The 144,179-nt window shown below is 44.2% G+C and overlaps 1 protein-coding gene and 1 pseudogene across 1 annotated transcript; one reads left to right on the top strand and one right to left on the bottom strand.

Annotated features, from left to right (window-relative positions):
* Nucleotides 1–6,221: 6,221 nt before the first annotated feature.
* On the top strand, nt 6,222–54,095 carry LOC126419685 (transmembrane protease serine 9-like). Its single transcript, XM_050086871.1, has 4 exons — nt 6,222–6,500; nt 20,772–20,998; nt 39,435–39,603; nt 53,919–54,095. Exons 1-4 carry the CDS (start codon nt 6,222–6,224, stop codon nt 54,093–54,095), a joined length of 852 nt encoding a protein of 283 aa, XP_049942828.1.
* LOC126420107 (5S ribosomal RNA) lies at nt 21,511–21,628 on the bottom strand (annotated as a pseudogene).
* Nucleotides 54,096–144,179: the final 90,084 nt, after the last annotated feature.

The following is a 144,179-nucleotide window of genomic DNA, read 5'->3' on the forward strand; positions in this document are numbered from 1 at the left end:
AAGTTGGTTTAAAAAAAACTATCTGGCTGTGTTTTCATCTGACCAATCAGGGTCTCAATGTTAACCTTAAGCTCCGCCTACAAAAATTCTGTCGATCCAATGAGAAACGTTATACTTTTCGTGGTGGGACAATGTTTTTAAAGTTTGCAACGTAACAGAGAAGCGAAAAAGTCTCACGCTAAAACTTGCAGCTGGTGTGGTCCCTTTAGCGTTATCGTAAGATCTATACTGTTCTTCTGGAGGGCTCTATCTTTTAACATGGGCTGGGGGGTGGTCCTAACGTAACAGAGACGCGAAAAAGTCTCACGCTAAAACTTGCGGGTGATGTAGCCCTTTTTGTGTTATCGTAAGATCTCTACTGTTCTTCTGGAGGGCTCTAGCTTTTAACATTGGCTGGGGGGTGGTCTTGACGTAGCAGAGACGCGAGAAAGTCCCACGCTAAAACTTGTGGGTGGTGTGGTCCTAGCAGTTAGCTGGCGACGTGGGTGTCCGTCTGTCCCTTATCGTAGGCCCTTCCAGCTTAACGCGGTTCTGCTCTCGGCTTCTGTTCTCGTTTCTTCCCTCGGAACTGCGTCTGTCCCACGGTGGGAAGGTATGACATGCATTTAGGCATTCTTGTGTTCGTCTGTGGTATTCCATTTGCTCACTCGTTACTCGTATTACTTTGGTTAATTTAAGGTCACGATGTATTCGGAGCTATGTGACGTACTACTGGATTTGCTTATCATGTCAAGGTTTTCATGGAAGGTGTTGGATTTGCCTGACACCTTACACCATGCTGGACTCTGGCGAGGATACTTGGCACTTCTGATGCGGGAATATATATTCTTTGAGATGCTCTACAATGTGGTGCATTTTTCGTAGTCATATCTACTTATTTTTTTCTCTCCTGAGTCCTCGAAATCAGGGAGGTTTGAGTGGTAGACCCTGTACATTCAGGACGGTTTGGCGGAGACCAGGTTGCCTGCAACGAACGACATTCAGCGATGCTTCCTCTAACAACACCCTCGCAATGTGGTAGAACAAAAGTACCCAGCTATACAGTGGCAGGCCATATGAAAGGCGGTTCATCTCAGACCCCACATCCCCACACCAACGGAGGTACGTGTGTTGTGATAAGTTGGGTTTGAACGGCAGTCTTCCGAAACCTGAATGACTGCACTCTATTCACCAGTTCGACACTCCGATATGTCCCCATCGTGCGGTCGTCGACTCCGACGACCATCGTTTTGTTTGAGCCACGGCGATCGAGTTTTGGCTGCTCACGAAGAAAATTTTGGCCCTTTTGTTGCGTAAGGCGCACACAACAATCAAATCTGACGACTTAGTCTTCCTCGGCCAGACATACTTTCCCTCCAACGCGACAAACGCTGTGAACTGGATAAAGGGTCGCATTATCTGCATCGTGCCGATGACAATGATTTCTTGGACTTCTGGTGCATAATGCAAAAGCAACATATGACCTTTCGGCGACATGTAAAATATAGAACATGTTTTGGCAGTTACTCGGGTTCATCATCCACAGACTCTCCGGCTATATGGGGTGTTGCCGGTGGGAGAAGTGAAATCAGGAGATAGATCATGGGTCAAGACCTTACAGTCATGCCCGATGTACTCAGAGGACTATATATCACTTTTCAGCTTGCGAGAAACCAACCTGGACAGACGTAAAATTGACCGTTGCAGGGTTCTCTTTGGTTTGGTGAATTCGTTAAATCTAGGCGCCACTGGGAGCCGTTTTTAGTTTAGATGTGTTGAATGACACCTTTTATTTCTGTACCTTACGTTTTTCACCTGTAAGTCGCTAAAACATAAATAAATAAGAAAATAAGAAACAGATAAATAAGTAAATAAAGCTAAATGCAAACAAAAAAGGCATTTCATCCCTTGGATCACATCGCCAGGGTTGGGAGGAAGGAGACATAGTGACCAGCTCTCGCGTTGCGACCACTACCCACCCAGCCTCCGTCATCCCACGGTCTGATCGCTTGAGGTCCTAGTTAAAAAGGGGACTGACGTAAAAAAGAGGGAAGCGTCGGTATACATTTTTGCATAAAGTCCCGATGCAACTGATATCATCAATTCCTTCTCTTTCCGATCCTTTCTCGCACCTCCACCTTCAACTACAGAAGAATAGTACAACTTTTTGAGTAAGTTTCAATACTAATTCTTGCGAACACCTTAATCTCTCCCTTATCCATAGTCGAGTCCACATGAGTGAAGATCATCAAATACATAAAACCAACGCAACTTCGAAGTTAACGTATCCTCCTTAAAGAAAAAGGGGCCAATTTTAGTGTCCGATACCACCCGCATGCTTTGACCAATGACGTAATATGTGATGTTATTTTGTTTGTGCCGCATATTACTGTCGATGAACGTTAAATGATTTCTCTGGATTTCCTAGTTACGCACGTACATTACAAATTCGATGTAGGTTGTTTTGTTTTCATCTCGCAATTTATTTTAGGCATCTTTTGCTAATGAAAGTAGTCGTGATTTATAAGGTATTGATTTCTCGCGCGGTTCGATATGGATGAGTCAGTTGATTTTACTGCGAAAATTCTGCTTCAGAATATCAGTGAGTGTAAATCAACTATAAAATTTTTGCTATCATTGGGCGTCAATGATGAATTTTGCAAGTGCAGTGTCTGTGGAAATTATATATTTTTGATGAAGGTTGCGTTATCACGAAGTTCCGGCGAATACATTTGGAGGTGCAGAAAAAATAACATATGGAGATCCATGCGTAGGGGGAAGTGGTTCGAAAGATCGAGGCTGAATTTAGAAGTAATTGTCATGCTAACCTACTGTTTTTGCTATGAATATTCTTGCAAATCTGTCGTGCACGAAGCAGGGGTTTCGTGTGGCACTGTAGTCGACTGGTTCTCGTTTTGTAGAGAAGTCTGTGGGGAATTTATGAAGTGTAGGGGGTGATTGGGGGAGCCAGGGGTTATGGTTGAAGTAGATGAGTCACATTTTGGAAAGAGAAAGGGGGCACGAGGTTGTTGGTCTTTGGGTTTTTGGAATAGTAGTTTCTGGAGTAGATTGTGCTGATGTTGTATTTAGGGTTGTACCAAATCGGACGAAGAAAGTCTTGACATCTTTAATAGAATAATATATGGAAGAAGGTTATGTAGTCATGACGGATGGGTTTGCTTCGTAAAAGAGGTTATCATCATTTGGTCGTGAATCACAATATTCAGTTTAAAGATTTTAAGATGGTAGCACGTACTGATACTATCGAGGGGTATTGGGGGGCTGTAAAATCTGTTGTCGGGCGGGGGAAGAGAAGGATTTCAGTGTTGCAAGGCCATTTAGATGAATACCGTTGGAGGAAGAGTATTCCTAAAGGTTATTGTTTATTTCTCGCATTTATGAAAGTTGTCATCAAAATGTACAAGCTTCGTTTTGTTAGGTATTGGTGGGTCTGATATTTTTTTCTTGTTTTCGTTACGTTTTCCTGTGTTACTGTATCGTGCGAGTGCTACTTTTTTGGTTTCTCTGGAGGGAGGTTTTTCTGTCGTTTTAATATTTTCTGGTTCAATTGTGGGCCGAGGGGTATTGCTGTGCCTTTGCCGGAGGGTTTATGTGATTGACTCGTGGTTTCATTTTTTTTATTATTTTAAAATTTTGCGTCTGATTGAGGGCGGGTGGTAGGGAAGAACTGATTTGGGTGGTACCTCATTCGTGCCTGACATTTTGTGTTTCTTATTATTTTTTTCATTAGTTATTCTGGATTTTGCTTCTTCCGTTAAAGTTTGACCTTCTAACATTATTATTTCTTGTTATGTCCTTACTTCGTTCTTGTCAGCCTCGATCTTTGACTCATTTGGAAGTTCATATGCGGTAAGTTTCTTTTTATGTAGCCATTTTTATGTTTTGCTTTTCGATGTTTCTGCTACAGTTCTCATATTTTTGCTATCACTCCTGATGTATCGATTTTACTGAGTGTTACTTGGAGCTACTGTAGCTGGTGTGACTTTCGTGTAGTATAGTTATCCGTACAAGGTTTGATCATTTTTGCGTTTTATTTCTTTGCGTGTGCAGTAATGTGTGTAAAGATTTTCGTTTTTTGAAAGTCTAGTCCTATTCTGTAGTTCTCTAACAAGATCATTTTTAAGCACGTTTCTGATATGTTATAAGATTTTTGCGCAACAAACAGTAATATTGGAATCTGTAACTAGAAATGGCCTCCTACATAGGTTGCTTCTAGTTACCGATTCCAGCTATTCGGCGGTTCATTATTAATATCGTTTTTGCAGTGTTGTTGTTGTGGTCTTCAGTCCTGACACTGGTTTGATGCAGCTCTCCATGCTACTCTATCCTGGGCAAGCTCCTTCATCTCCCAGTACCTACTGCAACCTACATCCTTCTGAATCTGCTTACTGTATTCATCTCTTGGTCTTCCTCTACGATTTTTACCCTCCACACTGCCCTCCAATGCTAAATGTGTGATCCCTTGTTGCCTTAGAACATGTCCTACCAACCGGTCCCTTCCTCTAGTCAAGTTGTGCCACAAACTTCTCTTCTCCCCAATCCTATTCAGTACCTCCCCATTAGTTATGTGATCTACCCATCTAATCGTCAGCATTCTTCTGTAGCACCACACTTCGAAAGCTTCAATTCTCTTCTTGTCTAAACTATTTATCGTCCATGTTTCACTTCCATACATGGCCACACTCCATAGAAATACTTTCAGAAACGACTTCCTGACGCTTAAATCTATACTCGATGTGAACAAATTTCTCTTCTTCAGAAATGCTTTCCTTGCCATTGCCAGTCTACATTTTATACTTCGGCCATCATCAGTTATTTTGCTCCCCAAATAGCAAAACTGCTTTACTACTTTAAGTGTCTCATTTCCTAATCTATTTCCCTCAGCATCACTCGACTTAATTCGACTACATTCCATTATCCTTGTTTTGCTTTTGTTGATGTTCATCTTATATCCTCCTCCATTCCGTTCAACTGCTCTTCCAAGTCCTTTACCGTCTCTGACAGAATTACAATGTCATCGGCGAACCTTAAAGCTTTTATTTCTTCTCCATGGATTTTAATCCCTACTCCGAATTTTTCTTTTGTTTCCTTCACTGCTTGCTCAATAGGGATTGAATAACATCGGGGAGAGGCTACAATCCTGTCTCACTCCCTTCCAAACCGCTGCTTCCCTTTGATGTCCCTCGACTCTTATAACTGCCATGTGGTTTCTGTACAAATTGTAAATATCTTTTCGCTCCCTGTATTTAACCCCTGCCACCTTCAGAATTTGAAAAAGAGTATTCCAGTCAACATTGTCAAAAGCTTTCTCTAAGTATACGAATGCTAGAAACGTAGGTTTGCCTTTCTTTAATCTAGCTTCTAAGATAAGTCGTAGGGTCAGTATTGCCTCACGTGTTCCAACATTTCTACGGAATCCAAACTGATCTTCCCCAAGGTCGGCTCCTACTAGTTTTTCCATTCGTCTGTAAAGAATTCGCGTTAGTATTTTGCAGCCGTGACTTATTAAACTGATAGTTCGGTAATTTTCACATCTGTCAACACCTACTTTCTTTGGGATTAAAATTATTATATTCTTTTTGAAGTCTGAAGGTATTTCGCCTGTCTCACATATCTTGCTCACCAGATGGTAGAGTTTTGTCAGGACTGGCTCTCCCAAGGCTGTCAGTAGTTCTAATGGAATGTTGTCTACTCCCGGGGCCTTGTTTCGACTCAGGTACATGTGGAAAATATAATATAATATATGCACTGGTAATTGCTCTCGTGTTCTTATTTATTTCAGTCATCTTCAACTCATTTAAATGAAATTCGCGCCTAAATAATAGTCGCGTTAAATGTAATATTTTGTGGCATGCTACATTCGTTTGTTTACGAGTACGACCCGTTCCATTCATAGATCGTCCGTTGCAGCATCTTTGCCTCACGTATGACGTCATTGGTCAAAGCCGACGGGTAGTATCGGACACTAGAGTTTATCCAGAAAAATGTTATTGTGTTTTCGACGTCATGTTCACCTCGCGCGTTGTGATGACCACGAAAGTCAGTAGACGGCTCATTCAGTCTTCGGTGTTGCGTGTGGCGTTAAAACGACGTCATTTTTGCAGGGAGTCTTGTGAGAGGAGCGTTACTCCTGGAGTAGGCGCAGCGGTTACTACATTATTATTGGAGAAGAGGTGTTACCGGGGTAACAGCGCCGCGCCCAGGCATTGGTCGGACGGAGGATGGGTGCGCGAGTGGTGGTGGTGGTGGTTTTAGTGTGGGTGGCCGCGCGGACGCAGGGCAACCGCATCGTGGGCGGCGAGGTGGCCGACATCAGGGACTTCCCTTTCCTCGCGTCACTGCAGAGGCGCCAGACGGGGCACAGCTGCGTGGCCAACATCGTCACGTACAGCTGGCTGGTCACCGCAGCGCACTGCGTCTTCTCGGCAGTTCCCAGCTACCCGAGCGAATACACCGTCCTCGCCGGCGTCACCAACCTCACTTACGATGACAACATGAAGGTGTGTACCCCTACTCCACATCCTTGTACGAGGGACGTGTAATGAAACACGTTTTTTTTCTGAAAGCAAGTTGCTTCCATTCTGGTAATTTCCAAGAATGATTGCCTATCGAAGTCGCGGGGACCAAACGATGCATATCGAACGTGCGATCGTAAATCCATCATGCGACTCTGGTGGCGGGCATTGTGATCAGTTATTTGTGATGGTCATTTTTATCTGTTTCCCGTCGTTCCCTTAGTTGCTCTAAATTACATACCTCCGCGAATTATTTGTGAATTGCTAGGGAATCCCAGACGATTTATGTGGTTAGTGAGTGGGATGTCTGGTGTTGGAAATACAGAAGCGTCCGATCTTACCCGTCGGCTTTGACCCATGACGTCACAAATATGGCGGAAACGACCATAAACGACAATTCCAATATGCCGGATATAAAAACATCGCATACGTATCATAAACACTGAAATACACAGGTTTCACAAAAAGCCTAATGACTCTAACGGGACAAGCGTGGGAAATTGGGGGTTTTTGGGTGGGGAGAAACTAAATATACACAAATGTAGCCACCGACCGCCATACAAAACCACGCAAAACGACGAAGAAAATCAACATCACGAAACTGACCAAATACCAAAAAACACATTCTTATCCAGAATCAGACACTTCCCTTGACCTACATAGATTTACAGTAACTCCCGATCCCATAAATTAGGATCGAACACTTCCCTTGACCTATATAGCTCAACAGAACCTTCCGATCACATCCCCCGATACAAAACTCAAAAAACACTTCCCTTAAACCTACATACATCTACAACAGCTCCAGATCCCATAAATTAGGATCGAACACTTCCCTTGACCTATATAGCTCAACAGAATCTCCCGATCCCATCCACCAATACAAAAATCAAACCGAATACACTCAATAACAAACTCACCCGACGTACAGCAATTACCATTACATTAACCATCACACAAAACCGTTAACTCACTAATACAAATTCCGCTTCAAAACCGCGAACACAGCACTCACCACTGAGCAACAGCAAACTGACCCCAACAAACCAAACAAACGTAAACCATGAACACACCACCAGAGGGCACGACAAACACCCCACGACATCTACAAACACGCCACAATCACAAACCAAACTCCACGCCGTAATGACGTCACACACCACAACACGCTTACGTCACGGGTCAAAGCCCACGCGTAAGATCGGAGGTTTCTGTTGACCCGTTGCTCTAAATTACATACCTCCGCGAATTATTTGTGAATTGCTAGGGAATCCCAGACGATTTATGTGGTTAGTGAGTGGGATGTCTGGTGTTCTTGACGTTACTTCGATGGATTCTCTCACATGGAAAAATGTAATTCCATGTTTATCCAGCGTAGAAAATTGTTCGACTTTTTGTCGCAAATATGGAGTTCTGCTGGACGAGGAAAGAAGAGACTGTGTAGACTGTGGCGGTGCGAAGTTTGTAAAACTTCGTAAGAACAGTTTCGATGCTGAAATACCGGTTACAATTTCATTGTGGACAGTGCGGGAAACTAACGAGTATCAGGAAGAATAAAGCTTTCGACTCTTTCAAATCATCCATCCATACCACCTAATGGACTTTCACAACTTTCCAACACCGACGGCGAGTAAGGTAAGTCGTCACCTTTGCAATTGAAAGTATTTTTGTAACGCTCTTCTTTCGTCGTTGCTGTAGCGACCACCGTAAACATACTCATAACGCCCGCCACCAGAGTTGCATGATCGATTTACGACGACACGTTCGATATGTATCGTTTGGACACCGCAACTTCGATAGGCAGTCATGCTTGGTAATTACCGCCTATCGAAGTCGTGGGGTCCAAACGATGCATATTGAACGTGCGATTGTAAATCGATCATGCAACTCTGGTGGCGGGCGTTATGCGTATGTTTACATTGGTCACTACAGCTACGACGGGTCTAGTGAAGCAGGGGATACAAACCGTCGGCTTTGACCAATGACGTCAGAATTGGCCAGGGAGCATTTGTTACAAAGATGAAAGAGCTGAGAAGAATGTTTAGAAACAAAGAAATGCAAGAGACAAAAACTATAGTTCACATATATAAGGGCCAGTAGTATTTTTAACCTTAATTATATCGCGTGTTTGTTTCTTATTATTTTTCAGCAAAATACAATGGAAAAAATGAATGAAACATATTAGTAGCAAAGAATACATCACGTCACGTGTATATCAGTTGCATCTCGAAACTCATTCGTACTGTATTGCTTGACTGCAGTACGGGATACAAGTTTAGCGTACGTCGATTTCTTCGTTTTCACTAGCATTACTGTCTTGCTGTTCTCTTGAACGATGTATCCTCTGCTTCAGTAAACGCTAAATGAAACACGGGATACAGGTTGTAGATGTGTTGTTTATTTCGTCTCCGCTATTGCTGACAGTCTATTCTTACGTACATATAAGTACTACTGATGACAGAAGGAGCTACGTACGTAATATTTGTATACCATACTTCTGTTGACCTCTACATATGTATACTGCTAACTAAAAGGTGGAAATAGACGTACGCTACATTTGCAACCTGTACCTCAGTTGAACTACACGAAGAGGCAATAAGACGACACATGTACAATTTGTATCCCGTACTTCACTATGGGGTAAATTTTTTTTGTCGCCTTGGACGCTAATACCCCATTCTTTACTTGATATGTATAGCTATACGCAACATTTGTATCTTGCTCAATAATATTTTAACCAATACGGAGCGATCGCTTTTAGAAACACATTCGGTTATTTTAATGTACAATATTAGCGCTTATCTTTTATTATCTACGCCTCGAAGTGAAGACATTACTATCTATGACTAATGTATGACGTCATTGGTCAAAGCCAACGGGTTGTATCCCCTGCTTCACTAGACCCTTTCGAAAGAAGAGCGCTACAAAAATACTTGTAATTACAAAGGAGACGACTTACCTTACTGCCGGCCGCGGTGGTCTAGCGGTTCTAGGCGCTCAGTCCGGAACCGCGCAACTGCTACGGTCGCAGGTTCGAATCCTGCTTCGGGCATGGATGTGTGTGATGTCCTTACGTTAGTTAGGTTTAAGTAGTTCTAAGTCCTAGGGGACTGATGACCACAGATGTTAAATCCCATAGTGCTCAGAGCCATTTGAACTTACCTTACTCGTCGTCGGTGTCGTCGTCATGTGAAAGTCCATGTGATCTGCACGCTACGGGAACAATTCCCTTTTTGCGGTAGCCTGGGTAATCTCTGCCAGTATCACGCAAGAATATGGGTAGCGTGTCACTTGGATTAACTTTTCCCTGCAAACGCAACTTGTGGAAATAGAGGTACTGAAACAAGTACAGTTCGTCTCCTTGTCCTGGTCACCCTTCTCTTTTAATGGAAGACTTCACAGATTTCCATAGCAGCTCAATATTCTGAGTGTCTACACTGGGGTCATCCGAAGACATGAACTATACAGAGTGGTTGACGAACGTCACAGGATCCTTTAGTAATCGCGAAAGTGTTACGGAGATGATAGATAAACTCCAGTGGAACACTCAGCAAGAGAGACTCTCAGTAGCTCGGCACGGGCTTTTGTTGAGAACATACCTTCACCCAGGAGTCAAGCAATATATATTTCCCTCCTACGTATATCTCGCGAAGAGACCATGAGGCTAAAATCAGAGAGATTAGAGCCCACACAGAGGCATACCGACAATCTTTCTTTCCACGCACAATACGAGACTGGAATAGAAGGAAGAACCGATAGAGGTACTCAAAGTACCCTCCACCACACACCGTCAGGTGTCTTGCGGAGTATGACTGTATATGTAGATGTAGAACTCATGGTCGAATCCTTCTGCTTTGAGTGTCTTGTAGGACTGAAACCCGTAGTGACTTTACTACCAGGCAGTATGAAGTGCTTTATCAGAGCCGGCCGAAGTGGCCGTGTGGTTCTATGCGCTACAGTCTGGAGCCGAGCGACCGCTACGGTCGCAGGTTCGAATCCTGCCTCGGGCATGGATGTGTGTGATGTCCGTAGGTTAGTTAGGTTTAATTAGTTCTACGTTCTAGGCGACTGATAACCTCAGAAGTGAAGTCGCATAGTGCTCAGAGCCATTTGAACCATTTTTTTGCTTTATCAGATCCACTAAAGTGACCTTATCTCTGGACAGTACTGCGACAACGAAACACTTCCGGGACTCTGGTTCTATTCCACCGACTTCCCAAATATGATCGATTTCACTCTTTTAAGGTCGTCCTCTCTGCTTCTTCCTGCTTGCTGTGTGAGACTTGTCCACTTCAACAACGTTACTCGATCCACCAATAGGTACACTGTCGTTCGTCACTACCACACAACACATTTCTCTGCAATACCTGAAATAGTCGCACACAGTAGTAGCAAAGAAGTTAGTTTCCGATGCTGTTACTTACAAGGTGCAGTCTCTAATCCAGCAGGATAGAAGAATTACGCTCGTCTGCATGGATAATTTGGAAGAGTCGAAATATGTATTCTTCCTGATACTCGTTCATTTTTCGCACTGTCCGCAATGAAATTGTAACTGTATTTCAGCATCGAAACTCTTCTTACAAAGCTTTACACACTTCCCACCACCACAGTCCATGCGGTTCCTTCTTTCCTCGTCCGGTGGTATTCCATATTTACAATAAAAAGTCAAACAATTTTCTACTCTGGATAAGCGTGGAATTAGATTTTTCCATGTGAGAGAATCCGGCGAAGATACGTCAAGAACACCAGACATCTCACTCACTACCGACATACATCGTCTGGGTTTCCCTAGCGACTCACAAATAATTCGTGGAGGTATGTAACTTAGAGCATCTAAGGGAACGACGAAAAACAGCTAAAAATGACGATCACAAATAACTGATCATAACGTCCGCCACCAGTCGCATGATCGATTTACAATCGCACGTTCGATATGCATCGTTTGGATGGTTCAAATGGCTCTGAGCACTACGTGACTTAACATCTGGGGTCATCAGTCCCCTAGAACGTAGAACTACTTAAACCTAACTAACCTAAGGACATCTCACACATCCATGCCCGAGGCAGGATTCGAACCTACGGCCGTAGCAGTCTCGCGGTTCCGGACTGAGGCACCTAGAACCGCCCTGCCAACGCGGCCGGCCATCGTTTGGACCCCGCGACTTCGATAGGAAATCATTCTTGGAAATTCCCTCCATTCTGGATTCCAATACACCATATTATTCCCCACTCGTTTGGCTGCAAAATCCTATTTTTCAACATAATCTCCGTTCAAAGCGACTGCTTCACGCCATCTACTTGGGAGGGCCTGTATGCCCGCATCGATGTCGGAGCCAACGCCTTATTGCATTAATAACTTCCCCACTGTCAACCTACTGCTGCCCTCAGAGTGTATCCTTTATTGACCCAAACAGATGGAAGGTCCGACATCTGGGCTGAAGGATTGTCCAGGAAGAACAGTCCAGCGAACTTTTGTGAACTCCTCTCGGGAGTTGAGGGCTTGCACTGTTATGGAGAAGGAGAAGTTCGTCCCATTTTTGAGGAGACGAACAAATTGAAGTCGCTTCTTCAGTGTCCTGAGGGTAGCACGATTCACTTCAGAATTGATCGTTGTATGATGAGGAAAGACACAAATAGTGTTGTGGCGTAACAAGACAGCTACGCCACACTGAAGTAGCCGAAAGGCACGCGTAATCTCACTTAGGCTAGATAGAGGTCTGAAACAGGATACGTAATAAGTGGTAACAAGAAAAGTACGTAGCTGTTTTAATACTTAACTTTTAATCATCCTTGTTGTATACATCGTTCTTGATGAGACATTTCATACGATAACTATCAAACTATGTAAGGCTAATGGCGCCTTGTTAGGTCGTAGCATGGACTTAGCTGAAGGCTATTCTAACTGTCTCTCGGCAAATGAGAGAAAGGCTTCGTCAGTGTAGTCGCTAGCAAAGTCGTCGTACAACTGGGGCGAGTGCTATTCCGTATCTCGAGACCTGCCTTGTGGTGGCGCTCGGTCTGCGATCACACAGTGGCGACACGCGGGTCCGACATGTACTAAATGGACCTCGGCCGATTTAAAGCTACCACCTAGCAAGTGTGGTGTCTGGCGGTGACACCACAAATAGAATAACGGATGTGCTAGAAGACCGTCGCCTTGACTTTACCGGCTCAGAGGAGAGGAGAGGTAGAGTGGCGCAGCTCAATGGACTGCTGTTTTCTTTCCAGTTCGAAGTGATGAACTCATATTTCATCACCTCTGACGAGTTCCGACAATAAATTGTCATGATCAGTCTCGTAATGTGCAAGGAAATCCTCACAAATGGTCCTTTGTTGCACTTTATGGTCTTCTATTAGACGGCGAGGAACCCAGCGTGCGCAAAACTTTGAGTACCCCGACTGGAGGACGAGTGTGTCAGCACCACTTACAGAGACGTCCTGATGTACAGCGACGTGTTTGATTCTGATCCGTCGATCACCTCAAATGAAAGCGTCCGCACGTTCCAACATCAGGAGTCACATCTGTGTACGGAAGGCACACAGACACGTTTGCACGACCTTGTTACGATGTTTTCAGACGCCTCGCCCAACGACTCACCGCGCTTTTGTTCACTGCCAGGACTGCGTAGACAGACTTCAACATCTACGATACTCTTCTTTTCCGCCATAAGAAACTCAATGACAGGTCTCTGCTTGGAACGCACCTCCGCCAGACGCCATTTTGAAGGCTACGTATTGCACAGCCATCTCTCGGACCTTCATGAAACTATAGCGGCTGAAGCAATACATTACCTTTCTTATTTAACACCCCTCGTACGTGCTCTGCAGCCAACTTGTAGATTACACCCACCTACCGTGACGTCGTGAGTTTACAATGTGAAGGATCTAAGCAGCCTGCTATTAAATGTAATCCGTGGTTGTCTTGATAACTGATGTAAATTATGGTGTCTGTAAACTATGCTCTTTATTCCAAATACGATATTGTCGTTAACGAGAGTGTGGTTAGGATTGAATCAAAAGCGCAGCTTAAGTTGTTGTTAGAGAAACTAGTAGAGATTATATTGATATTCTAAAGTGAAAGAAAATTATGCACCACGAAGGAATTATCCGGATGTGACAGAAAACGGTAGATCTGATGTGTATGTACTGGCAGACAAGTTATTATGAGCCTGGGCGTGGCTCTGTTGCCGTGGTAACACCTCTACTCCAACAATAATGCAGTAACCGCTGCGCCTAGTCCAGGATTAACGCTCCTCTCACAAGACTCCCTGCAAACGTGACGTTTTAATGCCACACGCAACATAGAAGACTTGAATGAGCCGTCTACTGACTTAATCAAGAGAAAAAGTTTCACAAACTGCACAAGTCAATAACGCTTCGGTTCTCATCTGGCCCTTATGCAAGCAATTATTCGGCTTGCCGTTGATGACAGAACTGTTAGATGTCCCCTTGATGGATATCGTGCCAAATTCTGTCCAATTGGAGCTTCAGATCGTCAAAATACCGAGCTGCCTGTAGGGCCCTGCCCGTAGTGCTTAAAACCCACTCAGTTGGAGAGAGATCCGGCGACCTTACTGGCCAACACAGGGTTTGACAAGAGCGAAGACAAGCAGAACAAACTCTCGCTGTGTGCGGGCCGCCGTTATCTTGCTGAAATGTAAGTCGTGGAAGGGCTCCTATGTAGGACAACCGTACGGGGCAGAGAATATCGTCGATGTTCCCCTGTGCTGTAAGGGAGCAACGGATGACAACCAGAGTGGTCCTCATATGAAAAGAAATGGCACCCCAGAGTATCACTTCTGGTTGACGGACCTTATGGCGGCCGACTGTCAGTTTCGTAACCCATCGCTGCCGGGAGCGTCTCCAGACACGTCTTTGCTGGTCATCGGGGCTCACTTCAAAGCGGGACCCATCACTCCAGTTAATGAGATTCCAGGCCGAAGGTGCCCTGCAAACGGGCTTGTCGGTGTACAGAGGTCGCATCAAAAAGGACCACAATCGGAGCATCAGGCATCACAAAAGACAGGAAAAATATGACAACAAATAGGACATGTGTGTACCACGTGTAACTGTGGTTCAGCGGTATCGAGGGATAAATTGTGTTCTAGGAATGTAACATGGTGCAGAGGGCGGGAGTAGAGGATTAAAGCGCGATGTAAGGTAGAACGCTGGACTGATGTCCTGCAGTCCCCTCTTTGATAATTCTGGAAAGTGAAGAGCGACTATGTGATTCTCCACTCTATCTACCCCACTGCGTCACAGGAAGGGACTGCAGACTGTTTCACAAAGTTACACGATCCCTTCGCACCGCCCCTTACGAATCACGAAGGGGTGGGGGCGAGGGTGGGGGCAGGGGGGTTAGGAGAGCTCATCGACGAGGTTATGAGAGATTCCCACTGTCACGCAGCTTTTCACCGTCGCGCTGTGCAGTGGTCTGTGATTATTAAGTGGTTCTCAGAAAATGGACTCTCCCTTAATTTTGAAAAAACTCACTATATCCAGTTCTGTACACCGAATAGAGTCATACCGATAATTGATGTAGCATATGAACAGGGCGTACAGGAAAATTAAAGAGACCTTTGGGGAAAAGAGAGCCACTTGTATGAATATCAAGAGCTCAGATGGAAACCCAGTTCTAAGCAAAGAAGGGAAAGCAGAAAGGTGGAAGGAGTACATCGAGGGTCTATACAAGGGAGATGTACTTGAGGACAATATTATGGAAATGGAAGAGGATGTAGATGAAGATGAAATGGGAGATACGATACTGCGTGAAGAGTTTGACAGAGCACTGAAAGACCTGAGTCGAAACAAGGCCCCGGGAGTAGGCAACATTCCATTGGAACTACTGACAGCCTTGGGAGAGCCAGTCCTGACAAAACTCTACCATCTGGTGAGCAAGATGTATCAGACAGGCGAAATTCCCTCAGACTTCAAGAAGAATATAATAATTCCAATTCCAAAGAAAGCAGGTGTTGACAGATGTGAAAATTACCGAACTATCAGTTTAATAAGTCACAGCTGCAAAATACTAACGCGAATTCTTTACAGACGAATGGAAAAACTGGTAGAAGCCGACCTCGGCGAAGATCAGTTTGGATTCCGTAGAAATGTTGGAACACGTGAGGCAATACTGACCCAACGACTTATCTTAGAAGCTAGATTAAAGAAAGGCAAACCTACGTTTCTAGCATTTGTAGACTTAGAGAAAGCTATTGACAATGTTGACTGGAATACTCTCTTTCAAATTCTAAAGGTGGCAGGGGTAAAATACAGGGAGCGAAAGCCTATTTACAATTTGTACAGAAACCAGATGGCAGTTATAAGAGACGAGGGGCACGAAAGGGAAGCAGCGGTTGGGAAGGGAGAGAGACAGGGTTGTAGCCTGTCCCCGATGTTATTCAATCCCTATATTGAGCAAGCAGTAAAGGAAACAAAAGAAAAATTCAGAGTAGGTATTAAAGTCCATGGAGAAGAAATGAAAACGTTGAGGTTCACCGATGACATTGTAATTCTGTCAGAGACAGCAAAGGACTTGGAAGAGCAGTTTAACGGAATGGAGAGTGTCTTGAAACGAGGATATAAGATGAACATCAACAAAAGCAAAACGAGGATGATGGAATGTAGTGGAATTAAGTCGGGTGATGCTGAGGGAATTACATTAGGAAATGAGACTCTTAAAGTAGTAAAGGAGTTTTGCTATTTGGGGAGCAAAATAACTGATGATGGTCGAAGTAGAGAGGATATAAAATGTAGACTGGCAATGGCAAGGAAAGCGTTCCTGATGAAGAGAAATTTGTTAACATCGAGTATAGATTTAAGTGTCAGGAAGTCGTTTCTGAAAGTATTTGTATGGAGTGTAGCCATGTATGGAAGTGAAACATGGTCGAGAAATGGTTTAGACAAGATGAGAATAAAAGGTTTCGAAATGTGGTGCTACAGAAGAATGCTGAAGATTAGATGGGTAGATCACATAACTTATGAGGAGGTATTGAATAGAATTGGGGAGAAGAGAAGTTTGTGGCACAACTTGACAAGAAGAAGGGACCGGTTGGTAGGATATGTTCTGAGGCATCAGGGGATCACAAATTTAGCATTGGAGGGCAACGTGGAGGGTAAAAATCGTAGAGGGAGACCAAGATATGAATACACTAAGCAGATTCAGAAGGATGTAGGTTGCAGTAAGTACTGGGAGATGAAGAAGCTTGCACAGGATAGAGTAGCATGGAGAGCTGCATCAAACCAGTCGCAGGATTGAAGACAACAACAACAGCAACATGAACAGGGCTCAGTTAACAGGTGAGATTTCTCCAAATTTTTGGGTGTTCACATTGATGACGACTTGAACTGGAAGAAGCATGTTACTGAGCTTCTCAAACAACTAAGTTCAGCTTCTTTCGCTCTTCGTATAATCGCTAGTCTTGGTAACAAACAGATCAGCCTTCTAACGTACTTTGCATATTTCCACTCAGTATTGTCTTATGGAATAGTTTTCTGGGGTAACTCACCACTTACACATAAAGTATTGATTGCACAAAAGAGAGCAGTGAGAATAATTGGTGTTCACCCAAGGACGTCATGTAGGCACATTTTCAAGGAGTTAGGTATTTTAACTTCACCATCAGAGTACATATATTCCCTAATGGAATTCGTTACAAATAATCCATCTCATTTCGCGAAGAACAGTGATGTTCATACGCACAACACTAGAGGGAAAAATGACCTTTCCTACCCGTTACTGAAGCTGTCAGTTACTCAAAAAGGAGTACATTGTTCAGCAACAAAAATCTTTGATCATTTGCCCAACAACATAAAGTGTCTGGCAGGTAGCAGATCAAGTTTTAAATCTAGCTTAAAATTATTTCTTTTGAATAACTCCTTCTACTCCATGGACGAGCTTTTGTTTCAGGAATGGTAAAAAAAATGTACCTCTTTATGTAGTTGCATGTGTAGAGCTAAAAATTTCAGTAATATTAATATTAGCACTATTCATGTGTGTATATATATATCTTGTAATCTGACTGGTTCCACATCATATCGATAAAATAATCGGGAAAATGATCTACGGAACATGACATAACTAAAACTGAAACTAAAACTAAAAAAAACTTGTACACAGAGCTTACCATAATAGATGACTGACGGATGCATGAGGGTAAGCCAACGGCTCCGTTTTCTATAACATATACCGTAGCTCTGTCGCGGCTTGCAGTGGTCCCAAAAGAATAACCAGAGCTTAATGTGACAATGAAATAACGGACGAAGGAAATTACTCCAAGAAGTCCATTTCCATTGACGTGCAACGTTCCAGTTTGTTTGTTTTGTTTTTGCTTTAGGGCGTACAATACAACTAGGGTCATACACGCCCAAGTCAAAACTGTAGAACACGAAGACAGCAAGGAGTTAAAAAACGACTATACGTCAGTCTCAATGAACATAATAGAAGACAGCTAAAAAAGGGCTAAAGAAAGACACCACACAGAAACGGAGGTACAAAACTAAAAATTAAATGGCTTTCGCCATATTGCTTTGCGGGTAAAAAGTAGAACGCGGTCGACAGGCCGCGCGTCATTTGCTAAAACGGCCGATAACTCAGACGGTAAACCCAAGCGAGAACGTAAATGGTTAAAAATGGACAGTCCCTCAGGAAGTGACGGACAGTTAAGACTTGGGCGCAATGTGTACAAAGTGGTGGGGTAGCGCCACTTATCAAATGACGATGGCTAAAAAGGCAGTGACCAATACGCTGCTCACTTAAAATGACCTTCTCCCGGCGGGAGGGCCGAGAGGAGATAACCAAGCCACTGGCAGAGGCTTAATAAGCCGGAGCTTATTCCCATGAAGCGAGGACCACTGGCGATGCCAAAGGGACACCACATCCTGACAGACGGCAACGCAGAGATCGTAGGGGGGAATATAGGAACTCGCGGGCTGAGGTACGAGGACTGCAGCCTTGGCAGCAGCGTCAGCAGCCTCGTTTCCTGGCAGACCGACGTGACCAGGAATCCACAGAAACTTCACACTGGCTCCACCAAGAGAGAGCAAGTGACAGTTTTCCTGGACCCGCTGCACTAAGGGATGGGCGGTGTACAGCGCACATAGACTTTGAAGGGCGCTGAGAGAGTCAGAGCAGAGGACACAATCGAAAAGGCTGTGTCGCCGGATGTACTCCGTGGTCTGATACAGGACGAAGAGCTCGGCTGTAAATACTGAGTGTGCCGGAAGCCGATATCGAAAGAGACGGGTGGCAAGACCCCACGGTCTTTCCGAGAGCCAACACTGCATACGGAGGTACTACCACGAAGTTCCATGTGAAGGTCGTGAAACTGAAGGCGATAGACCGAGGCTGGAGTAGTGTCCGTAGGAAACGAATGAAGGCCAAGGTTAACATGGGCCGCTTCACGAAGCCAAGGTTGTGAAGAATTCGCACCCACCGTGAAAGATGCATGTAGTGTGAAGTTAAGCCGCTGTAACAAGTGCCGAAAGCGGACTTCAGGAGGTAACAGAGAAGAGGGACGCGCCCCATACTGACGATCAAAGGAATCATCTAAGAAGGAGGCATAGGATGGGTGGCCACGCATGACAGACAAACAGCATGCATACCTGCTGAGAAGAAAGTCGCGGCAGTAGGGCAGTGGTAGTTCAGCAGCTTCAGCATACAGAGTCACAACCAGGCTCGTGTAAAAGGCGCCTGTGGCCAGACGGATGCCACGATGGTGGATAGTGTTGAGACACTTAAGATGGATAGACGCTTAGACGCATAAACAAAGCACCCATAGTCGAGTTTCGAACGGAGCAGGGACCGGTACAAACGGAGGAATGTGGTTCGATCGGCACTCCAGGAAGTAACATTGAGGACACGTAGGACATTGAGGGACCGCGTACTGCGGGCTGCCAGGTAAGACACATGGGAGGACCAATGTAGTTTCCTATCGAGCATGAGCTCCAGGAATTTTGTGGTTTCAACAAACGGAAGGGCAACAGGCCCAAGATGTAAAGATGGTGGGAGGAATCAATTGCGCAGCCAGAAATTCATGCAGGGGGTTTTGTCCGTGGAAAAGTGAAAGCCATTGTCGGTGCTCCAGGAGTAAAGACGATCAAGAGATCGCTGAAGACGCCGCTCAGTGAGACACGCCCGTGGAGAACTGCAATAAATGGCAAAATCGTCAACAAAAAGGGAGCTGGAGATGCCGGCGGGAGACAGGGCATTACAGGGTTAGTGGCGATAGCAAGGAGGACAACGCTCAGGCAGAACCCTGAGGCACACCGTTTTCCTGAATAAACGTGTCCGACAAGGCAGAATCCACACGCACCTTGAAAACTCGGTCTTTTAAAAATACCCGAAGGGAGTGGCGCAGGCGGCCACGGAAGCACCACGTGTAAAGAGTGCGAAGGATACCAGTCCTCCAGCAGCTATCGTAAGCCTTCTCCAAATCGAAAAACACGGCCACATTTTGCATTCGGCAGTAAATTACGAGACTCGAGCCGTCATACCAGCCGGGCATGAATCATACGTTTCATCGCCTAGCGTTCCAGTGTCGCGCTGTTTAGTGGTTGTTGAAGAATACGTTGAGATTATAGTGAGACAGAACTGACGGTAATGACATGTCTCCAGCTGGGACGTCTCAAATCCGACAAACTTGTACCTTGTCACCGGAGGTGCTCATAGTCGGGCACGATCCCTGGCACACTTGCAGCTTAGCGAGTGCTGCGGACATAACAAGCATTACCTTCTCTCTTTCGTGCTGATGCACCATTATTATTGTATCTATAGTCATCACCCGTCTGTTTCAGGCTACACACTGACCACTGTTGACTGGGTTGTAATATACATGTCACTTGTATCTTTTGATTTATTTGTATAACAATAATCTGTTTTACTGAAGCAAGTTCATTAGTCTTTTGACAAAGCATGTTCGACGTTCACATTAATTTTTCTACATGAAGTTGCATAATGCCTACAACAGTTATACAAAATGCCGCCATTTATCCACATAAGACAACTTCTTTTCCAAGTAGGCACACAAAGCACGAATTTCATCGTTCTTTTTTCCTACGATAACAAGCAGCGAAAGACTTCCCATCGGTACTTTATAGCCAGGTATGATACCGAATGTAATAACGTCTGTTAAAAATGTAATAACGTCTGTTAAAAATTACAGGTACATTGAGGCGACAAACGTCATGGATTATCCCTTAATACGATATGATTAAAGAGGCAGAAGTAAAAGACGCAATTATGCATTACTTTATGTTCAGCAAGCGCAACGCGGTTGGCCGAACCTGTTCGTGCTGCACCCCCTGGTCCGCGTCGGCGGCACGTATGACTACGACCTGGCGATGGTCCGGCTGCAGTCTCCACTGAGGGAGGGCCCCCGCGTCCACACCGTGCCGCTGCCGCACGACGTCATGTCCTTGAAGATGCTGTACACTGAAAACTGCACCGTGGCTGGCTGGGGCAACACCGAGAAGGTTGAGGCGCGCCGGTCAGTCCACACTCCTGCGTTAAATCGCATCCGATACCTATTTTGTTGCTTGATGTAAATCTGTTGGTTATTTGAAATGCATTACTGACTTGTTTCATGTGGTACCAGTTGTCACCAATATCATAAACGGACGGGATATGGAACTCCAAAAGCAACAGAAATGATTGCAAAAGACAGTCAATACCTCCTGCATACAGTTCCTTGACTGTAATTTATATACACTTCCTGGCAGACATAATGCATGACAAATTTTTAACCGCTAGTAAAGTGAGATTTTGCTTGTACGCTGTGGTGAAAAAAGTCATGTAAAGCACTCCGTCTTCAGGAAACAAGTGGCCCATCGGGACCATCCAACCGCCGTGTCATCCTCAGCTGAGGATGCGTCTAGGAGGGGCGTGTGGTCAGCACACCGCTCTCCCGGTCGTTATGATGGTTTTCTTTGACCGGAGCCGCTACGATTTGGTCGAGTAGCTCCTCAATTGGCATCACGAGGCTGAGTGCAACCCGAAAAATAGCAACAGCGCATGGCCGCCCGGATGGTCAACCTTCCAAGTGCCAGCCATGGCCGACAGCGCTTAACTTCGGTAATCTGGCGGGAACCGGTGTATCCACTGCGGCAAGGCCGTTGCCGAGAAAGTCATGTGATCCTCTTAATATCGTGATGGACCTGCTTTTTCCCGGCGTAAATCAGCAACTCCACATGGCATGGGCTGAACATGTCGTTGGAAGTCAGCTGTAGAAATAACGAGCCATATTACCTCTATAGCCGTCCATAACTGCGAAAGTGTTGCCAGTGCAGGAGTTTGTCCACGAACTGATCTGTCTTATGTCCGCTTGCAGGTATGTCGGCTGGTCAAGGTGGCCAAGTCGTTCGCTCGAGTTGTCCAAAATGTTCTTCAAACCAGTCGCTAACACTTGTATCCCGGTGACATGGCACAGTGTCATCCGTAAAAATTCCAACGTTGTTTGGAAATACGAAGCCCAAGTAGCCGAACATAACCATTTCCAGTCAATAAACGGTTCAGTTGGACCAGCCGACCTAGCCCATTCCATGTAAACACAGCCCACACTATTACGGAGTCGCCACCAGCTTGCACAGTGACTTGTTGACAACTTGGGTCCATGGTTTCGCGAGGCCTGCGATACACTCGAATCCTATCACCAGCTCGTACCCATCTGACCAGGCCATGGTTTTCCAGTCTATGGTCCGATCGATATGGCCGTGGACAAAATTATCCATATTAATCATCACATGGGCTATGAATATTGGCTTAAATATTATACAGTTAACCAGACAGTTAATGGAGATCTACCTTGCTGAGAACACGAGGAGGCAGATAGGAAGATTGTTTACCATGTTTATCAAATTAGGTCGAGTATCAATTCAATATGCAACATTAACATTTTAATTACAATGCTTGGAAAAATGGGATTTGTGAAAAGTTGCGTAAAGATTTGGATGGATGCTGGCGTTGTTAACATCCGCCGTTACTTCGATGTTTCGCGTCTGTATGAAACAATCGGATTGCTCTAGCAAAATCTTTAGCTACTTTTCATGCTATGAAAAACTGCTACTACAGTCCCGCATTCTATCGCAAGGGGGAAAAAGACCACTTACAGCACTGAAACAGTCTGCACGCTGCCAAGATGCTTTCACAGATGTAGGCATATAGTGAGCAATACTTCTGACGCTGGGAATGTATTGAACGTCTTAGAAGAATTCACGTGTAGATTATAAAACGAAAAAAATTAACGATGTTAATTCGATGACATTGGATATTTTTACTCAAACATATATAACGAAAAGTTAACATCCTTCGACACTTCTAAATCTGGGTTTGTTTAATTTTACTGCTTGTAAATCAGAATTGGAACAGTATTTGTTGAAAACAAAATATATTTCGCAAATATCGAGCGATGATCATTCAAAAAATCTAATAGATCTAAACCCCCAAAGATTTCGGATGGCATGAGAACGTGGGACGCTACGATTTTTCGTGCTTCTCCGGCAGATAGTTACCAAAAAGGAATGACGTTATTTTTGACGAAGAATCAACATCCACCATCCGTATAGTTGACATGAAATTCAGTGTGAGATTTTTATATTTAGATGAGTGATTTTGTCTAATTTTCTTTGTTTTCCAGAAGACGACACTGAAGGAGATTTTGATGGTAAAGATAATGTTGAGTGGTTAAACACATTTACATTTTCTTTTCTTTGATTAAACTGTATTTTTCGAACTTTACGACACTTTATCTTTGTGGAATTTCTTTAAAAATCCTTCAGTGCCATGGTTTAGAGTGAGCTCTTTATTAATGATATCAGAATTTGAGGGTTGGAACTTATTCATTGGCTTGCAACATAGAATTGCATACTACTCAATGCAGTTTTGTGATGGGTTTTGAGTTTCGAAATGTTGTCTGATTAGTAAGGTAGAGCACTATTTGCCTGACACCAATTTTTTCTTCACCTGCGCAACTTCTTTCATCATAACCAAACGTTTTCCGAAGAGATCCTTTGTTACCGATTGATAAAATATTTTAACATTTTCTTAATGGTTGGAAAATGGTAGGTGCTCACATTTTCTTCTGAAAAACGGTTTTTACGCATTAATTTATCTAAATCTGTGGTGTCACCGCCAGACACCACACTTGCTAGGTGGTAGCTTAAATCGGCCGCGGTCCATTTAGTACATGTCGGACCCGCGTGTCGCCACTGTGTGATCGCAGACCTAGCGCCACCACAAGGCAGGTCTCGCGATACGGAATAGCACTCGCCCCAGTTGTACGACGACGTTGCTAGCGACAATACGGACAAAGCCTTCCTCTCATTTGCCGAGAGTCAGTTAGAATAGCCTTCTGCTAAGTCCATGGCTACGACCTAGCAAGGCGCCAATTGTAACAGTGCATGTATCTTACGAGTCTCATTTGTATAGTCCAGAGAGATGTATCACAAGGAGTAAATAAAGTTAAGTATATTCCAAAGCTACGTATTTTCTTGATAGCAGTCATAACGTATCTTGTTCCAGACTTGACGCCAGTCGGCGTGTGTGTACGCGTGCCTTTCTTTCGGCTACTTCAGTGTGGCGTAACAGTCTTGTTACGTCACAACAAAATCTACCAGTAAAACAGATTTCAGACGGTTTGTTTTATTTTGTTTAATTTTTTATTTTTTCATATGGTTCCCCAAGTATGTGCTACGCTACAGGCGTCTAGGAAACGTGTTTTTGGTACCTTAAATCTATCATTCAGCTAGATTCCAAAAATCACACCTATTGCTATGATAAAGTTCGGTAAAATTTGTTGACTTTTTGAAAATGGGGTCAGATCACCAGAGATGCGAAAAAAATTCTGAAACGTTTATCTTCTGGTTTAAGATAACTGAATCTGGCGCTCTTATACTGTTTTGACGTACATATGTAAGCCAGAATTTTTGGTCGTGGGCTGTCGTAACACAACTGTTGAATAGTGGTGCATTCTGTACGCGCATCTCCTTGAAGCATAAAATGCGTAAAGATGGAAAAAACAGGTAGCGCTGGCGACTGTTAATCGCTGATTCCAGTTTCGTGTTGGACACTTTATTTGCCTTTTATTTTTCGTTCGAAGGCCTACATCATTTCAGTAAAAGGTTCATCAAGTATACGTTAATTAACACACACATAATTGTCATTTTTATGAAAAACGCACGTGTTCTTATTTCTAATTAGATATCACCCTCAATAATACAGCCATTGCTGCAAACATAAATTCATCATTACTGATCTTTTATAAAAGATAGCGAACCCGGCAATGTTTCGCAGGTGTGAAATATACACTATGTGATCAAAAGAATCTGGACATCCCAAAAAGCATACGTTTTTCATATTAGGTGCATTGTGCTGACACCTGCTGCCAGGTACTCCATATCAGTGACCACAGTAGTCATTAGACTTCGAAAAAGAGCAGAATGGGGCGCTCCGCGGAATTCATGGACTTCGGACGAGGTCAGGTAATTACGTGTAACTTGCGTCATACGTCTTCAAACGAGATTTCCACACTCCTAAACGCCCGTAGGTCCACTGTTTCGGATGCGATAGTGAACTGGAAACATGAAGGGACACCTACAGCACAAAAGCTCATAAGCCGGCCTTGTCTGTTGACTGACGGAGACCGCCGACAGTTGAAGAGGGTCGTAATGTGTAATAGGCAGACATCTATCCAGACCATCACAGAGGATTTCCAAATTGCATCAGGATGCACTGCAAGTACTATGACAGCTCGGCGGGAGGTGAGGAACCATGGATTTCATGGTCGAGCGGCTGCTCATAAGCCACATATCACGCTGGTAACTGCCAAACGACGCCTCGCTCGGTGTAAGGAGCATAAACATTGTACGATTGAAAGAGGAAAAACGTTGTGTGGAGAGACGAATCACGGTACACAATGTGGCGATCCGAAGGCGGGGTGTGGGTATGGCGAATGCCCTGTGAACGTCATCTGCCAGCGCGTGTAGTCCCAACAGTAAAATTCGGAGGCGGTGGTGTTATGGTGTGGTCGTGCTTTTCATGGAGGGAGCTTGTACCCCTTGTTGTTTTGCGCGGCACTATCACCTCAAAGGCCCAGATTGATGTTTTAAGCACCTTCTTGCTTCCCACTGTTGAAGAGCAATTCGGGCGAGTGCATCTTTCAACACGACCGAGCACCTGTTCATAATGCACGACCTGTGGCGGAGTGGTTACACGACAATATCATCTCTGTAATGGAGTGGCCTGAACAGAGTCCTGACCTGAATCCTAAAGAACACCTTTTGGATGTTTTGGAACTCCGACTTCGTGCCAGGACTCGATACCTCTCCTCGGTGCAGCACTCCATGAAGAATGTGCTCCCATTGCCCCAGACACATCCCAGCACCTGATTCAACGTATGCCTGCGAGAGTAGAAGTTGTTATTAAGGCTAAGGGTGGGGCAACACAATATAGAATTCCAGCATTACCGATGGAGGGTGCCACGAACTTGTAAGTCATTTTCAACAAGGTGTCCGGATACCCCCCCGCTTTGCCCATCTTCTCATCCTCTCTCTCTTTCCATACATTTATTCTCCCCCCCCCCCCCCAGCCATATCTCTGTGCATAACTTTTCCCCCCTCTTTTGTCCATCTCCTCCTCCTCCCACTCTATGTCTAAATGCTCAGTAGCTCCGTGTATCTCCTCCTCCTCCCATGCCTTTGTGCATAACTTTCTCCGTCTTTATCTCTGTCAATGTCTTCCTTCCCCCTTCTTTATGCTCGTTTCCGTTTAAATGTTTAGAAGAGTAGCGCGTATTTAAGTAAATCGGTCAATAACTTTTCGAAATTTGTGATAAGTACGCATCCACTTCATATATTACATATATATATATATATATATATATATATATATATATATTATAAGCAACGTTCTCCTTTATATATTACATATGTATTTATGTATTATAGATATACATGTCAAACTGGTTTCTTTGCTATGCTCTGAAAACATTTGACAGCAGAACTGTGAAACTTAAAGCAAATTATTTTATTTCCGTTTTTGTACCAAAAATGCCATTACCATCCACAAAAATTAAAGTTCAGTCTAGCCGTTCTCGAGTGATAGTCTTTAACAATTGTTTTTAATTTCACATTTTCACACTTTTCCGATGAATTTTGCAAAAATTTTCTTTCGTACAGATCTTGTCCTGACAACAACTAACACAGGAAAAGTCAACCAAATCGGTCTAGCCATTCTCACGTGATTATCTTTCACATATGCTGCAACTGATTTTTATTTATATAGCTTGTTAATAAATATTGCTTGGATAAAAAAAATTACAGACTTAATTTTTTCATCTTCACGGACATGCAGGTACAAAATGCTTCTTTGTTCAGAAGTTCACAATGGCAGGTAATCGAACTCACGATATACACATGGCAGGCAACTACTCTCCCACAGTGACCCATTGCCTGTCGAAGATGGCAGCCTTATTAAGGGCGCTTGGAAAATTTCGAAGTCGATTTCCTCGAGAATTTTTCAAAATTGAATCACCCTGCTTTGTGTTATCGATATTTGAGGTGTAAACATACGTGCCATAGCTGTGAAAAGATACAAAAATTCGATTGAAGTTTGGTCTCCATGTTAGACGAGAAGGTGCCTTGAGAAGAAGTACGAGAAAATCGAGGTGACCCTTAACGCTTCAGACTGGAGTGTAAGTAGCCCACAGACGCGAACTCCTTACAAACTAGCGGCCGTGTACCGACTGATATGTTCAGGTGCCCTCGAAAGGCGTCAGCAGTATAACTAACTGTTGCGTAATGGTGACGTTCAGCCTAATATTATATTTTATCTGACGAAACATGGCTCATTGATCGACTTTGGTTGATTCGCAGAGCAGTTGTCGTTGGAGTTCTGAATATTTCTCATCAATTACAGCGAGATCCACTGAATGATGTCAAAACAGAAATATTAATGCAGTTACGGCAACGATACTTACTGAATAGATCATTCTTCACCAAACCGTAACTTGCGACAGGTATGTGAGAAACATACCACAATGTTTTTCATTTTCAGCGAACGAGAACCCCTATTTGCCGTTTGCTTTTCCTCGGCTTGATGACATCTACCAGCAGAACAAAGCACCGTGACGCAGCTCTCAGTGTATGTGCGTGGTTTGAAGAGCACCAGAATGAGTTTACCATATGCCCCTGGCCACCAAACTCCCCGGATTTAAACCTAATAGAGAATCGGTGGGACTAATTCGATCAGGCTGTTGTCAACTGAGAAACCTACCACACAGCTCCACATTCCTGTCAATACCTTTCAGATTCTCACTGACTTCGTTCCTGCACAGCCTGCCGCAATTCGCACTTTCAAAGATGGTTGTATTGTATTGTATGTTAACCGGGGACCTAGAAACGACGGAGATGATCCGCCCCGCCGCAGCCACAGTGGCCCACAACCCCACGACGACTACCGCAGTCTACTTCACCCCTCCGTCACCCCTCACCGAACCCAGTGTTATTGTGTGGTTCGGCCCCCGGTGGACCCCCCAGGGAACGTCTCACACCAGACGAGTGTAACCCCTATGTTTACGTGGTAGAGTAATGGTGGTGTACGCGTACATAGAGAACTTGTTTGCGCAGCAATCGCCGACATAGTGTAACTGAGGCGGAATAAGGGGAACCAGCCTGCATTCGCCGAGTCAGATGGAAAATCGCCTAAAAAACATCCGCAGACTGGCGGGTGCACCGGACCTCGACATAAATCCGCCGGGCGGATTCGTGCCGGGGACCGGGCGCTCCTTCCCGCCCAGAAAGCCGTGCGGTAGACCGCACGGCCAACCGGGCGGGCCTTCAAAGATGGTTACTCAGTAACTGGACAGTGTAATATTGAATAAAATTATAGATTTCATTGTAGATAAATTCATTGTTCAGCTCGCTATTTTCAGACAAAAGTATGAGACAGTCACCCACTCGTCTTACAAGTTATCCATCCTTAATATCGACAGAGGACAAATAAATTGGAATATTGATGGCCACGCGCCATTCTGCATACATGTGCGTACTGAGATCCAACAGACAGTGCAATCCAATAGTGCAATCCAACAGCTGCCAGAACGGTTGCCGCGAACGTTGGTATAATTTACAATTCCATTATTTTCCTTCAGTTATCTCTTATATTCACTTTTATAGAAAGTGTACTTTCTCGCCAACTGCGGTAGTTGGAACTCTTTCCCGAGGGTCTGCCCCGGGCAAGACCGGCATGCTAAACCCCTACTGTCACCACTACCACACACTTTTTACTTTTTCCTCCGTGATTTCAGTAAGTGAGCAACATCACTGACACATCGCTCTCAGCACTTCAGCCTTGGTATTCGATACTTATATACACTCATAATGTGCGCGAGTACACAACTAATACCGCTGAATGAAGCATCATACATCCCTTATAAATGCAAGGGCACACACCATCAGTATGTCTGCGACTGTATTACTAGCAGAGGTCAGAAAGGCAACGAGTAGGAGACGAGTGTTCGGGGTTGCATACATCAAAGATCAAGGCGACGCTTGTACATGAGTGCTATATTGGCATCTTTCCTTCCTGATACTGTCTCACAAATATGACGAGCGTGAGAACGGTGGCGCTACGTGAATACAACCATATAAAAATACGCATACACATATATATATACATGTATGTACATACACATTCATACTCACACACATACATTCCAATACATACAGACATACATACATATGCAGGTTGTTTCCGAAGTGGTCGTCAATAATTCACTCATGGAATGTACAGGTCAAAAGTAGCCAGAAAGATCCAATAAACATTGCGTTGTCGAGATACAACACATTTTCTGTTGCGATCCATCAGCGTCTGGTAACACATGGCATCTCTAATCATTAAAACAGGTGTTCGAAATATTATCCGTGCGTCTGAATGCAACACTGAACTCATTTCTGATATGAGTTGCGAATCCTCTCAGGCAGTCCTGGAGAATTCTGTAAATGCTGGAAGCCTGTTTCAATCCGCAAGCGTAATTCCTCAAGAGAGTTGACCTCGGTACCGTAGACCAGGCGTTTGACATAACACCACACACAGAAATCCATGGAATTTAAATCCGGAGCCCTTGGAGTTATCGCACACGCCCCCCTCTAACTATACAGTATTGGCCATACGCCCGAGTTAGAAGCTGGCGTATTCGTTAATGAAAATGTGCTGGAGCACCGTCATGCATGAACCACATGTTCAGGCGTTGGTTCAGCGGGACATCATCATGTACATCTGGAAGTACAGTCTGCAGAAACAGCATGTCTGCTGTCCAGTTAGTCTCTGTGGTAGGAAATGTGGTCCAATTATGTGGTCTCCGAGCAGTCCACCCCAGACGTTCAACGAATGACGCTGCTGATGTCGTGGCGCATGTGTTGCATTAGGATTGACATCGACCCAAATGTGACAGTCGTGGTAGTTAGAAATACCGTCACCGGTAAATCGAGCCTCATACGTGAACAGAAGACTGCTTACACACAGGGGATTCATGGTACACTGTTGTTGCACTTGTTGGCAGAAATTCTCTCTAGGAGAGAAGTCTGCATTGTTGAGGGCTTGCGCTAGCTGAAGATGATATGAACAGAGTATTTGCCGATGTAAAATCCACCACATACTGCTATGACTCGGGACACGCTATTGGGCAGCAATCCTCCTTGTTGAAGTACTCGGACGTTCGTGGACAACGCATAACACTGTTTCCTCAACATTGGGTGGATGGTCGACCTTCTCGTACATGGTGTGTGAAACTCCCGGTTTCTCTAAGGCGCTGATGTAACCAGTTAAATTTACACGTGTCGGGCTGCCTGCGGAGAGGAAAAGCTTTTTCACACAATCCTGTAGCTTCAAGGTCACTGCCATTCGCTTTGCCACGCATGAAGTGCATGTCAGCGCACTCTTCATTGGTGTAACCTCTGTCCATGGTACCTTCACTTTCGCAACTGATTGGAAGGCCCATATGGCACAGTGCGCGGAGGGGGAAAGGAAAGTAGTTGCTCACGGGTAAACAAACTTTGAGATTAGAACGGAAACACAGCGGTATCCAGAGGCGTTTAAAGTTGGTTTTCAGCTCAAATTAATGCGATATCTCGGAAACGGTTGATTTTCGCACCCATGTTTATTGGAGCTTTTTGTCTACTTTTGACCTGTGCTTTCCTTCTGTGAATTACTGAGTGCCACTTCTGAAACACCCTGTATATACACATACACTGCGCTACACAATTAAAGCATCACTTCTCTGAAACCCCCGTAATTATCTCCCAATGTGACCTGAAAGTTTGAAATTTGGCTCAAAAATCACAACTACTCTCCTCTCTAATGGTGAAAAAGCGTGGCACCCTGTGGCGCTATTGCTAGCATCTGAAAAAAGTACGAGAGGCGTTGAGAAAGTAATGCAACACATTTTTTTCTCGTCCGCTTTTGGTTTAAAAAAATGTAATTTTGTTTGTGACATCCTTAATCAGTCCTGCATCATGTCATACGTTTCCAGTAAATTCTAGTAAATAGCAGCGTTATAACTAGTCTGCAAAGTGGTGTCTGTACGGAGATGTGTTCCTAGCAAGCACCAGTTACAGAATTTCTTTTGACGGAAAACCAGAACACCACAACTGTTCACGGGCATCTACACAATGTCCACGGATACCGGGCACTGAAAAAAGAGCATAGTAAGCCTTTAGGCTAACCGTCTGTCGTCAAAGGATAGGGAGAAAGAAATTTGTTCTTCCAACAGCAGGTCGACCGCACACGGTTGTGACACGTGCATGCTGTGACGTGCGGATACTCGAATTTGGGGTGTCGACGAATGACAATTAAGGAGCTCAGTACTCAAATTGGCATGTCTGTTGGCAGTGCTGACATGTTTGCCAACCAGAACTTGGCTGAGATACACAAGTATAGTGGAACAAACACGGTATACGGGTCTCGCTTTAAGATGGCTTCAGACTTAAAACTGAACGGAGACTAGGGATACATTTAAAAATAGGAGCGCCGGCCGTTGTGGACGAGCGGTTCTAGGAGCTTCAATCCGGAACCGCGCTGCTACTACAGTCCCAGATTCGAATCCTGCCTCGGGCATGGATGTGTGTGCTGTCCTTGGGTTAGTTAGGTTTAAGTAGTTCTAAGTTCTAGGGGACTGATAACCTTAGATGTTGAGTCCCATAGTGCTCAGAGCCATTTGAACCGTTAACGAAAAAAAAAATGTTCGAATGTGTGTGAAATCTTATGAGACTTAACTGCTAAGGTCATCAGTCTATAAGCTTACACACTACTTAACCTAAATTATCCTAAGGACAAACACACACACCCACGCCCGAGGGAGGACTCGAACCTCCGCCGGGACCAGCCGCACGGTCCACGACTGCAGCGCCTTAGATATTATCAAGTTTTCTTTGAGACGAATGAGTCCCAATATTATTTACGACAATGACAGAAACTGAAGAAATGAATTAAAATTTGTGCCCCAGCCTGGACTTGAACCCAGGTTTCTTTTCTTACTAGGCAGGTGTGTTAGCCATTACATCACCATAGCAGTATAAGTAACACATCTGCATTTACTTATTTATTTTTTTGCGGGAATGACAGGCATAGCTTCAGGCCAGGTGCAGACAACGCGGGCAGGGTTCAGAATCCGAGACCTGGCCGCAATGCTTCCCCCCCCCCCCCTGTCACTATGCTGGTCGCTCACATGGACTTGGAACTAGGGTGGCTTTCTTATTTCAAGTATTTTTATTTTTTCACGTTTATTTTTATTTTTTTATTTTCTTAAATTTTTCCTTCATTTTTGTTATTTGCGTTACGAAAAGAAAAGCTTATTGAAAAAACTCCACAATTTTGGGACACAAAGGGAAACAAATTTTTTCCCTAGGAAGAACACAATGAGAGAAGGCTCCACCGAAAAAAAAGGCTAGATAGTTCCTTGGCGATTAAGGGCAAGGTGCAACGCATTTACATATAAAGCACGATAACATGGAAGCCTCTGCCACTTCCAATGAGCATTCACCATGTATTGGCGAAAAATAGGGGGGTCACACGCAGATACATAGTGGTTGTAGTTTCCGAGCAAGCATGCCTTCGAATTAGTCTTGTTCTGAAGAAAAAAGTCTGGACACAGAAGAAATCCAACCGGAAAAGCAGCTTCAGCTGATCGGGTAAGGAAAGCCAGTTGTCAGCGAGACAATTGAGGCTTCTTCCATCAGGAGAATACAAAGGCTAAACACTGTTTCCCACGATATCAATGGCGCGGCCATTTCAACTGGGGAGACTGATAATGGTGCTCCCCAACGAGAAAGCAATGATCTAGTGATAAGACGTGTCACTGATAAAATGTCAGCTCCCAGAAAACTCATTATAATATAAAAAAATGGTTCAAATGGCTCTGAGCACTATGGGACTTAACATCTGTAGTCACCAGTCCCCTAGAACTTAGAACTACCTAAACCTAACTAACCTAAGGACATCACACACATCCATGCCCGAGGCAGGATTCGAACCTGCGACCGTAGCGGTCACGCGGTTCCAGACTGAAGCGCCTAGAACCGCACGGCCACATCGGCCGGCTATAATATAAAATTCACGTGCCGTAATGTAGAGTTGATCCGGCCAACAAAGGCAAGGAGAATCAGATTGGTTGCTCTAAGACACGTAAATAAGCGATATGTAATAAAACGAGTTTCTCGACTACTTGTTAAAACGGTACGCCATTGATATTAGGAAGTCCCAACCCTGCAAGGGGACGGGGACTTGCAACAACTTCATGCCGAAGTGAAAAATATGACTTTTCCAAAGGAGAGGACCGAACATTTGCGTCAATTTGAGCGCCATCATCGAGGGTAGCGGGAATATTTGTGCAACATAATGCACTTTGCTGTAAATGTAAGAGTCTTAGATCCGCACTTCGTAAAGACGACGTCCATGTTCACAATGGCACCTAAAATTCGATTCGTCACCTCCCGCCAATTGAGTGGAGCCATTTTCATCGTACACAGATCCACGGTAATTCCCAAGGATTTCTCGCGAGCAACAACGGCCGCTCATGGAATGACAATGTGTTGAAAACCCAGCAATGGTAATAGGGTCCATTCCTGCTCATTAAGAGAGAAAACAAAAGGATTACAATAAGTCTTTGAGCAAGGATATGTTATCGACGTGGCGTAGCAATATCATAACATCATCCGCGTACCCTCGTACCGAGAAGGTTTCTCCTATAATCTTCCAGCCATTTAAATGAGCAGCAATACGGCGAAAAAGAAGTTCTAAGAACAAGACAAAAAGTGACACGGAGATGGGGCTCCCCTGCGGTAAGCACCATCGGATGGTGATCTGGGGAGTAAGTTGTCCATTCACTACGACAGATGTGTGAATACAAGTAAAAAGATTGGAAAATGTCTGACACGCAGTATGATTGAGACCGATCGCCTTGAGCACCTGCATCAAGAAACCGTGGCTGGCTAAGTCAAATGCCTTATTAAAATAAGTAAAAAGCAAGACTCTAGAGACAGAAGTCGCTGCAGCCACCGAGACAACGTCGCGACATTGGACTGCTGTAGTCAGAATCGTGCGCCCAGGCACACAGCTTTTGTGGACAGTAAGAATTTCCTCTAGCAGTATCGACAAACGGCTAGTAACCGCCCGGGTGACAGTTTTGCAATCGAAATTAAGTAGTGTGATCGGGGGGAATTTATCAGTGTCTTGACGTCCGATTGTCTTCAGAATTAGAACGATTTTACCGATCTTGAAGGCGTCAGGAATCAACTCCCTCCCTCCCCTCCCGTATCACCTCATTTACCAGCGACATATAAGAGGCCAAAAATGTACTTAAAATTCCTTAGGAATAACATCGAGTCCCGGAGATTTTGCAATGGTGAATGAACAATAAAGCGATATATATCATTGCAAGTAAAGCCACTTAGAAAGTCATCATTTAATGCGGGAGTAACCACGCAATCGAGGAGAGGAGTATACCCATCAGGGACGACCGCATCAGTAGCAGAGTCATCATAAAGGTCGGTAAAGTAACTTAGATCGCTGTGGAAATGTCACGTTGGGATGTGAGTATGTGAGCATTGGTGTAAGGGACATGATTCATGCTCGTTTACGACGCGTCCACAACCGGATAAGGTGATGTAAAGAGGTCGGTTCACCCTGTGGGAAGAAGCGGGATTTCGATCGCACCCTGAGTCATTTTAATTGTTCATGGCGGACATCCCTTATCCGTAAACGAGCTTGTCTGGCACCGCCATAAAGTTGATGCAAGACGGAGTAATGAAATTCCTGAGTCCGACGGAGATCTCTTGCAGTCTCAGCGCAGTAGCGTATTAACGCTTTCCGGAGCAGAGGTTTGGCATGCCCTGACCACGATTTCATAAGGGAAGGAGAACGGTCCTGCGAACGCAAGCTGCGGGCCGAAACCATCCTAACGATAATCTCGAGGGAAGGATCCTTTAAGAGGGATGTGTTCAGCATTCAGGGGAGGCGATACAGTTTTAATGGTTGCGGTTCGTGGTTTTAAAGTTACAGCTACGGCACAATGATCAGTGAAACAAGCGGGTATCACGTCTATCGGTAACAGCTGTCCACATGGAGTGTCGTGAAGACGAAAGGGATCGAGTCGGCTCCTGGAAGTAGCTGCAAAATGCGTATACCTGACGAGAGTAGGATTTTGACAGATCCACGCATCTCTAATTTTTGAAGAACGCAGCAAGTCGTCTAGTTCCTTGTGATTTAAAATTAGGGTTCTGATCCACAGGTCGCAAGGCACAATTAAAATCTCCGCCTAACAGAAGTTTCTGCGGAGTTTAGCGAAATAAATAAACTATATTCTGTTTATAAAGAAGCACGCCATCCGTGGATCGACCAGATCCTGAAGGGTTATAAACAATAATTAAAGTAAGGTCACAAAAAGTGCAGTCTATTCTTCGGCCGTTATCAAGAACTTCGAAATCAATCAGGAGTATTCCCTCTCTGTAAAATAACGCAGGAACCACATTAAAGAAGGTAGAAAAACCAGGAACAGAAAAATTTTCAAATAACACTTCTTAAAAAGTATCACGTCTGCACCTGAATCGTAAATTGTTGCAGCGCCGCAAGTCTAAGCTCGGAACTTCCGCTCACATTCGAGGTACGAAAGGTACAGGCCTGCATGCACTGATCATCAAAACTATGGTGTTGATTACTTGCAAATGACGGTTAACGGTTCATGTCTACGGATGAATTTGAAAGTAAAGAGGTGTTCCCTCTCTTCCCCCATCTTTTTGTTTTTTATGCCGCGCGCTCGAGTTGAAAATGTTGTTTGTTGTGACTGTGCATGAAGGCGATGATAATGTTCGGTGTGTGGGGCGCTCAACTGGGCGGTCATCAGCGCCCGTACAAGTCCCCTGACACAGTCAAATCTAGCCACTGTCACGATTGATAATGATGGAATGATGAGGACAACACAATCACCCAGTCCGCGGGCGGAGAAAATCCCCAATCCGGCTGGGAATCGAACCCGGGACCCCAGGCATCGTAAGAGGGGGAGGGGGGGCGGCGGCTCTGCTGAAATTCAGTATCAGGTACAGAGGATACGAGGGCAATTCAATAAGTAATGCAACACATTTTTTTTCTGAAACAGGGGTTGTTTTATTCAGCATTGAAATACACCAGGTTGTTCCCCAATCTTTTAGCTACACAACACTATTTTTCAACGTAATCTCCATTCAATGCTACGGCCTTACGCCACCTTGAAATGAGGGCCTGTATGCCTGCACGGTACCATTCCACTGGTCGATGTCGGAGCCAACGTCGTACTGCATCAATAACTTCTTCATCATCCGCGTAGTGCCTCCCACGGATTGCGTCCTTCATTGGGCCAAACATATGGAAATCCGACGGAGCGAGATCGGGGCTGTAGGGTGCATGAGGAAGAACAGTCCACTGAAGTTTTGTGAGCTCCTCTCGAGTGCGAAGACTTGTGTGAGGTCTTGCGTTGTTATGAAGAAGGAGAAGTTCGTTCAGATTTCTGTGCCTACAAACACGCTGAAGTCGTTTCTTCAATTTCTGAAGAGTAGCACAATACACTTCAGAGTTGATCGTTTGACCATGGGGAAGGACATCGAACAGAATAACCCCTTCAGCGTCCCAGAAGACTTAACCATGACTTTACCGGCTGAGGGTATGGCTTTAAACTTTTTCTTGGTAGGGGAGTGGGTGTGGCGCCACTCCATTGACTGCCGTTTTGTTTCAGGTTCGAAGTGATGAACCCGTGTTTCATCGCCTGTAACAATCTTTGACAAGAAATTGTCACCCTCAGCCACATGACGAGCAAGCAATTCCGCACAGATGGTTCTCCTTTGCTCTTTATGGTGTTCGGTTAGACAACGAGGGACCCAGCGGGAACAAACCTTTGAATATCCCAACTGGTGAACAATTGTGACAGCACTACCAACAGAGATGTCAAGTTGAGCACTGAGTTGTTTGATGGTGATCCGTCGATCATCTCGAAGGAGTGTGTTCGCACGCTCCGCCATTGCAGGAGTCACAGCTGTGCACGGCCGGCCCGCACGCGGGAGATCAGACAGTCTTGCTTGACCTTGCGGCGATGATGACACACGCTTTTCCCAACGACTCACCGTGCTTTTGTCCACTGCCAGATCACCGTAGACATTCTGCAAGCGCCTATGAATATCTGAGATGCCCTGTTTTTCCGCCAAAAGAAACTCGATCACTGCCCGTTGTTTGCAACGCACATCCATTACAGACGCCATTTTAACAGCTCCGTACAGCGCTGCCACCTGTCGGAAGTCAATGAAACTATACGAGACGAAGCGGGAATGTCTGAAAATATTCCACAAGAAATTTCCGGTTTTTTCAACCAAAATTGGCCGAGAAAAAAAATGTGTTGCATTACTTATTGAACTGCCCTCGTACATCCCACTCTTCCACTGGTGGGCAGTGTGGCTATTTGGAATCAGCGGAAAAGGAAACTGACGGTAAGTCTTTTACCGTCCGCAAAAGTGCTACTGGCGCACTTGGGCCGATCTGGTTCTGATCAGCAGCGGCTTGTAGCATGCTTTGTCCATCCGCGGACGCAGAAAGGGTGATAACGCCTTACATACTCAGGGATGTCTGCCAAGTCCGTATATACAGTACGGAGTGATACATGCTCGTTTGCGACGCGTCCGCAACCGGATGTGATATCCTACGCGAGCCTAAGAGCGGAAATGCGCTAGGACCATCACGGAACGGGAAGCCTTGCCACTCAAAAACGTGGTTAGGCACAATTGGCTGTCACTTGGGGAACCAGATACGCTAAAGCTAGCTTTTAACGTCGTTCATAAGTGGATTTTAAGACCGTGACAAGACGCGAGCCATTTGTACCGAAGTATCCACTCTCATTACATATAAAACAGGTCCCTTCTTGTTCTGCGTATATTATATGTATCCAGTAACCACCCACCTGGAAATAAGAGGGAATATTCCGTTTGATCACCATGTCCACAGATCGAACTCCGCTATCAACTTGTACAAGATGTTGAGCGGATCAGCATTCCCGCCGTATACTCCGTCAAACGGAAGCAGGACGGTCTTGAGGAGACTGTCATCAACTTAGAAGGTTAAACACCGTAACATTCGTATATTCTACCTCCTCGTTCGCCAGAATAGCTATGCTATTAGTGCATCGCGATGAGTGACAAGGACTTATTGTCCGTGCCACAAAAGGAATCTGTCAACCTGAACTTAACATAAAACACATACGATTCGGAACCGAAGTAAGCCGAGTGAAACAGTTCAGAAATGACCTTGATCGTGTCTACAAGCCAATAGAGAATTTCTAACGAACTCGGCTGCGCCTGAGGCGTGGACACGTCAAAACTAAAATGGACAGTACCTGTGCATGGAATGTTCCTGGGAGCCATGGTGGGCATGACGGCGCAAGACAATGCCGCGTCAGAATGGAATGACAAACTCTAGAAGCCGAGAGACAAACAACGATGTGACACTCACGACTCACGCGACACTGAGGATAAACAAAGATGCTCTCGCAATGCGACAATAGAGGCGGGGACGGGGGGAACCTTCCCGCCCGGCGTGAGAAGTGGTAATGATTAGCCTGTGTGGATCACGCTAGTCCATTGCTCTCCCTAACACAAACATCAGTTCACTCCTTCAGCTTATTTTCCCCTTTCTTAAATCGTCACAGTTCCGAGGATCTCCGGTACTGGAATAGAGTCTACTGTATCCTACACGACTGCTGTCGTTCTGAATGGAAATTTGCAATACTGTTGCCAATCTTGGTACGTCGTGGGGTGGTTCGATACATGACACCACAGGGTCAATAGACGAACTACTGGGAAACAAAACTGTGTATCTCAATCGTAAATAAAACCATCCATGGACTCGCATTCGGGAGGTCGACGGTTCAATCCCGCGTCCGGCCATTCTGATTTAGGTTTTCCGTGATTTCCCTAAATCGCTCCAGGCAAATTCCGGGATGGTTCCTTTGAAAGGGCACGGCTGACATCCTTCCCCATCCTTACCTAATCCGATGAGACCGATGACCTCTCTGTTTGGTCTCTTCCCACAAACAACCCAACCCAAAACCCTCCAGCATTAAGAAATACGTGTTGCATTTTTTAATGGGTAGTTTTCATAGTAATTAGTAACTTATGTAATCAGAGTTACAGTGTTATGAAATAGTGATAACAGTAATGGTCATTTAAAAATAATTTAGTTTCGTGATCGAAACACAATCAGAAACTATTATTTTTACCCCTCAGAAAATGTAAATTTACTGTTCAGAGCGTAATTACCCCAAAAAAGTGGGAACTACTTCCCTACTGATCCCCGTGGCGCAACCCAGCTTATCTGTTGGGCTCTAAAGGCTAGAGCTGGATCGGCGTGTGGGCTGGTGACAGGAAAGACCGGACGCTGATGAAGGTGGACCTGCAGCTGGTGGACACGGAAGAGTGTTCGGAGACGCTGCATCGCCACCTGCGCGAGAACACCCACATCTGCACGTACACCATCGACAAGGACGCCTGCCAGGGGGACTCGGGCGCCGCGCTCCTGTGCCACGGGGTCCAGGTGAGTCAGCGTCGCGGGCAAAGCCGCCGTGCGAGGCCCACGAGGAAGAAAGGCCGCGGCGCGTACGTCACGAAGGTAGTCCTAAACTATCTCGCTCACTAAGCTCAGCATACAAAATGCGTTTCTAAACCTACACTACTGGTCATTAAAATTGCTACAACAAGAAGAAATGCGTTGGAGAATATATTATAAGCAAATTTGGGTGCATAGAACCTGACAAATCAGTACCCCATAACAACCACCTCTGGCCGGAATAACGGCCTTGATACGCCGGGGCATTTAGTCAAACAGAGCTTGGATGCCGTGTACAGGTACAGCTACCCATGCAGCTTCAACACGATACCACAGTTCATCAAGAGTAGTGACTGACGTATTGTGACGAGCCAGTTGCTCGGCCACCATTAACCAGACGTTTTCAATTGGTGAGAGATCTGGAGAATGTGCTGGCCAGGGTAGCAGTCGAACATTTTCTGTATCCAGAAAGGCCCGTACAGGACCTCCACAATGCGGTCGTGCATTATCCTGCTGAAATGTAGGGTTTCGCAGAGATCGAATGAAGGGTAGATCCACGGGTCGTAACACATCTGAAATGTAACGTCCACTGTTCAAAGTGCCGTCATTGCGAACAAGAGGTGACTGAGACGCGTAACCAATGGCACCCCATACCATCACGCCGGGTAATATGCCAGTATGGCGATTACGAATACACACTTCCAATGTGCGTTCACCGCGATGTCGCCAAACACGGATGCGATCATCATGATGCTGTAAACAGAGCCTGGATTCATCCCAAAAAATGATGTTTTGCCAATCGTGCACCCAGGTTCGTCGTTGAGTACACCATGGGAGGCGCTCCGGTCTGTGATGCAGCGTCAAGGGTAAACGCAGCCACGGTCTCCGAGCTGATAGTCCATGCTGCTGCCAACGTCGTCGAACTGTTCGTGCAGATGGTTGTTGTCTTGCAAACGTCCCCATCTGTTGACTCAGGGATAGAGACGTGGCTGCACGATCCGTTACAGCCACGCGGATAAGATGCCTGTCATCTCGACTGCTAGTGATACGAGGCCGCTGGGATCCAGCACGGCGTTCCGTATTACACTCCTGAACCCACCGATTCCATATACTGCTAAAAGTCATTGGATCTAGACTAACGCGAGCAGCAATGTCACGATACTATAAACCGGAATCGCGATAGACTAGAATCCGACCTTTATCAAAGTCGGAAACGTGATGGTACGCATTTCTCTTCCTTACACGAGGCATCACAACAACGTTTCACCAGGCAAATCCGGTCAACTGCTGTTTGTGCATGAGAAATCGGTTGGAAACTTTCCTCATGCCAGCACGTTGTAGGTGTCGCCACCGGCGCCAACCTCGTGTGAATGCTCTGAAAAGCTAACCATTTTCATATCACAGCATTTTCTTACTGTCGGTTAAATTTCGCGTCTGTAGCACGTCATCTTCGTGGTGTAGCAATTTTAATGGCCAGTAGTGTATTAACTCGCAGCTGGGCATGTAAGTACTTACGAGAATTGCATCTTCCACAGGAATTTGCTATTATGAAATCTTACTGATTAACAGTACCACAGAAAAATTTAATTTAAGATCAATACTCGATATAAATGGTATAACGGCTTGTTTACGGCATTTAGTCTTTTCTGCTTAAAAGTACTCATTACATGCTGGAAGTGGTGCCTTATGCAACTGATAATCATTTTAGCATGATTTTATTTTATTGTACGCCAGTACAGCCGTAACAAATCATAAGTAGACCCACGGACTTCTCATCATTGTAGGACTAATAATAGTAAGATTCCATAATAGCAGATTCCTGTAGAAGATTCAGTTTTCGTTTGTACGGGCACGCCTAGTTACGAGTTAACAGGTGTAGAAACGTAGTTTGTCTGCTGCATTGAGCGAGCGAACGAGCGCAAGGCTACCTTCGTGACGTACGCGCCGCGGCCTGTCTTTCTCGTAGGCCCTCGCCGTGTTGGCTAGTGTCCCATGACGTGCACAGCTCCACATCACGCGGTACCCCCTCCCACCTTCACACATACAACACAGTACATACAAAGCACTGCCGTCCCTATAACGCATTATCTTCTTCAACTCTGAAAATGCCTATGCCGAATTGAATGTTGAATAGAATATCAATAATTCATAAGACCTTCTAGCAAATTCAACGCTTGTCTTACACTAACGGGCGAGGCTAATGTGCAAATTTAATCCTGAATGTGTTACATACTTACCTTCTGCCGATGATCTCTAAAGAAAAAGTCCTCATTGAGCAGGGGAAGAGCTAGAAAACGACCCACCACGAAGGAATTATCCGAATGGGGCGGAAATCGGTAGATGTGATGTACATGTTCAGACAAACAAGTGATTAAAATTTCAGAAAAAAAGGATGGTTTATTTTAGAGAAACAGCTTCACAAATTGAGAAAGTCAATAACACATTGGCTCATGTCTGGTTCTAATACACACATCAAAAAGTTTTGCATCACGCCAGTTCCCAGAACTCCTGAAGATATATGTTGACTATCGATATTGTATCACAGACATAGTCCCTTTGACTGTTCAGAGGTGTCACTAAACCCGCCCTAAGATGTAAACAACCACGCATGAGCAGCGCCTATTAGACGGATGGGGTCCGACAGCCGATCAGTTCCAGTCATTCCACCAGGAAGGAGGTACACGGCTCATGTTGTCTGTAGTTCAACCATGCCAAGACGGTGAATACCGCAGTTCGATCGCGTCCGCATTGCTACTTTGTGCCAGGAAGGACTCTCAACAACGGAATTATTCAGGCGTCTCGGAGTGAACCAAAGCGATGTCGTTCGGACATGGTGGAGATGCAGAATGACAGGAACTGTCGATGGCACGCCTCGATGAGGCCGCCCAAGGGCTACTACTGTAGTGGATGACCGCTACCTACGGATTATGTGCGGAGGAACCCTGACAGCGACACCACCATGTTGAATAATGATTTTCGTGCAGTCACAGGACGTCGTGTTACGATTCAAACTGTGCGTAATATGCTGCATGATGCGCAACTTCACTCCCGACGTCCATGACGAGGTCCATCTTTACAACCACGACACCATGCAGCGCGGTACAGGTTTGCCCAACAACGTGTCGAATGGACCACTCAGGACTGGCATCACGATTTCTTCACCGAAGAGTGTAGAAAATACCTTCAACCAGACAATCGTCGGAGACGTATTTGGAGGCAACCGAGTCAGGCTGAATGCCTTAGGCACACTGCCCAGCGAGTGCAGCAAGGTGAAGGTTCCCTGATGTTTTGGGGTGGTATTGTGTGGGGCCGACGTACGCCGCTGGTGATCATGGAAGGCGCCGTAACAGCTGTACGATACGTGACTGCCATCCTCCTACTCATAGTGCAACCATATCGACAGCATACTGGCGAGGCATTCGTCTTCATGGACGACAATTTGCGCCCCCATCATGCACATCTTGTGAATGACTTCCTTCAGGATAACGACATCGCTCAGATAGAGTGGCAGCCTGTTCTCCAGACATGAATCCTATCGAACAAGCCTGGTATAGATTGAAAAAGGGCTGTTTATGGACGACGTGACCCACCAACCACTCTGAGGGATCTACGCCGAATCGCGGTTGAGGAGTGGAACAATCTGGACCAACAGTTCCTTGATGAACTTGTGAATAGCATGCCACGACGAATACAGCCAAGCGTCAATGCAAGAGGACGTGCTACTGGGTATTAGAGGTACCGGTGTGTACAGGAATGTGGACCGCGACGTCTGAAGGTCTCGCTGTATTGTGGTACAACATGCAATGTGTGGTTTTCATGAGCAATAAAAAGGGCGGAAATGATGTTTATGTTGCTCTCTATTACAGTTTTCTGTACAGGTTCGAAAACTCTCGGAAACGACGTGATGCAAAACATTTTTTGATGTGTGTACACAGAGTTATTCGGCTTGGCATTGACTGATAGAGATATATAGCCAAATTGTGTCCTATTGGCGTGTTGAAGTGTTCTTGCCCGTATACTCCAAATGTTCTCAACTGCAGAACGATCAGCCATCTTCACTGGCAAGGGTAGTGTTTAACAAACACGACGAAATGTAATAGAAACCCTTCCCCCATGCGGGTGGGAATTATCTTGCTGAAATGTAAGTGTAGGATGCCTTAAAGGCCAACAGAACGGGGCGTAGAAAATCGTCGACGTACCTCTTGCTGTAAGGGTGCGCAGATGACGACAAAAAGGGTATTGCTATGAAATAAAATGGCACACCAGACCATCACTACTTTTTGTCGGGCCATAAACCAGCGACAGACTGGTTGATATCCGACTTCTGTCTGGGGCATCTCCAGGAGCGCCTTCGCTCAGTTATAAGCGGGACTTATCACTCAATCCATTTCTACTCCATTTAAAGAGATTCCAGACCGAATGTTTGTGTCCAGAGGTCAACCCCTTTCCTGTGAGCTGGCTATTAATGAATGGTCCTTGTGGACACTGAAAGTCCAGTTGCAAGTTGGATCGATGATGATGATGATGAATCCATGGTTTTGAGTGCCTTTCTGACGACTGCCCGGTCATCTCGTTCTGTGATCTCTCTAGGTCGACTGCTTCCTTCTTGACACTGTGTCGGACTATGGTTCACCCATCCCTGGTTACATCGTCAACAGTAACATTCCTCCTACGAGTATGCAAATGTCGAGCGATTGGCTGATAGTCCAACCGACGTCTTTGAGCTCAACTATACATCGTGTACAAATGTCAGTTTGTGATCAATTTGCATAATTCCTTCGTGGTGTGTGATTTTTTGTCCTAGAGTGTATACACGAATGAAGGCATGTTGTTCAGTCTTAATTGAGATTTATTTTCCTTCAGGTACTGCTCGATTTTCAGTTGCATATTTGCCCAAAATAATCCTCAAATGAAACAAAGTCACATTTTTCAACTCAACAGGACATTATATAAGATTTCACAATCGTACACGCAACAACACTGAATAGTCACTACGTGGCACAACCCTAACAATACAGACTGAAGAGACCAGCAACTGAGCACTGATGAGCATTTAAAAGACAAATGACATACATCATCCGCACTGAACATCTAAGAAATATAAGAACAAACTGAAATAACTGTCTTGATTTTGAAGTGTTCAGTCAATATTTATAGCTTTTGGATGCCCGCCAGAATATTCTGGGTACCTCTGGTTTTCAAATAAGTATAAACTTTGACAAAATTATAGTTTTTTTGTGTGGAAAATCAAAGAAGTATAACAATAGATGTTTTAAATAAGATGTAATGTCCCAGAATGCGGTCGCAGGTTCGAATCCTGCCTCGGGCATGGATGTGTGTGATGTCCTTAGGTTAGTTACGTTTAAGTGGTTCTGAGTACTAGGGGACTGATGACCTCAGCAGTTAAGTCCCATAGTGCTCAGAGCCATTTGAACAATTTGACTTCACCTATTGTGGTCGTGGAAATACCGGAAGGCTCTCTCCGCATGTGTGATGGTGTTAAGGCCGTTAACGTCCAGGTCATTGTCGATCGTTTCCTGCATGGAGGACCTGTTTTCCAAGTTACAAAGCGGCGTCTGTTATAATAATGTCGATTTGTTGGTGGCATACTTACAGTTATCAATTATTCAAAATAACAGTCACAATCGCATTATTTATTTTGCCGCCAACCGGTTTCTACCCGCGATGGGGTCATCTTCAGGGCAACTTACACCATTTGGTCGCTCGCTGGAGTCGTCACCCTGCCTGTGCATGGTTGATTATAAGTAAATTAATCGCTGTTTATCCCCATACAACTATGATGTCTAGAAAATTAATACTTACAGTTGCTGCTGCACCTTCAATCTCGGGATCTACTGGTGTTCAACTCACCCGTTGGCCTCTGCATGTATAACAGACCGGCCTTTAGTATTTCTAACGTGTTAGCGATCTTCCAGATTTGTTTGGTGCAGCCAATGCAGCACATTCCTTCATGTTGCAGTTATTTAGTGACATCAGAGTGGCAGGGGCCTCAACCGGTGAAAACCTTCAGAACCCGCAGTCTTTATTTTCTCGGTTAAAAGAAGATGGGATCTAGAGAAACTTCTATAAACGTAAATTTTTCCGAAAGTCTGTTGAGTAGCTCGGGTTTATCATTAGCAAACGGGGCATGAGTCCTACCAAGCACGTCCGTGCCATATAAAGCTATTGCGGCCGTTCATTCTCCATGTGAAAAAACTGGACTTTGCGAAAATAGGGAATTTGCGACGGTACACGCTTCCCAACCGTTCAACGCACTGTGAAAAACAGGAGCTCTATTGTGAACACCGCGACGCTGCCTCTTCCGCACTTAAACGAGTCTTTCAGTCGGGGTCGTGCCTCATAGTGTTTTCGCCAGGGAAGCCTCTTGTTCTAGGCACAGATGCGACGCGGCGGTCCTGACCCACAAGCAGGAGGAACATCCTATTGCTCTTGCTGTCAGGACGCTCAGTGCTGACCAACAAAACTACCCCAGGCTGAAAACGATGCTTTTCAGACCTCTCTACATGGCTTCAAATTCCTGCTGCTGACCAACCACAAGCCATTACTCTCATTGTTTGGGCCACGTTATAGCCTCTTGCACAAGACAGTGCAAAGGCTGCAACGTAGGGCTTTACCAATGAAATCCTCTATAAGCGAACAGCCGCCATGCCAACGCCCATACTTTGTCCCAGCTTCCAGTGCACACGGATGCAGAATTTGACACCCAGAAACTAGTTATCTTTCAAGTAGATTCGGATTCTGTGTCGACCTTGCACGACATTCCCCTCTTTGCTACACTGTTTGCGGCCCAGACGAGAGCAGACCCTGGTCTCGGCACCATGACCATGTGCGTTAAGCATAGGCGGCCGCCACGATTCATGTGTGTGTGTGTGTGTGTGTGTGTGTGTGTGTGTGTGTGTGTGTGTGTGTGTGTGTGTGTGTGTGTGTGTGTATGTGTGTGTGTGTGTGTACAACATCTCTTCCTAAAGTACTAGATTGCTTCCAATCAAATTTGGTGGCACACTTCTTGCTTGCTGTATGAAAATCAGCACTTTGGTGGCTAGAACGTCAGCTCCCATATAAGCGGAGACAGTGCAAAAACACTTTTCAACCCCTGTCATGCAGGCTGCCTTGTATACCAGGCTTGTTGTGTGCCCTGCAAGAGGTACATTGTGGATGGATACACTTGAGCAGAGATAGGGGAAGGGGGTGGGTAGTGAAGATAGCTAGTGAGAAAGGGAAAGATGAGGTGTTCAAAGAAAGGAGAGAGCAAGAGATGGGTAGCCTGAGAGGAGAAGGAGGTAATGAACAGAGAGAGTGGTAGGATGAGATGTTGAGAGGGAGGGGGAGAAGCAGATCGGCAGAGAGAAGGAACAGAGGGGGGATTGAGGAGGCAGGTGGAAGGTGTAGATGGGTGGGGAATAGGTGGAAAAAGAAGAGGGGGTAAGAAGGAGACAGACAGAAAGAGGGGAGAAGGATATGGAGAGAGGGCGGGGGAAGAGGATATGTTTGGAAAGAGGAGACTGACAAAGAGACAGGGGAGGAGGAGGGAGGAGATGGAGAGACACAGAGAGTGGGAAGGTGAAAATAATAGATGGAGGTTGGAAGTTAGTAGGGTCGGATTCATTCAACCTGACTACCATTATAACTAAACCGAATGCTGAAATGTGATACAACATGAGTTATATACTATAATTAATGTATTGATGTCAGTGGTTAGTCACTTGAGAGCCGTGGTGCCACATAGAGTGTATTAAATGGGGAGCGCAATGGGCCAACGTGCAGCTAAAGTCATTAGCACCACAGACCACGACCTTCATATTTCTAAAAAGACGTTTGACTCTCAAAGATAGTCCTGCTCTCCCACTCTCTATGCTACTCACTGAAAGCAATATTGGGAAGCAACAAATCAATCAAGTAATATTGTAATGAGAAAGGGTATTGCAGCAAATACGAACATGGGCCTACCAAGATAAATGAAATATAATTCAGAGGCGCAGTGTCCTCCAATAGAGCACATGTTACACCTGCAAGGGATTTCTATTACAGTAAAGTGTGGCACCTGTAGTTAATCCAAGAATACACAAACGACAGTGTATCAGGCTAACGTCTTCCCTTATGTGCCTTATGATGACGCATGTCTCATTTATGTTCATAAATTATCTTCATAATGAATCAGGCTCTATGCTTCAGAAGAATGTAACATACGTTAGCCCCTTCTAGAACAATCTGTCTTCTCTTTACATACATAGAACTTAGGTACCGGTTTCACTCAGAGTTAACACTTAATTCTGCACTGCCACGAAGGGCTTCTAATGATGCAACTACAACAAACGCTCATTCGCCTAAACATTACCACATTACACAATGAATTTAGATTCGTTGAACTGCACTCGACCCTATAACCGTCTTACGTACAGTAAAACCTTGAAGACTTATCAGAAATTCACGTCAGTAATGAGCCATGCAAGAAATCACTTACCCATGACGATGACACAGAATGTTGACTGTGATACGTGGTTGTACCGTTGTTCTAAAGTTCATCACAGTTTCAATGAGACTTCGTATCACACAATCAAAATCACTGCCCCGCGTATGCGTATTAAATTTCAGAATAACCTGTCGCTACTCAGCTTCTGTTCCAGACATTGAGAGTAGTGCCTGGAAAGCCATTTGTACTGTAAAAGTACTTACTGACTGAATAAAGTTAGAATTTCATCGGAGTGATCAGATACGAGTCAGTCCATCGTGAAGGACCCAGAGCGGCCCCCCAGAGCAAAAGAGCCAACGCCAAATCTAGCGCTCCCCTCCACTTTATTCGTACCTCCAGGCCAATGAGTGATCACGTCGTTACTCGCTTTATAAACTAATGAAAGAAAATAGCATGTAAGAGAGGAGATCGTTTTCTTAAGCCCTGTCCTCAATTACGAGCTTTAGATTGCATTTAAAATACGAGGGTTGGGGCTTAAATAGTGGAAACTACTTATTCACAACTGATACAAAAGAGTTACATCTTTGTACCTGTTACTGTCCTTCAAAGTAGTCACCAGCGTTGAGTAGAACCCGTTGCCAGCGATGTGGAAGGCGTAGTATACCGTCAGCAGAGCCTGTTCTGTTTATGGTGCGAATGGAATCTCTGGAACAGATCTGAAGCGAATGCCACGAAGTGGTTCATTCATCTTCGGGATCAAATCAGAGTCACAAGAACTTCAGCCGGCCGCTGTGCCTAAGTCTGGAACCGCGCTGCTGCTATGGTCTCAGGTTCGAATCCTGCCTCAGGCATGGATGTGTGTGATGTCCTTAGGTTAGGTAGGTTTAAGTAGTTCTAAGTCTAGGGGACTGATGACCTCAGATGTTAAGTTCCATAGTGCTTGGAGCCATTTTCACAAGGACTTAAGTCCAGGGAGTATGGTGGATGGCACAGTACTTTCTAGTCCCATCGACTGAACAGAGCGCCCGCGCGTTGTCATACAAAATGATGGGTAGGTTGCGCAGAAAGTGTCGCTTCTTCTATCGCAAAGCTGGTCGCAGGTGATGCTCCAAAAACGAACAGTAATACTGTGCATTGACGGTCTGCCGTGGAGGAGCGTAATGCGTTAGAATACCACCGTCACAGTCGTACACGATAATCACCATAAATTTTACCATACTGGGGCTGATTCCCCGCAGGCCTCTGGAAGGCGTTGATGATGGGTAGGTTGCGCAGAAAGTGTCTGTCGCTTCTTCTATCGCAAAGCTGGTCGCAGGTGATGCTCCAAAAACGAACAGTAATACTGTGCATTGACGGTCTGCCGTGGAGGAGCGTAATGCGTTAGAATACCACCGTCACAGTCGTACACGATAATCACCATAAATTTTACCATACTGGGGCTGATTCCCCGCAGGCCTCTGGAAGGCGTTGATGACACTGTCGTGCTGTACGACCTCTGGCACATTCACTCTTCATCCAACTCCGTTGCTCCTGTTTCGCAAACATAGTGACACCGTTACGTTAGGCCGCTCGCTCACAAGTGACGGTGTTTCCATCGACTGTGCGCACGCCGGTGACGTGGGACTGGCGAGTCCATTTTCTCGGAGGTAAGGTAGCTATCTCAACAACGTGTGCTATCAGCGACATTAGTAGATTCCATTTCATAGTGTTTCCACATCAGTGTTGCAACTATTTCTGTTCCAGCGTACGTATATTTTTCTTAGCCTGAAGGCTTAAGAAGAAGGTGGACTATTTTCTCTCGACGCAGATATCTCGCAATATCGCCACCAAAGTTCTGCAGGAGAGGTTCCCCTCAGCATTCATAATTCTTATTACGGAACGGTATTACTATGCTGAAATTGCTCTAGAAGGTACTAGAAACCTATCATTTTCCCGCGCAACTAGCACTCCTATCTACATTCTGCCACGTCAACCAGTGCGCCTTCCTGCCCGAGACGAAATGGTTCAAATGGCTCTGAGCACTATTGGACTTAACATCTGAGGTCATCTGTCCCCTAGACTTACAACTACTTAAACATAACTAACCTAAGGACATCACACACATACATGCTCGAGGCAGGATTCGAACCTGAGACCGTAGCAGCAGCTCAGCTCCTGACTGAAGCGCCTAGAACCTCTCGGTCACAGCGGCCGGCTGCCCGAAATGACTCAAGCCTTCTATACCGATTGTTCGAAGCATGCCTGGCCATTGCCTTCTGCATACTCTCATTTACATTTACTTTGATTAATAACGAACATACACTCCTGGAAATGGAAAAAAGAACACATTGACACCGGTGTGTCAGACCCACCATACTTGCTCCGGACACTGCGAGAGGGCTGTACAAGCAATGATCACACGCACGGCACAGCGGACACACCAGGAACCGCGGTGTTGGCCGTCGAATGGCGCTAGCTGCGCAGCATTTGTGCACCGCCGCCGTCAGTGTCAGCCAGTTTGCCGTGGCATACGGAGCTCCATCGCAGTCTTTAACACTGGTAGCATGCCGCGACAGCATGGACGTGAACCGTATGTGCAGTTGACGGACTTTGAGCGAGGGCGTATAGTGGGCATGCGGGAGGCCGGGTGGACGTACCGCCGAATTGCTCAACACGTGGGGCGTGAGGTCTCCACAGTACATCGATGTTGTCGCCAGTGGTCGGCGGAAGGTGCACGTGCCCGTCGACCTGGGACCGGACCGCAGCGATGCACGGATGCACGCCAAGACCGTAGGATCCTACGCAGTGCCGTAGGGGACCGCACCGCCACTTCCCAGAAAATTAGGGACACTGTTGCTCCTGGGGTATCGGCGTGGACTATTCGCAACCGTCTCCATGAAGCTGGGCTACGGTCCCGCACACCGTTAGGCCGTCTTCCGCTCACGCCCCAACATCGTGCAGCCCGCCTCCAGTGGTGTCGCGACAGGCGTGAATGGAGGGACGAATGGAGACGTGTCGTCTTCAGCGATGAGAGTCGCTTCTGCCTTGGTGCCAATGATGGTCGTATGCGTGTTTGGCGCCGTGCAGGTGAGCGCCACAATCAGGACTGCATACGACTGAGGCACACAGGGCCAACACCCGGCATTATGGTGTGGGGAGCGATCTCCTACACTGGCCGTACACCACTGGTGATCGTCGAGGGGACACTGAATAGTGCACGATACATCCAAACCGTCATCGAACCCATCGTTCTACCATTCCTAGACCGGCAAGGGAACTTGCTGTTCCAACAGGACAATGCACGTCCGCATGCATCCCGTGCCACCCAACGTGCTCTAGAAGGTGTAAGTCAACTACCCTGGCCAGCAAGATCTCCGGATCTGTCCCCCATTGAGCATGTTTGGGACTGGATGAAGCGTCGTCTCACGCGGTCTGCACGCCCAGCACGAACGCTGGTCCAACTGAGGCGCCAGGTGGAAATGGCATGGCAAACCGTTCCACAGGACTACATCCAGCATCTCTACGATCGTCTCCATGGGAGAATAGCAGCCTGCATTGCTGCGAAAGGTGGATATACACTGCACTAGTGCCGACATTGTGCATGCTCTGTTGCCTGTGTCTATGTGCCTGTGGTTCTGTCAGTGTGATCATGTGATGTATCTGACCCCAGGAATGTGTCAATAAAATTTCCCCTTCCTGGGACAATGAATTCACGGTGTTCTTATTTCAATTTCCAGGAGTGTATATTTATTCATGTCACCTTATGGGTGGCGAGAATTACTTTGCTTTAAATTTGGGTGAAACCCTTAATTTATTATTATTAAAATTACTATTGCAGCCTTTATATAAAATTGGAAAATAGAGTGGGTGTATTTATACACGACTACGTAAAGTAGTTGCTACTTTAAAAGGTGGGGCCATGAGGTGGACGTAAGGACACGGAAGGAAGAGATATACCCAAGGAGGGTGGAGGAGGAACTGTGTGCGGCTAGTTGTATACATTTAAAACTCTTCTGACACGAGTAAAATAAAGAAATAACATTTTAGAATACTGTTCGAATTTCGGGAACGTGCGTTGTTAATCGCGTGAAACGTGAACATTGGATGGTGGGCAGCCTACCGATTGACGTGAAAAGTGCGCGCCATGAGCTGTAGTGAGCACAAGACAGTCTGTCTGTGCCCTTCTACATCTGCTTCAACATCCATACTCTGCAAGCCACCTGGCGGTGTGTGGCGGAGGGTACTTTGAGTACCTCTATCGGTTGTCGCTTCTATTCCAGTCTCGTATTGTTCGTGGAAAGAAGGATTGTCGGTATGCCTCTGTGTGGGCTCTAATCTCTCTGATTTTATTCTCATGGTCTCTTCGCGAGATATACGTAGGAGGGAGCAATATAATGCTTGATTCCTCGGTGAAGGCATGTTCTCGAAACTTAAACAAAAGCCCGTACCGAGCTACTGAGCATCTCTCTTGCAGAGTCTTCCACTGGAGTTTATCTATCATCTCCGTAACGCTTTCGCAATTACTAAATGATCCTGTAACGAAGCGCGCTGCTCTCCGTTGGATCTTCTCTATCTCTTCTATCAATCCTATTTGTTACGGATCCCACACCGGTGAGCAGTATTCAAGCAGTTGGCGAACAAGTGTACTGTATGTAACCTACTTCGTTTGTTTCCGGACTGCATTTCCTTAGGATTCCTCCAATGAATCTCAGTCTGGCATCTGCTTTACCGACGAGTAATTTTATATGGTCATTCCACTTTAAATCACTCCTAATGCCTACTCCCAGATAATTTTGGAATTAACTGCTTCCAGTTGCTGACCTGCTATATTGTAGCTAAATGATAAGGGATCTTTCTTTCTTTGTATTCGCAGCACGTTGCACTTGTCTACATTGAGATTCAATTGCCATTCCCTGCACCATGCGTCAATTCGTTGCAGATCCTCCTGCATTTCAGTACAATTTTCCATTGTTAGAACCTCACGATATACTACAGCATCATTCGCAAAAAGCCTCAGTGAACTTCCGATGTCATCCACAAGGTCATTTATATACATTGTGAATAGCAACAGTCCTACGAGGCTCCCCTGCGGCACACCTGAAATCACTCTTACTTCGGAAGACTTCTCTCCATTGAGAATGACATGCTGCGTTCTGTTATCTAAGAACTCTTCAATCCAATCACACAATTGGTCTGATAGTCCACATGCTCTTACTTTGTTCATTAAACGACTGTGGGGAACTGTATCGAACGCCTTGCGGAAGTCAAGAAACACGGCATCTACCTGGGAACCCGTGTCTATGCCCCCTCTGAGTCTCGTGGACGAATAGCTCGAGCTGGGTTTCACACGACCGTCTTTTTCGAAACCCATGCTGATTCCTACAGAGTAGATTTCTAGTCTCCAGAAAAGTCATTATACTTGAACACAATACATGTTCCAAAATTCTACAACTGAACGACGTTAGAGATATAAGTCTATAGTTCTGCACATCTGTTCGACGTCCCTTCAAGAAAACGGGGATGACCTGTGCCCTTTTCCAATCCTTTGGAACGCTACGCTCTTCTAGAGACCTACGGTACACCGCTGCAAGAGGGGGGCCAAGTTCCTTCGCGTACTCTGTGTAAAACCGAACTGGTATCCCATCAGGACCAGCGGCCTTTCCTCTTTTGAGCGATTTTAATTGTTTTTCTATCCCTCTCTTTTCTATTTCGATATCTACCATTTTGTCGTCTGTGCGACAATCTAGAGAAGGAACTACAGTGCAGTCTTCCTCTGTGAAACAGCTTTGGAAAAAGGCATTTAATATTTCGGCCTTTAGTTTGTCATCCTCTGTTTCAGTACCATTTTGGTCACAGAGTGTCTGGACGTATTGTTTTGGTCCACCTGTGACAGGTGGGCGTGGTGTCGTGGGGCATGGGCTGCGCCAGCAGGTTCCCGGGCGTGTACGCGCGCCTCGACACGCAGCTGCCGTGGATGCTGCAGGTGATCGCCGGCGCGCCGCCGCAGCTGCCCAGCGTCGCACTGTGGGCCGCCTGCTTGCTGGCTGCGGTTCGCCTCTACCTGCCGTGACGGCGCTGCGTCCCACTCGCTCCAAATTGACGGCCGCCTTCACGGTGAAACAGCGCGCATCGTCCTTCTGGGTCACGACCGAACCTCAATCGTCTTCATGTTGACAATATGGACTGTTTCCACCTTCACATATATTAAACTCAGTCTGCGCTGCGCGTTTCTCACCAAAACTCTTTATCTGATGCCTTTTTACACTACTGGCCATTAAAATTGCTACACCAAGAAGAAATACAGATGATAAACGGGTATTCATTGGACAAATATATTATACTACAACTGACATGTGATTACATTTTCGCCAGCCGGAGTGGCCGTGCGGTTCTAGGCGTTACAGTCTCGAAACGAGCGACCGCTACGGTCGCAGGTTCGAATCCTGCCTCGGGCATGGATGTGTGTGATGTCCTTAGGTTAGTTGAGTTTAATTAGTTCTAAGTTCTAGGCGACTGATGACCTCAGAAGTTAAGTCGCATAGTGCTCAGAGCCTTTTGAACCATTTGATTACATTTCCACGCAACTTGGGTGCATAGATCCTGAGAAATCAGTACCCAGAACAACCACCTCTGGCCGTAATAACGGCCTTGATACGCCTACGCATTGAGTCAGGGCTTGGATGGCGTGTACAGCTACAGCTGCCCATGCAGCTTCAACACGATACCACTGTTCATCAAGAGTAGTAACTGGCGTATTGTGACGACCCAGTTGATCGGCCACCATTGACCATACGTTTTCAATTGGTGAGAGATCTGATGAATGTGCTGGCCAGGGCAGCAGTCGAACATTTCCTGTATCCATAAAGGACAGTAAAGGACCTGCAGGAATCGAATGAAGGGTAGAGCCACGGGTCGTAACACATCTGAAATGTAACGTCCACTGTTCAAAGTGCCGTCAATGCGAACGAGAGGTGACCGAGACGTGTAACCAATGCCACCCCATGTCATCACGCTGGGTGATACGCCAGTATGGCGATGACGAATACACGCTTCCAATGTGCGTTCACCGCGATGTCGCCAAACACAGATACACCTAGGTTCTTCGTTCAGTACACCACCGCAGGTGCTCCTATCTGTGATGCAGCGTCAAGGGTAACCGCAGCCATGGTCTCCGAGTTGATAGCGCATGCTGCCGCAAACGTCGTCGCACTGTTCGTGCAGATGGTTGTTGTCTTACAAATGTCCCCATCTGTTGACTCAGGGATCGAGACGTGGCTGCATGATCCGTTACAGCCACGCGGATAAGATGCCTGTCATCTCGACTGCTTGTGATACGAGACCGTTGGGATCCAACACGGCGTTCCGTAGTACCCTCCTGAACCCACCGATTCCATATTCTGCTAACAGTCATCTTATCTCGTCCAACGCGAGCACCAATGTCGCGATACGATAAACCGCAGTCGCGATAGGCTACAATCCGACCTTTATCAAAGTCGGAAACGTGATGGTACGCATTTCTCCTACTTACACGAGGCATCACAACAACGTTTCACCAGGAAACGCCGGTCAACTGCTGTTTGTGTATGAGTAATCGGTTGGAAACTTTCCTCATGTCAGCACGTTGTAGGTGTCGCCACCGGCGCCAAACTTGTATGAACGCTCTGAAAAGCTAATCATTTGCATGTCACAGCATCTTCTTCCTGTCTGTTAAATTTCGCGTCTGTAGCCCGTAATCTTCGTGGTGTAGCAATTTTAATGGCCAGTTGTGTATTAACTGACAAAGTGAACAATAGGCCCTGCCGAAGCAGGAACTAACTTTGCCACGTGGCTACAACCAACATTAAAATTACGCGGTTTTGTTATGTGTGGCCGAGGAAAGCATTTCAGACACACTGCTATTCAGAATCGACACGAAAAGGTCTCAGGAGGTGGTAAAAGAGCGTCAGTGAAATCACCCCTTCAATTGGGACCTTTATTCCCACACATTTCGCGGTCGGAAACAACATTTAGCAGTGCAGTGATGATACTCTTGACATCAGTTTATACTGCTGACACTCCCCGGCTGATTCAACCCTTGTCTAACTACACTGGTGGCCAAAATTAAAGCAACAAACCGGTACTGCCTAGTCTTGTTCTAATTCACGCTATTATCATACAAAATACAGATGTCCGCACAATCGTGTTCTGCACAGAAGATGGCATTCCGGTGAATGGACAGCCATGTCGACGATGACGGCAGGGCACCTACCAAACGGGATAGTGTCGACTGGGTAGTCCCACATCGACACCGCTGTGTATACCGTCACAAAGACGACGGATACCAGACTCTCTTCGGCGGAGCGCCAAGGATTGAAGCAGGGCAGTTGCAAACTGATGTGGCCTGAGGGCTTAATGTGAATTGTTCTGTATTTTTTCAGATGTGGTGACAATTTATAGAGATCGAGACAGCATCCGGAAGACCAGGCCAGGGCCGACCATATGTGGTATCAAAAAGAGAGGACCATTATTTATCGGTAAGGGCACGACAGAACCGAGTGCAAAGCAACTGGCATCTGACCTAGCAGCGTCCACTGGGCGTGTTGTATCGAGACATGCGGTGTACAGAAACCTTCGGGAAAGTAGCCTTTATCGTTGGAGACCTTCCGTATATGTACCTCTGATGCCCCTTCGCAGAAGGGAACGTCTAAAGTGGAGTCGTCAAAATGCCACCTGGACGGTCGAACAGTCGGCGAATGTTCTTTTCGCAGACGAGTCCCGACTTGGTCTGGAGAGTAATTCACGACGCATTCGCATCTGCAGGGAATGTCGAACACGATTTAGGAACCCAAACATTGTAGAAGGAGACCGATATCGATGAGGATTTTGGCCAGGGATTATGTTGATCCCTCGAACTCCTCTTCGTGAAATGTATCGCTAAGTCGGCAAGGTTTAACTTCTGTCAGGTATCGCGACGAGATCTTAGAACCTCATGTGCGGTTGTTGCAAGGTGGTGTGGTCCCAGACAGCGTACAGATTAGACGATAATACTCGACTTCATAGAGCACGGGTGGTTGATGTTTACATGGAAACGGAAAGTACTGCACGCATGGCGTGGCCTGCTCACTCTCCGGATTTGATTCCCATAGACCATGTCTGGGATGCGCTAGGAAGACAGATTACATCACGTCAGCATCCACCAATCACACTCCGAGGCTTGTGAGCAGCTCTGCAGGAAGTCATTTCCTCAACATCCGACTGATGACATCACTCACAGCAGCCTCGTCTTTTTCAAGCCTGTATTGCTGCCACAGGTAATCACACTCGATGCTGACCACATTAATCAGTTCAAATGGTTCAAATTTCTCTAAGCACTATGGGACTTAACATCTGAGGTCATCAATCCCCTAGACCTAGAACTACTTAAACCTAACTAACCTAAGGACATCACACACATCCATGCCCGAGGCAGGATTCAAACCTGCGACCGTAGCAGCAGCGCGGTTCCGGACTGAAGTGCCTAGAACCGCTCGGTCACAGAGGCCGTCCATTAGCCAATTGCTGGAATGTGTGTGCAAATCTGTTAAGTTGGAAAAAACGGAAAACATTTTTCTCTACCGCTATGCATGTTGTAGTTGTTCCGTGTTTTTTTTACATTTTTTCTACGTAACTATCGCCTATTTATACTGTCCTGTGGCAAAATAAACGCGACCTTGGAAAATTTCCGTTTGTTGCTTTAATTCCGAACACCAGTGTACATCGTGGGCCTGCAACCCCATTGAATTTGATCGAATTCCTTTGTGGTGCAACTTGACCGCAAGTTTTCCTCTGGTGTACAGGGTGGAACCACTACGGACCGTGCAAAACCATTCAACGAAATCTGAACGTGATTGGAAGCAAAAAAGGTTGTGTATGTTTTTCCAACTCTCCTGTTCCACCCCTCCGGAGACGTGATCACGGGAGGGGGGAGGGGAGAGGGTCTCCTATATTGACACGTGCATTGACATGCGAACTGGAAGGTGCTGGAGGGACTCATTGGCACTGCACGTCTTTGTTGAGCAGTTTAAAATTGTGCCTGTACAGAGATATTAAGTCATCCATCTGAATGGCGCTCCATTGCTACATCAGCGCCTGCCTGTCAGCGTGCAAAATCTAAGGTGTGTCGAAGAGGTTGCCTGCCCTCACATACTAGAGCAGTTGCAGAGCGCCACACAGCGCTTTGTAGTGTGAATAAAGAAGTTAGTAGCAGGTATTTCCAGCTGTATCATGAACAGTACAAAGAAGTACCAACTATACGAAAAATTCACACCTTTCTTCTCACAGAACTGAACTTCACTGCTGGCAAGGAAACTATGATAAAAATTATTCTGTCCATGCGATTTAGTTTTATAATGTGCCAAAACTAACGAGCCATATGCGAAGGGGATGGTATAGCGATGCATTCATCAAAACAGTTCCGATGCCCAACATCCAAGATAGCTGCAAGCGAACCCCAAGTACAGAAAACTTGCACTCTAACACCAGGTATGATCGCAGGACGTTATATCTAAAACACATGCAATATGGGCAACTCAAAATGAAACAATTAACACACACTTATTAAAAGAATTTACATGGAATGTAATACTCATCTTTGAGTATGACTACTACGTGGCACTTTACATGATGTCTCACACCCTAACCCAACCCAAAACTTTTAAAGAGAACTACCTCATCTACAAAAGTTCAGTTTGGAGGGCTGTATCTATTAGTTTATAAATCTGGCTCTAATTTGAAGACTCTTTGGACACTTGACACTTTGCCTTTGCTGTCTGAGAATCACTCGTTAACTGTGGTTGGCTGTAATGGTAGCAACATCCTTCCCCAGTACAAACCGTACAGATAGGCGAGGGTATTCCCTAGTAACAGTTCGCTTGTTGCTACTATCCATTTTGCTTCGATTGATAGGATTATTCCGCTACACTTTGCTTCAGTACCTGTTCGTCTATGTCGTTTGCATATGTTGTCGAGACTTCTCTCTGTACGTGTGGGAGTGTCTTCATCATCGTCTCCTTGTGTGTCATCGTTTGTCACAGTCCAGGGCTTGCTGCACAGCCGCCGTCGCCACCTCCACAGTCGTCATCCCCCCGTCGCAGCCGCCGCCGCTACTTCCGTCTCCTTGCCTCTGTCTTCATCGCCATTGCTGTCAACATCTTGTCCATCGTCGTCACCGCCACTCCCGCAGTCCACTCGCCGCCTCCGTCTTCGTCGCCGCCGCCACATCCATCTGCTTGTCGCTGCATCCGCACTATCCCTGACATACCCTATTCATCCCCACCATATCGGAGATATTCTCATCGTTCACTACTTCACCACAGCTCGTCACCGTCGTCCCAGTGCCGCTTCAGCGGTCGCTCACCGCAGTCAGTGCCGTTCATCACTGTCCGACATAATCGATCACCTCACAACGTCTGTTATCTATGCCTCTCTTCCTCTTGCTCCCACTGTCATTACATTGCTACTCTCCCAAATCTGTCGTCCCTCACCTACAGTAATCTCTTCCACCAAAGCAGTAACACGTACGTCTCTCTTACAGTCCCCGTTCCCAGTACTTCCTCTCGTTCGGCCACGACAGCAGCCACCACACTCATCACTGTCCCATGCGTATCAGCCTCCCGAGCAACCGATGCCTCACATGACATCACAAGCATCGTTTCCTCAAGCCTCACCGCACCAACCAACGCGTGCCATGCTGAGGGACCTGCACAACACCCAGGCAACTATCAACAACACATCCCACCACCCCTCTCCCACAATCATCCTTTGTCGGTATGCCTGTCGGCTATTATCAATGCCCGACCACCCGTCTTATCGTTCCTTTTTTGACGACTCTCTCGACCGTCAATACGGGTTGTATGTATCTGCCCTGCTACCCCCTGGAGTTCGCTTTCTTCGCCTCATTCAGCAACTTGATTTTCCACTCCCTGCAACCTTTAGAGTGAGCGAGAGCCAAACGCCACCTTGGCTCCAGGCTCAGGTTCGCGTTCACCTTGACCTCAGCTCGCTGCCAAAGGAGGTATACCGCTCGCGGTTTGTCGAACTTCGTTCGAAGTTCATTAATACGATCTTCATTTATACAGATGGCTCTAAGACTAATGACGGTGTTGGGTGTTCTTTTATTGTCGGGGCACACAGTTTCAAATACCGGCTCCATGGCCATTGTAAGGTCTTCACAGCCGAGCTATTTGCCCTCTATCAGGCTGTTCTTTACATCCGCCGCAACCGACATTCTGGTTATGTCATCTGCTCTGATTCCCTGAGCGCCATCCAGAGCCTCAGTGATCCGTATCCGGCTCACCCTATCGTGCACCGGATCCAACGCTCTTCAGCAGCTGGCGGACGACGGTTCTCCGGTTACCTTTATGTGGGTTCCTGGCCATGTCGGTAACCCTGGGAACGAAGCTGCAGATGCCGCGGCCAAGGCTGCGGTCCTCCAGCCTCGGACAACTTTTTGTTGTGTGCCTTCATCTGATTTTAGCAGGGTCATTTGTCAGCGCATTTTATCGCTGTGGCATGCCGATTGGTCTACACTTACTGCAAACAAGCTTCGGGCCTTGAAACTTCTCCCCACGGCTTGGACGACCTCTTCACGCCCTTCTCGGCGGCAGGAGGTCATTTTGGCTCGGTTACGGATTGGACACTCCCGGTTCAGTCACCGCCATCTGCTGACGGCTGCGCCGGCGCCGGCGCCGTTCTGTCCATGTGGGCAAGTGCTGACGGTACGCCACATTTTAACGTCCTGCCCGAATTTTAATACACTGCGCATTGATCTTGGCATGCCATGTACTCTGGATGAAATTTTAGTGGATGACCCAGGAGCAGCTGTTCGCGTTCTTCGTTTTATTTACTTGACAAACCTGTCTAAGGACATTTGATTATGCTGTTTTCTTTTAATCCCTTGCCTGTTAATGTGCCTTTTATAGTGTTGTCCTTCTCAGTTGCTGTTTTAACATTGTGCCTCGCAATGCATTCATAATTTAGTCTGGGCGCTAATGACCACTGTAGTTGTGCGCCATAAAACCACAAAAAAACAATCATCCTTCCTCACACAGCCATTAAAAAACGAATGAAACGGCAAAACACCAACATCTGTGTAGTGTCCGCGGTCCTGGAAGGGGTCGGCCACCCATCTTGACAAGTCTGTTGTGCGTACCCTCTAACTAGAAGGGGCCGTTATGACAGTCTGACTCACTCCCAAACAAGAAAAATAAAACTGGACCCAACGACACACAGCATATAGAACCTACTTCACCACCTCCAGCAGCTTCACCTATTACCAGTGGCTGCATTAGGTGTGGGCGTCGTCGGCGACTGCTGACGACCTCGCGCCTCTGGGGGCCTCGCAAAAAAGTTGTTGAAGCTGTTAAAATTTTAGCTACTTAGTTGTCCGTCTCTATGTCCGTACGAATGTAGTAGTATTTATCTCGGTCGTCTGGCAATATTATGACAGTTAAGCCTCATTACAAGATGCATTTAAGGTATACACCAATCCGGCAATCACTTAATAAAAGAAAGACTTCTGATTCATACTGCATAGTTGTCACAGTTGTCCGTCTCTATTTCCGTGCGAATGTAGTAGCATTTATCTAGGTGGTCTGGCAATATTATGACAGTTAAGCCCCATTACAAGATGCATTTAAGGTGTACGCCAATCCGGCAGAGCGACAAGCGTACAAGTTTGGGACTGCAGACTGGTTCTGTTAGACCTATTACATTACACGATTCGCGCAGGATATACCTGTCGCGAATCAGCGCGTGTGCACTAGACGCCAGTGACGCATAGAACTCGAAGGAGACTTTTGTTGTAAAGTCGTTCATACAGACTAAAAAGTTTTGTAAAATGAATTTGATAATTTATACTTAGAGAGGAAGCAGATTGCCATATTAAAGACAAATGCATGTTAAACGGAAAATAAACTTACTTTTCTTTATAGCATATTCACAGACCGCTTGATATGCTCTGTGGAAGAGTCAATACAGCCAGGAGCATTGTCTTGGGCAGTCTCTGAAACCAGTCCCACCAGGTGACACTTCACTCTTTTTCCAAGTTATTGAATTGGTACAGGTGAACACGTCTTTTATCTCTGAAGGTGTGTTTGTACCAACTTCAGCCATACACAACAGTATCCGCACACCCGCAAAAACATACGTTTTTCATATTAGGTGCATTGTGCTGCCATCTAATGCCAAGTACTCCATATCAGCGATCTCAGTAGTCATTAGACATCGTGAGAGAGCAGAGTGGGGCGCTCCGCGAAACTCACGGACTTCGAACGTGGTCAGGTGATTGGGTGTCACTTGTGTCATACGTGTGCACGCGAGATTTCCACACTTCTAAACATCCCAAGGTCCATGTGATCCTAGGTACTAGGATACGATGGTAAAATGAAAGTGTGAAGGGACACGTACAGCACAAAAATGTGTAGGCAGACCGCGTCTGTTGTCTGACAGACAGCCGGCCGATGTGGCCGAGCCGTTCTAGGTGCTTCAGTCCGGAACCGCGCTGCTGCTACGGTCGCAGGTTCGAATCCTGCCTCGGGCATGGATGTGTGTGATGTCCTTGGGTTAGTTATGTTTAAGCAGTTCTAAGTCTAGGGGACTGATGACCTCAGATGTTAAGTCCCATAGTGCTTAGAGCCATTTGAACCATTTAGACTGCCGACAGTTGAAGATGGTAGTAATGTGTAGTAAGCAGACATCTATCCAGACCAACACAGGAATTACAAACTGCATCGGAATCCACTACAAGTACTATGACACTTAGGTGGGAGGTGAGAAAACTTGGATTTCATTGTTGAGCGGCTGCTCATAAGCCACACATCACGCCGGTAAATGCCAAACGACGGAAAAACGATGTGTGGAGTGGTGGCTAATCACGGTACACAATGTGGCGATCCGATGGCAGGGTGTGGGTATGGCGAATGCTCGCTGAACCTCATCTGCCAACAGTAAAATTCGGAGGCGGTGGAGTTATGGTGTGGTCGTGTTTTTCATGGCGGGGAATTGCATTCCTTGTTGTTTTGCGTGGCACTATCACAGCACAGGCCTACATTGATGTTTTAAGTACCTTTTTGCTTCCCACTGTTGAAGAGCAATTCGGGGACGGCGATTGTATCTTTCAATGCTATCCAGCACCTGTTCATAATGCACGGCGGAGTGGTTGCACAACAATAACGTCCCTGTAATTAACTGGCCTGCACAGAGTCCTGACCTGATTCCTAGAGAACACCTTCGGGATGTCTTCGAACGCCGACCTCCTGCCAGGCCTCTCCGACCGACATCGATACCTCTCCTCAGTGCAGCACTCCGTGAAGAATTGGCTCCAATCCCCAAGAAACCTTCCAGCACCTAATTGAACGTAGTCTTCGAGAATGGAAACTGTCGTCAAGACTAAGGGTGGGCCAACACCATACTGGATTCCAGCATTACCTATGGAGGGCTCCACGAACTTGTAATTTTCAGCCAGGTGTCCGGTTTCTTTTGATCTCATAGTGTTCATACTAAAGGAACCCCATAAGTCAGTATACAAATACATTTCTTGGTGTATTTATTTGGCTGCTATCATACATGACAGAATTAAAAAAAAAATTCTGCCATGTATGTTAATCGCACAGCCTCTTCTCTGTATACTACGACATTGAGTACTTTAAGTACCCTGCTGTACTTACCAACGTACGTAGCACAAAATGTTTTTAGATCATCATGTCTGGAGAACCATGAACAGACAGAGACGTAAGAACAACTAGGAGTCCTGTGCGCCAAAACGGAAAAGAAAGACTGAGACGATTATATCCAACCAAGCAATGAGTTCGCGTTTGATGAAAGTTCTTAAGAAAACTACAGGCGTAACTGCTCCAGTGGCCTTCAATGAAGCTCTCATACAAGCGTCTGTAGTTTCTGAAACAGAACCGGCTTCAGGGTCGAATGAATCTGTTACTCTTTCCGATACAGCGTCAGAGTTGGGTGAAGCTGCTGCGATCTGTGATTGTGAGCCTAATAAAGACTACAAAAAGTGATAATCTAGAGCAAACCGTTCATATAAGGGAGTCATTTACAGAATTAAGATCTGTGAAAGTGGGTAGTTCCAGTAACAGATTTGCAGAATCATTATTTAATTCAAAATGGTTCCCAACAAAACTTAGAAAAACCTGATGAATGTTAACCCCCAAGGATGCGAATTTAGAAGACCTTTTACTAAATTTCATTTTACTAGAAAATTGAGTAACAGCAAGAAGCAACATCGCAGATGGTTTGCTTACTCCATATCTCAAGACAAAGTTTGTCTCTTTCCATGTCGATTTTTTTCACATTTGCAGACACAGATGGTAAAAGAAGGATGTTGTGACTGGAAAGATCTGAGTAGGATATTGGAAAGGGATGAAAAAAGTCAAGGACACATGGAGTGCATCATTAGATGGATGGAGTTCTGTAAAGGAATCAAATACCGAAAAACAACAGATAAGGAAAACGAGAGGTTGATTAGAGAATCACAAAAGTATTGGCATAACTTGTTTAAAAGATTGATCGATATTATAAAATACTTAGTTTCACATAATCTTGCGTTTAGAGGACGTCTCTCATCCCTTAACCTGAACGATAGCGGAAACAGTGGAAATTCTATAGACCTATTTAAATTGTTATCCAAATATGATCTAACAGTAAAAGAGCACTTACAACGAATTTACGAAAAGCAACTTTGTGAGCATTATCTGAGCCATGACATACAAAACGAGTTAAATACATTAACGTTCAAATCTGTTATCAACGAAATAAACAGAGTCAAACAAGCAAAATATTATGCCTTCATGGTCGATTGTACCAGGGATTTGAGCCTTTTGGAGCAAATTTCAATACCATCATGAAAGCTGCTAATTCTTGCAAATAAGCCGATATTGTTAACAAGAAACGTCAGTTAAAAACATATATATTGAGAGTCCAATGTCAGAATATCCCGAGTAATGAACAGGGGTCGACAAGAGGTTCGCGAACTTACAACACTTACTGCCGAACCGCCCGTTTCTGAGCCAAAAATATCCTTTGAGAATGGGAAGAGTTACCCCAAAATGTAACACCAAATGTCATAAGCGAATAAAAAGAAGAAAAGTAGATTACTTTTCGTGTCGAACTATCAAATAATTCAGATACAGTTTGAATAGTAAAAATGGCAGCATTAATTCTTTGAACAAGATCCTGAAGGTGGGCTATCCACGAGAGTTTAATATCTATCTGAATACCCAGAAATTTGAACCGTCCAGTTTCCCAAATCATATGCCCATGCTGCGAAATTAAAACGTCGGGTTTTGTTGAGTGTGTGTTAATACCTATATTTACTCAAGAATTGGAGCAGTCTATTCCATCAATCACATCGTTGTCCATAATCACTTTGCTGTTTCTTTAGCAGTTTCCTTCCACGCAGAAGTTGCAGTTTGATAGTAGGTAGTCGTACGACTCAACTTTGTGAAAAATCCCTGAAAAATCTTGCATTATGTCCAAATCGGAACCGTAAAGTCATCTACATTATGCTTTTACAATATTCCAGGCAACTCTTCCATCAGAACACTCATTTTAACGTCGGCTGATTTCGCTTTGTGCAGTATATCTACAGGATCTTTAAGGTTCCTCTAAATGGTTTCCAGTGCATCGTTGCCGGTTTTTGCCAATACTCCTCATGCTGTTACATTGTCGTTCCCGTAGAGGGGATTAGGTAGCTTCACCATACCGCCATATCTCACAGACATTTACTATGTAAATAACAGATAAATGATTCAATGATGTCCTTCTTTAATTCCTGCTTGAAGCCAAAACGCGAAATAACGCAGAATAAGATCAACACGCCCCGCGGGGTAGCCGCAATGTCTAGGGCGTCTTGCTATGGTTCGCGCGGCTGTCCCCGTCGGAGGTTCGAGTCCACCCTCGGGCGTGGATGTGTGTGTTGTCCTTAGCATAAGTTAGTTTTAGTTAGATTAAGCAGTGTCTAATCCTAGGAACCGATCACCTCAGCAGTTTGGCCCCATAGAAACTTACCACAAATTTCCAAAACCGACACTACCTGCAACAACAGTCATGCATGTGTGAGAGTGTGTGTGTTTCAGCTTTGGTTTTGGCACTTAATGTTGCCATTTGATTGAATAAGTAGATACCGTCACTGGGATGAGACTCCATATCAATGGTATAAAAAAATAGCGAACCACACCTGGTTATGTGAGCAACAGGAGTATATGTATAATTGTTATTTATATATAAAATAATGAAAAATGGATTAATATTGAAAAGATGCAGGCCTTATCTAAAGCAGCCCCAATTCTATACTCATCGAGAAAACAACAGACTACTTGAGTCTCGTCTTCTAAAAAATAAGTTACAGATAGATGCCTACATCTATATCTCAAGCCTTACAAACTGCAGACCACGTGATTGCTAACTTGAAGTTCCTGAGCTGGTTCGGCATCCCTGGGGTGACATGTATGCCTTGCTTCTTTGCCCGTTTATGCCTAAGCTGCTGCACTACTGATTATAACGTGCTGTGCCTGCAACCTAGGATGAGGCGTTGCCTTACTATCTACCGTTAACAGAGCATAGATACCTATAGCGCCTGGCGCCTGGTGCCTGAACAGAGCAAGTTGGCGCAGCGGTTAGCTCATTGGACTCGCATTCGGGAGGCCATCCTGATTTAGGATTTCCGTGATTTCCCTAAATCGCCTCAGGCAAATCCCAGGATGGTTCCTTTGAAAGAGTACCGCAGATTTCCTTCCCCAGCCTTCCCTAATCAAGCTTGTGCTCAGTCTTCAACGACCTAGTTATCGACGGTACGTCGAACACTAATCTCCTCCTGCTGACACTGAGACCTGGTGCTCAAGGAAGGCAGGATCAGTTACGATTGTGGACGGGGCCGTAAGCAGTTACTATTGTTTGGCTTTTCTGTTAATCACACACAATTTATTTAAAATCAACAACAAATTAAAATAATGGCAATAAATTCAGAATTGTTTCACAGCTAAAGGCCTTAATGGCAATAAATTAGAAATTGATTAAACCTGCTGCAACTTACAATTACAGTTATTAAAATATAAAAGACAAGTGACCAAGGTCTTAAAGCTCGCTGCAAAAATACAATCGACAAACTAAATTTTTAAGACAAATAACGACACTCACGGCTGAAGACCTACATGGTAATAAATTAAGAATTGTTTAACATGTTACAACTTACAAACTACAGTTACTAAAATATTGAAAGCAAATCACCAAGCTCTTAAAGGTTAACTGCTAAAATACAATTGGCACATTACAATTTTACGACAAGTAGCGACAGTCACGGCTTAAGGCCTTTAACGCCAAGAACGGCAATTATTAAACAAATTTAACAAACATGCTGTCAACATCAAGGCAAGATCAAAAGTTAATTTAAAAGACAGGCAACTGATCACCAAACAGGTGAGACATAATGATAATAAACTTGGTAGCACAACTGTTTAAACTTGCTGTAACGCCAAGAGTGGCTATTATATTTTTTAAAAATTTATAAACGTACAATAAAACAGCAAGGTTAATTCAAAAGGACAAGCAACTGGTCACCAAACACGTGAGACAAATGATGGTAACTTGATAATACAATAATAAAATAATAACACAAAAATAAAACACAAGGGCTAGTCAAAGACGGTGCTCCAGGAATCGACCTCTGAGTAGGTCAGGCCAAAAACACTTTCGCCAGCGATGAGAAAGGCAGCCGAGAGCTGCATTCACTTCACAAAATGGTAACTCAGACTAGTGGCAGTCTAACGAATGACTAATGGTAATCTGTTGAAGCTGCCTAACACCCGATAACCGATGCAACGATGGAACGCCACGCCAAAGCCGGAACCGGCAGTCAGCACTACGTCTTCAGAATGCCGTTTTTAGAGCGTCTGAAAGGAGAAAGGAACCACTACTACCAGACTAGAAGAACCGCCAACCGACCTACAAATCAAGGAAACTGTCAAAACTACACGCCTTACCGGACAGCAGCGGCAAGGCGAGGAAACGTACACTGCCGTTACATACACTAACCTCCAGGGCAGGTCACTGGGGCGTTAGCTTCCAGCAGGCAGCAAAAATACCGCTGGCTGTACTTAACAAATGGTAACGCATAGAATGCAGCAACTAATAACAAGAAGTCGAGGAAAGCTAATCAGATCCGGCTTCCCCAAGCACTGCACTCGCTACTCTTCGCCTCGGCGACATTGCGAGCAGCAACACGAACCCAAACCACGGGAGAATCGCCAGATCTCACAATGGTGGAAGTTCCACTGCTAGAATTAGAATCCACTCAACTTAAAGCTTGTTGGATCCGGTCAGCGACTAGGTCGTGTACCCTCGCGACCACAGCTCTTCCATCCGACAGTATATGCGTGCTGCCAGTGGTCCCAGCCTGTTGTCGCACTGCCCTCTTGGCTCCTCCGGAGTCCCCAACCGAAATCCTCACTCACACGACCCGGAAGAACAACGATATCACACCAAAGATAGGGCCACAGTTACTACATATCGATAACGCCGCTGCTGCCACTAGCGAACAGGCAACGCATGTGGAACCAAGTGGCGCCAGTCAACACAAGAGAAGACAAACACCCGCAACCGTGTCAACTAAACAACACAGTCTGAACTCCAACAGAGGACGGAAACCTACAGCAGCACCAAAGTGAGCCGCACCACGGCTCAGACACCTGACGCATCATGCCTGACGCCTAACACTTGACACCAGACGGTTGATACCCAGCGACTGACGCCTGTCAGCCCTGCAAGAAACTGACACACCTGTACACACGATAGTGCAAGTGAGCTGTGGGTTTACGATTAGACTGCAGGTAGAAACATATTAAGAAGGAAAGACTGGGAAATCACGTGATCAGATTTTTCATTTTTAGAGTACAGAAGTGGGCTTCTGTGGTAGTGGAAAGTATTAACATGTCTTCCTCCAATGTACTAAACATGCCTCAGCTTAGAACATTGACGATCTTGTTACAGATGGTAGTATAAATTCTGCCAAACGTGGTACGCTTCTTAATGGGAAGAATACACAGGGTGTTTCAAAAATGACCGGTATATTTGAAACGGCAATAAAAACTAAACGAGCAGCGATAGAAATACACCGTTTGTTGCAATATGCTTGGGACAACAGTACATTTTCAGGCAGACAAACTTTCGAAATTACAGTAGTTAGAATTTTCAACAACAGATGGCGCTGCAAGTGATGTGAAAGATATAGAAGACAACGCAGTCTGTGGGTGCGCCATTCTGTACGTCGTCTTTCTGCTGTAAGCGTGTGCTGCTCACAACGTGCAAGTGTGCTGTAGACAACATGGTTTATTCCTTAGAACAGAGGATTTTTCTGGTGTTGGAATTCCACCGCCTAGAACACAGTGTTGTTGCAACAAGACGAAGTTTTCAACGGAGGTTTAATGTAACCAAAGGACCGAAAAGCGATACAATAAAGGATCTGTTTGAAAAATTTCAACGGACTGGGAACGTGACGGATGAACGCACTGGAAAGGTAGGGCGACCGCGTATGGCAACCACAGAGGGCAACGCGCAGCTAGTGCAGCAGGTGCAACAAAATTCAAACGCGGCAACCCCTCAGCGCCGCTACCATTGCTGCACGAGAGACATTCGCTAAGGATATAGTGCACAGGATTGATGACGGCGATATGCATGTGGGCAGCATTTGGTTTACTGACGAAGCTTATTTTTACCTGGACGGCTTCGTCAATAAACAGAACTGGCGCATATGGGGAACCGAAAAGCCCCATGTTGCAGTCCCATCGTCCCTGCATCCTCAAAATGTACTGGTCTTGGCCGCCATTTCTTCCAAAGGAATCATTGGCCCATTTTTCAGATCCGAAACGATTACTGCATCACGCTATCTGGACATTCTTCGTGAATTTGTGGCGGTACAAACTGCCTTAGACGACACTGCGAACACCTCGTGGTTTATGCAAGATGGTGCCCGGCCACATTGCACGGCCGACGTCTTTAATTTCCTGAATGAATATTTCGATGATCGTGTGATTGCTTTGGGCTATCCGAAACATACAGGAGGTGGCGTGGATTGGCCTCCCTATTCGCCAGACATGAACCCCTGTGACTTCTTTCTGTGGGGACACTTGAAAGACCAGGTGTACCGCCAGAACCCAGAAACAATTGAACAGCTGAAGCAGTACATCTCATCTGCATGTGAAGCCATTCCGCCAGACACGTTGTCAAAGGTTTCGGGTAATTTCATTCAGAGACTACGCCATATTATTGCTACGCATGGTGGATATGTGGAAAATATCGTACTATAGAGTTTCCCAGACCGCAGCGCCATCTGTTGTTGAAAATTGTAACTACTGTAATTTCGAAAGTTTGTCTGCCTGAAAATGTACTGTTGTCCCAAGCATATTGCAACAAACGGTGTATTTCTAACGCTGCTCGTTTAGTTTTTATTGCCGTTTCAAATATACCGGTCATTTTTGAAACACCCTGTAAGAGTGCTTGCACTGCTTACAGAACCGTTTTCCGTTCACATTATGATTATCAAAATCTATGATCAAGCAGACAGTCAGGAGGAAGCAGAGAAAAGGCAGTCTGTAATGTTAAAAAGGAGACGTGTAATTACTTAAATATTATCTACAGAGTACATTTCTACAAGTTCGTCACTGTGAGATGTGGCGTTAATGCGAAGCTACCTTTTCTCTCACACAAGGACAGCACGATAGCTTGAGGAATACCGGAAAATATAGCTAAGGAATCACTCGAAGGCACTTGAAACTAAGTCTTTAATTATGTTTATCATTTAAACACTGACGTACAGAATTTTCCCTGACAAAGACAACTCAGACTTAACCTATTCATTTATTACCCACAATATACAAGCCCAACGCAATCTACTTGCTATATATTGACAATTTGACTTCCAATAATTAACACAAAAGAATGGCCCTGAATTGCAAGAAATCCTAACAATAAAAGAAACCCAAAAAGTATGAAATGAAAGAAATATGAAACTACCTCCAACTCTTTTAATTGCCTAAACTCATTTCAGTCACGGATAGCGATAGTGGAAACCCCCATTCTTCTTTATAAGTCAATTACTTCACAGAAGAACAGAAGATCTTCATAACACGAACTACAGCAATTACAGCAAGTAGCAGCAACATCCAGCTAAATAAAAGGATTCTAACTATTATAGACTCTAAATACTAGGAGGCATTTGGTTAGGAAAATAAAGATTTTGTTGAAGAGCAAAGAATGTATTTAGGAAATTTTACCTTATTCATGTGACATCCAGTTTCAAAAATTATATAGTTTTTAATAATTCCACTGCCCAAACATTGTCAACCATTATCATATCTTTCCTTGCATATTTTCTTGTGAGAAATTCCATCTCACTTTACACTGCGTGTCCTACCAACGCAGAGTCTTCACTAAGGAAAACGTGTCCACACACTTCCCTATCCACTCGCTAACTGCTAGTCCGTCCAACCACAGAATCTTTTGTCGAGTTCGCAAAGCGCTGTCAGCGATATTAACACTGTCTATAGCACTGACAAAATACAAACAGGTTACTTACACACTGTACTGCATAAAGCAGAATTAGCCGACGTTAAAATGGGTGATCTAATGGAAGAGCTGCGTAGAATACTGCAACAGGTTAATGTAAATGGTGGCTATCGTTTGGATTTGGACAGAACACAATATTATGCCGAGGTTCTTAACACAGTGGAGATGTGCGGTTACCTCATATCGAACTACAACTTCTGCATGGAGGGAAATTGCCCGGAAAACAGAATTGTCATTGTCGGCAACGACATGACAGATGGAATAGATTGCTTAACGTGGCTGACCTGAATTGATAAATGTGTATAATAAATTTATAGGTCAAATAGATAGTCCGGAAGTAAACAGAGTTACTGATAACCGCCTTATAGTTTTTGTAATGTGCCTCGCCAGGTGACTACGAGAAATTTTTAAGTCTTGCCCGACTAAGTATCATGCTACTACCAGCTGCAGGCTAAAATAGCCAACTACAGAATGGGTCATGAGTTTGAGCCTGTGCAAAACTACTCATGTGTGTTAGACTCTGACAAACAGGATTTACATGTGCTCCACTGCACCCTGGGTCAATCACGTCCAAGTGGTGTCAGCTAGCTATTAACTTACAGAACAGCTGATGTCTGCTTTTTTAACAACCTTCTGCTGTTTGTCTACAGTGGGAACAAAAATACCAGAAAATTAACTGATGTACGAATAACCCTTCCTGACACGCAAGATAGAAGAAAGCTTATATATTATGCTTTGCCGGCATACAGTTCATTATCTATCTGTAAACTACATGGAGATTTTTAATACCGACACCAACAAAGACAAGAAAGTATTACACGGAAATGCCATATTAAAGCACGGGAAACATATTTCATTCAGCCCAGGACATTATTCCCCACAATACCATCAGATATAGATATCACCGAATTAGGACTGGTGCCCACAGTGTTATTCCGAAAGTCCTAAGAGTTAATTTTGCCGGAAGTGAAGAGTATAAATGCAAATGGAAAAGTAACAAACTATTGCAGATGTGCCGTTAAGGCTTACATATTGCCTTACACACTATGTATGGCGAAATACGGCTACGTCTAGGGAACAGGAAATTCGCATTAGCAAACAGTTTGACACCACTACCGGTATATGCCACTATTATGACGTAAACTGGTAGGCTTGCAAAAGAGCTATATATACAGCCATCCGCCCGAACTTTATGATGTATTGTACGTCTGGGGCCACTGTGTCAGCTGTATGGTATTATTGTTCATCACTAATACAGCTGCAGCTCCACCTTCCTGCTCAAGTCAAATCGTTTACAACACAAGAGAACTGGACGACAGAAGACAATTTAATGTCACTCAGTTATAGCAGGTTCCACTCATCGTATACGAGCACCCCGTCCGGTATTGTGTCTGCAACACGCGTATGCTGTGACTCTGTCCGTTCTGCTAGCACTGGAACGGAAGTCCCTCTGCTGTTTGTCTACTGTCGTGCAGCTAGGTGATGAACTATTTTATCTCTGCATACAGCTATAATGAGCTACTCTGAAGCGCTATGTTTAGGGGAAGCGTTGTTCGGCACAGTACCGTCGGTGGTACGGTCTGTCCGTCACTGTTTGATTCTCTGTTACACAAATCGCTGAATTTACCATTAAATTATCCCATTACGTTATAAAAAAATGAGCGTATGGCATCGTTGGCCGGGTAAGTTTGGCCGCCGAGTGCAAGTCTTATTTCAGTCGACGCCACATTGGGCAACTTGCGTGCCATGAAGAGAATGAAATGATGAGGACAACACAACACCCAGTTCACGTGCGGAGAAAAATCTCCAACCCAGCCTGGAATCGAACCCGGGGCTGCTTCACGGGAGGCAAGCACCTTACTACCCAGCTAAGCACTCGGATATTACGTTATTCTTCGCCTATATTTTCTGCAGAATGTGCTATGACGCCATTAATTTATACATAGCGCACGTATTCATCACGAAATTACGCTATAAATCTGCATTAACGGTTCTAGCCGGCTTCAGTAGTTCTATAAAGTTTTTCCAGTGTAGAGCATAATGTTCTGTTGGAGGCGACATCTCGCATGTACAGCGACATCTAATGTTACACTACACGATAAGACAGCTAGGGTTGACTGCTTAAGGACGGTGACGTCCAGTTGTAGAGTGAAACTACTACAATGTATCATACATGTGAAACCACAAGCCCGGGACCGGGCAGCGTTGTTGGTACCCACCCTATAGGTTTTGCAAAGTGATCGCCCAAGTCACTGAACATGGTGTTACTTGGCTGGAGACCACGACAGAATTGATCGTCTGTTTGATCCCTGTACAACACTATTATTGTATATACTTGATGACTTTACAACTACTCTAATATGGAATATAATTATGCCAATTATTGCTGATTCCGCACCGCTATTGCCCCTGTAATCATCTTATTTCGTCTCTGTTTTACATGTATTACGTCGTCGATATCTTCGTCTCTGCAAACCGGCACTGTCATGTTGCTACATTGTTATGTTGCGGTACAGCCATTTAGTTCGAGCTTTGCTTATTGGAAGTCCTAACGTGGACGATGTTCTTGAGGGCTTGATATTAAGCGTATATTCCAGCTGATGTAGCATCGTGGGCTAGTAGACTCTCTAACGCTATTTCCGGCCGTGATCCACAAATTTTTTTAGAACACAACGATTTCGACAGTTACACATCGGTACATTCTAATGAAAGCATCATTTCAGTACAAGATGTGGCATTTGTTTTGATTTTATAGTTATGGAGGGTAGGCATACAGAGTCTTGCCTTAGCTTTATTATTATGTCTGTTTGTGTCTGCAAGACGTACGAAATCAAATTTTCTTAAAGATTTTGTTTATATTACGGCAGACACGTATTTTAATAAGTTAAACGGACAATTTAGATGCGGCAGTATGTAATTTGTGCTTGCAAAGTGTGAGGCGTCTCGAAATGAGCCGGCCGCTGTGGCCGAGCGGTTCTAGGCGCTTTAGTCCGGAACCGCGCTGCTGCTACAGTCGCAGGTTCAAATCCTGCCTCGTGCATGGATGTGTGTGATGTCCTTAGGTTAGTTAGGTTTAAGTAGTTTTAAGTTATAGGGGACTGATGACCTCAGCAGTTAAGTCCCATAGTGCTCAGAGCCATTTGAATTTCGTCTCGCAATGTATCGTACGCAGTTTTTTCCAGACATCGAATCCGACGTTGCCTTTGGAAATGTCGCTTTCCCACTGTTTCCGTCTTTCGTCGTGTATTTAACCGCTGTACATGTTCTTGTGCCGCTTAAGTAATATTTTTGGTAATAAAAAACACCTTCCCCTCTCCTACCTTTCCTAATAAGACAATTGTGTTGCTTATGTGTGTTTGTGGTGTTGTTGATGATTACAGAATTTTATTTTTGCAAACCTTTTTTTCTGGAAATGCAACTGCAAAGATTAAAACCACACTTTGCGGATTTATATAAATGAACATATTTCTTTTTGGGCTGCAGAAATACTTTTTTTAGGATATTATGAGCAATAGTACAAGACAAATACAGTCTACAAAGCTTGTAGAGAGCCTTATGACTGCAAATAGTTGTTATTTGCACACCTTTAGTAGGCCTGTGTCATGTGTAATAACAGCAATAACTGGCAATCAGTAAGACGGTTTATATTTTTTCTAGTGAATAATGTCTTTGTAACTCCTAAATTAGTACTTGAGGACTATTTAAAAGTGCAGAAACATATGCTTTGAGGATGTGCTGATGGTGTTTAAACTCAGTTTGTCTATTTGTCTGCTAATCTGACAGGTATTTTTCGGCAGTTATAAGCCTAATCAGGAGAGTTTTACTATCTCAAATTATTTGACGTAACTCCTAAAATGTCAACAGCTATTAGGCTTTGAAATCAACCTTGGTGGACCGTAGTTTCGTATTTGGCAGGGGTCTAATTTCACAAATGGCTGTATATGGAAATTCACTATCGCTTTCTTTTACATTGCAGATGTGTTTTGCATTCTTGTGACATCATACAGCAAGAGATGTAAATATCGTACCTCTTGCACTGACTGGGAAATATTTTATTGTGTTGTGAGTAGGTACATTCAGTCTGTTTGCCTGCCTAACTAACACTTATTCTTCTGCAACTATAGTGTTGGTTAGACTAGTTTCACGACATCGAAATTTTAGGCATAATTTTTAGAATGTCAAATGTTGAACTTTACCACAGGGGTACATGCTTCAGAATTTTGGACAATGATTTGATGAATATGTGTATATATGGAAATTAACTTGTGCTTTCCTTTACACTGAGACATTTTTGCAATACTGTGACATGAAACATCATTTTTAATGTATTAACCTCGACAACCAATATAAACACCGGACATTTCTCGCTGCTGCTATATTTTGCAGACATTTAAAAGTTTTTTCAATATCTGAGATGTGGTTCAAATGCTTCAAATGGCTCTGAGCACTATGGGACTTAACATCTGAGGTCATCAGTCCCCTAGAACTTAGAACGACTTAAACCTAACTAACCTAAGGACATCAATCACATCCATGCCCAAGGCAGGATTCGAACCTGCAACCGTAGCGCTCACGCGGTTCTAGCCTGAAGCGCCTAGAACCTCATGGCCACTCCGGCCGGCCAAGAGATGTAGAAAGTAATTAATTTACTACCCTGCTGTGTTTTTTAAGCGTTTAGCATTCTGTTCATGGCAGTACGAAATCGTGGTTTACAAATCGAACTTCCCATGAGTTAACTGTATAAACTTCGCCTTTGCTGCTGTCGTTTTTTGCATACTTTTAGAATATTGGCAACATCTCATGTGAGGAAAATAATTAATTTACAACTCTGCTGCCTTTTTAAACTGATATTGGAGCCATCTATTTAAGTGGTACAGAGATCGAACTATGGTCGACGTTTTCAATGCAGCCATCTGCTGATGACTGGAGGAACTTGGATTTTCTATTATTTCGCAATTTCTGAGTTTATAGGATTGTATTTAAGGTAATACTCATGCTCAACTGAAATGAGTTCCTTGTTTATTAATTATGTTTTGGGTGCAAATCTTAGTTTTTATCATATTAACAGAATCTTCCGTCGGTTCTTGGTAGAACAACATTATCGTAAATAAAAAGCTCCAGTTTGCTTTTGTTCTACAATATTGTAGTTTTTAATTGTTAATAGAATAGCACGTTATACACTCGTTCCAATAGTCCATAGCTTCGAATCAAAGTGTCCAATCTGAGGACGTGTAAGCAGTCTTAAAACTAGTTTTTTGAAAGTCAGTAATGCAAACGTAGTTGGTGAGCAGATGATGGAGGTAGGAATAAGTCGGAGAGTGGGAGCATGGGGCACAGTGCGAGGCGTGATTCATGCAAAATTTGCAGAAGCGCAGGGCCCTCCCATCCCCTCCCCTCCGTCCTTGAACTTGCATGTGGCAAAATGTCATGAGTGCTGGAATGATCTTGGAGATAATGAAGTGCTGATGCAGCTGTCAGTGAAATATGACATGCGCCATTGTCTCAGCTGTCATGTTATACCAGATGTATAAACTGGTGCCCCTTTATCTTATCAGTTCCCTGAATCTGGATCATTTTCTTGCCCACAACTGGCCCTGCCCTACTGCTTGCTTAACGTCAAATATTCAGTACATTAACTCATTTGTAAAGTAACCAGACGCTACAAGATATTTCATTAATTGGAGTTCGATTATTTAAGGAAGCAGGGACTAGGTTGCAGGGAGGCGTTAGTGGCTTTCAAGAGTCTGCCAGTTCAGGTTTCTCAAAATTTTCGTGACGCTCTTTCGTAAGTGTAATAATGAGTCAAACAAACCTTTTAGTATTCGTGCCGAATTTCTTTCTATACGCTCTATATACCCTGTTAGTCCTATCTGGTATATGAAATAACATTCTCAGGATTTGTCTGAAATGCACTATTGGCCATTAAAACTGCTACACCACGAAGATGACGTGCTACAGACGCGAAAATTAACAGACAGGAAGAAGATGCTGTGATAAGCAAATGAGTAACTTTTCAGAGCATTCACACGAGGTTGGCGCCAGTGACGACACCCACAACGTACTGACATGAGGAAAGTTTCCAACCGATTTCTCATACACAAACAGCAGTTGACCGGCGTTGCCTGGTGAAACGTTGTTGTGATGCCTCGTGTAAGGAAGAGAAATGCGTACCATCACGTTTCCGACTTTGATAAAGGTCGGATTGTAGCCTATCGCGATTCCGGTTTCTCGTATCGCGACACTGCTGCTCGCGTTGGTCGGGATCCAATAACTGTTAGCAGAATATGGAATCGGTGAGCTCATGAGGGTAATACGGAACGCCGTGCTGGATCTCAACGCCCTCGTATCACTTGCCGTCGAGATGACAGGCATCTTATCCGCATGGTTGTAACGGATCGTGCAGCCACGTCTCGATCCCTGAGTCAACCGTTTGGTACGTTTGCAAGACAACAACCATCTGCACGAACAGTTCGACGACGTTTGCAGCAGCATGGACTATTGCCTCGGAGACCATGGCTTCGGTTACCCTTGACGCTGCATCATAGACAGGATCACCTGCGATGGTGTACTCAACGACGAACCTGGGTGCACTAATGGCAAAACCTCATTTTTTAGGATGAATCCAGGTTCTGTGTACAGCATCATGATGGTCGCATCCGTGTTTGGCGACATCGCGGTTAACGCACATTGGAAGCGTGTATTCGTCATCGCCTTACTGGCGTATCACCCGGCGTTATGGTATAGGGTGCCATTGGTTACACGTCTCGGTCACCTCTTGTTCGCATTGACGGCACCTTGAACAGTGGACGTTACATTTCAGATGTGTTACGACCCGTGGGTCTACCCTTCATTCGATCCCTGCGAAGTCCTACATTTCAGCACGATAATGCACGACCGCATGTCGCAGGTCCTGTACGGGCCTTTCTGGATACAGAATATGTTCGACTGCCGCCCTAGCCAGCACATTCTCCAAATCTGTCACCAATTGAAAACGTCTGGTCAATGGTGGCCGAGCAACTGACTCGTCACAATACGCCAGTCACTACTCTTGATGAACTGTGGTATCGTGTTGAAGCTGCATGGGCAGCTGTACCTGTACACGCCATCCAAGCTTTGTTTAATTCAATGCCCAGGCGCATCAAGGCCGTTATTACGGCCAGAGGTAGTTGGTCTGGGTACTGATTTCTCAGGATCTATGCATCCAAATTGCGTGACAATGTAATCACATGCCAGTTCGAGTATAATATATTTGTCCAATGAATACCCGATTATCATCTGCATTTCTTCTTGGTGTAGCAATTTTAATGGGCAGTTGTGTAATATAGATAAACCACGGGAAATCTGAATCTCTATGCCCAGATGGGAATACGAAATGCGCTCATCTCATCTCAAAAACGCATCCAATGTCTTCGCCAGTCTGTCACTTCGACCACTTTTCTTCCTGTAACTGCGTCAGATGCAAATGTGTTTCGTTCGTAGCCAATATAGACAAGCTAAGAGAGCATAGAGATATATTCTAACAATATTTTTGACTCCATATGTGCTGGGAAGGTCGGAGTTCTTGTTTTTGGCACATATATGAGATCGAGGCATTGCTAGAACAGCCCATTCAGTTTCGCATCGGAGAAATAGTTGGCGCGGACGCATATGGCAACTATTGTGGCGGGCGTACACAGTAAAGGGGGCAATGAGATGCAAACGACGTGGGAGTACATCACGCACGCAATAAAAGAGGCGGCTGGGCGATGTGTGAGTGCAGTGGAACACAACGTCGAGTGTCCTTCCGCTAAGCCAGTGATTTTGAGGATCTACGATCACAGCCTAGCAGCATTTCTGCGTTTAAGCCATACCAGTCGAGTTTTAGGAGGATGATATTCGTAAACAGCTTACTAAAGTGAATAATAACGTTATTTTAAATAGTGACGGGGCAGAGTCTGTGACGGATCATAATTATTGTTTCTGTTACAGTATTTCAAAAGAAAAAGGCATTTGCATGCTGCACATTAAGTTTTTCTATTTATCTTTTGCATTCAGACGCGTTTCACTTTAGTTATGTTGAAAACAGTGACCAAAAGAGAATTGCATAATTTCAACCAGTTGGCTACCTGAGAGAGAGAGCTGGTTGGCTTGAAAATAATGAATTAGACGCTGATCTGATACCTACTGAAGATGCCTTGTAACTAAGGCAAAGCGGGTCTGGGTGCTCAAGATAAATAAAAAAATCGTAAAATCCAATATGCAAAAGAGGATTTTTTAATTACTTTAATTTATAAACAGCTGCTGCGAAAACGGTCAGCACAAGGAACTTATTATTGCATATGTTTTCGTGTCGTCACGATTTAATTTTTTATCGTTGCAGTCAATAAAAATAGCAATCACAACTTAGATAAATCAAGGAAAAGGATGAGGTATTTATCATTTCATTGTAACTAAAGTTTATGTTGATGAATATGTTCTAGAAAATTCCGTACTCTGTCCAGCCATGCAAGTACTCGTACAGAGGCGGCAAAGATCATCCGTGCATCGTTGCTGACAGTAGAGCTTGGACACGTCAGAGATCATCATGCGCGAGTTGGCCGCTTGAAGAGCAACCGACGGCAACGAGATCCTCTACTTTAATTTCTAAGAAATGACAGTAGCGCCCAACATTTGTCTGAATTAACGGTTCAGTTATGGTACTGGAAGGGGTTTGAGTCAGTCCCTACTGAGGAGCTGACGAAATAGTGCGCTTGAGTCGGTCAGGCGGCATATGTGTTTCTGGGCGTGAGTTACAAAACATTATAAGTGTAGTGGTCGATACCTACCTGGAGCACATTGTATTGACTATTTCGTCAGTGTGGAATTTTCCGCGATTTTGTTGCAAGTCTGTAGCATGTTGTTCCTGGACTAAGTTGTGTTTGAAATGCGAGGTTTGAAGGATCCAATAACTGGTGTAGGGCATGATGAGTATAATCATTTTCTGAATTTTGTCGGAGTCGAGCTCCTCGCATTTTGTGTGACCTTTGTCGAAATGTCAAGTGATTTTAAGTTGGTACGGGCTTAGTCAAGAGTGGCTTGTACTCTGTGTCAATCTGTGATAGCAGAATTCGTTAAAATACGAAGACACTAAATTTTTGGTTTCCTTAATTTTGTCTGAAGTAGTCCTTGTTGTGTTGCCTGTGATACTAGTCAGTGCACACGCCAGTAGATTTGGGTGCTGCAAATGGTTAAGGAGGATTTATGAAGGCATACTACGATAATTGAGCGTCAGCCATGAGTGTAACTTTATTTTATTTTATTTTTTTAGATTTGTACTACTAGGTAGTAACCTTACTGTGTATGTAGAGGAATTGCTTCTTACAGAGCATTATTCCCGAAATATTTCTTGATCGGCGAATCAAGCACAGGAACACAAGGATCGGAGTTGAATTATTATAGACAGCGTATTTTGCTTCCACGTATTGTTAGTGACGTAACCATTGAGACCACATTGCCCTAGTTGACCCGTTTCAAAGTGGAAATTTCAACTACTACCATTATTTCTGTAGTAAAAGTGATGAGTGGCAGTTACGTTTAGGATCTGCTATGGAGTAAGAGAGACGCTAACACCTGAGGAAGCTGATATTTTGAAAATCTGAACTTTACGTTGAGATATAAAGTGGTGCTGGCACCTAGGATGTATTCTGAGTTGTCTTTTTTGCGTTTTTCATCTCGCTTGGTTTGGGGCTATTAGTTTTCTGCAGTCATTCATTCACAACCGACGTTTGGTCAATGTAAAACATTTACATTTTTTAATAAAAGAAAATAAACTTTCATCGGTTAAAAATACATTTTAGTCTTCGAGTTGTCATTTACTCACAACCCCTTTTTATAACTGATCGTGAAAAGGAAATAATTTAAAAAGAAAAGCAAAAGTGTTAGTTCTGACGTTTAGCAAGTAGCGTAAGCACGCTCGAGTCAGCGATTAAGTCTAGACAATTGAATTGAGAATAATTAAAACCAAAGATGGTTATTTTCAAAGACAAGTGCCTTATAGATTATGATATTAGAGCAACCTCACAAGCAGGTGGCACTGAAACATCATGAATTAAATACTAGAGTTGGCCAGAATATTTCTAAAAGGCTTACCAAAGAAATGAACTGATGTATATCCAAAGATTACTCTGAATATTTGTTACAAGCGGAACCAATAACGAGAGATGGTACCTATTGTAATTTATTTACGTTGTCTTAGTAATAGTTTGTATCCCTCGGTTTGGATGTCAGAGTCTGTTATGAAAATATTTTAATTTTGATACTTGTCAATTTTTAGAGATTTCTAAGTAACTGAGGATATATAAATTTTGAAGTTTTAACTATGATGATCTTGAAGGTTTTATATTAACGCGAGAAGAGATATTTTAGCAATACTGAGCGGAATATTGCTACTTGCTAACTTACGTATACATACGATACATATAATGAGAGAATCTTTAGAAAAAAGAAGTTCCATTTGTAGTGAATTGGCTTGTGCATTCGCTCTGTTGTACGTAGATGGTTCTTTTCGGTTAATAAAGATAGCTAATACTGCATTCGAACATTGCAGTTTCGTGTTGTGCTCCAATCTGAATTGATTTACACTTTCCCACATTTAGAATAAACTGCCATTCATCACACCAAACAGAAATCCTGTCCAAGTCACTGTGTGTCCTCCTGTAGCAACTTAAATCCGATACTGTTCCGTACATTACACTGACATCAGCAAACATCCTGTCCGTCAGATGGTTTATGGGTATGGGAAAGAAGAATGGTTCTATTGCACTGCCCTGGGATGAACACTAGCCGTGCAGGCCAACGCACTAGGATCTGTTACTTAGTAATTATTTATTGGGACTTTGCGATGAATGCAAGCTGAGTATGGGACCATCGACTGAGAGTACTCTGTGTGAAACAGACTTGGAATTCCATCTGTATTCGGTGGTTTATTTGTTGTCAGCTGATTTTCAACGCCGGGGATGCTTATTTCTAAGTCCTTCATGCAGAGTTAGTTCGGCAGTCAAACGACGATATGTTTGTACCATCCTACTGCGTCACTGGTTTTTAAACGCGGGATTTAATACTTAGCTTTCCTTTTCCTGTCCTGTTTTGCAACTATAGACTGGCCTATGAGTGAATGAATAGAAGCTATCAGCCCGCGAAGCAGTTGTATGTAAGACCGGAATTTTCAAGGATTTTCGGCAAGATCTTTCGCTGACGTACGTGTCCCTCGTTGAAAGAATGAAATTTGACAAGACCCTTATAGATAACGGTACGGCCGCCTGTTAGGGCATTGCACTTAAAGAGGCAATTGAAATTAGGTTGGTAGGAAACTTAATTAATAGAGACAAAGACAATGGTTTTCCTCTTCGCAGGACGTGAAATCCTGTAGTATCTAGCATCAACACGTAACGATATTTAATGCTGATGGACTGAAAGATTGAGGATTGCCTTTGAGTGCGATACATCACTGGAATCAGTGTTCTACCAAGGGTGGCGCCACAAACCCTGCACCTTTGATGGACGGAACATGCGACGTGTACGGTACATTGGCCTTTATAAGACGAGTGTTTCCCACCTTTGCTTCAGTTTTCAGAGGGAATCTAGGCAGCAGCAGCCTCTCAAGAAGATAGCGGACAAGTGAATCGTCAAAATATCGTGTTATGTTGATTTTGTGATTGAGTAGCTACCTCGAGAAGACTGCAGAGCGGTATTATAACGGGAAAGCTTACGCTGTCAGTATTCGAATTGGTCAGTCGGGTCACTACCGATGTTTTGTGAGGTTCAAATTCGCTTGTGTGCAGAGTTTCCAGAGCAGACGTCGCTGACGCACCAACTAGAACTGTTATCTGGAGAAATGGTTTTCTCATACCACTTCCCAAGGCCGATCCTAACTTGAATTCGGCTAAAATCGACATGTCTCCTGTGAAGAGCCCGAGGAACTTGGCGGAGTGCAGGCTGCAACCGGAGCCCGCCTCCCCTGCAACCGTTCCCGGACAGCGATCGACACATCGCTTGTGTTGCACGTTGAGCTCTCCGTCCAAAGATTTTTAAAGGTGAACCTCCTGTCGTATGACCGCCTTGTCGTCCTCTGCCAATGGCGTTATTCCGATGCAGTATGGTCATCACGAGCTATCCCGGCCATTGTCTTCTTCCCAGATCTTGAAGCCACTACTTCTTACTCGAGTAGTTCATCATTTGGCATCACGAAGCTGACGACACCTCGCTCCAGAAATCCCACAGAAAAAAACCTGTCGGTGTCGGGAACCGAAACCGCATCCACAACATGAATCAAACACGCTGACGCTTAACTGTGGAGGCAGACTGCTAAGAAACTTACTGCACATGACACTCTAGAAGCGTATCCTTCCTTCTTTTTTTGCTTCATTCGTAATTTGAGAGGTAGCTGTTGAAATCTCTGGGTTAGCAGGACAGATCGGATGCAGTTATATTTGTGGAAAGGGGCCAAAATAAGTTAATGTCAGTTGCACTCAACATATTGTTGTGTCTAGACAAGACAGCCTAGACACAATGAGAGGAAGCCGAAAGTCACGCGCTACGCTCACGCAGATGGGCGTGAGGTCTGAAACAGGATACGTAATGAATGCTATAAAGAAAAGTACGTAGCTTCTGGAATACTTAACTTTAATCCATCCTTTTGGTACATCTGGAGATTGTGGCGATACAAGTGAGACTCTTTAGATACATGCAATGTTACTAATGGCGCCTTGCTAGGTCGTAGCCATGGACTTAGCTGAAGGCTATTCTAACTATCTGCTCGGCAAAGGAGCGAGGCTTCGTCAGTGTAGTCGCTAGCTACGTCGTCCGTACAACTGGGGCGAGTGCTATTCCGTATCTCGAGACCTGCCTTGTGGTGGCGCTCGGTCTGCGATCACACAGTGGCGACACGCGGGTCCGACATGTACTAATGGACCGCGGCCGATTTAAAACTACCACCTGGCAAGTGTGGTGTCTGGCGGTGACACCGCACATATAAACTTTATTTCTTAAAACACACAATCACACAAGCAAGAATCAGAACTCTCAAGGTTTTAACGAAAGACCTCCCTTGGTTTAATTTAGATCGGCTGAAGGCCACATCGGAAATCCAAGGCACAAGGCCTAAGCAAGGATGTGAAGTACAGGAGTTCTTCTGGAAGTTTCACTGTATAGAAAAAAATTTTTCAATATAACTAGGCTGAAAGCCTTAGCTTAAATTTATCCCATATAACTCGGCTGCAGGCCTCATATTAATTAGGAACAGCGTCACGGCTTAAGGCTGAGACAAAGATTTTCAAAGTTTAACCTAAATAGGCTGAAACTCGGCTGAAGGCCGCATGTCAACAAAGAAATTTAACGGCTTAAGGCCTAGGACTTTCAGTTTGAAAAGACTGAAGGCCTTATCTTCAAATATTTCCTGTAAAACTCGGCCGAAGGCCTCATACTAAAGAATAACAACCGTATGACTTCAGGGCAAGACAAAGATTTTAAATTTTTAATTTAAAAGATATTAATACTCGACTGAAGGCCACATACGAAACCCAAACAATCTCACGGCTTAAAGCCCAGACAAAGAAATTTCCAATTTTTAATTTAAGATGGAAAACTCGGCTGAAGGCCGCATAGAAACTAGAAAATATTTCTTACGGCTTAAGGCCTAGACAAAACTTTTCAACTTTTGATTTGAAAAGGCTGAAAACTCTGCTGAAGGCCACATACAAACTCGAAACAAATTTACAGCTTAAGGCCTAGGCCCAAGGAATTTTCAGTTTTAATTCTAAAAGGCCGAAACTCGGCTGAAGGTCACATACCTAACAAGAAACAATTTTTTTTCTGGCTTAAGGCCTAAGAAGAAAAGCCTTGCAATTTTAATAAGCTGAAACTCGGTTGGAGGTCACACAGAGCTAAAAAGGAAATCACTATGTAAAACACAAGGAGCGGTGCTCAGAAGCTTCCAAGGATCGGCCTAGGAAGGTAACACTGACACACGTTTAGGTGAGACAGGCAGCCAGGCCAACAACCTCTTAATGGGAAGGCAACCCAACCGAAAACCAGCTGACGAACCAACCAACAAGATCAATTCTGCTCCACCCGACCAGCAAAACAGCAATAAGATGTCAATAGCACAACGTACTGGATACTGGATCCCAATTCAGCCAAGTCAGAATAATCGCCCAAAACTACCAACAACACCTCAGCTGTCGAACTACATGCCGTGCTCGACAGCATCAACACGACGAGGAAAATACACTGCCTAAAACTACATCAACGACCAGGGCAGGTCATTGGAATGTCAACGGCCACAAGGCAGAAGATACCGCTGATACACTTCATTAATGAAGGAATGAATTAAATTAAGTTTAACACGACACAGGAAGACGGCTGCAATTCTAGTCGACTTCAATGCACACACGTTGTTGCTTGCAGGAATCTCCGAGAAGGTGACAACCAGAATCGAATGAAGAGATGTGATAGCAGTTGAAGCTTGGTAGTAGGTTAAGTGAGTACTCAAGTGTAGTGTCCAGAATCGGTGGGAGACGAACTTCGCAACCCTCGCAAGAAGCACCTCACAACTCGAACCGCACGTGCACGCCGGCAGTGGCTCCGGCTTGACCACACGCCACGGAAACATCCTCGCTGCTCTACCCCAACCGTCCCACTGCCCAGGCTCGGAAACGATCAAAAGACCAAATGCACGTTGGCCGATGGGATGACCAATCGGACGACCCACCAACAGTCGTCCCCCTCCAATATCATTGCGTCGGACAGTTCATGTGTGTCCCCAGCAGTCGACAGGCACTGGCTGTCCGCACCTCACCGGCGCCCCGTCCCCGACTTCACTGCTGCTGCGTCGCGACTGAGCTCCCGACTGCACTTCAACTGAACTCAGACACACAGCCACCCGAAAATACTATCGGTTGCTCCAGAGATGGTACGACAGTGCACTTATCGATAAGCGCTGACCTGCTGTCACTCACAGGCAGGCAAGGCAGGAAGTTAGTGACGCCAGGAAATGGAATAATAAAACCAGGCGGCAGTACGTAAGAGAAGATTACCAACAATAAATGGCACGAACACGAGCCGCGCACAGCTCAGCTGTCACACAAATGAGGGATATTACACACACAAAAAAAAAAGTTTTATATCACCCCAGTTCCCAGAACTCCTACAGACAGACGTTGACTGTGGATATTGTAACACAGACACAGTCCCTTTGACTGTTCAGAGAGTCGGCCGGAGTGACCGAGCGGTTCTAGGCGCTACAGTCTGGAACCGCACGACCGCTACGGTCGCAGGTTCGAATCCTGCCTCGGGTATGGATGTGTGCGATGTCCTTAGGTTAGTTTGGTTTAAGTAGTTCTAAGTTCTAGGGGACTTATGACCTCAACAGTTGAGTCCCATAGTGCTCAGAGCCATTTGAACCATTTTGAACTGTTCAGAGACGTCACTAAACCTGACCAAAGATGTCAACAACCCTGCACGAGCAGTGCCTATCATACGGAGGGGGCCCGACAGCTGATCAGTTCCAGTCATTGCACCAGGAAGGAGGTACACGCCTCGTGTTGTTTGTAGTTCTGCCATGCCTAGACGGGCAATGCCGCGGTTCTATCGCGTCTGCATTGTTATTTTGTGCCAGGAAGGGCTCTCTACAAGGGAAGTGTTCGCACAAAGAGCGGCTACAGGAACTGTCGATGAGATGCCTCGCTCAAGCTGCTTAAGGGCTGCTACGCAGTGGATGACCGCTACCTACGGACTACGGCTCGGAAGAACCCTGACAGCAACGCCACCATGTTGAATAACGCTTTCCGTGCAGCCACAGGATGTCGTGTTACGACTCAAACTGTGTGCGATAGGCTGCATGATGCGCAACTTCACTCCCGACATCCATGGCGAGGTGCATCTATGTAACCACGACACCATTCAGGCCGGTACAGTTGGGTCCAGCAACATGCCGTATGGACCTCCCAGGATCGTCATCACGTTCTCTTTACAGATGAGTGTCGCATATACCTTCAACCAGACAATCGTTGGAGACATGTTTGGAGACAACCCGTTCAGTATGAACGTCTTAGATACACTGTCCAGCGAGTGCAGCAAGGTGGAGGTTCCCTGATGTTTTGGGATGGCATTATGTAGGGCCGCCGTACGCCGCTGGTGGTCATGGAAGGCGCCATAATGGCTGCACCATACGTGAATGCCACCCGCCGACCGGTAGTGTAACCATATCGGCAGCATATTGGCGAGGCATTCGCCTTGATGGAAGACAATTCGCGCCCCCATCGTGCACATCTTGTGAATGACTTTCTTCACGATGACGACATCGCTCGACTAGAGTGGCCAGCATATTCTCCAGACATGAATCCTACCGAACATGCCTGGGATAGATTGAAAAGAGCTGACATGACCCACCAACGACTCTGAGGGATCTGCGCCGAATCGCCGTTGAGGAGTGGGACAATCTGAACCAACAGTGCCTCGATGAACTTGTGGATAGTATGCCACGACGAATACAGGCATGCATCAGTGCAAGAGGACGTGCTACTGGTTATTAGAGGTACCGGTGTGTACAACAATCTGGACCACCACCTCTGAAGGTCTCGCTGAATGTTGGTACAACATGCAAAGTGTGGTTTTCACGAGCAATAAAAGGGCGGTAATGATGTTTGTGTTGATCGCTATTCCAATTTTCGGTACAGGTTCCGGAACTCTCGGAACAGAGGTAATGCAAAACTTTTTTTGATTTGTGTATAACGCTATGACATCCGTTCAAGCAACTCTTATGTTTTCCCACGTTGCAGCCTTGAATGGAAGTGGAAAGTAAACAACAGCCTTTATCATATCCCGTGCGGAGGCCTGCATGTTAGAAATGAAGATCTGTAAGGCAGGAAAAAATATTGTACACCTGAAAAGACGATGTACATTTTGATCCGATGACGGCTTATGCCGCCTGAGGAATAGTAGATGGTCAACGTGGTCCGCAAACGGATAGCGTAGTGGCATACCTATAAGAGCACTATCTGTATCCAGACGTTAATAGGCAACAAACAGAAGGATCAGTATAGTGCAGACGTGTGAAGCAAGCAGACAACCACGCCACGGAGAAGCTTCCTATAGCCAAATGAGGGAGTTTGAAAGGAGTCAAATGGTGACGGGATGGTCCTTTCGGAGATTTGCAACACAAGTTGTACCTGCTGTTTCAGTTTTGCAACGATGCTGGTACCAGTGGTCACGTGAACGTTATCACGCCTGTAGACGAGTTTCTGGACGACCACGCAGCACAGACCCCCACCAGGGTCACAGCAGTGGCAGATCGCACGGCTACCATACCACAGACAAGAGCGGTTGAGAACCCAGACGTGTCAACACCAACTGTTTCGAAGCGTTTATTAGCAGTGGGACTACGGGCAGGCAAACCTCTCATCCGTCTTCTACTCAACCAGCAGCATCTGCATCTTCATCTACATCTACATTTATACTCCGCAAGCCACCCAACGGTGTGTGGCGGAGGGCACTTTACGTGCCACTGTCATTACCTCCCTTTCCTGTTCCAGTCGCGTATGGTTCGCGGGAAGAATGACTGTCTGAAAGCCTCCGTGCGCGCTCGAATCTCTCTAATTTTACATTCGTGATCTCCTCGGGAGGTATAAGTAGGGGGAAGCAATATATTCGATACCTCATCCAGAAACGCACCCTCTCGAAACCTGGCGAGCAAGCTACACCGCGATGCAGAGCGCCTCTCTTGTAGAGTCTGCCACTTGAGTTTGTTAAACATCTCCGTAACGCTATCACGGTTACCAAATAACCCTGTGACGAAACGCGCCGCTCTTCTTTGGATCTTCTCTATCTCCTTCGTCAACCCGATACGGTACGGATCCCACACTGATAAGCAATACTCAAGTATAGGTCGAACGAGTGTTTTGTAAGCTACCTCCTTTGTTGATGGACTACATTTTCTAAGGACTCTCCCAATGAATCTCAACCTGGTACCCGCCTTACCAACAATTAATTTTATCAAAGTGCACGGCTCGACTGATGCCGTCAGAGGATCACCAGGAAAATTGGATCGCGCCGCATGGTCTTCAGCGATGAAAACATACTCTGCCTGCTCGCAAGTGATGGTCGTTTGCGCTTACGACGTAGACATAGCGAGTGCTGTCTCTTAGAGCACATTCGTCCAAGACGCACTGGCCCCCACACCAGGCCTCATGGTTCTCGTTCACCTGTAGTGGTTCTGGAGGGGACTCCAACCAGCCCTCGGTTCGTGCAGAATGTTGTTAGAACCGTTCCTTTGTCGTCCTTGCTACAGGAAGGTGATGTGTTGTTCCAACTGGATAGTGCTCGTCCACACACTGCCGTGAAATTCAACGTGATCTGCAAGACGCGCAGCAACTTCCCTGGCCAGCACGATTTCCACACTTTCCTCCAGTCGATAAGTGTGAACTATCATGGGACATGAAGTGAATTGTGCATCTTGTCAGCCAACAACTCTACCTGAACAGGTCGATCAGGTACTGCGTAACGTATCCCAGAATGGTCTTCGCTATCTGTACCATCTACTGGATGCCAGAGTCAGCGTCTGCATTGCATCCCGTGGAGGATACACCACGTAATAATAATGATGGTTAAGCATGAAGGTACGCCACGCACTAATGATGACGTTCAGCATGAGTCGATACCTGGTACCTCAGAACTGCTTGTTCTGTTGAAAAGTAAATATAATCATTTTTTGTACTCCATATGCACTGTTGCAAAAATAAATCTCGAGTGAACTAGAAACCTCTAAAAATATGTACTAATATTATCTTCCGGCAGTGTATATTACTAAACGGCTAAAATCACCCGTCTCACAACATAAATTTTATTTTCACTATTTTAATATAATTATTGACCGAACTTAAAAATTTAAAATGCTTTCGTAATCTACCCATTAAGACGTACAGTATTAGGTTAAAGGTATTACACGGTAACACCAGTATTTAAGACAGAAACCGCGTATACGTCTTGAGCCAGTGTAACACATAGCGCACAAATTCCCAACATTATAGTCATTCCATAATAGGGCATTTTACTATTTTCTGGAAATCGACTGAATGGATAATTATGTCAGTTTATGCCATTAACATGCCGTTTTTCCTCGTGAATTTCAGTAGTTTTAGAGACAAACGGAAATGAAAGTCAAATAGTTTGGAAATTCACTAAAACGTACCATTTGAGTCATGTGTTGCTTGTGCCGTCACTGGCTAGCACGCTGCTCCTACTGTCGTACTCATAGTGATATCATCTTTTGGAATTTACGTTTCGAAAAGTGGTTTACAAGTTGTGTATAGTACCACTTTTTTTCAAATCAGTCTATAAAACCTACTAAAAAATTGTTTTTGAGACTTCCTAAGATTGAGAAGATACGTAAAAAGGGGTTTGCAACTTACTCATAGAGACACAAATGAGATGGCAGTCACTACGCGTGTTTATATCTGGGAGAATCATATACAGATACAATAAAATGGGGGAGAGGCTATAGTCTTGCCTCATTTCTTTATGTATTACTACCTGCATTTCACGTCCTTAGACTCCTATAATTGTAAATATGTTACAACTGTGACATATTGTGGCTAAATGTAAGTAAACGACAACCCATATGTAAACTTGTTGACGGTTGTAGAATAATAGGTAGCGTGCCAGATTTTTAAAGCAATGGTTGCAAATTCGATTGTCACTTATACAATGTTTTTCTTCTTATTCTTAAGTTTACTTAATTCTGGCAAGGGAAGTTGCTGCGCGTCTTGCAGATCACGTTGAGTTTCACGGCAGTGTGTGGACGAGCACTATCCAGTTGGAACAACACATCACCTTCTAATATATTTATATAAGAACTTTAAATTGTGTACCATATTTTCATTTATTAGCATCATTTTACAGCTGACCAAAATCAAATATGTCGTTAAGAAACTTCATTTCATACCTGATCTAGCTCTTTTTAAGAATGAGGTAAGAAACCATTTAACAGGTAGGGATGTGTTTGGTTGCTGGTGTAGATACTGAAGGTGTTCACCTCGTCTGTGCTACACTGAGGAACTGGCCGTGTGGCTGTTGACACACTTGAAAGAAGCAAGTTGGACCCGTGAGCTTGCTCGTAAGGTAGCTTACTCAGTATAAATATTATTCTACATGCATTTTTTTTTCGTTCCTTTAGTTTATGAACCATCAGAAACCCATCATATGCCAATCCGAGCAGGATAGTTTCACAAGACTGCCTCGTCTTAAACTCTGCGATGAAACTGGTTTAACAAAAAATTATAATGAAATTCTGATACCTCGATATACGAGAGACAAGAGCTTTAGGACGACACGTCTTGTGACAACCACTTCAAAGAAAATAAGTAACAGCGGAACATACAAAATTCACTTCTATAAAATATTTCAGATAAATTTTTATATCGGACTTACGTTTCACTATTTATTGCCAACAGGAACAAACTTTAGCGAAGATAACAAGATATTTTACTATTTTTTCCAAAACTATACATATGAAAGTCGTGATCGTTGTAGAGGGAACAATAATAATACAACAAAAAGTAAATGTATGCAGAAATATTGTCAAAATTTTAAACGTAGGCTAATGTGCAGGTTGACTTACTAAGAATATAAAGAAAGGAAGAGTGTGTATGGTTAAAATAGGGAAACGTTAAGACATGTATCCAGAGCGCTATCTTCTGCCTCTTGTAAAATAACTTTATTTGCTTCATCACTAGTTGTCAACTGATAGGTGTTAATATTAACTTTTCTAATCCTATCTACAAAGCTTTCTAACGACTCGTTTTGCCTCTGAGTGATAGTGTTTAATTTTTCCCTATAAAATCTACAGCTGTTCTGTTTTTGAAAACGTTTAAGCAATCCTTTCTTCAATTCCTCAAATGTTGGAGCATTCCGTAATTCTTCATGGTATAAGACGTGTGCTTTAGCCTCTCCTGTCAATCTTAACTTTGTCATTTGTAACAGCTGTTCATCTGACCATGATCCTAACTTTGCAGCTGCTACTAAATCATCAAAGGCTGTTATGTCCTCGCCAGGTTTACCTGAAAAAGGAGTTACTAAGGCTGTTGCTGAGGAATCTAGGGTGGGAGGGATTGAACTGGTTTGCCTAACCTCACACAACTGCTTAAATAATGCATTATTATCATTTTTAAGCTGTTCTATCTGATTAACTAAGATCTGAATAGCTTCATCAGTAGAAACCGCTTGTGGTGCTGACTCTGACTTTGTACGATTTCGTGTCATCATTTTACAAACTATTAAATACACAATCTTACTACACTGAATGAAAAAGATGTTTAAATATTTCCGACAAACTCTTAAAATCATGAGAGAAAATACACTTCTAAATAAAAAAAATATTACGACTGCTCTGCAAACCTCTATCCTTTCACACATTAAAAAATACTAACTGTGGACCTTTAGCGACTGTCATTCACACCTCATATTGAGCCAAGGGTTTTTTCTGACACCAAATGTAAAAAGTAAAACGGCTTATGACACTCAATGTAACAGTTGTGTTACTAAATGTGACACTTCTGTCACTCAATGTAACTGGGTTTCTCTTTGGATGCTGTCAATTGTCAGGATGAGCATTCTAAAGCATTCTGTCAGGGTGAAAATATTAAATAAATTAACTTTTCTCTCTTAACAACATGTGGGCAGGGTGGGTTCTCCCTTGGCTCGGGTATGAGGTCGAATGAAACATCATTTTTACATAAGATAACTTTTATTGAAAGTTTCTTACAACTGTATCTTACTGGGACGTTCTGGTTCGGAGAGCGGCAGCCGTGTCGTTTGCGTAGCCTTCTGCTGCGACAGCGACAGCGGCGGCGGCGGCGTCTGATTACGCGTAGCGGTGTGTATCTCGTGTCGCCGTCTCGCCCAGCTGACCGGAGACGCGCAGCGCGAGGTGGCCGGTTTTAACTATTGCGAGCGAAGTCGTGCATCGGATGATACCTTGGGTGTGGCGTCCCAGTGTTTCTCTTCTCTAAGCGGCCGCGTGTGTTCTGCGTCGGCCAGCGGAGCGGTGCGGCGGGAGAAGGCCAGTGTGGCGGACTCGAACTACGGACTTCCGCTTGCCAGTCTTCGACTGTCAGCTCTTCATCCCAGCTCACAGGTGACTGCTGAGGTGAGGCCGTCTCCTTCCCGTCCTCACGAGTCACCCGGGTACGTAAAAATCAGACTTCAAATACCTGTCTTCTGGCGCCGCGGCTGCTGCTTGCTATTCCATTACAGCGGCGGACTTGGTGCGTCTGTGCATGATGCATTCTCTTCTTGCATGACGGTCTTCAGCACCGAAACTGACTGAAAACTACTGCTACTCTTCTTTTCTTCCTTCGTCTCTCGTCTTCGTCTCTGTCTCCGTCTCCGTCTTCGTCTTCGCCCCCGTCTTCATCCGTCTTCATCTGTCGGGCCCACCGCGTCTCGCGTATTTATACACTTCAGTTTACTGGAGGTGAACGACTTCACGGCCATTGCCTCTTCTGTCACGTTGAAAAGCTTCTCGAAGAATCTTCTTGACCTCGGTCATTGGCTCTTGGAATGTAGGCGGGGGCCTCTGATCACATGTGACGACTGAGAAACACGTGAGCCGGTCATTGCCTCTTCCGTCACGTTGAAAAGCTTCTCGAAGAATCTTCTTAACGTCGGTCATTGGCCCTTGGAATGTAGGCGAGGGCCTTTGCTCACATGCGACAACTGAGAAACACGTGAGCCGGTCGGGCGATGCCCTGACGGCTGAATCGACAGCGCCCGCTTATGTGGAACTGCTGACTTCACGGTCATTGTCTCTTCTGTTCTGCTGTTCTGCACGCTGAATGCCAGTATGTAACTCTCTAAACTAAACCAAGTTTTCCATTTATATTCTAATTTCTAGTTCACTTTGATTTCACTAATTTATTTACTTAATTAACACACAACAATATCTTCTCCCTGAGCCTTAATTCCATTTACAAATTTCTCCACAATTTACTGACGGTTCAGTGTACAGATACAATATAATGGGGGAGAGGCTACAGTCTTGCCTCATTTCTTTATGTATTACTACCTGCATTTCACGTCCTTCGACTCCCATAATTGTAAATATGTTACAACTGTGACATATTGTGGCTAAATTGACGCAACAAATAGGCGTGGCACCACATTTAGACAATACTATGAAATTCAGTAAGGATGACTACGTGAATCTGGAACCATCATAATGTTGCATTTCAGTTTTTGTAATTAAGCTAAAATATTTAAAGCTGAATTGCGGAGGAGGAGGAGATTAGCGTGTAACGTTCCGTCGACAACGAAGTCATCAGAGACTAGCATAAGCGCGGATTAGGGAAGGATGTGGAAGAGGAGAGGAACCATCCTGGCATTTGCCTGATGCGATTTAGGGAAAGCACGGAAAACCTAAATCAGGATGGCCGGACACGGATCAGAGCCGTCGTCCTCGTGCTAACCACTGCGCCACCTCGTTCGGTGCTGAATTGCCCTGTACCTCTTATACGCTATAATATGTGTTATAATGAATCATTTTATTCTGAAAGTCGAAAGTAATACGGTATTCGTCGTGAAAGATGTACAATAACATTCCTCGAGTAAAGGAATTAAACCCAGGGTAGTTTCAAACTGCAGTCACATTTAAGCTTGTGGGATTAACTGTTCGACAAGCTCGATTCACATTATTCTTAGTCTCTCGAAGTAGTTTCAGGCGAATACCGTACTGATTCTTTCTATAAAGCCACGATGCCTTCTTCCATCAACACTCCTCTTACTGAGATACTGATCCATCTCTAATGACCATGACGTTGACGAGACGTTAAAACCTGCTTCCTGTATTCGGATCTACATCTGCATCTACACCTACATCTACGTGGATACTCTGCATATCACATTTAAGTGCCTGGTAGAGGGTTCATCGAACCACCTTCACAATTCTCTATTTTTTCCAATCTCGTATAGCGCGCGAAAAGAATGAACTTCTATATCTTTCCGAATGAGCTCTGATTTCCCTTATTTTATCGAGGTGATCGTTCCTCCCCATGTAGGTCAGTGTCAACCAAATATTTTAGCATTCGAAGGAGAAAGTTGATGATTGGATTTTCGTGAGAAGATTCCATCGCAACGAAAAACGTCTTTCTTTTAATGATGTCCAGCCCAAATCCTGTATCATTTCTGTGAAACTCTCTCCCATATTTCACGATAATACAAAACGTGCTGCCTTTCTTTGAACTTTTTCGATCTACTCCATCAGTCCTATCTGGTAAGGATCCCACACCGCGCAGCACTATTGTAAAAGAGGACGGACAAGCGTAGTGTAGGCAGTCTCCTTAGGACGTCTGTTACATTTACTAAGTGTCCTGCCGATCAAAATCAGTCCTTGGTTAGCCTTCTCCACAACATTTTCCAATTTAAGTTCTTCGTAATTGAAATACCTAGATATTTACGGGTTTTATAAAAGACTGATATATGGTGTAACCGAAGTTTAACGAGTTCCTTTTACCACTCATGTGGATGACCTCACACTTTTCGTTATTTAGGGTCAACTGCCGCTTTTCGCATCATTCAGATATCTTTTCAAAATCGTTTTGCAGTTTGTTTTGATCTTATGATGACTTTAATAGTCGATAAAAGACAACATCATCTGCAGACAACCGAAGATGGCTGCTCAGATTGTCTCCCAAATCGTTTATATAGATAAGGAACACCAAAGGGCCTACAACACTACCTTGGGGAACGCCAGAAGTCAGTTCTGTTTTACTCAATGACTTTCCGTCAATTACTACGAAGTGTGACTTCTCTGACAGGATATCACAAATCCAATCACGTAACTGAGACGATATTCCATAAGCACGTAATTTCACTACGAGCCGCTTGTGTGGTGCAGTGTCAAAAGCCTTCCGGAAATCCAGAAATACGGAATCGATCTGAAATCCCTACTCAACAGCACTCAGCACTTCATGTGAATAAAGAGCTAGTTGTGTTTCACTGGAACGATGTTTTATAAACCCATGTTGACTGTGTGTCAAGGTAATTCATAATGTTCGAACACAATATATGCTCCAAATATATCGTGCTGCATATCGACGTTAACGATATGGGCCTGTAATTTAGTGGATTACTCCTACTACCTTTCTTGAATATTGGTGTGACCTGTGCAACTTTCCAGTCTTTGGGTACGGATCTTTCGTCAGGCGAACGGTTGTATATGATTGTTAAGTATGGAGCTAATGCATCAGCATACTCCGAAAGGAACCTAATTGGTATATGGCCTGGACCAGGAGACTTGCTTTTATTAAGTAATTTAAGTTGCTTCACTACTCGGAGGATATTTACTTCTACGTTACTCATGTTGGCAGCTCTTCTCGATTCGAATTCTGGAATATTTACTTCGTCTTCTTTTGTGGAGGCGTTTCGGAAGGCTGTGTTTAGTAACTCTGCTTTGTCAGCACTGTCTTCGATAGTATCTCCATTGCTATCGCGCAGAGAAGGCATTGATTTTTTCTTGCCGCTAACATACTTCACATACAACCAGAATCTCTTTAGATTTTCTGCCGGGCTTCGAGACAAAGTTTTGTTATGGAAACATATGAACATATTATCGAAGAGACAATACTGCATTTATTGAGGGTGGACTACTACCGGAAATCTTCGGAATCAGTACTCCTTGTAGACCTCCGAAGACAGAAAATAATACACTCTTAGCGATAAAATGATAGTTAAAGCGCCTCATGCTTTTATTGTTTCATTTTGATGACACATAGGATAGGGGTCGATCAGTACGTAGGGGGACGCTTCCCTCGCCTAACAGAAACCGCAGCGAATCGGCTCTGCTTCTCCCTCGGATCGAACCATGACGCAGTTGATTACGTTCCTCTCCAGCTTGACGCGCATTAGTAGTCCGACAAAGATCGTCGATCGACCGAGAGTAAACGGTTTAGTGAAAAGATTTACGGTCACACGTCGAAATCAGTTTTGTAGTCGATTCGATATGGGTCTCCCGCACTTGAAGATCGTTTCAGCGTGGAATCGCTGGTGTGTTCATTCTGCTGTACTTGTTCTTGTTGTGAAATTCTCAACTGTTCTCGTTCTCACATGACAGTCCGTTTGAGTCTATTGCAGCCTGCTTCGAATCGACGGGATACTCTTTCTAGCTGGTCAAAGTACATCGTATAAAGGGTCTCTCTCCTAAGGGTCGTCTGGCGCATTTTCTCCGGCCTTTCGACAGACATTTGCAATTTGGTTTTTGCAATATGTAGCTGGAGTGAATCCAAACAAATACTGCTCGTCACGTTGAACCCAAGGACTGAGTATTAATTGTCGAGACTGAATTAATTTAAATCTCTGTGCTTCTATAAACAGTTCCAAATTATGACAAGGTCAGGCTCTCCAGGATGGCCAGAACCCGCTGGATTATGAGAAGATGGAGGGCCCCCTCTCGGTCCTGCTGGCAGAATTCTGAATTTCGGTCGAATCTCAGGGGCGCTTCGCGCAGGTCCAGCTGGTGAGAACTGACCCTGCCCGAAACTGCAACACGCTGAGGCAGGACCCCTGAAGCTGCCCTCTCCATAAGTACTTTCGTCCTGCAAGTGACTTAGTGGAGACTAAATATCTGGCGCCAAACACCACGACAACAACAGCAAAAATTAACGTTTCTTTATCATAAGCGTAAGAACTTAAAGTTCAATAAACAAATATTATTCAACCTGCCAGCATTTAAACAGTACGAGTATACCCTTTAGGGCCTCTGGTGTGCGATGCCAACACTAGGAACCCAACAACTTAACGCTACAGTATGTTTATGTAGGCACCTAAAATTGCAGGAGAAGCAGAGCTAAAGATGTAGTAACAAAATTTTTGAAACTTACCGTACTTTGAACAAGGCTTAGGGCTGGCCAAGCTCGTAACTGGCGTGCTCAAATACAAATAAGTTACTGCCACACAGGATGGGGAAAAGTGGCTCAGAAATGAACTGGAGAGTGGTGACAAAAAGGTGTGCCTGTTCCCAGAAGGGTGGAAGGGGCAGGGAGTTCCTCTGAAAGACAAATTATCCCTTGGGGGTCTTAATTCCATAGTGTCATAAACCACTTAGCAGAACAACAGTTCAATGGGAGAGGGAGGGGCATAACTTGACTCTGAATGTATGCTCGCTCCTAAATGTATGCAACTCATACAAACAAAATGGCTCAGAACCGTTTTTACCTCACTACTTGTGATATTCAGTTCATTGTGATCTTGCCAGCCATTATATCCACTACATCTGGAGAACGCAGGTGATCCGAAATGCTCGCTGATCCAAAGTTTTACGTGCTCTTGAAGTGGTAAAATACACATACCATCAGTTTTCGAAATAGGTCAGCTGTCTGTAGTGGCCAAATTTTGAGTCAAGTCAGCTGTGTGCTGAGGAAAACATTATTTGAATCTACAGCATTTTTCCTCCCATTTTAAGAGACATAGAGCTCTCTATGACTGCTAAGCTAGACCACTCTTAGGTATGGTTAGAAATGGGTGATAAAACACTCTTTCCCGTAATGGGCCATTCGTCAAGGTATTTAAAGATATAACAAAATCATTTTTATTTCTTAGTGTCAGTATAAAAAACGCTTATTAAAAATTTCAGACATGTCTGGATCCATTTCTATACTTTAAAATCACATCCTTTGTCTACTGCATGTTTTTCACGTTTGTTGTTAAAACGGTGAGGCCTGTCTGTATCATTCATTTTAATGTAGGTGATTGTCTGAGTCTGAACCATAGCATCAATAAATGATACATATGTGGATGTGCTGACTTTTGTTTGAAACATGAAATGATAAAAAGGATTTGCATCTGTAGTCGAAGACATCCACAAAAAAAATGGCACTATCACAGAGCAGGTGTAAACTACTTTCAGTGGTAAAACACATGATATTTATGTTGATGAGAAGCATATTTTCTTTTTCTATACTTAAAATAAACTTTTCCTACAAAACACTATGAATTTCTTTTTATTTAAGGTTGAATAACAAGCAAACTGAACTGTTTTTGTTCTGCTGATTTTTCTCTATATAAGGGTATGAACGTTTTCGGTAATGGCGGTAGAATAGGCATCTGGCCTGATATATATATTTTTAAATTTTAGTAACATCTTGGCTGGAAATATCGAGTCCACTGGACATAATTTCTTTACGAATTAATTTTAAAGGTCCCTCACATAATTCAGTAAGAACCTGTTTTCCGATACTTTAATTGTCCGTTTACGTTGCAAGTGGTGCTCTGACTGTGACTTAATTAGTAAGCAGAATGCTGGTTGAAGAGTCGTTTAAATACGTGATTTACATGTTTTTAATGTACGCCACACTACCGAACATGAACCATGAACCGTGGACCTTGCCGTTGGTGGGGAGGCTTGCGTGCCTCAACGATACAGATAGCCGTACCGTAGGTGCAACCACAACGGAGGGGTATCTGTTGAGAGGCCAGACAAACGTGTGGTTCCTGAAGAGGGGCAGCAGCCTTTTCAGTAGTTGCAGGGGCAACAGTCTGGATGATTGACTGACCTGGCCTTGTAACACCAACCAAAACGGCCTTGCTGTGCTGGTTCTGCGAACGGCTGAAACGAAGGGAAAACAACAGCCGTAATTTTTCCCGAGGGCATGCAGCTTTACTGTATGATTAAATGATGATGGCGTCCTCTTGGGTAAAACATTCCGAAGGTAAAATAGTCCCCCATTCGGATATCCGGGTGGGGACTACTCATGAGGACGGCGTAATGAGGAGGAAGAAAACTGGCGTTCTACGGATCGGAGCGTGGAATGTCAGATCCCTTAATCGGGCAGGTAGGTTAGAAAATTTAAAAATGGAAATGGATAGGTTAAAGTTAGATATAGTGAGAATTAGTGAAGTTCGGTGGCAGGAGGAACAAGACTTCTGGTCAGGTGAAAGCAGGGTCATAAATACAAAATCAAATAGGGGTAATGCAAGGAGTAGGTTTAATAATGAATAAAAAATAGGAGTGCGGGTAAGCTACTACAAACAGCACAGTATTGTGGCCAAGATAGACACGAAGCCCACACCTACTACAGTAGTACAAGTTTATATGCCAACTAGCTCTGCAGATGATGAAGAAATTGATGAAATGTATGATGAGATAATAGAAATTATTCAGGTAGTGAAGGGAGACGAAGACTGGAATTCGACAGTAGGAAAAGAAAGACAAGGAAGCATAGTAGGTGATTATGGATTGGTGCTAAGAAATTGCAAGAGGAAGCCGCCTGGTAGAATTTTGGACAGAGCATAACTTAATCATAGCTAACACTTGGTTCAATAATCATGAAAGAAGGTTGTATACCTGGAAGAACCCTGGAGATACTACAAGGTTTCAGATAGATTATATAACGGTAAGACAGAGATTTTAAATTGTAAGACATTTCCAGGGGCAGATGTGGACCCTGACCACAATCTATTGGTTATGACCTGTAGATTAAAACTGAAGAAACTGCAAAAAGGTGGCAATTTAAGGAGATGGAACCTAGATAAACTGAAAGAACCAGAGGTCGTACAGAGTTTCAGAGAGAGCATAAGGGAACAATTGACAGGAATGGGGAAAGAAATGCAGTAGAAGAAGAATGGGTAGCTTTGAGGAATGAAATAGTGAAGGCAGCAGAGGATCAAGTAGGTAAAAAGACGAGGGCTAGTATAAATCCTTCGGTACCAGAAGAGATACTGAATTTAATTGATGAAAGGAGAAAACACAAAAATGCAGTAAGTGAAGCAGGCAAAAAGTAATACAGACGTCTTAAAAATGAGGTCGACAGGAAGTGCAAAATGGCTAAGCAGGGATGGCTAGAGGACAAATGTAAGGATGTAGAGGCTTAACTCACGAGAGGTAGGATAGATACTGCCTACAGGAAAATTAAAGAGACCTTTGGAGAAAAGAGAACCACTTGCATGAATATCAAGAGCTCAGATGGAAACCCAGTTCTAAGCAAAGAAGGAAAAGCAGAAAGGTGGAAGGAGTATATAGAGGGTCTATACAGGGGCGATGTACTTGAGGACAATATTATGGAAATGGAAGAGAAGGTAGGCGAAGATCAAATGGGAGATACGATACTGCGTGAAGAGTTAGACAGAGCACTGAAAGACCTGAGTCGATACAAGGCCCCGGGAGTAGACAACATTTCATTAGAATTACTGACAGCCTTGGGAGAGCCAGTCCTGACAAAACTCTGGTAGAGTAAGATGTATGACACAGGCGAAATACCCTCAGACTTCAAGAAGAATATAATAATTCCAATCCCAAAGAAAGCAGGTATTGACAGATGTAAAAATTACCGAACTATCAGTTTAATAAGTCACAGCTGCAAAATACTAACGTGAAGTCTTTACAGACGAATGGAAAAACTAGTAGAAGCCGACCTCGGGGAAGATCAGTTTGGATTCCGTAAAAATGTTGGAATACGTGAGGCAATACTGACCCGACGACTTATCTTAGAAGAAAGATTAAGGAAAGGCAAACCTACGTTTCTAGCATTTGTAGACTTAGAGAAAGCTTTTGACAATGTTGACTGGAATACCCTCTTTCAAATTCTGAAGGTGGAAGGGGTACAATACAGGGAGCGAAAGGCTATTTACAATTTGTACAGAAACCAGATGGCTGTTATAAGAGTCGAGGGGCATGAAAGGGAAGCAGTGGTTGGGAAGGGAGTGAGACAGGGTTGCAGCCTATCCCCGATGTTATTCAATCTGTATATTGAGCAAGCAGTAAAGAAAACAAAAGAAAAATTCGGAGTAGGGATTAAAATCCATGGACAAGAAATAAAAACTTTGAGAGTCGCCGATGACATTGTAATTCTGTCAGAGACAGCAAAGGACTTGGAAGAGCAGTTGAACGGAATGGACAGTGTCTTGAAAGGAGGGTATAAGATGAACATCAACAAAAGCAAAACAAGGATAATGGAATGTAGTCGAATTAAGTCGGGTGATGCAGAGGGAATTAGATTAGGAAATGAGACACGTAAAGTAGCAAAGGAGTTTTGCTATTTGGGGAGCAAAATAACTGATGATGGTCGAAGGAGAGGATATAAAATGTAGACTGGCAATGGCAAGGAAATCGTTTCTGAAGAAGAGAAATTTGTTAACATCGAGTATAGACTTAAGAGTCAGGAAATCGTTTCTGAAAGTATTTGTATGGAGTGTAGCCATGTATGGAAGTGAAACATGGACGATAAATAGTTTAGACAAGAAGAGAACAGAAGCTTTCGAAATGTGGTGCTACAGAAGAATGCTGAAGATCAGATGGGTAGATCACATAACTATAGAGGAGGTTTTGAATAGAATTGAGGAGAAGAGGAGTTTGTGGCACAACTTGACCAGAAGAAGGGATCGGTTGGTAGGACATGTTCTGAGGCATCAAGGGATCACAAATTTAGCGTTGGAGGGCAGCGTGGAGGGTAAAAATCGTAGAGTAGCATGGAGAGCTGCATCAAACTAGTCTCAGGACTGAAGACCACAACAACAACTACCGAACATTGCGTTTCTCTATCTTCCAGAAAGTTATGTGGTCGGCAACAACCAACATGTGACCTCTTTCAATTGTCGTATGCTCCACAGCAACGTTACAGTCCATTTCACATACAAGCAGTACGAACTGACACTAACAACACAGTACAGATCTCGAAGGATATGCTAATCATAACAGTGCTACCAACAGTTCAGTGCAAACTTTTCCTAGTAGCAAATAAAACGCTCACGCACAGAAGGTCTGTTTATGACATACCTCATCGTGCGCAATCGACCTGCGTGCTGAGATAATGCTGAACCTGCTCATGCGTAGATGGGGAAACGTGAATCTTTTCACGCGCAATCCGTACCCACCGGGAAAACGCTGTGAGAATTTGGATTTCTTGGAACATCTGTGTGGACTCTGAAAAAAGGGGCGTAGTGGGGTTTGGGAGCGGAAGTAGGCTATAAACAGCGGAGAGTTCGCTAGAATTGTTTACAGTGTGGTTTGGGTCCAGACAGCGAGTACACATAATAGTATAACTCTCAGCACCTGAAGTAGACGGCTGGGTCGGTTGTCGAAATATTGGCAATAGCTTGATAGAACACATTAATCTTAGCGTCAGAGAAATCTGAGAGACTAATTACTTTGTATTAAAACTTAATATTTGCAGCCTTTTCCTCAGTTGGTAATTGCAATTATGTTTTATCATATACATCGTAAAATTACGTCTTTTGCAACTGAATTAATTCGTTTGTACCAAACACGTTTCGCCTATATCTGCTAAGCAAAGAAATGGCTCTGAGCACTATGGAACTTAACATGTATGGTCATCAGTCCCCTATAACTTAGACCTACTTAAACCTAACTAACCTAAGGATATCACACGACACCCAGTAATCACGAGGCAAAGAAAATCCCTGACCCCGCCGGGAATCGAACCCGGGAACCCGGGCGTGGGAATCAAGAACGCTAACACACGACCACGAGCTGCGGACTAGCTACTAGGCATCTAATATAATTATAGATGTTTTGGTATGAGATTTGTAGCGATTCTTTGTCAGGTTATTTAAATCTGCCCATTTCTATTTACAACTATACACTGCGTTTCTTTAGTTAGATTCATTTTTGTTCTATTTACGCATCCAGTTGTTGGTCTATATGTCAGTGGCAGTGCGTGGTATTGTCTTAATGTTGCACAACCCCAATAATTTTACACTTGATAAACCTGCTTTCCTTATATGGGGTGTAAATATTAAGTTGACAAACCAGAATAACTCGAAAAATAAGCTAGACATGAAAAAACGTGTAGAATCCAAAGTTGATTATTTTCGAGGGGGACATCTGTTCGTGCTGAGATTATCCCGCCACCCCAGCCCTTGGGGGTGGGGCGGAAGGCAACTATAAAATTTCAAATGGGAACCCCTATTTTTTATTGCAGAATCAGATTCTACATTAAAAAAACTACGTACATTTTGTCTTAAACATTTGTTTTGATTCTTGGCAGTTGGCGCTGTAATTCAAGAAAATCCATGTTCTCATTTTTGCTTGGAAAATGGTTACGGATAAATAAAAAATACTTATTTACTTCGTACATTTTGATTCGCTAAAACTAAAACTCTCCCTCTCTCCCCATAGGGTGGTGTTTGAGAGAGAGAGAGAGAGAGAGAGAGAGTTTAAAAAACTTATCAGAGTCTGCGGAAAAAATTAATACTTGGGTCAACATTTGTAAAACTCTCTCTCAAACACCATCCTATGGAGAGAGAGGAAGAGTTTTAGTTTTAGCGAATCAAAATGAACGAAGTTAATGAGTATTTTTTATTTATCCGTAACCATTTTCCACGCAAAAATGAGAACGTGGATTTTCTTGAACTACAGCGCCAACTACAAAGAATCAAAACAAATGTTTAAGACAAAATGTACGTAGTTTTTTATGTAGAATCTGATTCTGCAATAAAAAATAGGGGTTCCCATTTGAAATTTTAAAGTTGCTGGGGTGGCGGGCTAATTATAGCACCAGCAGATGTCCCTCTCGAAAATAATCAACTTTGGATTATACACATTTTTTCATGTGGAGCTTATTTTTCGAGTTATTCGGGTTTGTCAACTTAAAATTTTCACCCTGTATACTGATCGAAAAATCGCAACACCAGAAAATAATTAATGTGGAGTAATGAAATTTCGGGAATACACTTGTCTAGGTAACACATTTAAGTCATTAACATTCCAAGAAGAAAGGTTAATGCAAGCGCGGGATAAGCCATTGCAAATTTCAAGTGCAGGTAGATTAATAATCGCTGTAGCCCCCAAAATGTTGAATGCAAGTAGGCAAACGTGCATGCACTCTGTCGTTCAGGTGCCGGATGTTAGTCTGTCGGATGGAATTCCATGCCTGTTGCACTTGGACGATTAATACAGGGACGGTTAATGCTGTTTGTGGATGACGCTGTAGTTGTCTTCCGATGTTATCCCACATGTGCTCGATAGGTGACAGATCTGGTGATCGAGCAGACCAAGGCAACATGACGACACACTGAACAACGTGTTGAGTTAGAACGGCGGTATGTGGGGGAGCGTTATTCTGTTGGAAATCACCCCATGGAATGTGGTTCACGGATAGCAGCACGACAGGTCGAATTACAAGACTGGTGTAAGAATTTGCAGTCACGGTGCTTGGGATAACCACGAGAGTGCTCCTGCTGTCATACGAAATCGCATCCGAGACCATAACTCCAGGTGGAGGTCCACTATGTCTAGGACGTGGACAGGTCGGTTGTTGTCCTCCTTCTAACAAGGGAACCTCCCCATCGCACCCCCCTCAGATTTAGTTATAAGTTGGCACAGTGGATAGTCCTTGAAAAACTGAACACAGATCAATTGAGAAAACAGGAAGAAGTTGTGTAGAACTGTGAAAAAATAAGCAAAATATACAAACTGAGTAGTTCAAGGGAAGATAAGCAACAATAAGGACGATAGGAACACAGCTAACGTGGTAACGTGAGCAGCTGCGGAACGAAAGGTCCTAGCTTCAAATCTTCCATCAAGTGTAAATTTTAATTTTTTATTTTCAGTTTATGTGACAAACTCTTAGGTTTTCATCACTTTTTTGGGAGTGACTATCACATCCACAAGAAAACCTAAATCGGGCAAGGTAGAAGAATCTTTTTACCCATTCGCCAAGAGTACAAGTTAGGTGGGTCGACAACATATTCCTGTCATGTGACGCACATGCCGTCACCAGTGTCGTATAGAATATATCAGATGTGTTTTCCTGTGGAGGAATCGGTTGACTTATGACCTTACGATCAAATGTTTTGTGTTCGCATTGGAGAGGCACGTCCTTTCGTCTACTAATCGCACGGTTTTGCAGTGCGGTCGCAAAACACAGACACTAAACTTATTACAGTGAACAGAGATGTCAATGAACGAACGGACAGATAATAACTATGCAAAAATACAGAAAGTAAAATTTTCAGTCGAGAGAAGACTTGAACCAAGGATCTTTCGTTCAGCAGCTGCTCACGCTACCACGGGACCACGGCGCTTCTAAACACAATTCGTCCATGATGTTGCTTATGTGGCCCATGGACTACTCAGTTTGTATATTTTGCTTATTTTTTCACAGATCCACACAACTTCTTCCTGTTTTCTCAATTGATCTGTGTTCAGTTTATCAAGGCCTATCCACTGTGCCAACTTATAGCTAAATCTGAGGGGGGTGCGATGGGGAGGATCCCTTGTAAGCAACACACAACCATCACAGGCACCGAGGCAGAACTAGCGTTCATCTGAAAACGCAACAGACCTCCACCCTTTCCTCCAATGAGCTTTCGCGTGACGTCATTGAAGTCAGAAATGGCGGTAGTTTGGGGTCAATGGAATGCACGCTACAGGGCGTCTGGCTCGGAGCTGTCTTTGGAAGTAGTTGAGCGGTTGCAGTTCGGCGTCTCACTGAGGTACGAACCGCTGCTCAGATTGCTGCTGAAGGTGCAGTACGATCCACCAGAGCCATACCCCGAACATGGCGATCTTCTCTCTCGGTAATTGCACGTGGACGTCTACAGCCCGTTCTTCTACAGACCGTGGTATATTCTCGTGACCACCATCCCCAGCAATCATGTACAGTGGCTAAATTCCTGCCAAGTCTTGCTGCAGCATCGCAGGAGGAACATCCAGCTTCTCACAGCCCTGTTACATGACCTCATTCAAACTTAGTGGGGTGTTGATAATGGCGTCTCAGTCGCTTTCAAGGCATCCTTGAGCAACACACGTACCAACTTTCACTAATGTCGCACAACTTCTTCTTGGTGCTGCGATTTTTTTCTCTCATTGTAGTTCTCTGGGTTTAGGAAGCCAAAATCCATTGATCGTGACCGGGCCAAATGTCTCCCGAAATAAGCGTCTAACGAAAAAACTACATAGAACGAAACATGTCTAGCTTGAAGAGGGAAACCAGATGGCGCTTTGGTTGGCCCGCTAGATGGCGCTGCCATAGGTTCAAAAATGGTTCAAATGACTCTGACCACTATGGGACTTAACTGCTGGGGTCATCAGTCCCCTAGAATTTAGAACTACTTAAACCTAACTAACCTAAGGGCATCACACACATCCATGCCCGAGGCAGGATTCGAACCTGCGACTGTAGTGGTCGCGCAGTTCCAGACTGTAGCGACCAGAACCGCTCGGCCACTCCGGCCGACTGACGCATGTTGTCAGGCGTTGTCGGTGGATCACGATAGCAAATATCCTTCAACTTTCCCCACAGAAAGAAATCTGGGGACGTCAGATCCGGTGAACGTGCGGGCCATGGTATGGTGCTTCGACGACCAATCCACCTGTCATGAAATATGCTATTCAATACCGCTTCAACCGCACGCGAGCTATTTGCCGGACAATCCATCATGTTGGAAGTACATCGCCATTCTGTCATGCAGTGAAACATCTTGTAGTAACATCGGTGGAACATTCCGTAGGAAATCAGCATACATTTCACCATTTAGATTGGCATCGATAAAATGGGGGCCAATTATCCTTCTTCCCATAATGCCGCACCATACATTAACCCGCCAAGGTCGCTGATGTTGCACTTGTCGCAGCCATCGTGGATTTTCCGTTGCCCAATAGTGCATAATATGCCGGTTTACGTTACCGCTGTTGGTGAATGACGCTCCGTCGCTAAATAGAACGCGTGCAAAAAATCTGTCATCGTCCCGAAATTTCTCTTGTGCCCAGTGGCAGAACTGTACACGACGTTCAAAGTCGTCGCCATGCAATTCCTGGTCCATAGAAATATGGTACGGGTGCAATCGATGTTGATGTAGCATTCTCAATACCGACGTTTTTGAGATTCCCGATTCTCGCGCAGTTTGTCTGCTATTGGTGTGCGGATTAGCCGAGACAGCAGCTAAAACACCTACTTGGGCATCATAATTTGTTGCAGGTCGTGGTTGACGTATCACATGTGCTGGAACACTTTGTGTTTCCTTAAATAACGTATCTATCAGCGAACGGTCCGGACACTTGGATGATGTCATCCAGGATACCGAGCAGCATACATAGCACACGCCCGTTGGGCATTTTCATCACAATAACCATACATCAACACGATATCGACCTTTTCCGCAATTGGTAAACGGTCAATTTTAACCCGGTAATGTATTACGAAGCAGATACCGTCCGCACTGGCGGAATGTCACGTGATACCACGTACTTATAGGTTTGTGACTATTACAGCGCCATATATCACAAAGCAAAAAAGTGGTTCAACTAAAACATTCATATTTCTTTACGTACTACACGAATATGTAATAAAAAAATGGGGGTTCCTATTTAAAAAGCCGGCCGGTGTGGCCGAGCAGTTCTAGGCCCTACAGTCTGGAACTGCGCGACCGCTACGGTCGCAGGTTCGAATCCTGCCTCGGGCATGGATGTGTGTGATGTCCATAGGTTAGTTACGTTTAAGTAGTTCTTAAAGTTCTAGGGGACTGATGACCTAAGATGTTAAGTCCCATAGTGCTCAAAGCCATTTGAACCATTTTGAACCTATTTAAAAAAACGCAGTTGATATCCGTTTGATGTTTGGGAGCGCCATCTAGCGGCCCAACCACAGCGCCATCTGGTTTTCCCCTTCAAGCTAGACGAGTTTCGTTCTTTGTAGTTTTTTCGTTTGATGCTTATTTCGTGAGATATTTGGCCCGGTCACTATCAATGGACCACCCAGTATACCATGAAATACGTTGCAGTCAACTGCGTTTGGTCGTCGAGCATCGTGTTGTCTCGTAACGGACCCAAAAACGTTGCTGGTTTCGAAGAAAACTCAGGGCTTTGCATCTCCCTGGCGGGAAGTGCGGCCGGTTGTGCTTCGAGCGGGTACGGTTAGAGGCCAGTCCGTAGGAGCAGTTAGCACGCTTTCCATTGACGTGACATGGTGTTGCAGTCGGCGTGCAAACTCCCTGATTAGAAATTGTACCGAATGTGCAGTTAGGTAGCACCACCGTACGGAGAACAGTTCTTGCAGCTTTCTCTTCTAATTCACTACCCAAGCCGCTAGGGTAGTCCATTCCGCCGCCCACAACATTACCGATACTGATGTATCAACAGCAATAGTAATCATTTTGTTTCATTTACAAATTTGTTTTAATGGTAGAAATGCAGAGGAAATGTTTCTCATCAACCTAACTGCATTTTATATTTCTGTCATTTGTAAATAGAGCTTAGTTTTAATGTTAACATTGTGACATTTGGGAAAATGTGTAGAATGTTGCGACTGTTACTGCATCCACAATGTTTGTCTTTATTATAGGCATGAATGTTACATCTAAGAACCTTGTGGTTGTGATCCTTCTGGGAGGCTAAGTGTTTTGGCTCCTGATATCGCATTTTTCTAAGCGTTTTGCACGAGGGCTATTCGGAAAATGAAGTCCGATTGGTCGCGAAATGGAAACCACCATGAAAATCAAAAATGCATTATTTGCAACAGTTAGCTACAACTTCTATCTACTTCTCTATTTAGTCGTCGCTCCGACTTAGTGTTCCACAAACTTTCCAGTCCTCTATTCATAGAAGGCAGCCGCCTGTGCTTTCCGCTAATTTTTTACGCTGGTCTACCGCTAGTTGTCTGTGCCAGAATGTTGTCTTCATAGCTAGCGGTTCATCTGAGGAGACATGAAACTCAGGAGGAGCCAATTTCGGGCTGTATTGTGGGTGATGAAACACTTCCCATTGCAACCGCCGCATGGGCATTTTCATTGCCGCTGCAGAGTGCTGCCGAGAATTGTTATGTGGGCTTCAAGATCTCAGGCGAACTCTCTCACCCGTCCTCGTACCTGGCGGGAGTCTCTATTCTGTAGGCATCTTTATGTGCGCACTGTGCGCTTAGAACTGAACAGCGTGACGTGGTGTGATCTATAGGCATAGTAGAGACGCTGCTCAACGCATCTGTGCAAAGCTTCATCGCTATGGTTTCCATTTCACGCCTTGTCGGACCTTACATTCTAAATAGCCCTCGTATATCTTAAAGAAAGAGTGTTGCGTTCATACGTTTTTGAATAAGATTAAACTACGTCATGAAAAGCATGCATCTACCTAGCACGAGAATTTACGTCATTGTCTGTTGGTGTTAGTGTAACGGAGTTTATAATAACGAACAACCTAGGGAAGACGTCCACAGAGTGCTCGCAACTGTTGAAGCTAAATCTCGGACTTCTCATTACATAGGTCGAAGCAGAAAGGTAAAAAACAACAGGACGACAAATTTTCAATACAAGTGAAATACGAATAGTGTATGAGTTGTCTCTAATTTCGAATCTTTTAAGTGGCGAATGTATTTCAGTTGTACTAGGAATTTAGCTTATTGTGTAACGATAAGAGATTTCTTAGATAGCCGGCCGCTGTGGCCGAACGTTTCTACGCGCTTCAGTCCGGAACCGCGCTGCTGCTACGGTCGCAGGTTCGAATCCTGCCAAGGGCATGGATATGTGTGATGCCGTTAGGTTAGTTAGGTTTAGGTAGTTCTAAGTCTAGGAGACTGATGACCTCAGATGTTAAGTCCCATAGCACTTAGAGCCATTTGAACCAGTTAAGTTCCGATCGGTCGCGAAACGGACACCACAGTGAAACACAGAAACGTTTTATTTGCAACAGCTCTGGGACTCAACGGAACTTCCTGACTTCAATGGGTGCGCTCTTTTGTGTCAGCAAACAAGGACGGTCAGAGGCATCCTGTACGTTAGTAGGCCCTTGAGAAGCTTAGGGAACGAGCCCTGTGTTCTGAAACGACCAGCACCCCCAGGCACGATGCTGACTCACCAGAGCTGTATCACACAATAGGAAATATTGTAACTTGACTCCTGCAAGCAGTACATGTGTCCCTTCTCCCACTACAGTTAATAAAACAGATAGAATAAAGCTCTAATGAGGTACAATTTGGCAAAAAAGCTAAACATTTGCTTGGAGCAATATACGAGGGTTGCCCAGAAGGTAAGTTCCGATCGCCGGCCGCTGTGGCCGAGCGGTTCTAGGCGCTTCGGTCCGGAGCTACGCTGCTGCTACGACCGCAGGTTCGAATCCTGCCTCGGGCATGGATGTGTGTGATGTCCTTAGGTTAGTTAGGTTTAAGTAGTTCTAAGTCTAGGGGACTGATGACCTCAGATGTTAAGTCGCATAGTGCTTAGAGCCATTTGAACCATTTTCTAGTCGACAATTCGTAGCATGTTCTTCTCCAGATATTTTTCTGCCATAGATATGTGACTAACTTTTAGCAGCATCGTAAATTAGATTTTAAAATGGAATTTTGTAACCTTCATACACCATGAATTGCAGGAATGTTCACATCGTAACGAATGTCAGGAAGCCAGCGGCCCAGACAAAGAATTTTGCACATAAAACTTTGAACATAGCTGCTAAGGTTCAGTGATCGTGTCAGAATTCTATTAGAACAAATAAGCCCTCGGTCACAAATATTAAGTCAAAATTGACCAGGTTTCGACGCTACTATGAACGTCGTCTTCAGAATTAAACTAACTGTTCTAAAACATATTAGGTATATAATACATTAATAAAATTAAAGTTGTTTGAAGACGACGCTCATAGTAGCGTTGAAACCTGGTCAATTTTAACTTAATATTTGTGACCGAGGGCTTATTTGTTCTAATAGAATTTTGCACATTTGTAAGCGTCTCACATACTTTTTTTATTTGGCCCAGTATATTTTATGGTAAATCATGAATTTCCGTTATATTGTGATTTTTCGTACGATGTTATGAAATTACTCCAATGACGCCATTCACAGAGGATGACACAGCAGTCAATGGGAACCTACACACCTGTAAATCTGCTTCTGTGTTTGAGTTATCGGTAGCGTTACCGAAGCTATCGAAACAAAACGGTAGATGCTCACTGATGTCAGCAACATAGGAAACCCTCCGACTCTGGACTTGTGAGGAACGGAGAGAGATCCGTGTTGTTATTCGCTATTTGGGTCAGGGCCGGCTGCAGAGGGTCGGCGTACGGCAGACGCCTGCAGAAGTTGTCCGGCCCGTAAGCCGGCGCGAGGCCGCCGAGTTCAATCAGACGCGGCCGGCAGCACCCCCAGCCAGCGCCCCTTCTTTTTATACTTTTTCCCCTCTTTTTCTCCTCCGCTCGCGCGCCGGGAAGACCTTGCGGATCGCGTCCAGTATCCCCATCCTGAACCCCCACCCACGCCCACGCCGGCGCTATCAGCCGCAGCCAGCGTCTTATTACCGCAGAAGACGGCGGCGATCCCGATGAAATACGGCCAGCGCTGGGGATGGGAAAATACTAAAAAATACTGCCGGGCCCCGGGGGGTGGCGTGGGGGGCAATATGGAGATAACAAGCCGCCACCAGACGGCCCGCCATCTTCTTTTAGTGCCGCAGCGCCGCGCCGCGCCGCGCCGGAGCCAAGATGGCGGCGCCCGGCGGGGACATAAGGCGGGGCTGCGCCGCCCCCGCACGCCTCCGCCGCCCCCGCGGGCGAACCGTTCGCCGCGCTTTACGAGCGCCGACGTCTTAAAAAGAGCATCAGCGGCGGGCGCGCGGTTTCCGAGATAGCGGCCGGGCCGAATCTGTTTCCGCAGTAACGGAGCACCGATTGCCGGGAGATGTAAGTCAAGCCGCAGCCCGGCCGCCCTCTGTTCCGCTTCTTCCTCCCCGGGCCGCCTCCGCCGCCCCCCAGAGCCGGCAGTTATGCTAATGCGCGCGCCCCCTAGCCCGGGGCACGATTAGCGATCCGACCTCCGCCGCGCGCCAGACAAACGGCGCCCGCTGCTTTCCTTCCCCTCCCCACTAAATATCACGGCCGCCAGTATTGTTTCCTTTAATCCGACGGCGCGGGTGCCGCCGCCTTTGTCCAGGCGGGCCTCGCACTCTGCCTGCTGGAGCCAGGAAGAAATACTCCCCCGCGTCCTTGCTGTGGTCCTACCCAACTGTCGTACCGGTAATACAAAACTGTGACTACCGAGTGACCTAAGGGACGGATGATCTTAAAAGTTACGTCTACGTCATTGACATTCAAAATGATCCCTACTGTCAGTTAGTGGGCGTCCAGGCTTTCACGGTGGGTGGTAGTCGATGTAAGAACATATTCATTACGTTTTATAAAATTTTGAAAAGGTCTTTGGTACTAATTGTTATCGTGTGCATTAAATTGCTGTAAATCTGCTTCATAAATTTTATACAGTGCTTTGTACACTGAGTGGAGCAAAGTCATGGGATACCTCCTAATATCGCGGTGGATTTCCTTTTGCACAGCGTAGCTCAGCAAGAGTGGCCGAGCGGCTCTAGGCGCTTCAGTCTGGAACCGCGCGACCGCTACGGTCGCAGGCTCGAATCCTGCCTCGGGTATGGATGTGTGTGATGTCCTTAGGATAGTTAGGTTTAAGTAGTTCTAAGTTCTAGGGAACTGATGACCTCAGATGTTAAGTCCCATAGTGCTCAGAGCCAATTGAACCATTAGCTCAGCAATTGGACGTGGCATGAACTCAACAAGTCGTTGGAAGTCCCCTAGAAAAATGCCTGTACAGCCGTCCATAATAGCGAAAGTATTGCAGGAGCAGGATTTTGTGCACGAACTTACCTCTCGATTATGTCCCATAAACGTTCGATGGGATTCATGTCGGGCGATCTAGCTCGCCAAATCACTCGCTCGAATTGCCCAAAATGTTCTACAAACCTGTCGTGACCAATTGTGGCTCGGTGACACGGCGCATTTTCATGGAAACATGAAGTCTATGAATTGCTGCAAATGGTCCCCAAGTAGCCGAACACAGCCATTTCCGGTCATTGATCGGTTCTTTTCGACCATAAGCCCCAGTCCATTCCATATAAACGCAGCCCACACTATTATGGAGCCAGCAACGGCTTGCACAGTGCCTTGTTCACAACTTGGATGGGATCTGTACCACGCTCGATCCCTACTACCAGCTCTTCCTAACTGAAATCGTGGTTCATCTGACCAGGCCACTGGTTCTCCAGTCGTCTAGGATCCAACCGATGTGATGACAGGCCCAGGAAGCGTCCTGAAGCCGAGGTCGAGCTGTTAGCAAAGGCACTCGCGTCGTTCATCTGCTGCCATAGTCCATTAACGTGAGATTTCGTCGCACTGCTCTGAGGGATACGTTCATCGTACGTCCCACATTGATTTCTGTGGTTATTTCACACAGTGTTGCTTGTCTGTTAGCACTGACAACTCTATCTATATCTGACCAGTAGAAGTTCGGTTTTTTTATTAATACTGACTACTGCTGTGTCTTCAGCACCTGTGGCCACTCGAAAATAACCTAAGATCGAAAGCGCAGTAGTGGATACTATAATAAACAGTACAGTCAAAGGCGAGTTAAAGTCGTTTAATAAATCTTAAGAGCCTGTGAGCGCACAACAAATACAACTGTGTAAGGAATTACACCACACAGCAGGTTAAATGTCTCATACAGTCATCAGTGCATTCACTGACTGTGCCATTTCGACAGAGACAAAATCGCCCGTCACCAGACCAAGCTACACACCTCTAGTCAGCCACTAATTAGTTTCTGTTTCAAGGCCATTGAAGACGTGCATAAGCTATAAGCTCCGCTCTGAGCATAGGCCATTCGCCTGTGTCGATCTTCGACGAAAAATTCTTACGATCAGCCTCGTCACGCGCAAACAATTCCGCACAGATAGTCCTTCGTTACTCTTTATGTCTTCTGTTAGACAGCAAGGAACCCAGCGGCAGGGAAGTCACACACTTAAGAGTACCCCAACTAAGGTGTGAATGTGTCAGCATTACCAACAGAGACGTCCAGCTGGGCAGAGACATTGCTGGCGTATTGGAATCCTGAAACAAACCAACTTGCTTACAGAAAAAAGTGTTGCATTACTTATTGGACCCCACTCGTAACATAATATGAAGGCAGTTGTCGTGAAAAGATCATGAAGGACAGCTATCGGTGACGAGCGTCGCGTCTTTTCAATGGCTATTTATTTCGAACCCGACAGGAATTGCTGCTGCCATGAATGCAGGTTCATCTCAACCAGTACCCGAGGGATCAATGTATAGGGAACTGCATGAAATGGACGTTTTGGAGTCGCGAATTGCCTATGCTCAGAGCGGAGCTTATAGCTGGACGTCTTCAATGGGCTTGAAACAGAAACTGCCGGCCGGAGTGGCCGAGCGGTTAAAGGCGCTACAGTCTGGAACCGCACGACCGCTGCGGTCGCAGGTTCGAATCCTGCCTCGGGCACGGATGCGTGTGATGTCCTTAGGTTAGTTAGGTTTAAGTAGTTCTAAGTTCTAGGGGACTTATGACCGCAGCAGTTGAGTCCCATAGTGCTCAGAGCCATTTGAACCATTTTTTGAAACAGAAACTAATTAGTGGCTGTCTAGAGGTGTGTAGCGCTGTCTGGTGACGGGCGATTTTGCCTCTATCGAAATGGCCTAGTCGGTGAATGCACTGATGACTGTATGAGACATTTAACATGCTGTGTGGTGTAATTCCTTACACAGTTGTATTTGTTGTGTCTCTGACTGTCTGGAACAGCGGATGAGAAGCAGCAATCAACATCCCCCCCAAATAACTTATCACTTTATCACTGCTGTATAAACTCTTCCATGACGGCGTCATCGATATACACACAAAATATCACACAACGCTACGAGAAGACCTACATACACCTTACAACACTGCCACTATCACCTATCTTTCTGTGCAAGAAGAGGTTGCGCTAGTGGTCTCAGAGCTCAAACACAAAAAAAGGCACCTGCCCCAGTTGGTATACACTTAGAAGCACTGAAAAAACTAGCACCGCAGCCGCAGATCACTCCGTTCCTCACAACGTTACTGAACGACGCCTCACGGCAGGACGGGGTACTGACAATACAGGAAAGCTCCAAAGCGGTCATTATTAAGAATTTGCAAAGCCACAGAGCTCTCAGAAGCTTGAGCCGGTGCCAACTCGGCTTCGCCAAATTCGTGGATGATGGCAACAACCACGCGCCACCCATAGTCAACAACACAACACAAGCCATGGTAATAATGATTGACATCGCCGGGGCGTTCGATAACCTCTGGTGCCGCGGAGTGGTTCAACGGTACAACTGTTTCCTAGACCGAGAAGTTGAATGTCAGATGGACAGCCGGAAAGAAATTAAATGAATTACCAAACGCTGTCCCAAGAGTTGAGCTGCGGCAACATCTGGGACATAACAATTGGAACCCTCCTACAATTTCTAGATGGGGATGATAGGTCAGTGGGAATTGTCACATACGGAAATGATATGTTAGTTGTAGTCACTGCGCCGGCCGGGGTGGCCGAGCGATTCTAGGCGCTACAGTCTGGAACCGTGCGACCGCTACGGTCGCAGGTTCGAATCCTGCCTCGGGCATGGATGTGTGTGATGTCCTTAGATTAGTTACGTTTAAGTAGTTCTAAGTTCTAGGGGACTGATGACCTCAGAAGTTGAGTCCCATAGTGCTCAGAGCCATTTGAAACATTTTTTTTTTTTTTTTTCTGTAGTCACTGCGAACAACAGAGCCCAGCTAGAAGAGAGCCAGTGGAATGCTACGAACATTTACACAATGATGTTACAGGAACAAACTCAGGATAGCGGAAAAGAAAACAAAACACACATTACTGAAAAGATCACCCTAAATAAATCCTTCAGTATAATAATAATGTCGTGTGACGAGGGCCTCCCGTCGGGTAGACCGTTCGCCTGGTGCAAGTCTTTCGATTCGACGCCACTTCGGCGACTTGCGCGTCGATGGGGATGAAATGATGATGATTAGGAAAACACAACACCCAGTCCCTGAGTGGAGAAAAATCTCCAACCCAGCCGGGAATCGAACCCGGGCCCGTAGGATTGACAGTCTGTCGCGCTGACCACTTTTTTTTGACCGACACCCATTCTTTCAAAAATGATCTTCAGCGTGTTGCCGTAGTGCTTCTTGTGGTTGCGATACGTGCTGATTTTTGCATATTCACTCGTCATGTAAACGCGGAATTCTATCTCGTTGTCTGACCCAAGTTTGTTTATGACATAACTAACATATTTTCCCAGTAACTAGCTAATGGCGTTGGTTTTTAATTTCGGAAAGTATGTCATGTCTGGTCTCAGGAGGAGCGATGGCGTTATATATTCCCTCGAGGATCTGATGAGAAAGACGATTTGTTGCCTGATCCAATTCCAGTTATTCACATTGCCGCCACAGGTGAATCTGTGGAGGAGTGTATCCACCAGATTGCATTTTCCACAAAGATGTGTCTGGTTTAAACGGATCCCATATAGTCTCGTTGGTGCTGATTACATTGTTCACTGTTTTGTACAATGCGGAAATAGCGTCTGTAGATGGCCCGGCACAGTTGATGTTCCGTCATACAGCTTTCCAGTCACAATTAGGGAATTTCTTTTCAATTTTGTTCCTGCCCTCATTTAACTTCCTTTCACGTATGTTGTCGCGCGCTGTGATACATGTGTTGCTTCTGATTTCGTCACTAAGATAACTTGCTTCGAGGAAAAAGTTCCTCACATACTGCAGACGCGCATTAATTCTTCGCACATCCATCGGTGCTTGAAGGCTATGGGGTGTCACAGCCTCAAAGAGCTTTGCGGTTATACATTGTGGAAGTTCTCTGAGTATGTGGAAAGTCCGTTTGAGGAACAGAGCAGACGCTTTACTTCGAATATCCACCAAACCGAGGCCCCCGTTTCTGACATCCAGTATAATGGTAGTCGCACCAACCCTGAATATGTCTCCTCGCCATAAATAATTGGTAGCAGTGGACATGATCCCTTTCGCTACTAGTTTGGGGATTGGAAATACCTGCACAGTGAAATACGCTTTAGACAAAATGCAGGAGTTGATGAATCTGACTTTTTGCACCTGGTCCATAGTTCGATGGATGTTCTCCGTTACAGCCCCATGAACTTTCCTCCTAGTTTCCGTCCAGTTAAAAGCAGCCATCGTCATCGAACATGCCATTAAGGTTATTCCCAAAGTTTTATGTTTGTTGTCTTGTTTTGCCCATGCCAGTCGGAGGTGATCTAGGCCCCGCAGATTCAATATTTTACTTTTGTTTTCATTTGCTGTCGCTCCCGACGCTAGACAATACTTTTGGATTTCTCTTTCCAGTGTAACTGTCTCCTCCTTATTACAACACCCACGTCATCAGCATAAGCTCGTATGACAGTTTTCTCACCACTCATTGTTATGCCTGTTAATCTTGCGTGGACAGTGTGGAGAAAGGGATCTAAAGATACGGAAAATAAAAACATAGATCTGTATCGGTTTAGATGTTTGGCCATTGATTGCTATTTTCGCACCTATACCTGTTGCAATATTTCTTAGCATGTTGATAATCTGAGGGTGGAAATCCATGGTATCTATGACTAACGCGGTCAAAAGTTTTGTTGAAATCTATAAAGATTAAAGCACATTTTATATTTGTCACTGAGGTAATTGCAGTGACGTCTCTGTATGCAGATAGACTTTCGAATATCGTTCTGGTTGGAGAACAAGATTGATGATGACTCAATACTTTGTTGGAAAAGGCAAAGAGTCCTTTGTTGATAATACTCGAAATTATTTTGTAATCAGAATTTAGTAGCGAAACAGGCCGAAAATTGTTCAAGTTGGTTTTGCCTTTACTCTTAGGAATCAATACAAGTTCTAGGGGACTAATGACCTCAGCAGTTGAGTCCCATAGTGCTCAGAACCATTTGAACCATTACTTTCCTTAAACTCTGCAGGGACCGCTTTTCCCTTCAGGACCTCATTCGCCATGGAAGTGATCTCGTCCCCAATTATAGACTAGTAGCGGGCATAAAACTCCACAGGGAGGCCATCAAGTTCCGGAGATTTTTTGAGAGGTGAGTTACGCACTGCCTCATGCACTTCATCTGTAGTAATAGGTGACAGGATGTCAGCGTTTTCTGTTCCCGACAATTTTGGACCTAAACTAGTTACAAAGTCCTCGAGAGCTGCATCGTCCACTGTGGTAGGGGCATGTAAGTTGTCATAGTACCTGTGGACTTCGTCCAGCATTTCTTTCTGGCATGTGAGCCTTGTACCAGTATGCGTCTTGACTTCATCAATAAAAGTTTGACGTCTGTTATTAGCATGCCGCACCAAGTGATACAGAGAAGCTGTTTCATCTGCTACTACTGATGTGGCTTTCGATTTAATTTTTAGTCCCTTCATCTGTTGCCGTTTAATACTTAAAAATTTGGCTTTTATTTTTTTGATATCATTCAGACGAATTACGTCATCATGTGCCTGTTGATATAAGTCTCTTAAAACTTTGTAATAAAACTCCATTGTATTCCTCAACTCCCTTTGTCTCGCTACCCTATACTGCATGACAACTTTCCGCAGCCTTGGTTTAGCCCTCCTAGTCCACCAGTCAATGACTGTTGGGTGCTTGTGTGCTGTGCGGAGGCACATAGTCCACGCTACTCTTATTTCCTGTTCCAGTTCTTCGTCAGTTAAAACAGAGATATTCAAATTCCATTGGCCTCTGAATCGACGAGTTGGATGTACACTTAAATTAAAGCAAGTTAAAAGTGTACTGTGATCACTAAAATTCACGGGAACAGTTTCAACGTTTAATAAAAAATTTTGCAAATTTGGTGACACGTAAATTCTATCTAGTCTGCTGCGGGAGTGGCTGGTTATATACGTGAACTCGACTGACGTCGGGTGCTGAAGTTCCCACGCGTCCTTAAGTTGTAGATCACTTACCAACTTTTTTAACTGTGGCGAGTAGTTGAAATTGGGTTGTTGATCTTTCTGGTTTAAAACAAAGTTAAAATTTCCACTTAGTATAAGAGAACACGAATTTTTCCTCAAGAAATAAGTTAGTTCATCTTGAAAAAACTTCGCACGATCCAATTTATGGGAATTTCCTGATGGGGCCTAAAGGTTAAGCACGGTCACATCGAAAATTTTTATGCCTACGGCTCGTCCTGATTCTAGTCGTTCGTTTTCAGTCACCGGAATGCCTTCCCTTATAAGAATGGCTGTACCGATATTGGCTTCCGTAGAAACATTAACAATTTCAAAAAAGCCTGGGATCCGAAATTCCGTTATCGCAACTTCTTGTAGCAACGCGATATCTGTCCCAGACTGGTACAAGAATTCTTTTAGTGCTGCCAATATCAAGGGTGACTGTATTTTATTAATGTTAATAGTAGTAATGCTATACGCTTGCATCACAGACATACCAGAAGAAGCTATTTGGGGTGAGGATCGGTATGATTATAGCAGCAACGTGCTTCTCCACAAGTCAAGATCTTTACAAGCTGTGTGCCCATTACATGTACTAACTTCCTAGAAAAAATTTTCCTGCTTTTAAACGAAGTGCTTGAAAAGAAAATTATCCTGAAATCCTGACAATGCATTGCTATAAGTCACTGTGGTCTTTCTCTTTCTCCTCGACAGTGTTGGCCCTGATGACTTCATATTTAATATTCTTTTTCTTGATGTCTTTCTTCTCTGGTGTGGCTTTCGCTTGATGACGCGTGACAGCAAGACCTGGTTTCAGTCGCAGCCTCCGACGGTGGCCGTCTGGCGCAACGGCGGTGGCGTGCGAGTCGTCAATATTTGACTCCGGCGTGTTGTCCGTTGTGTTGTCTTGCTGGCGAGGCGGTGATGCTTGTTTATTTCCTCCTTCGGCGCGGTGTTGCGTTTCGGAGTCAGCAGCTTGTTTGCTTGATACTTCCTCGTACTGTTCGCACTGTATGGGCTGTGCACTTGATGCGGTTATTGCAGCTGTGACCTCAGGCTCAGGGTCACATTTCTGTGAAAGGTCACTACCAGCTGCGTCACTATCTGTTCGTGGCGGTATAATTCCTTGTGCGGAAGTGAGAGCCACATCGACCTGCATTTCATCTCCTTTTCCACTTCCAACAGATCTTCAGGACTTGGCTTCGGCTTCCTGGCAACGGGTGTTTCACAGGAAGAGTCCTCATCAACATTTTTTTCAGTGGGAATCTCGCTGTCACGGGACGGAATTTCAGCAGTTAATGCAGGTTTTAAAGACGAAAATTCATTAACATTAAGTGCAACATTTTCAGAGGTAGTAACAGGATCCACGACAGCCACCGGCTCTGTTGTATTACTGGCTGGCAACAAATCGTTGAGTGTTAATTTCCGGCGTTGCGTAAGGGTATTTTTTAGCACAAATACACGGCGAGGGCAGTCCTGACGGAGGTGACCAGACTCGTTACACACATGACAGGTAGGGGTTTGCCCTGAGTAAATAACATGCGCCTTCTGCGCGTCAACAAAGATGTGGGACGCAATGTTTGCCTTCACTTCCATCTCCACGGAGCGACTGCCGTTAATGCACTGCAGCTTGAAATGTGAAGCCCACCTTTCGTTGACTATTTGCCTGACAACCCCATACTTTGAAAGGACATCTTTAATTTTCGAGTTGTCTACTTCTATGCGAATATTCAAAACCCTAACATTTCTAATTACAGACTCGGAATTCCTGAGTTTTACAGTACTTTTAGTACCATCACGGTGTATAAATTCCGTTTCATAACCAAATTTTTCCAGAAAGCGGCCTACACTCACGGGATCGTTAAACTTTACAAAAATGGAGTATTCATCAGAGTCTAGCTGCATGGTGTGAACAGATTCAGAATGAAGGCCAATTACCTCGGTAATCCAGTCGTGTATTTAAAGTGTAGAGGGCTGTACTCGACGGGTGTACTTGTCGAAGGTGAAAATCACGGTGTTTTTTCTCACGGAGTTTGCCATGGTGTTCTGCAGCGAAGAAATTGCGGACAACGCCGAAATCCCAAAGGCACTACGTAGAAAGACGACACGAAGGAAGACCAATAGCTGAATTTATAACAATTCACGTGCAAAATGCCAATAAACAATCACGAAACACGAAAACACTGAACGTTCACGGAGCAAACTTGAGGAGCGTGCGACCGCGGCGACAGCTAAAGCCAGACTGACCACTCAGCTACAGGGGGCGGACAATCCTTCAGGTAAAATACGGGATACAAACACCAAACGAACATATATAATACGCTATCTTGGAATAACATAGATGATAAATTCAATTTCCACGAACACACAAGGCTTATAACAGACAGCAGACAAAATTCTAGATAAGCTGGTGAGGCTACATTCGAAACAGTATAGACTGCCTCTACCAGACATACGGACATACAACTCTGCGCTCCTCGAATCAGTACTCAGCTTCGGATGTAGCACGTGGGCACACAGACTGATCCTGAGCAAAGCATCAGTCAGACGAGGGCAGAGAAATGTACAGGGTGATTCAAAAAGAATACCACAACTTTAAAAATGTGTATTTAATGAAAGAAACATAATATAACCTTCTGTTATACATCATTACAAAGAGTATTTAAAAAGGTTTTTTTTCACTCAAAAACAAGTTCAGAGATGTTCAATATGGCCCCCTCCAGACACTCGAGCAATATCAACCCGATACTCCAACTCGTTCCACACTCTCTGGAGATGTTAGAGAATTGGCTGTTCCCTCAGCTCGAACAAGAAGCACAATAATTCATATTTCAGCAGGATGGAGCGCCACCACATTGGCACTTATCTGTCCGTAACTACCTGAACCTCAACTACCCGAGGCGATGGATCGGCCTCCAGGCAGCCCGTGACAGAGCACTTCATCACTGGCCTCCAAGAAGCCCTGATCTTACCCCCTGCGATTTTTTCTTATGGGGGTATGTTAAGGATATGGTGTTTCGGCTACCTCTCCCAGCCACCATTGATGATTTGAAACGAGAAATAACAGCAGCTATCCAAACTGTTACGCCTGATATGCTACAGAGAGTGTGGAACGAGTTGGAGTATCGGGTTGATATTGCTCGAGTGTCTGGAGGGGGCCATATTGAACATCTCTGAACTTGTTTTTGAGTGAAAAAAAACCTTTTTAAATACTCTTTGTAATGATGCATAACAGAAGGTTATATTATGTTTCTTTCATTAAATACACATTTTTAAAGATGTGGTATTCTTTTTGAATCACCCTACTATTTAGGCTATCAGGAGGCTTCGGCATCACCTCAGTGGCAAGGTGACTAGGATGTAAGTAATAAGAGACTTTGACTGCACGACTTCCTCCTTGACGTGAGGCGGCTTTTGAGGACGAAACGTATCGATCCCAGCCGCGATGTGGAACATTTCGTAACTGGACTCGGACCTTATCTCCTAAACTGCTTAAATCTGAGACAGACATCAACGTGCACATGCGAAAAGAAGATTCCCCCGAACACACAGTCTTCATCTATGGGCAATACATGAACGGTAGACATATACTACACGTAGACTACAATGAAACAGACACAGATACCTACACAGCAATGAGAGACCAAGAAATGGTTCAAATGGGTCTGAGCACTATGAACTCAACTTCTGAGGTCAGCAGTCCCCTAGAACTTAGAACTACTTAAACCTAACTAACCTAAGGACATCACACACATCCATGCCCGAGGCAGGATTCGAACCTGCAACCGTAGCGGTCTCGCGGTTCCAGACTGTGGCGCCTAGAACCGCACGGCCACTCCGGCCGGCGAGAGACCAAGAAAACTGAGTATAGTTAAATGCTTTAGCAGACGGTAACCCAAAAACAAAACACGAAGCGTACCTGCGGACACCACGTAACGGACATGCCTATGTGCAACGTGACAACAATCTGAAAAAACGGACAGCGACAGCCACAGTGGCAGTGACGACAGCGACACGGAAGGATGTAATCAGGAACAGCAAGATGAGATGTAACAGTAAATAAGATGGTTGGTTGTTTCGGGGAAGGAGACCAGACAGCGAGGTCATCGGTCTCATCGGATTAGGGAAGGACGGGGAAGGAAGTCGGCCGTGCCCTTTGAAAGGAACCATCCCGGCATTTGCCTGGAGCGATTTAGGGAAATCACGGAAAACCGAAATCAGGATGGCCGGACGCGGGATTGAACCGTCGTCCTCCCGAATGCGAGTCCAGTGTCTAACCACAGCGCCACCTCGCTCGGTAGTAAATAAGACACCTATAAATATGAGTCAGACATAACACGCTAACATGCATTGCAAATTGTACATATCAGTCAAGCAACAGTTAAGGATAGCGAGTACTAGAATAAACGTAGTGTAAGATGCTGGCAATGTAGCCGACAAAGCACCCAGTGTTGTACACTAGTGAATACTTAATCTTAACGTCTAGGATTACAATGCCATTTCTCTACCACTAACTATAAACTGTTTCTTATGACTGGCGATCAAGAGCTCGAAGAAACTATTCCAAGATATTTACCATTAGTCACAACCTTTGATCGCATTTACAGATCTCACTCATTTCCTATCGTCTTTTTACATTCTTCTTAAGACAACAAAATCTTATTTATATTTCAACCTCAAATTATTTGTTATTTTTAAAAATGTATTTATTCGGCGTCAAGTGTTGCGGATAAAAAAGAAAACAAAATACAGCAGTAATAGCTGATAAACGAAAACTGTAATATGTACGACAACTTTTAAAATATCAGATAACAGATCTTATGATTTGCAATAAATAAATAAATAAAACCAACATCCCCACAGTCTGGCAATTCTGCGGGGTGTGATTTTGAGTGAGTCTCTTCGCCTGTAGTTTGCATATCTGTAGAAAATTGCCGACTTTGATTCTTCCTCGGCTACATGGGCTTTCCGGCCGTGGAGTTTCCGACCCTTTTGTAAGATGCCGTGAGTCCGTGAGACTTCGGACCAACCAATTTTTCACAAGGATTTTCTGACTATAACCTCCTACACAGGTGATGTACGCCAGCCGTTCACCAGCGGTGGATGTGCTGTCACCGCCAGTCAGGCGCTGCCCTCGGCGACAGCCTTCAGGCCTGACCTACTCGAGTTCTACACACGGTTAGCAATGGAAATACGGGTCTCTTCCCAATGATGGCTACTCCTACCTGGAGTATGGAAAATGTAATGAATGTACCAACTGGTTGTGTGTGAAGTCCGAGCGGAGTAAGTGCCGAGGCAGTTCAGAAATTGCCAAAGGCACAATCGTGGCTGATCAGCAACATTCTTGTCCACCTGACGAAGCAGTAGCGCAGATTAAGAAACGTATGCGTAGCTGCAGGAAAAGAGTCCACGGAGAAAAGAAGAATTTCAAGATTTGAAAGATAAAGGTTTAGATTTCGTCCCAAATCTGGCAAATTTTAAGAACTCCAAGACTGCATTGTGTGAAGCAAGAAGTGAAACTATTGGTAAGTTCGGAGATTCAACTGTGCGGAAAAATTTTGAAATTAACTGAAGCCAATAGTTTTTTTTTAAACTGACGATGGTCTATTCCTCGCAAAAGAATCTTACTGTTGGACTGTCAAGAAGCGTAGAAAATCCTGTACATGGCACTGTTCTTGTGAACGGGAGATTTGACAGTTGTTCGAAACAGTTAAAATAACTGTGCACCATGCACTTTAACGTCGAAAGCGCAGAAGAAGAGACTAAAGTATTTCCTGTTTTATTTGCGTTGCTACTACACAAACGTCAAAATACATATGAAAGTTTTTCTGGATTGAAAACTAAGATGTTTTGGGTAGTCATCGAAAACTGCAGCAATAGATTTTGAAATGGCAACAAATAAAAGTATGAAAACACTGTTCCCCAGCCGGCCGAAGTGGCCGTGCGGTTAAAGGCGCTGCAGTCTGGAACCGCAAGACCGCTACGGTCGCAGGTTCGAATCCTGCCTCGGGCATGGATGTTTGTGATGTCCTTAGGTTAGTTAGGTTTAACTAGTTCTAAGTTCTAGGGGACTAATGACCTCTGCAGTTGAGTCCCATAGTGCTCAGAGCCATTTGAACCATTTGAACCACTGTTGCCCGAAACATTCTTTTCCCGTTGCAGTTTTGTCTTCAGCTAATGTCTGCAGAAAAAAATACAAAAACTGGCGTTAACGGAGGAGTACAGGGAGAGTTCGCATGTGTGCTGCAGTGGGATATCTTCCACCAACAATAACAATTGAGGAAAAGTCCTGTGGATAAAAGATCATGAAATCGCAGACTATAGAATATATGGTCAATCAGTGGATGGAAAATCGTAGTATAATCATTGAAATGTGGAACGTTTTCAACCAGCGACAGAGTAAAACGTATGTTATTGAAGGGGGGCATAGGAAACTAAACTCCTAATAAATTAGAAATGTCTGTAAGTATACGTTCTGACAAATAAGGTGAAGGAGGAAGAATTAAATGGAGTATCTGAAATTAGCAAACAGATTCCATTGGCCTACCTCTTTTAAAAAAAAAAAAAAAAAAAAAAAAAAAAAAGACAAATATGTGTATAAATTAACAAAAGCTTAAGACGTAATAAGACTGGATAGGATGATACAGACGGCCCTACCCCTGTCTTTTTATGCAACCCGCAACACCTAACCACATGCGCCACGCCGCACTGCCGGGAAGATGCTCGTATTAGGAACAAATTAGAGCACATGGTCCTTCAGTTCGGTGTGTAGTACATACTTATTTACTTTACTCTTGCCTCGCTTTATGCATTAATTTTGATCCTTGTTACACCAGGCCACTAGGCACGACATATTAACATAGTTACATAGATAAATGATTTAAAAAATTGATGTTTGCAGATGGACTATACCATCTGTCAGATGTGTTCTCGTTTGCAAGATGAGCTTACTGAATATTAGCACCATACAGGAGGCCAGCAGGGGTATATAGACCTTATGGCGACTACACATGTTTGCTGGGCTGCATCAGTGGCTACTATATCACCTCATAACTATTTTAATATGTCCAGCCTAGCGACCGGGTATAACGAAGACCGAAATTAATGCTTAAAACTAGGTAACAGTGAAGTAAATAATGTTTTAACCCACGAACTGGCAGAGTATCTACTTTATTCGCAATACAAACATGTTGCCGACAGTGTGGCTTGGCGCATGTGCCTAAGCATTGCGTGTTGTATTAAACGATATTTGAATCACCCCTGTATAACGACTTGGGGGATTTAAGAAGATATATAAACTCTCTGGCTCTGTTACAAAAAGTTGAGTGAAAAATTAAAATAATACACTGCAGTAATGTTGTACAAAGAAAAAGTAAATATAAAATAAGTAAATAAAAAGCTTTTAATCATAACTGTGTTCTATGTTCATAGCCAGTCATAAGCCTGGATAAAATGTGAAGGGATGTTCTTATTACGAAACGGTCGGCAGAGCATCCACCATTGGTGCGGTTTCCTTTAACCGTAGGGAACCCAACAGCTAAAACATTTGTGATCGAAAGCAAAGCTCACTGTCGGAAAACCCGCAATACCACTTCCTCGGGGCCATCAATAAGGCTAGAGATGTAGTTACACGGTATTAGCGTCAAGTCTCCTGAAGAGTGATGTGTTATTTGGCAAGTGTGCTCACACTGCTCGCTTGTTGACTTTTGAGGTGGATGGGCATGTCTTAAGAGTGTCTCCGGAACCAAAGATACTGCAGGTAGATTTTTGATTTCGTCAAATTACTACCAAACTGTCACATTCCAACCTAACCTTGACCTCGTCTGGAGATGGAAAAATCAGCCTAAAACTGGTAAAGGCAGAATAAATTATCATAAACAAGTGACTGGTTGCGGCCTGTTCAACTTTTCATCATACCCTGCCAGACAAGACACTGAAACATACAGAAAGGGAGGAGGAAACGAAATGAAGCTTCACTGCTTGAGAGTGCATGTGATGTTAGAAAATCGAGTCAATTTTACAAAGTATACGGCAGTACGAGCCGCCAATCGGTATGACGCAGTGTCCCATAAAGCCGTCGTATCCTCTCCAGCGGAAGTTGGCCCACAACTACTGTAACCGATCCTTAATATCCTGGATACTGAGGCTGGGGCGGGATTGACGTCCGAGCTATACCACACATGTCATATCTGGCACGTATCTCAAGATTTTATTGGTCATGCGACTACCTCGACATCATACATACACTTCATACAGACGCGTGCCGTATGTGGAAGAGCATTGTCCTCTTGGAAAGTGCTCCAAGATTCTGTAGCGTTAGAAGGTCACACGTGAGGACGCAGGGTATCCCTGACGTACCGCTGTGCCGTCAGAATTTCCTCTGTCAGTACCAACAACGGCTTGAAAACATATCTGATGGCTTTCGACACCATAACGCCAGGAATAGCATTGTTTCTGTGCTCGTCGACGATGGTTATCCAGGGTAGTGCAGAACCGCGAATCATCGCTGAAGACAATGCGACGTCATTCATCGGCAGTATATGCTTCCCAGTCACGGAACAGCTCCAGACGCAGCCGTTTGTGTTCCGGTATTATTGGCAGGCTAATATTGGGACAGAGTTTCCTACTGTGGCTGCTGCTAGTCTAAGACCAAGGTTGCGGGATGACTCAGAATGTTGTAGGGAGTCCATTGCGTCTCCTCCTATGGCAGGCGCATATGTGATATGGCCGTCAGACATGATTGACCGGAACGTTGACGTGAGAACGTCTACCGCTATGTTTCCGTGTACTCCACGTTGAGCCACTGTCACATCTGACTGCCCAAAATATTGGCTAACACACAATTAGACTGGTCGACCAAATGGAGACCCACGCTTTTCAAAGTCTATCACACGTTTACGCGGCATCTCCGTCACCTTCACAGTAATCCCTCAACACCTAATGTTCGCACACCTGATATACCCTACAAGGTCTAGTAACAACACTAAACACGAACAATAATAACGTACTTTCTTGATCGTTCTACTTGTCACAGAGAACTGCTACTGCAATCATTTACATACCCACAGAATTTAGCGCAGACTTTAATGCAAGATGCTTATAATAGTTTTCACAACGAATCATTGTCTCGAAAAGTAGTCGTATGTAAAGTATGCTAGCAACGAAACACAATCAATTCTTTCTCTGAGAGATAGCAATGGAAATACTATCGATGACAATGCTGCCAAAGGAGAGTTACTAAACACAGCCTTCCAAAATTCCTTCACCAAAGAAGACGAAGTAAATATTCCAGAATTCGAATCAAGAACAGCTGCCAACATGAGTAACTTAGAAGTAGATATCCTCAGAATAATAAAGCAACTTAATCACTTAATAAAAGCAAGTCTTCCGGTCCAGACTGTATACCAATTAGCCTACTTTCAGAGTATGCTGATGCATTAGATCCATACTTAACACTCATATAGTCTAAAACTACTCTCTCGACAGAAGATCCGTACCCAAAGACTGGAAAGTTGCACATGTCACACCAATATTCAAGAAAGGCGGTGGCAGTAATCCACTGAATTACAGGCCCATATCATTAACGTCGATATGCAGTGCGATTTTGGAACATATATTGTGTTCGAACATTATTAATTACATCGAAGACACCGGTCTATTGACACAGTCTCCATGTTTTAGAAAACATCGTCCATGTGAAACGCAACTAGCTCTGTACTCACACGAATGTTTGAGTGCTGTCGACAATAGATTTCAAATTGATTCCGTATTTCTGGATTTCCAGAACTCTTTTGACCCTGTACCTCACAAGCGGCTTGTAGTCAGATTGCGTGCTTATGGAATGTCGTCTCGGTTATATGACTGGATTCGTTATTTCCTGTCAGAGAGGTCACAGTTCGTATTAATTGACGGAAATTCATCCATTAAGGCAGAAATGATTTCCTGCGTTCGCATAGACAGTGTTACAATCCTTCTGCTGTTCCTTCTCTATATAAACGATTTAGGAGGATATCTGAGCAGTCGTGTTAAGTTGTTTGCAGATGATGCTGTCGTTTATCATCTAGTAAACTCATCAGAAAGTCAAAACAAATTGCAAAACGACTTAAAAATATATCTGTAGGTTGCGAAAATTGTCAATTAACCTCAAATAATGAATAGTGCGAGATCATCTACATGAGTGCTAAAAGGAATCCGTTACACTTTAAATCAGTCAAATGTAAAGGCTGTATATTGAACTAAATACCTAGGAATTACGACTTAAATCGGGAAGAATACATAAAAATATTGTGGGGGAGGCGAACCAAAGACTGCGTTTTATTGACAGAACACTCAGAAGATGCAACAGATGTACTAAAGAGACTGCCTACACTATGCCTTTCCGTACTTTCTTGGAGTAATGGTGCGCAAACTGGAATCGTTACCAGATATAGTTAACGTGGTACAAGTTCAAAGAAGAGCAGCAAGATTTGTGTTACCGAGACGTAGGGGTGACGGTGTGACGGACATGACACAGGATTTGGGGCGGATGTCATTAAAAAAAAAAAAATTTAAAAAAGGCGTTTTTCGTTGCGGCAGAATCCCCTTACTGAAGTTCACCAACTTTCTCCTCCGAATGCGAAAATATTTTGTTGGCGCCGTCCTACATAGGGAGAAACGATTATCACAGTAAAGTAAGGGAAATCAGAGCTCTCACGCAAGTATATACGAGTAGGTGTTCGTTTTTCCGCGCGTTTTTCGATATTGAAGTAATAGATAAGTATTGTGAAGGTGGTTCGATGAACCCTCTTCCAGGTACTTAAATGTGATTTGCGGAGTACCCATGTAGATATACACGTACTCGTAGAAATTACTTTGACACCCAACCGTGTCTTCTGTGGCTTTACTTTTCTTGTCAAGGAGTGTATATTAGAATTGTTTCCCAATAACGCGCGTCGTAGGCTAGAGCAATCTGTGGTTAACCACGAGACAGGAAGCAAATTTTTTGCGTGTACGCTCTTGAGAAAATCGACTCATCGCAGCACTACCCCCAGGCTTCTCAGAAATGTATCTCTGGAGGAAAGCGCTCTGCAGAAGTGTTCCAGCTCCTGGTCCTAGGCTCTGCATGAGTCTTGCTGGCCCCTCGCCCTGTTTCGTATAGCAGAAGTGCCGTAGCCAGTGCAGAGTGGCGCCAGCCAGATCTCCTCAGTGTGCCCGCAATGTGCTGCTGACGCTCCGCACCAGCTTTTCTTTGCTGCGGGCCACGTTTACACACACACGCACACACCCACGTGCACACATATTTCCGCAGCGTCGCTGGAGGAAGGCGATTTGCAAGGCCGCGCCAAGATGCCGCCGCTGACTCCGACCATCCGCCGACGAAACAGCGGCCGAGGGAGGAACAAAAGAGCGCAAGACGCGGCCGACGCATAACTCGCGCAAGATGGAAGCGGCTGCTCGCATAACGCGGGGCGGGGGCCCGCCGCCTTCCGGCTGTTTTTGTGGCGCTGCGGCATATTCTGTCACGGGCGGTGCCCGCGCCGCTATGCTAATGGCTGCGGTCTTTTGTCCCGCGGGTCGCTGAGCCGGCCCAGACGGGGCCGCGGGCCATGCTAATACGGCCGCCACGCCGCGCGCGTGCGTCTTCCTTATTCCGGCAGAGGCCGCCGTCCTGCTACACTGCAGAGAGGGGGCTCCAGCCCAGGCCACGCGGGATTCATCACTTCGTGTGCCGCGGTAAGAGGGCTGTTACTCGTTGCACATCTTACGACGTGGACATCCTAAATTACCGCCGTAACCCACAGCAATGTTGACTGGACAGGAATACATTACAGGGAGCAGAAGGGTATCTACAGCCTGTACGGAAACCGTAAATCAGTGACTACAGTCTCGGAGCATAAAGCGGAAGCTGCAGTTGAGAAGGAGTTATCACGGTATAAGTGTATATTTTTTATTTTTATAATTATATATTTTTATGATTTTGGTTGGGGTGGCTTTAAATATTGTGGGCTAACATGAGACTTTTAATTAACTTATACCGCGATAACACTCGTACGGACATCGGCTGCCCCGAAGTACGCACGATATAGTATTGTTTAAACACAACGCGCGAATCACCGCCTTCTAATAAATAGTTTGCGTGAGTGCTGCTATTTAGAAAAGAAAATATGCGTATTCTTAGGCAAACTGTAATTATTAATATAGGTCTCAGGGGCTACTGGTTATTTATGTACCAAATTACACAAAGATTAATTGAGATATTGCGGAATGTAATGCTGTTCAATATTTGCAAGGCAAAACTGGAGAGAATCTCGTCTGCCGTTAGGCGTCCAAAATGAAACATACTGAACTCACTCAGTATTCTAAATATTAATAAACGATATCTAATTTGACTCTTTTTAACTTTGAAATTAATGAAAGATCAAAATTGAGAAGTCTCTCGCATTTACATTCAATATTACGATATGAAATTTTAATTAAATAATACAGTCAGCGTAATGGCTGACTAAATCCTGCTAGGGGAGATGTGCTCCCTGCACTACGATTTCCATTCACGCTCAAAAGCAACGGAGACAGACGCCCTGATTAGTAGGCGGGTATTATATTACATTAATCGGCAAGAGCTGAGTATGGCCCGAAATTAATTTTATAGACTGGGACGAAATTAAACCACCTCACTACATTCGATGAATTTATAAATGCTTCATACCTCGTTTCTTTTCCTTTCAAACTCAATTATTTGTGCAACTTTTGGTCAATGTTTGGATGTTTTCGTCAAGCCAGAGTGAGCGTCTGTGGTGTAAAGTGTATTACAGTTCTTGTTTCATTTCTTATGGTAAGTCTATGCGATAAACTGTGTGAATACCTTGCAATGCATGCTCTGTAGCAGTGCAGGAACACTGCACATTTGGAGTTCCATGTATGGGTTCATGAAGTATTTATTGTTGATCGGAAGTGATAGTTAAGGTCATCAGATTTAAACCAGAAAAATTTGTCGTTTTGAAGGTTTCAGAGAACGGAAAGGGATTGCTAACGCCGGTGTTAGAAAACGTCTACAGTTAAATGCTATTGCAAAAATTTAGAAGAAGGGAACTATATTAATGAACATGTGCACTTCATAAACAACCTTCTGACATGTTAGACCTATATGACGAACAAAGCTCAAATTTATATCGTTGAAAGTCGGTTTGAATCTTTTCAGGACCTATTTTACAGTGAAGCACCTTGGAATTTGCAAAGCAGAAGTCCATGATATTAACTTAATTTACTAAGTCGAAATCGGACGAAGGTTCATGTTTAAAGGCATTCTTCAGATTTCGCATAAGAAATTTTTACTAGCAGTTTGCAACTCCATTAATTAAAATGGAAAGTAAAAGGTTGTAGTCAGCGGCTTCTACCGTGATTCGAACTGCTATGTCTTATAGTACAAGCACTGCAAAGCACAAGGGAACCTCTGAACTAACGACACACTGGCGGCCAGAGGCGGACTATAGTCACTGCGATGTTGCCTGAGCCTCAAAACGCAACCTTAAACACACAGAGGAGGTGGAGATTACTGTTTTAACGTCCCGTCGACAACGATGTCATTAGAGACGGAGCACAAGCTCGGATTAGGGAAGGATGGGGAAGGAAATCGGCCGTGCCCTTCCTAAGGAACCATCCCGGCATTTGCCTGAAGCGATTTAGGGAAATCATTGAAAACCTAAATCAGGATGGCCGGGTGCGGGATTGCACCGTCGTCCTCCCGAATGCACACACAAACAGGTGTTACTTATGTGAAGAACGCCGTTCTTGGAGTCCAGAAATTAAATATACTTTCTAATTGTGTCATCTTGCAGTGGATTATATCGTACGAGTCTTCGATGTGGGAAACGAATGTCAAGTGAATTTAGCGAGGTAACGCCGACCTACACCCGGAAGTAAATGCACTATCAGAGTGTTGACAAATACTTGCTACGATGCTGCCATTTCTCGGCTCTCTGACGAGGCAGCTCTTCAGCGAAATGCTTGCCGTGATTCTCCGATACGGTTCTTCAGAGTGGAGACGCGCGCGCACGTTTGGTTTTTATGCGGCGTTCTCCCCTGATGGTTTCTGACGTCGCCTTGTGGGCTATGCATACATATGAGACACTCAATTATCATTAATCCAGAATGATACAAGTTTCAGCTTCCGGCGTGGAAGAAGGCTGTTGACGCCGACATTATATCATTTCAACGTAGGGAAAGCAAAACGGATCATTCAATGTTTCTCATTCAACATAAAGCATGTGAGATAAATTTCCGTAACGTTCATAATCATCTAAAAATACAAACGAAGTAAAAATACACCGGAAGCTTATTCGAATTGAATATAATGTAAGATACCAAACGCTTTGCACCTCGATGTCGAATTTGTCCACTTGCAATCTTTTGCAGCATACACATAGAATGTCATGATTACCACGAGAATGAAGAAATATGTTGGTAAGGATGGAAGCAAGAAAGGACGCAGTCAACAAATATTCTATTCCTCATGGCATACATTTCATTTGACACGTAAGAAGAGGTAAAGCGGGAATTTACTTTCGTTAACACGAAAGACATGCCGCACATATTGATAACGAGGAAGTCTGCGTCTTCATACGTTTCCTTAGCAAATATCAACTTTAAATTGCATAACGCAAACATTTTTAACAGACACGAATTCCTACCCAGCATCTATTGTCCCTGTTAACGAACGACGAGAGATGTTAAATATTGCTTCTTCACAAGTAACTTACTTGAAATGCCGTGAGGTAAAGCTGTGTGTTGGACACGGATTCGAACCCGGAACCTAATCGGATTGCTATCGAAGCACAGTCAAATGTGACATATCGGAATTTTGCGGCAGTAGCTAGATGTTTTAACTGAAATGACGAGACGAAACATTAATTTTTTCCTTCCCAGGACTCCAACCCGGCACCTATCGCTGTTATATTCTAGAGAAAACGAACGTTAAATATGGGTTTGTTGCACCAGCAGTGACATGTGAGCATGTTTGAACTGAAATAATATGACGAAGAGTTCAGCGCTCACTGGGAATAGAGCCCCACACATATCGTTGTTGACTACACACAAAGAGAAGTCAGCTACCGAATTTTTCTCCACCAGCTGCTCAGAATAGCATCTTGAACTTACAGTCATCTCGCAAATAGTTCTGTGTCTCACTGGGAGTTAAAAACGTCAGATATCGTTAGTGTTGACAGCGAATGAAAATACATTAAAAATCAAAATTATTATCCACCAGCAGATAGGTGTTCTCATGATAGAGCTTGATAATACATAATTAAATCTTTAGTGCCGGGCCAGGATTCGATCCCATTCACGCGTAATATGTGAAGGTGTTGAGGAATCTGCAGTTTTGGACAAACAACAAATTGTAGCCGAGCTGTATTGCCACGAAGGGATCAAATTCCGCGTTAAGGGCGGTCTGAGTTGCATTCCCAGTTCAGAACCAATTTTATCGACATACAGAAGCTCAAATAAAAGATGGAATAAGTGTCCTGTGACCATACATAGCGTTTGTGTCGTCACTTGAAATAAATAACTAGTATAAGAAAGGTTACTGGTGATAGAGTTTCTACATGTCGCCACTCCAGACTTTATTGTGGTTCAACCTACCGTCTACTTGGTAAAGAAGGAATATCATCTTTAATGTGAATTTTCAGACCACGCAGCCATTATATCTCCTTCACTTGGTGTAGCCAGGAGAGAATGGAATCTGTGTGTGTGTGTTTGTGTGCGCGCGTGTGTGTGTGTGTGTGGGAGAGAGAGAGAGAGAGAGAGAGAGAGAGGGAGGGAAATAAAAAGCAATGAGAGAGAGTGTAAAAAATTGTTGTAAAGAAATTGAATCATGGTATTTAAAGAACTTTTTCATTAAAATGACACGTTCCACATCATTACGAAATGTCGTATTCATGATCTATTGAACAAGAGGTAATCTAATGTAATCTAATCTAATCTAATCTAATCACATCATATTGATGATTAGCCATGAAGAGTCATGAATTACCGAAAGTTTTGCCAATACCAGTAACCAAATCTAAACTTGAAAATAAAAGACGACAATTTTTGTAATAAACCGTGACTCCTATCAAGACCCTTTCGTCCCTGTTATCTAACCACGAAAGATGTCTGGTATACCTCCATTCTGAAGTAACAAAGTGTGCATGCATTTAAAGATGAAGTGCATGATGTGAAGTTCTGTGACGGAGATACGAACCCAACACGTAATCCGATTGTTAACTAAGAAAAATCAAATATTACGTATCGGTTTTTCTTACGAGCCGCTAGGTGTCTGAATCTAAAATAAGGATACAAACTTTTGTGCCTAAGCGACAATCGAACTGCACACCTATCGTGCATCCACGAATATAGCGTAAGTATCAGTTGCTTACTCATGAACAGCAAGATGTGTGCGTGTTTGACCAGAAATAACGACACCTGTTGCGATTGTTGGCAACACATGAACAGACATTGAAATTGCGCGTTAATTTTCACTAGCAGGTCGGTGTGCACTTGATAAAGCTAGAAATGAAATTATGAATATTTTTGTACTGGATCAGGTTTCACACCCACATACTTACCTTTGGAGGAGACCTAGAGAAGATTGCAGTCTTGGGAAAAGGAACGAAATGACTGAACTATACTGTTCCGAGAGATTCAGATCCTCGAAAGAGGAGATACGAATTCGAATCACAGTCCAGCACCAAATTTTTAAACGTCTCTAGTTCAATCAAGTACAAGTAAAATAAGAGCCCTGTCCCTTTAAATGGCTATCGGTTCATTAAATTAAATAAAATTTGCTAATGTAAGTAAGCTTACTGGCGACTGTATATCTGTTTGCCATGATTTCCGCTGTGTCATTTCCCAACGTAAACCGGCTCTGCCCAGTCGGTAATGAAGGAACGTGATGTTTAAGGCGGATTCTGGATTATAACGTCTTTCTCTTGAGGTTACCAGAGGTAAAATAAATATGTTTGTGCCTCTTAAAAGTAAATGCCTGAACCCACGCATTGCACCTGTGATAGCTCGTTCCACCAGACCATTGTGGTCACATTACCCAGCCCCAGGAGTGTGCTGTAACGGATGATGTGCTTAGCTTACAAAATTAGTCACGGTGGAAAAAATGCGAGTCTATTAAATGGTCAAGTAGTAATCTCTGACGCAGAGATTATGCTATTCTCATGTCAGCAGGATGTAAAGACTCTTCTAGGTATCATAGGCAGGATGTGAAGCCATTTTGATTTTTCACAAATTCAGCAAATTTCTTAGTTCGCGAAAATCCACTGTGAAGTGTGAAGTTGCCGGAGAATTCGATTATTACTGTTATTATTAATATCATTTTAATTATACCGCTGCTGGAACTCAAGTGCTTGAACATCATTTAATGCCTTTTGGTCACTATAGAAGTAGTTTCCCATGAACAGTTTCTTTCCCTGTCTACGGAATCCTTTTCATGTTAATATCAAACACCAGCAATTAGTCGTAGATTACATTAAAACTAAAGTAATTGACGAAGACGTTACGTGGTAACAAAATCGCACTGCCTTTCTTCATTTACTTTCGCCTAGAAATGGCTATCGAGTACTGACAAACCAAAAGGCAAGTGATCTTACTGCCTTCCGATATACGTTGCTGTTAGTTCTTCCACATGATGTGGTCGACATGACCTGTTTCAAGTAGTGTATGACAGACAGTGTTTTAGAAAATCTATTGTTTCCCTTTGCAATAAACAGAAGTATTTTCATTCTAAGCTGTCCAAGTACAAAATTTTCGCAATATTAGTTCAAATTTAATATTCGCTTCTATAATGTAGGAAAGTATTTCGCAGTCGCAAACTCGCATCCGAAACGTTGACCTTACACTTAGTCGCTGACCATAAAGTCTAGCTCAGAGTGACAGCAGTTTAAATAACCTAATGTAGCGAAGACTGTTTGCCAGTGCTCTTTCTCACCGGAAAATACGCAATTCACTCATTTGGCTCCATAACTACACTGTAACAGTAATTTCTGTGTGAAATTTGTCAGTAAGCTTTCGCCTTCCAACCGGCAAAATACGGAAGAGTACGGCCGGTAAAAAATTCACAAACCACGATTTAGTGCCGATAAGACGATTTCTTTAAACATTGTCGAAGCTGAGGGAATTTAGTTTCTGCTTAAATTGTCTTAAGCAGCAACGTTCACAGATATCTCAAATAGGAAAAAGCTGAATATCCAGGTACGAAAGTTGTAAAACAAACTTCCCACAGTTTGTGTCAGGTTGATCTTTTCGTCTGATAACACTGCTTAAGTATTCTGTCTAAGAGGTATCACAAGTAGTATCCCTGTAGCTGTGGGAATCATTGGTTGAAAACGAGTTTAACACCAATGGGTACAGGGCTGCTAAATTTTCAAAATTATTATCAACCTAAGTCTGAGTCCATCCACAAACTGAGGCGTATTTATAATATTGAAGCTAGACTGTGTATCCTTGTCTTTCTTGAGTGGTCATTGGAAGGCGTTTACACAGACGTATACAATACTATGAATACTTCGAACGGTATGGTTAACGTTGCTCTCTTAAAAAATACATTTTGTTTTAAATTCTTCTGGGTCTTAAGCGTACAATATGTGTTGTAGATACAGTCTCAGACCAAAAAATTGACCGCCGAGTCGTTCACGTAAGGTGGACAATACAGTCATGCTCCTCTCACAATTCTATGTTTGGCAATATGCTCGATCTGGCAACATGTAGACTGCGGCACTTCCCAGAGGAAGTCTTGACTCCAGTCTTAGTACATTACTCTTGACTACGACCGTAGTCGTGAGGTAAAACGCGAGACCAGCTAATATGATATTGTAGATTCGCTTGTATTACACTCATAGCTTCAGCACCGAGAGGAAAGGGGCGATAAAAATTTTGTCGATATGTGCTTTCGGTCGCCAGACGTCATATTAGCTGGTCTCGCGTTTTACCTCAAGACTACGGTCGTGTTCCAGCAGCGGTATGAATAAAATGATATTTATAATAACAGTAATAATCGAATTATCCGGCAACTTCACACTTCACAGTGGATTTTCTAGAACTACGAAATTTGCTCAATTTGTGAAAAATCAAAATGGCTTCACATCCAGCCTATGATGCCTAGAAGAGTCTTTACATCCTGCTGACATGAGAATAGCATAATCTCTGCGTCAGAGGCTTGCTTCTACTTGACCATTTAATAGACTCGCATTTTTTCCACCGTGACTAATTTTGTAAGCTAAGCACATCATCCGTTACAGCACACTCCTGGGGCTGGGTATTGTGACCACAATGGTCTGGTGGAACGAGCTATCACAGGTGCAATGCGTGGGTTCAGGCATTTACTTTTAAGAGGCACAAACATATTTATTTTACCTCTGGTAACCTCAAGAGAAAGACGTTATAATCCAGAATCCGCCTTAAACATCACGTTCCTTCATTACCGACTGGGCAGAGCCGGTTTACGTTGGGAAATGACACAGCGGAAATCATGGTAAACAGAAATACAGTCGCCAGTAAGCTTACTTACATTAGCAAATTTTATTTTCTTTGATGGACCGATAGCCATTTAAAGGGACAGGGCTCTTATTTTACTTGTACTTGATTGGACTAGAGACGTTTAAAAATTTGGTGCTGGACTGTGATTCGAATTCGTATCTCCTCTTTCGAGGATCTGAATCTCTCGGAACAGTATAGTTCAGTCATTTCGTTCCTTTTCCCAAGACTGCAATCTTCTCTAGGTCTGCTCCAAAGGTAAGTATGTGGGTGTGAAACCTGATCCAGTACAAAAATATTCATAATTTCATTTCTAGCTTTATCAAGTGCACACCGACCTGCTAGTGAAAATTAACGCGCAATTTCAATGTCTGTTCATGTGTTGCCAACAATCGCAACAGGTGTCGTTATTTCTGGTCAAACACGCACACATCTTACTGTTCATGAGTAAGCAACTGATACTTACGCTATATTCGTGGATGCACGATAGGTGTGCAGTTCGATTGTCGCTTAGGCACAAAAGTTTGTATCCTTATTTTAGATTCAGACACCTAGCGGCTCGTAAGAAAAACCGATACGTAATATTTGATTTTTCTTAGTTAACAATCGGATTACGTGTTGGGTTCGTATCTCCGTCACAGAACTTCACATCATGCACTTCATCTTTAAATGCATGCACACTTTGTTACTTCAGAATGGAGGTATACCAGACATCTTTCGTGGTTAGATAACAGGGACGAAAGGGTCTTGATAGGAGTCACGGTTTATTACAAAAATTGTCGTCTTTTATTTTCAAGTTTAGATTTGGTTACTGGTATTGGCAAAACTTTCGGTAATTCATGACTCTTCATGGCTAATCATCAATATGATGTGATTAGATTAGATTAGATTAGATTACATTAGATTACCTCTTGTTCAATAGATCATGAATACGACATTTCGTAATGATGTGGAACGTGTCATTTTAATGAAAAAGTTCTTTAAATACCATGATTCAATTTCTTTACAACAATTTTTTACACTCTCTCTCATTGCTTTTTATTTCCCTCCCTCTCTCTCTCTCTCTCTCTCTCTCTCTCTCTCTCTCCCACACACACACACACACACGCACACACAAACACACACACACAGATTCCATTCTCTCCTGGCTACACCAAGTGAAGGAGATATAATGGCTGCGTGGTCTGAAAATTCACATTAAAGATGATATTCCTTCTTTACCAAGTAGACGGTAGGTTGAACCACAATAAAGTCTGGAGTGGCGACATGTAGAAACTCTATCACCAGTAACCTTTCTTATACTAGTTATTTATTTCAAGTGACGACACAAACGCTATGTATGGTCACAGGACACTTATTCCATCTTTTATTTGAGCTTCTGTATGTCGATAAAATTGGTTCTGAACTGGGAATGCAACTCAGACCGCCCTTAACGCGGAATTTGATCCCTTCGTGGCAATACAGCTCGGCTACAATTTGTTGTTTGTCCAAAACTGCAGATTCCTCAACACCTTCACATATTACGCGTGAATGGGATCGAATCCTGGCCCGGCACTAAAGATTTAATTATGTATTATCAAGCTCTATCATGAGAACACCTATCTGCTGGTGGATAATAATTTTGATTTTTAATGTATTTTCATTCGCTGTCAACACTAACGATATCTGACGTTTTTAACTCCCAGTGAGACACAGAACTATTTGCGAGATGACTGTAAGTTCAAGATGCTATTCTGAGCAGCTGGTGGAGAAAAATTCGGTAGCTGACTTCTCTTTGTGTGTAGTCAACAACGATATGTGTGGGGCTCTATTCCCAGTGAGCGCTGAACTCTTCGTCATATTATTTCAGTTCAAACATGCTCACATGTCACTGCTGGTGCAACAAACCCATATTTAACGTTCGTTTTCTCTAGAATATAACAGCGATAGGTGCCGGGTTGGAGTCCTGGGAAGGAAAAAATTAATGTTTCGTCTCGTCATTTCAGTTAAAACATCTAGCTACTGCCGCAAAATTCCGATATGTCACATTTGACTGTGCTTCGATAGCAATCCGATTAGGTTCCGGGTTCGAATCCGTGTCCAACACACAGCTTTACCTCACGGCATTTCAAGTAAGTTACTTGTGAAGAAGCAATATTTAACATCTCTCGTCGTTCGTTAACAGGGACAATAGATGCTGGGTAGGAATTCGTGTCTGTTAAAAATGTTTGCGTTATGCAATTTAAAGTTGATATTTGCTAAGGAAACGTATGAAGACGCAGACTTCCTCGTTATCAATATGTGCGGCATGTCTTTCGTGTTAACGAAAGTAAATTCCCGCTTTACCTCTTCTTACGTGTCAAATGAAATGTATGCCATGAGGAATAGAATATTTGTTGACTGCGTCCTTTCTTGCTTCCATCCTTACCAACATATTTCTTCATTCTCGTGGTAATCATGACATTCTATGTGTATGCTGCAAAAGATTGCAAGTGGACAAATTCGACATCGAGGTGCAAAGCGTTTGGTATCTTACATTATATTCAATTCGAATAAGCTTCCGGTGTATTTTTACTTCGTTTGTATTTTTAGATGATTATGAACGTTACGGAAATTTATCTCACATGCTTTATGTTGAATGAGAAACATTGAATGATCCGTTTTGCTTTCCCTACGTTGAAATGATATAATGTCGGCGTCAACAGCCTTCTTCCACGCCGGAAGCTGAAACTTGTATCATTCTGGATTAATGATAATTGAGTGTCTCATATGTATGCATAGCCCACAAGGCGACGTCAGAAACCATCAGGGGAGAACGCCGCATAAAAACCAAACGTGCGCGCGCGTCTCCACTCTGAAGAACCGTATCGGAGAATCACGGCAAGCATTTCGCTGAAGAGCTGCCTCGTCAGAGAGCCGAGAAATGGCAGCATCGTAGCAAGTATTTGTCAACACTCTGATAGTGCATTTACTTCCGGGTGTAGGTCGGCGTTACCTCGCTAAATTCACTTGACATTCGTTTCCCACATCCAAGACTCGTACGATATAATCCACTGCAAGATGACACAATTAGAAAGTATATTTAATTTCTGGACTCCAAGAACGGCGTTCTTCACATAAGTAACACCTGTTTGTGTGTGCATTCGGGAGGACGACGGTGCAATCCCGCACCCGGCCATCCTGATTTAGGTTTTCAATGATTTCCCTAAATCGCTTCAGGCAAATGCCGGGATGGTTCCTTAGGAAGGGCACGGCCGATTTCCTTCCCCATCCTTCCCTAATCCGAGCTTGTGCTCCGTCTCTAATGACATCGTTGTCGACGGGACGTTAAAACAGTAATCTCCACCTCCTCTGTGTGTTTAAGGTTGCGTTTTGAGGCTCAGGCAACATCGCAGTGACTATAGTCCGCCTCTGGCCGCCAGTGTGTCGTTAGTTCAGAGGTTCCCTTGTGCTTTGCAGTGCTTGTACTATAAGACATAGCAGTTCGAATCACGGTAGAAGCCGCTGACTACAACCTTTTACTTTCCATTTTAATTAATGGAGTTGCAAACTGCTAGTAAAAATTTCTTATGCGAAATCTGAAGAATGCCTTTAAACATGAACCTTCGTCCGATTTCGACTTAGTAAATTAAGTTAATATCATGGACTTCTGCTTTGCAAGTTCCAAGGTGCTTCACTGTAAAATAGGTCCTGAAAAGATTCAAACCGACTTTCAACGATATAAATTTGAGCTTTGTTCGTCATATAGGTCTAACATGTCAGAAGGTTGTTTATGAAGTGCACATGTTCATTAATATAGTTCCCTTCTTCTAAATTTTTGCAATAGCATTTAACTGTAGACGTTTTCTAACACCGGCGTTAGCAATCCCTTTCCGTTCTCTGAAACCTTCAAAACGACAAATTTTTCTGGTTTAAATCTGATGACCTTAACTATCACTTCCGATCAACAATAAATACTTCATGAACCCATACATGGAACTCCAAATGTGCAGTGTTCCTGCACTGCTACAGAGCATGCATTGCAAGGTATTCACACAGTTTATCGCATAGACTTACCATAAGAAATGAAACAAGAACTGTAATACACTTTACACCACAGACGCTCACTCTGGCTTGACGAAAACATCCAAACATTGACCAAAAGTTGCACAAATAACTGAGTTTGAAAGGAAAAGAAACGAGGTATGAAGCATTTATAAATTCATCGAATGTAGTGAGGTGGTTTAATTTCGTCCCAGTCTATAAAATTAATTTCGGGCCATACTCAGCTCTTGCCGATTAATGTAATATAATACCCGCCTACTAATCAGGGCGTCTGTCTCCGTTGCTTTTGAGCGTGAATGGAAATCGTAGAAATTTTCTGTGGAGCAACATTT

The sequence above is a fragment of the Schistocerca serialis genome, chromosome 9, assembly GCF_023864345.2.
Source record: "Schistocerca serialis cubense isolate TAMUIC-IGC-003099 chromosome 9, iqSchSeri2.2, whole genome shotgun sequence".
NCBI classification, from domain to species: Eukaryota; Metazoa; Arthropoda; class Insecta; order Orthoptera; family Acrididae; genus Schistocerca; species Schistocerca serialis.

Excerpts from the sequence above, each read along its gene's own strand:
- LOC126419685 (XM_050086871.1), top strand. The coding sequence starts at position 6,222 with ATGGGTGCGCGAGTGGTGGTGGTGGTGGTTTTAGTGTGGGTGGCCGCG. Across the intron at positions 6,501-20,771 it reads CTTACGATGACAACATGAAG|CAAGCGCAACGCGGTTGGCC; the intron begins GTGTGTACCCCT and ends CTTTATGTTCAG. Across the intron at positions 39,604-53,918 it reads TCCTGTGCCACGGGGTCCAG|GTGGGCGTGGTGTCGTGGGG; the intron begins GTGAGTCAGCGT and ends CACCTGTGACAG.